This window comes from Sorex araneus, chromosome 1 (assembly GCF_027595985.1).
Source record: "Sorex araneus isolate mSorAra2 chromosome 1, mSorAra2.pri, whole genome shotgun sequence".
Classification (NCBI taxonomy): domain Eukaryota; kingdom Metazoa; phylum Chordata; class Mammalia; order Eulipotyphla; family Soricidae; genus Sorex; species Sorex araneus.
Window position 1 is genome coordinate 355,042,604 of NC_073302.1, and position 134,826 is coordinate 355,177,429.

Here is a 134,826-nt window from a genome sequence, read left to right on the forward strand (position 1 = left end):
GTGACTTGAAGTGCCTGAAGGCCTGAGGCTGCAAGTTCAGGCTTTTGTGCTGCTATGTGACCCTGGCAGCTCTGCCACCCAGGCCCTGCTCTGTAGGTGGTGCACTGCCCAGCCACAGCCAGAGGTGTGACAGCAGCAGCAGAGGGAAAGGGAGATTAGTGAATTAATGAGAGAAAATGTGAAGTGATTGCAAATCAAACTTGCAAAAAGCAGGTTGAAACTGCAAGTGGGAATTCCAGCCCAAGCAGGAGAGTCTTGAGGGAGTCCCAGGACGAGCAGATGGAGAGCAAGAGTCCCACACGCAGCAGGTCCCCCCACCCAGAGACTGCAGCAAACTCCAATGCTCAACTGTTCTACACCATACGCATCTGAGACGCCATCTCCTACTGGAGAAACAAAACAAATGCCAAGTGAGGTTAAAGCCAGTCTCAGAATAAATGAGGAATCAAGCTCTTCAGAATTCAACCTTGATTTCATGGAAATGGGAGTCTAACCAATAATAAATTTAAAATAACTGTTATGAAGCAAGCATATCAATGAAATACTGAAAAATTACAGTAACTGGATGGAACATAAATTAAGTAAGAAAAAAATTGGAGCTTTTCACTGATGAGATTGTAGATTTTTTAAAAAAAGAAAACTTCTAAAAATGTTTAAATAAATAACTCTAAAGATAGTGGGTATGAAAAACAATGAATGAAATGTAAACCACCATGGAAACAGAGTGCTTAGTCTTTCAAGATACTAAGCGAGGGGCTGGAGTGATAGCACAGCGGGTAGGGTGTTTGCCTTGCACGCGGCTGACCCGGTTTGATTCCCAGTATCCCATATGGTGTCCTAAGCACCGCCAGGAGTGCAGAGCCAGGAGCCAGGAGTGCACCTGTGCATCACTGGGTGTAACCCAAAAAGAAAAAAAAAGACTAAGTGAAATTAGAGATTAAAAATTCAAGTAATATGGGGCTGGAGAGATAGTACAGTGGATAATGTGCTGGTCTTGTATGTGGCCGCCCTGGGTTCAAACCCCAGAACTACTTATGGTCCCCTGAGTCCTGACAGGAGTAAGCCCTGAGCACAGGACAAAGAAAAACAAACAAAGAAAAAATTTTAGTAATACCCAAAATGGAAAAGGAAAGAGAAACATGATTTGAATATTCTTATTTTTTAAGAAATATGAAATAAATGCCCTGCTCAGGATTTATCAGACTCCATTGAAAGAAGTGATATTAGAATATAGATTCCCATTATTATTCTCTGGTGAGGAGAGAGGGAAGGGCATGGGATGCCTTGTCAAAGAAATAAGGGCCAAGGATTTCTTAAAGATAAGGGGAAAGTATACATAGAAGTCCAGGAAGCTGAAAAATATCCAAATTTCTAAATGCAAGAAAGACATGCACAAAGACATTATTGTTAAGTCATCAAAGTTTAAATGAACTCTATTTTTTATAAGTACCATCAGGCAAGACTCGGGGAAATTTTTCCCACACTCTTTCTTTTTTTGTGGGGGTGAGGGAGACATACCCAGTAGTGATCAGGGCTTACTCCTGGCTCTGCACTCAGGAATTACTTCTGCTCTGTGCTCAGGGAATAACATGGGGTTCTGGGGATCAAACACAGGTCTCTGTGTGCAAGGGAAGTCCATTATCTAATGTACTATCTCTCCAGCTCCGGTAAATTTAAGCAAGTTACATACAAAGGCACATTTATTCAGCTCTCATCTGACTTTTCAGCAGAAATCCAAAATGTAAGGAGAGTACAACGGCATATTCGCAATTCTAAATAACCAAAGATATCCACTGCTCATGAACAGCTTTGTGATGCCCTATCTCATGGTGATTCAATAAAATTAAAAAGTTAAATTAGAATAAAATAAAATATGGAAAAAGACTTCCACTCAAGAATGCTCTATCTTACAAAGTTGTCATTTGAATATGAAGAAAAATATAAATGCCTCCTCCACTCCCCAACAAAATCTAATGGACCTTACCTTTAACAGACCTACACTGCAAGAAATGCTGAAAAGAATCCTTCTCTCAAAAAACACAAAGCAAAGCGCGTGTATAAATCTTGTGTGTGGAGGTCAGAGAGCTAGTACAAGGGCCAAGGTACGCCCTGCGTGTGGCTGATCCTGGCTTGGTCATTGGCACTGCCATGGGGAGACCCTGAGCACTGCTGGCTGTGGCCCCAGCCCCCACCTCCACTCCTACCCCCCAAAAATCCTGGGAAAAGTGACAAACAGTAGCACAGTCTCTACTTGAGAAAGTGTTAGCAATGCTTCTCAATGTTTTAGGATAAAAGGGTTTTGGTTATGAATAAGTAACTAAATTTAGACAGAAGAGGTAAAAATACTGATGGCAGCATAGCTGTCTTTGCTATCAGATTGTAGCACACTCAAATTGAGAAGAAAAAATATGTCAGATGACATGTGCAATATGGATTTACTTATAATTATCATGATGGTGTGGAAAAACCTCTTTTTTTTCTTTTTGCTCAATTTGTAATGAAATTTGGTTGAGGAGAACATAGAGCTAACCAAACAAAAAGAACATATTAATACCAAACATATAATACATAGTGCAATAAACTGAAGAAATATTTTGAATGACTTTTTCAATAATTAAATAAAGAAAATAATGTTTTATTAAACTTAATAGCTTAGCTTATACATTTACAATAGTGGAAACATTTATGGTTTTGATGGATGCAGTAACCATACCTCATCCCCACCAAAGTACCAAAAGTCCTCCATCAATGTCCTTATATCACTTCCATTTCATCTCTGTTTTTGGGGGGCGGGGTTATTGGGCCACAATGTGGTGCTTAGGGATTGTTCCTGTCTCTGTGCTAAGGCATCACTCCTAGTGATTCTCAGAGAACCATATACAGTACAAGGGATTGAACCTAGGTCAGTCACATACAATATACAAACCTTAACCTTGGACTGTATTTCTGGCTGCTTCAGTTCACCTCTTCATTTCCCTGCCCACTCCCCTTCTGGCTTGGTTTTCCCAGTTTTGTAATCCAAGGCCAAGAGTTTGTTAATATTCGATAAAATCCATTCCCTTTCTTAGTTTCCCTATGAACAACAGATGAGTGAGAACATCCTGTAATTGACCTTTTCCCTCTGACTTATTTTGCTTAATATGCTTAATATGATACACTCCAGTTCCATCCCTGTTACAGTTAACTGCACTACTTTTTTACTTATAGCTGCATAATACTTTATTTTGTATGTATACATCTGTGTGTATATATATATAATTGAGTTGTTTTCATACCCTGGCTATTGCATTAAGCATTGCAATGACATAGATGTACATATAACTTTCTGAAGTAATGGTTTTGTGTTTTGGAGACAGATACCTAGAAGTGGAATCATTGTTTAATATGAACTTTCTTCTGTGCATTTATTTATTTATTTGATTTGGGTTTGGTGTCACATCCAGGGGTGCTCAGAGCTTACTACTGGCTCTCTGCTCAGGGTTCATTCCTCATGGGGCATGGGGAACCATCTGAGGTGCCGGGATAGAGCCTGGGTTTGCTACATGCAAGGCAAGCTCCCTGCCCTCTGTATTATCTCTTCAGCCCCTACTGTTACTTCTTAAAAGGACTCTCCACATTTGTTTTCATAGAGACTAACTGGACAATACTTCTACCAATGGTGGGATTATTGGGTTTGTGTGTGTGTGACAGGGGTGGGTGGGTTCTTTTTGTGTGTGTTTTTTCATTACATTCTTACTGTTTCCAAGATATATATATATTTTTAAATTTATTTATTTTTAATTAGAGAATCACCGTGAGGGTACAGTTACAGATTTATACACTATTTGTGCTTATACTTCCCTCATACAAAGTTCGGGAACCCATCCCTTCACCAGTGCCCATTCTCCACCACCCGTAAACCCAGTGTCCCTCCCACCCTCCCCAATCCCATCTCCCCCCCACCCCACCCTGCCACTGTGGCAAGGCATTCCCTTCTGTTCTCTCTCTCTAATTAGCTGTTGTGGTTTGCAATAAAGGTGTTGAGTGGCCGCTGTGCTCAGTCTCTAGCCCTCATTCAGCCCGCAACTCCCTTCCCCCACATGGCCTTCGACTACAATGTAGTTGGTGATCGCTTCTCTGAGTTGACCTTTCCCCGGAACGTGAGGCCAGCCTCGAAGCCATGGAGTCAACCTCCTGGTACTTATTTCTACAGTTCTTGGGTGTTAGTCTCCCACTCTGTTATTCTATATACCATAGATGAGTGCAATCTTTCTATGTCTGTCTCTCTCTTTCTGACTCATTTCACTCAGCATGAAACTTTTCATGCCCATCCAAGATATATTTTTTATATATGTCATTCTCAATGGTGTGAGATGATATTCCATTGTCTTTTTTATTTGAATTTTCTAATAATAAATGATGACAAAACCTTTTCATAATATCTTTCTTTTCTCATTGAATATTACTTTTTTGTTTTTAGTTTGTCAGTGCTTTATATATTTTGACTGTAAACTCTTTTCAGATATCTAAATCTTAGACTATAATCTAATGTATTGTGTGTAGATATTTCTCCCATTTAGTAGGGTGCGTTTTCTTTTAACACAAGTTTCTTTTGCTATGTAGAAACTTTTTAATTTGATGTAGTTCCATTTGTTTATTTTTGATTTTGTTATCATTTAGGGGTTTAAAACAATATAGGGGAGATAAAGATTGTTGGGGTTCACCCTGGATGCTGACTGATACTGTAGTAGATATACAACCTATATTTTTGTTTATCTACCTCGTTTTAATTCATCAAAAAGTATTCCTTCCATCTGCCAACTATGAAGAACATACAAATTCTTGTCAGCATAGTAGGCACTATAATAAACCTAAATAAGAAGTTTTTAACCTTCCAAAATGACAACTGTACATGCTTAAAGAACTAATACATGTACTCTACATGCAGGGAATGAGAATTAAATCTCCTGCTCTGCCTGGACCCCAGATACCATTGGAACAGACCTCAGAACATATATGCCTGAAGTAGCCCCTAAACGCCACCAGGAGTACCAAAAAGCAGTCAAAACTCCTCTTCACGCAGAGCTCTGTGTCCCATGATGTGCTTCTGTTTTACCCCTAGGAGTATGCTGCACCTCTAGGCTGATTACTAAGTGATGTGAAAAATTATGTCCGCACAGAAACTTGCACACAAGTGATTAGATCAGCTCTATTGATAATAATCAAATAAGGTATCTTTCAGTTCAGTGAATGGATAAACAAACAGTTGCACCTCCCATCTGGACTATTTTTCAGTAATCAAAGTAAATGAACTGTCAAGCAAATAAGAGGGCTGGGTGAATCGTGGGGCTGGAGCGATTGCACAGCAGGCAGAGTGCTGGCCTTGCACATGGCTGACCTGCGTTCGATCCCCAGCACCCCATTCTGGTTCCCCAAGCCCATCATGAGTGATCTCTGAGCACAAAGCCAGGAGTAAGCACTGAGCACCCCTGTGTGTGGCTCCCAAGCCAAATTAACCAAATACTGGATGAGTCTTAAATATGTGTAAAACAAAATGAAAAACACTTAGAGATTAGTGGGAAGATTTACGAACTGGCCAGCATCCTGCCTAATGAGTAGAAAGATCCACATGAGCTTCTGCAAAATGGAGAGTTTCATGTTCAGAAAGAGCAGGTGAAATGATGCTGTTAGCAAAATAGAAGCTGGTTTCTGGTAAAGCCACCTCCCCTCCAAGGAAGTGGGACGGGGCATAGCAGGTAGATGATATTGTGTAGATGAGGGAAGTCTACAGAGATTGACTGAAGATGACACTTTGGGAAAGAGCAGAATTAGGTTATTCTCCCCTGCCCATGTCTCTGTTCCATGACGGCCAGGAGTCATGCACACATGTGGAGTTTACACACATTTGCCTGTGGCACGTGTTTTGAAGCAGAGGGTCACAAAAGGCAGTGTTGCTGCTGGAATCACAGAGGGGACAGACGGCAGTGATGCAGATGGAACCTGAGCCAGGTGCCAGGGTGAGCACTGCACCACTGAGCTGTGTCCCAGAGCCTCTGGTCAGGTTAAACAGTCTGGTCTAAAAGACTTCATCTAGGAACTTCTATAGCCTTTCCTTTTCTTAAAAAAAAAAAAGAAAAAAAAGATTGCAAAGTGAAAGCAGACCATCTAAAAAGCCTGAACTGTCACTGTCACTGTCAACCTGTTGCTCATCAATTTGCTTGAGCTGGCACCAGTAACATCTCCATGTGAAACTTGTTGTTACTGTTTTTGGCATATCGAATATGCCACGGGTAGCTTGCCAGCCTCTGCCATGCGGGCGAGATACTCTCGGTAGCTTGCCAGGCTCTCCGAGAGGGGCAGAGGAATCGAACCCGGATTGGCCACGTGCAAGGCAAACGCCCTACTCGCTGTGCTATCGCTCCAGCCCGAACTGTAATATTATTATTATAATTACCTTCTGGAAATGGAAAAGCTTAAGCAAAATTTAAAAAATTTGAAATTCCTGGGGCCAGAGAAGTAATACAGTGGATAGGGCACAGAGCTGACCTGGGTTCGACCCCAGGCATCCCATATGGTTCCCTGAGCACCACCAGGAGTGATTCCTCAGTGCAGTGCCAGGAGTAACCCCTAAGCACCTCCGGGTGTGGCCCCAAAACCAAAATCTGAATCTAAAGATCAGGAATTGCAGGTACTCAGAGTGAGTGGGAACAGCCTTAATAGTTAGGGCACAGAGATTTGGTGGGGTGGAGGGTGAACAGTGACACAATTTCAACTCTTCTGTGTTGTATTTGAGTGGAGGGTACATGATTTCACAGCAGGCTTATTAATAGAAAACCAAACTGGAAATAGCCCACTGTCAGGCTGCAGGGGAACAGATACACAAATGCATTATAGCCATTCAACAAAGTACTCAACAACAAAAAGAAGAAAGGAATTGCTATTACAAGTTGCATGATGAATTAAAAAAACATGGTGAGCATGAGAAGTCAGACCTGCATAAAGTGTTATTCAATTCCTCAGAATTTCTAGAACATGAAAACTAATTCATAGTTAGTTGCCTCGGGTGGGATGTGATCGTAGTAGGGATTGATTGTAAAGTGGAAATGGAGTTGGTTGCAAAGAGTCGGAGAATGAAGCGAATGAAGCATTCTTTACTTTGATTTGTGGTGATTACACGCCTTATGCACTTGCCACTAAACTATCTATGAATTATATATCAATAAAGTTGATTTTTTTTTTTTTTTGCTATTTGGGTCACACCCAGCGCTGCTCAGGGGTTACTCCTGGCTTTGCACTCAGGAATCACTCCTGGCGGTGCTTGGGGGACCATATGGGATGCTGGGAATCGAACCCGGGTCGGCAGTGTGCAAGGCAAACGCCCTACCCGCTGTGCTATCGCTCCAGCCCCTAAAGTTGATATTTTAATAAAGCAATAGATTCAATAATTTGTGTTCAAAAGAAGAGATTTTTCAATTTTTGGTCTCTTTGGACTGGGCAAGTCAAGGATTGGCTTTTATGCTAGAGGCTTCTTGGGTGCCTGAGTGGAGAGCTTCTCTCTGTAATACCAGGTCTTCTTAGCCCCCCCAAACTATCTTTAGACCAAAGGACCCAAAAATTATTTAGTCTACTGACTCCCAAGGGTGCAGCGGGTAGGGCGTTCGCTTTGCATGCCAATTCCTCCATTCCTCTCAGAGAGCCTGTCAAACTACCGGGAGTATCCAGCCCGCACGGCAGAGACTGGCAAGCTACCCGTGGCATATTCGATATGCCAAAAACAGTAACAAGTCTCACATTAGAGACATTACTGGTGCCCACTTGATCGATGAGCAATGGGATGACAGTGACTGACTCCTAAATATTACTCACCCCCACCCAATATATCTACATTTTTTTTTTTTTTTGCTTTTTGGGTCATACCCAGCGATGCTCAGGGGTTACTCCTGGCTTTGCACTCAGGAATTGCTCCTTTCAGTGCTCGGGGGACCATATGGGATGCCGGGGATCGAACCCGGGTCGGCAGTGTGCAAGGCAAACGCCCTACCCACTGTGCTATCGCTCCGGCCCTATCTACATTTTTTTTGTTTTGTTTTTTCTAGTTCATACCCAGCAGTGTTCGGGGCTTACCATAGTTCTTTGCTCAAGCACTTCTGGTGCAGCTCGGGGACTATATGGGTTGATGAGGATTGAACGCTGGTTGGCTGTGTGTAAGGCAAATGCCCTACCTGTTGTACTATCGCTCTTGTCTCACTACATTCCTTTAAGCGAACAAAGTGCACACATTGCAACTGTGTACTCTACTTCTTAGTTCATTCCAGGTCTCCTCTTGGGGAGAGGTATCCCCCACTCTGGGAAACATCACTCTGAACAGTTCTTCAGGAAGGAAGCTTACTGCCTTAACTATTCTCCACCACCATCTACCTGGCTGTCAACTATTGTTTCAAGGTGGATGCAGGAGTTGGTCCATTCACACTACATCTTCATACTACATTCCCTTAAAAGCTCCTCCACTCATTCTCACTCTGCCCTCGCTTCCTTCATGTCTCTGGAATACCTACTTTACCCAAGTCAGGACCTCTCTAAAGTTCTGCATATCCAAAATTGTTCATTGTTCTCAGTTCGTTGATTCAATACTTATTGAAGGGCAGTATAAAAATCTGTTGTAAAAAAAACACCATTACAAAGTTTAGGGACTTAAAAATAATAATAAGAAATAAATATTGATGGGGTTCATCCTGGATGCTGACTGATACTATTAGTGAATTCATAACTTGTCTGTTTATGTGACCTCATTTTAATTCCTCAGCAAGCATTTAACCTGTCAATTATGAAATACCAACTTTGTTAGTGTCACTGTATCTGATAAATGTAACTAAGAAGTTTACATTTAAAATATTACAACTATAAATGCTTCCCTCCTTAAATAATATATATATCTGTTTTACATGTTTAGAAAAATTGAGCAGGAATTATACAATTCCCTTCAAAGCTCCTCCCCTCAATTTCATCTATTAATATCTCACAATGTGGTACATACATATTAATAGATCAGTATTGTTAAATTATTATTAAAGTGAACTTTATATTAAATTGTGTTTTATGTTAAATAAATGTTGACAACTATATAACGACATGTATCCACCTTTAGAGTATCTGTAGAATAGTTTCACATCTTTTGGCTTCATCTACCTTCTCTTTCCCTTCCTCGTTGATGATGCTATTGCATTGACCAAGGGTTGCATGCATATGTTTTCAGCGGAGGTACTCAATAGAGGTTGCAGTGGTTGCACAATTAGCTCACAAACACTTGTGTTTTGGGGGTTACATTGCTTGTACACATGTCCCCCCTAGTTTGCACTTTTAGTTGAAACTCACAGATTATAGTTATAGAACTTGTGGGGATCTGTGGGGCTCAGATGTGTGGGTGCGCAACAGAGGTTGCACTTCTCATTTTTGGGGTTACACATCTTTCCTCCCTCCCTTTCTCCCTCCCTCCCTCCCCCTGCTCTGAGGGGCTCCGGGGAATACAGTCAGGTGCAGGAGCACATCATACTATAACACATATAGCTCAAATATTCTAAGCTTTGAACTAGTCAAATTCCATCTCAAAATCACACAAAATGTTATAGGATAGGCATTAAAAATTTTCTTGTTGGTATACTAATTCTTACCTAACAATGATGTATGTTTGTGCATGTATCGAGATGAATTTTGTAGGAAAGGTAGAAGAGAGTGCCATAATTAATGAGAATCATTGTGGAAGTGGGATGGAAAGACAGGGTCACAGAATAACACTTAGGAATTTGGTTTGGGCTTAATAAAATTAGAAAAATTAATTCAAAGTTTGTGTTTCAAATATTTTAATCCGTTTCATTTGACAGATTCAATGTCCTAGGGAGTCAGACACTTCTATCTCAACTTTATTTAGCCATTCTGAGCATTTGTTTGTCCCTTTGTAATCAAAAAGTGGTGGCTCAAATTCCAGTTTTGCATACCAGGCATAAAGAAAATTAAGGGTGAAGAGCAAGAGGGCCAGAAGAATAGTTTAAGAAGGCATTTGCTTCACATGCAGCTGTATCTGAGTCAGTGCCCTGGTTCCAACTCCAGCACTGCATATGAGCACCATCAGGGGTCACTCTGGAGCACAGTCAGGAACAGCTCCCAGCACCTTAGGCGTGCCCCCCCCCACCCCAGAAACACTTCCCTCAAGAACGCAAAAGGCACAGCTCAGTTAAATTAACCTTGCTCTTTCTGCAAAGGACTGATAACAAATATGGACTCTGAAATTTGTAAAAGTTGAGCACAGAAGAGGCACATCTACTACTTCAGAGTTCTGGGGTATCTCCCATCCCGCTTCAGGGATCCCCAAACCACCTGACTATCAGGATAACCTAACAAGTGATGGTCCCAGGAGCTGAGCTCAAGACTCACTCTGGTCTAGCCTCTTTTACACCCTTGAGCCAAATTCTGGACCCTTTTTTGCCTTTTCACTAAGCAGCACAGACAGCAGAGCTGTGGGGACACCCACAGCACACATCTGTGGTGCCAGATTTGAAATGGCAGATTAGTGCTTGAAGGACAAGTGCTGTAAGTCACTGATCTGTCTTCTTAGGTACCTCTGATTTCAGAGTTTTGCTAGTGAGGGGTTGGAGCAATAGTACGAGGGTGCTTGCCTTGCTGTGGTTGGCCAGGCTGGATTCCTGGCACCCCATGTGGTCTTCCAGGAGTGATCCCTGAGCTCAAAGCCAGGAGTAAACCTGAGCACTGCCCAGTGTGCCCCCCAAACAAAACAACAGTTTTATTAAGTGAAATTGATCTTGACATTTTGCCATAAATTCTATTATTTACTTCTGGAATATATTACTATAATTGGACTGAAAACAAATCTCAGGAGCATTGGGAACACTGTGAAAAATGTTGTGATTTGTGGGGCCCAAGCAATAGTACAGAGGGTAGTGTGTTTGTTTGCGTGCAGTCAATGGGTTTGATCTCCGGCATCCCATGTAGTACCCTGTGCCCGCCAGGAGTGATCCCTGAGTCCAGAACCAGGAGTAAGCCCAGAGTCAGGAGTAAGCCCACAGCACCACTGGGAATGGCCCAACCAAAAATTCTCACAAGCCTGGCCCACAAAGCTAGACAGACCTAAGTAAGCATTCCAGAGCTCCATTTACTAGCAGTATACTTTAGGTAAGAATTCAGTCTCTGTGCCCCACTTTCCTCACTGGTAAAGTGAATAAAAATTTTTGCAGGTAGAGAAATCAGGTAATTTATGTCCAAACTAGGATTTATGTATTGGAAAGGGAAGACCACTAACAATTACGTTTGAACAAGCGGCATAAAATAGGCCCACCACTAGCAAACATAGGATTATGATCATCCTACTTCTAGGCACCACTGAGAGGATTAAATGAGAACATAAATATAAAGCACTTAGCACATAACCTGACCTGACAAATGCTCTCAGCAAGAACTAGCCACTAATTTTTGATATTGAGTTAAAAAAATTCCATTTTTTTGTGCTTAAAAGAAAAAGTGGTGCTTTTTCTTTTAATGGTGGTGCTTTTTCTTTTATTGGTAATTTGCTTGAATATTTTCTTTATATGTTGTAAAATTTGCTTTGGGAGAAATACATAACAATTTATGTTTGTGGAAAAATGAGTGCTTCCCTACAGTTTTTATTATTCTTTGCAACCACACCAAAATCTAAGGTAGATTCTCAAGAGTTACTGAGGCTAGAGAAGTGAAGGAGTTAAGGAACTTCTTTTGCATATGAACCACCTTGGTATAATCTCCAGTACTACATGTGGTTCTTCCAGCACTGCCAGTAGTGACCCCTGAGCACAGATCTAGGATTAGGTTTTAAGTACTGGCAGGTGTGGCTCTTAGATCTCCCTCCCCACGCCCTCCACCACCAAAAACCACACCAACGAAACAGTCATTGTAAAGCGGAATTGAATTCAGGTTGGCTACATTCAAGACAAATGCCTTGCTTGCTGTACTATTGCTTCAGCCTCACTTTTTCACATTTTGACATAGAATCCATTACTATATTCCACCTTAAATCTTGAGTGAAGATTCAACATCCACTTGCTGTTTGAAAAATATTGGTTCACAAAGTTGTGCAAATATTTACATACTTCAGAAACCTAATCCTTTTGAACGTTATACGAAACATATGTACACACAAGCACACATTGCTTTAGCCATCGGAACAATGATGTCATAATGTGTCAAGTTGACTCTTGGAAAACTGCATCATACTTGTTTAGTTTTGGTGTCATACCTGGGCTTAGTTATGGCTCTTAGCTCAGGGATTTGGGATATGAGGTACCTCCCACTTGCATGCAGTGGGGTTTACCCACTGACTGCCTCTCTATTCCTCCACCATACATTCTTGAGAGTAAGAAAAGGTACAGTGGATAGGGTGTTTGCCTTGCACACAACCAACCCAGTTGGATGCCCGGGATCATATATGGTCCCTGGAGCCCTGCCAGGAATGATCTCTGAGCACAGTGCCAGGAATAAGGCCCCAAGAACCGCCCAGATGTGACCCCAAAACAAAAGAATAAGAAAGACAGGAGCCAGAGTGATAGTACAGCAGGTAGGACACTTGCCTTGTATGCAGCCGACTGGGGTGTGATCCCCGGAACCGGCTATGGTCTTCTGAGCCTGCCAGGAGTGATCTCTGAGAGCAGAGCCAGGAGTAAGCCCTGAGCACCGGCGGGTATGGCCGCAAAACAAACAAAAAAATCAGAAAATCAAAATTTTCTATGTATGAGACAGCAAAGATGTCACTCTCAAGTGGAATTGGTTAGAGAATGAGGAGCTGCTAATTAAATCTCTGATTTTGCTCTTCGTGTTCGGTTATGCCAGACATTTCAGAGGTGGGTGGTGGGGAGATTGATCCTGTGTTTTGGAAAAGCCACTTGGCTGACTGGCCGTTGTCAGGAGGCTGGTGCAGGAGGGCCTTAACACAGCATCGCTGCCCATGAGAAACGCCGGAGTCGGCCCTTCAGCTCGCTGCTTCCCCAAGCCCCCACCAGACCTCAATAAGGCGCGGGACAGAACCTGCCCGGCCTCCAGCACCCCCTGTTCCACAGCCTTCTCTCAAGCAAATACCCTTGAGCACTCAGTGAATTCTGATCTTAGTTCAGTTCAGCCCGGACACAGGGTGAGGGGCTGTGTCCAAGCTCTCAAAGTTCTTTACATTAAGGCACAGCAGTGGAAAGATACCAGCAGTGGAGAATCACTGGCCACGGTAAATGCACCTGCAGGGGCCAAATCCGTGCAGCCGAGGGAAAGGCTGGGGCTCGACAGCGCAGAGCGGTCACCTGCGCGGGCTCGGCGCTCGCGACCCCCAGCTCCCGGCGGCAGGGGACGTGAGGACGCTGAAGACACCCGCCCCTGCCAAGCGCTGATGCTGGGGTGGAAACGGGAGAGAGCCGGGCCTGGGCCCCGCCTTTCGGTTCTTTCATTCCCCGGCTGGTTTTGGTTTTATTTTTAAAACCGACTGCGGCAGGGTCACGGCCGTGTCATTCCCTTGCGAGCAATGCGGGGCCCGCTTCGACGCCGGCCGCCAGGCGCTCTCGGCCGCGGCCGCCCCGGGGGAGTCTCCAGATTCCGGCTGTCGCCGACGCCGTCCGGCAGGCGGGCCGGCGGCGCCGGACACGAGTCACAGCTCAACGAGCGGGCGCCGCGGCGGCAGGAGGAGGCGGCGCCCCGGGCCTCTCCTTTCTTTCACCCCGGCCCGCACGGACCCACCCTGCCCGGAAGCGGGGAGGCGGCCGCCTGACGCCACTTCCGGGACAGGCCCCGCCCCGGTCGGCGGGAGCGAGCACGCAGGCGCGTGCCTTCCCGGTCCCACCTCCTGGGCCGCGGCCACCACTCAGCGGCGGCCTCCTCGAGCGTGAGGCGCGCGCGCGTCCGCCCTGGCGTCCGGGGCGAGGGGCAAGGCCACCGAGCGCAGCGAGAGGGAGGGGTCGTGGGGGTTAGCGCCCAACCCCGGGCCGGCCGCCCTCGCCGCCGCGGCCGTCGACAGGGAAGGGGAGGAGCGAGCCGGCCGCCGCGCACGCCGGAGAAGGGCCTCCTCGTGGAGGGGGCGACGCGGGGGCAGGCGGTGGCGGCCGAGGAGGAAACCAGCCCGGGCCCGTCCCCCGGCACCGACGCAGGAACGCCCCCCGCCCCCCGCGGCCCGGAAGCAGCCCCCCGCTCGGGCCCGCACCCCCGCCGCCCCGGCCGAGCGCCGCAGCCCGGCGGCCGCCGCCTCGCCCCGCCCCGCCCGTCCCTGCGGGCCGCCGGGAGCGCGAGGCCCGCGGCGGGGAGCTGTTGTCAGCCCGGGAGCCGAGGACGCCGCCGCCCGGCCGGCCGCACGCCAGGGCGCCCCAGAGAGAGGCGGCCGCCACTTCCGCGTCGCGCCGCCCGAGCCGAGCGCGGGCCGAGGCCGCTGCCCGCCGCCGGGGGCACTTGGAGGACTCAGAGCCGCCGCCGGCCCGCGCCGGGCGCCGCTGGGCTCGCAGCGAGGACGCCCCGCCGGCCGGATCCCGGCCGCGCCGCAGGTTCGGAGGCCGCCGCGGCCCGGCCCGCCCCGGTGCTCGCTGGTCGCCGCGCTGCCGTTTCGCCGCCGCCGCCGCCATGGCCGGGGTCTGACGGCCGGCCGCAGGCCGCACCCGCGCCGCGCTCCGCGGCGGGCCCTGGGCGATGCCGAGCAGCTCGGACACGGCGCTGGGGGGAGGCGGGGGCCTGAGCTGGGCGGAGAAGAAGTTGGAGGAGCGCCGCAAGCGCCGGCGGTTCCTGTCCCCTCAGCAGCCGCCGCTGCTGCTGCCGCTCCTGCAGCCGCAGCTCCTGCAACCGCCGCCGCCCCCGCCGCCTCTGCTCTTCCTGGCTGCTCCCGGCACGGCCGCCGCCGCAGCCGCCGCCGCCGCGGCCTCCTCCTCCTGCTTCAGCCCCGGGCCCCCGCTGGAGGTCAAGCGGCTGGCGAGAGGCAAGAGGCGCCCGGGAGGGCGGCAGAAGCGGCGCCGCGGGCCCCGTGCCGGGCAGGAGGCGGAGAAGCGTCGCGTCTTCTCGCTGCCCCAGCCGCAGCAGGACGGCGGTGGCGGCGCCAGTAGCGGCGGGGGTGTGACCCCGCTGGTGGAGTACGAGGACGTGAGCTCCCAGTCCGAGCAGGGGCTGCTGCTGGGGGGTGCCAGCGCGGCCGCGGCGGCGACGGCTGCCGGGGGAACGGGCGGCGGCGGCGGGAGCCCGGCCTCGCCGGCGGGCGCCCAGCGGCGCGGGGACGGCCCGGAGCGCCGGGCCCGGCGGGAGCGGCGCGGCAGCAGCGGCCGCAGCAAGGAGCGCCACCGCGAGCACCGGCGGCGGGACGCGCAGCGCGGCGAGGCCGCGGGCCGCGGGCGCCACGGGGCCGACGAGCGCGGCGACGCGGCCAAGAGCGGCAGCAGCAGCAGCAGCGGCGGCCGCCGCAAGAGCGCGTCGGCCACGTCCAGCAGCAGCGGCGGCCGGCGCGACCGCGAGCTCAAGGCGCACCGCAGCCGGACTAAGGCGGCCAAGGAACCGCCGTCGGCCTACAAGGAGCCGCCCAAGGCCTACCGCGAGGACAAGAGCGAGCCCAAGGCCTACCGGCGCCGGCCGCGCTCGCCCAGCCCGCCGGGCGGCCGCGACGACAGCCCCGTGTCGCACCGCGCCTCGCAGGGCCTGCGGGGACGCAAGTCGCCCAGCCCGGTGGGTGGCAGCCCCTACGCGCGGCGCGCGGCGCGCTCGCCCAGCCCCTACAGCCGCCGCCGCTCGCCCAGCTACAGCCGCCACAGCTCGTACGAACGCGGCGGGGACGTGTCCCCCAGCCCCTACAGCAGCAGCAGCTGGCGCCGCTCCCGGAGCCCCTACAGCCCCGTGCTCAGGTGAGGCCGGCCGCGGGCTCCCGCGCACTTTCCCTCCCCTCCCTGACTGCCCTTCCCCCTCCCCGCTCCCTTTCTCTTCCTCCCCTTCTCTCTCGCCTTCTCCCCCCAGACCCTCCTTCCTCCGTCCCTTCTCCCTCCCTCTCCCTCCTCTTGCCCCCTTTTACCTCTCCCTCCTTTTATCCTCCTCTCCCCTCCCCCCCCCACCTACATGAGTTTGGGTAGAACTAGAGGTTGTTGGCATAATTTTGGAAATTCATCAAAATTAAGAGGTTTCCTTTTTGGAAATGAGGAATTGACCAGTGTTTGGGGGCTGGATTTTGTAAGGAATAGTGGGAATCAAGTGCTGATGTCAGACTTGGATGTGGATTGCGAATGTTTCCAGGGATTATCAGGCAGCCTTTCCATAACGCTTATTCTCTTAAGGAGGCTGGTGTGTGTGTGGGGGGCGGAGAGGGGTGCGGGGGGGGAGAGGGGTGCCACACTTGTGGTGGCACTTGTGTTGAAGCTCTTGGTTCTAAATTCTGAACATTAGGAAACGATGTGTTCTGTGATTTTAACTATGTTTGGATGGTTTTGTTTACGTCTTTCAAGGTCAGTATTGAAAACTGTCAAGATTGGTTTCTGTGTTCCTGTGTGTGCAATGTATACTCTGGTGAAATCCATTGTGACCCAGAAGAGTATCTTGCTGCCTGGAGAATTTATAAGCCTGTTCTCCTTAAGGTTGACAAAATCTTTCAAAAATCTCTAAAAAGTGTCATTTAAATCTAGTGAAATTGAAGTAAATCTTTTATGTAGCTGTGTGGCTTTGCTTGTTATACAATATTATTTTCCAAACACCTGTGTGCGATCGTTTCCATCTTACCTACCCGGTAAGCAAATGGAAATGAAGCTAACTTTTTATTAGTTTACATTTTTCTTACATTCCTGGAAATGTCTGAGAATTCTAGGCTGTTCTGTATTACAAAATGATCTTTGCATCGCTTGCTTTTCCTATTCACTTTAACTTTCAGTAATCTTAAATGAGTTCTGAGCAATGCTTAGAATTACTTAGAGTGAATTTCAGTACTGAATAAACCTGTAAAATCAGCTGACCTCTTCTAAAGTCATGTAAAGAGGTGACCTGAGTAGAGGTTTGTCTTCGTAACCAAATGTCTCTATACATCCCATTCTTAACTGTTCAAGTACACTTAACATGCTGCTTTAAGCCTTAAGCAAAGTCCATCAGCACTGAAAATTCATTTTAGAAACTTGGCCTTTAAAATTTGTAGGGCCATGTCTTCTACTTTTGGTTAAAATATTTTGGATTAGCCCAAAAAGTTGCTTTTTTTTTTTTTTTTTTGCAGTTCAGTTAGAATCAGATTAGGTTAAGTTTCAAGATTGCAGAATGCCCATTTTAAGTGTATGATGCGATTTTTAACAATCTTGTGGCTTATCAGACTATTGGATAGCTGCTTTCTTCAAGATTTTTTATTGTATGATGGATATAGTGCTGTGTGTTTTATATGTGGTTGTTTGAGTGGTTCGGATTAACAGATACTTCTTGAGTATTTCCAGGTACCTTTCTAGAAGTTGTAATTTGTCTTTGAGTAACGACATAAGCCTTATGAAGCTTATTTCTAAAAGACCTTTTTTTAGCTCAGTCTTTTTGGATATTTATATTGACCACAAGTAAAGGGTTGGATGTGTGTGGAAGGAGCTATAGAATACCTTGGCCAGCCTTTCTGATAGCTGGCCATTTAGTGTATACCTTACTACATTTAGAGGTTAGAAGATGAAATATTGAGATGGTTTGTTCGTTCCTTAGATTTGGTTCTAGGATTCTAACATTGGTTTATCCAGTTGTCTTAGCAAAATTCTTGGAGAACAGGTTTACAAAACTACCAGAGAAATTCTTCTAAAAGTGTTACTTTTTTGAAGGCTGAATGAAAATATTTTGTAAACTACAGAAATACTATCAGAAATATTACTGTCACTGTCATCCCGTTGCTCATTGATTTGTTTGAGCGGACACCAGTAACGTCTCCATCGTGAGACTTATTGTTACTGTTTTTGGCATATCGAATACGCCACGGGTAGCTTGCCAGGCTCTCTGAGAGGGGTGGAGGAATCCAACCTGGGTCGGTTGGTGCAAGGTGAACGTCCTGCCTACTGCGCTATCTCTCCAGCCCATCAGAAATATAGTTTGGAAAATTAGAGTTTTTTATATTGAAACAGGAGTATGCATCCATATAACATACTGCTTACCACAAATTAAAATCTTTTGGAATGGTACAGAAAGTTTTACTCTTTAAACTAAAGACAGTTGCCATGTTTTGGATCTTCTCTAGTCCAGGAAACTCATTTTTCTTAAAGGTACAGTGTTTCAGACTTTTTAAATTAATTCGCAGCTAAAATTGTTGATTGAAAAAGGTTTTTGATGGCCAGAGACAACAGCAGGTCTGGTTGTTTCCTTGCATGTGACTGATTTGGGTTTGATCCTGGCCATCCAGTGTGGTCCCCTGTGCATTGCCAGGAGTATTCCTGAGGGCAGAACCAGGAGTAACCCATGAGCACCGCCGTATGTGGCCCAAAAAGCAAAAAATAAAATTCTGTAAAGAAAAAGAAATAATTTTTATTTTTATTTATTTATTTTTTTCTTTTTGGGTCACACCTGGCGATGCACAGGGGTCACTCCTGGCTCTGCACTCAGAAATTACTCCTGGCGGTGCTCAGGGGACCATATGGGATGCTGGGAATCAAACCTGGGTTGGCTGCATGCAAGGCAATTGCCCTAACCGCTGTGCTATCACTCCAGCCCCAGAAAAAGTAATAATTTTTAATGTAGTGCCCTATTACTATTTTGGAACAAGTGACTGAATTCAGTTGACCAGTTTATTGCAAAAATTTTTTACTTTTAGAATTTAGTAGTTATGGTAGGTGCTCCAGCCCTGTGCACCGGGGTTGGAGCCATAGCACAGCGGTTAGGGCGTTTGCCTTGCACGCAGCCAACCCGGATTCGATTCCTCAGTCCCTCTTGGAGAACCTGGCAAGCTACCGAGTGTATCCCACCTGCATGGCAGAGCCTGGCAAGCTCCCCGAGGCATATTCGATATGCCAAAAAACAGTAACAGCAAATCTCACAATGGAGACGTTACTGGTGCCCGCTCAAGCCAATCGGGACGGCAGTGCTATGGTGCTACAGTGGTAGGTGCTCTGTGTTGCTTAGAGAATAGACTCATTACTGGTTTGTGAACTCCATAAGGCAATTAACCTTTCTTGACATCAATAAATTCCTTATGCTCAGCATAGCACAAGTGAACTTAATATTTGTTGAATGGGTAATTAAAAGGATGGTTGTGTATTGGCCAATATTATTTTAGACCTGTGATATATAAATCTAATAAACAGACTATGTATTATGTTGTAAGAAATCAGTAGTGTTAACTTTTGCTGTCCTGCATGGAGTTTGTGTATTAATGATATATAAGTACAGGTACATATTAGAGGGGGTGTTTGGACCAGACCTGGTGTAGTCACCGCCAGCTACTGTTGACTCTGATCAGGGCCTACACCTGATGGTGCTGAGGCTGCTGTTTGGTGCCAGGGATCGAATTGGGGGCCACTGCACGCGAGGGAATGATTTGCCTTGTTCCCTGTTCTATCTCTGCAACCCAAGTGTAGATGTTTTAAAAGAAATATATATACATTTGAAATAATTTATTGAAACTATGGTATGAAGATTTTTCATTTTGTAAAGACTAATTGATCTCTGCTTTATCAACTGATTTTTGTCTTCAGTCATATGCTTACGCTCTTATTTCCTAAGTTTCTTCTTAGTGCAGGGCTTGGAAGTTATTTTGGTTTTGCTGGGATCAAACCTGGCTTCTGCTATGCAAAAAAAAAAAGTGTCCTCTAGCCCCATGAGAGTGACCTGCCTGATGCTCATTAGTCCCTTCTTAGCTTTGCTTTTTGCTCTATGTAATCATCTTTCCATTTTTTTTTTCTCCTTTTTTTTTTGGTGGGGTGATGGTGGTGGTAGTGCTCAGGTTCAAACCCAGTGCCTCCTACATACTACGTGCCCACCTTATCACCGAAACCCTTTTTCTTTGTTACTTGGCATTTCTCCGTTACTTAGAAAAGGGAGGGAATGACACTGACATTTAGGTCTTGATATATGCTGGGTACTGATCAGCAGTGTACAATGACTTCAAATTTCTAGTGATATTTCAGACATTCCCATTGATAGGTTAGAAAACAAGTTCAAAAAAGTTGTAATTCCTTCCAGCACGTTGCTTTACATAAGTCCAAACACATTTTTTAGACACATGCTTATTAAACTTGGTGGTGATTGTTCAGTGTTTCATCTTGATCTGAAGTCACTCGAGCCAGATCAGTACAGTGAATTGTTTTATGTAGTCTATGGAAAATCCCTATTATGGCATAATATCAAGAATCTAAAGATAGGTGAACCCTATATGAAAGTAAGTGAACTTAATAGCATTTCCCTGAGATATGAAGTACTTCTGTCATAAGTGAATTAGTGTTTCTCCTAAAAACAAATTGTGAAAAGTATGTTCTAGAATTTTAAAGTGCTGCAATTTGTAGAATGCTACCAATTTGATGTGTAATAGAAATGTCATGAGTATCTTTCAGATAAATGGAACATTTAAAAAGCATTTTAAAGGTGTGAGAGCTAGTGAGGGGCTGGAGTGATATGGTATTGCCTTATATGCGGTGACACTCCAGATGGTCGCTCCTGAGCCCACCAAGAGTGATCCCTGAGCCAGGACTCACTCCCGACCACCAATGTGGGTAGCTCCAAAACAGACAAGACCTGAGTGAAAAGCCCTGGGTTTAATCTGTGCTGCTTCTTTCCCTGTACCAGTACCAAGTGTTGCTCTCTCTGCTTATGGTAATAGAAAAATAAACAAGACTCAATCAGAAAACTTAAGTGAGATGTCTTAAGATTCTAAATCTGTGATTTCCTTCTGAAGATGATCTTTTGTGTCCCTTTCCTCTGACCTATCTTAATTGATAATCAGTTCTTAACCTAATTTTCTTATTTTTTAAAAAATTGTTATGGTGTAGGTAACATGGTTACAGTTGTATTTTTTGTTTTGTTTTTTTCAATATTCCTTTCCATTTTCAGGGCTTTAGTTCAAGGCACTCTTCAAAGATTTTGTTTTTCTTTTGTCATTCTTCCCAATTCTTTAATGATAGAGTATTGTCAAAATCTTGGTTGGAGTTTGTCACTTTCATTATATAATCGAGCCCAAATTTTTAATGCATAGTCACATAATGCTTTTAATAATCTGATCCAAATTTTATCTGAATTCTACTTTAAGAGGTATTTTTATTTTTCTGGATTTTCTTTAGTTTTGCCTGTTCTCCTTGGGCCACACCTAATGATGCTTAGGAATCATTTCTGGTCATGCTCAGAGGACCACAAGGGATACCAGCAATCTAACCTGGGTTAGCTACATGCTGAACAAGTGCCTCACTTGCTGTGCTATCTCTCCGGCTTCTCTTGGCTTTCCCCCCCTCACCTCTAGCTTTATGTTTAAAACCTAACAAACTCCTAATATTTTATGTTTTTTCTTTACTTGACTAGAAAAAGTGAATTTCCTTTCCTGTATTATTCCTATAGAGCTTTATCTTTATTATAGATGTTAATGTTTTTAATTTAAGGAGCTGGAGCAGATAGGATGCTTGCCTTGCCTTGATTCTGGTTTGATTCCTGGTATCCCACATGGTCTCTCGAACACCACCAGTGCAGAGCCATCAGTAACTCAAGCACCACTGAGTGTGCCCTTCCCCCCCCAAAGTGTAATAAATTGTTTTGCTGGCTACATATGTTTCCCCAACCAGATTGCAGTCTCTTAGAGGAACATTTCAAGGCATATTTATTAGTTGTTGAATTAATTTAGATAGCGTTTTTTCTTACCCAGATTAATGCACACCAGTATTTGCACGGATTTTAGTTACATTTATAAATTTACTTGCTATTTTGATATTCATTAGGATGAGATAATTACTTTGGCTTGTAAGGAGGGAGTGAGTAAAGGATGCTAGGAGGGTCACTTTTAGTGTAGAGTAAATTCTGGTCAAGTATTTTTGCATTTTTTTGTATTGGTCAGGATTAATTAGGTAATTCTTGGTAAAAATTTAAATATCAGTAGACTGCTATTTGAGGTTTTGCTTTCTAAAATGCCAGTTGCATACTAATGTTGTGTGATATAATTTGAGGTTATTTTAATATTTTAATCTTTATCCTGTGCAGTATAAATAGCACTTAAGTTTTTTGGTCTGTTTCTGGTTGGCTTTATTTTGTGCATAGGTTTGTAAGCTTCTACTTTTAAAGTAAACGTTGGTATCAAAGAGTATGGCTTACTGTGTTTTTGTTTCTTGAATTTATGGCACATCTGAATTGTGGAACAACTGTGTTTTTACATCTGGAAAAATGACAATTAGAGGATAATGTAGATGAGAGGATAAAGTTAAGGTCGGAACTGAAGTTTACATAAAGTGGAAATGGAAAGGTTAGTTAGAGGAACTGAAAGTGTAACTGGGCTGCACACACTGTGTGCCTCCCTACTTTCTGTTCCTGCTTTTTCAGCTGCACAAGGGCCCTTTCACTTATGGTATATTCGCATCCCAAATTAAATTTATGTAACCTTAGATTTTTTTTGTTTGTTTTTCTGTTCTTGTGGTATTTCCTTTTTCTGCTGCTGCTCTCTTCGTTATTTTTCACCTGTTCATAAAGATAATATATGGGTATAAAACTACATTTTCAATACTGTAGAGAAAGGTTTTCTTAAATCCAATCACCTGAATATGAACACCCTGGACATTGTGATAAATGCACTACCTATGTGTGTATATAAATATAAGAAAATGTTATTTTTGTATAAATGGGAACATTATTCATAATATATTTTCTCCCCTTATTTTTTATTTAAAGCACAGTGATTTATAGTACTGTTAATAGTAGTCTCAGGCATGCTCTGTTCTGTAGTCTATTTATTTGCTTCTAGTTTTCTATTGGTACATATAAATTGTTTGACCAAGTCTTTGCCAGGCTTTTAGTTGTTGGGTCAAAAAATGGTACGTACATTTGTAATTTTGGCCAGTGACAAATTGCAATCCCATCCCCTTTGATTTGGTCTTTTTTTGGGCCACACCCAGGGGTGCCCAGGTTTACTATTGACTCTGCACTCAGGGGTCACTCTTGGTGGACTTGGGGTCCTGTGTGACTTTGGGTCGGCCACATGTGCAAGGCAAGCTCCCTATGCTTCGTACTACTGCTCTGGCCTCTGACTGCCAAATTTCCTTTAGAAGAATTTGTCAACTTTTATTTCTCGGTAGTGTGGATGTGCCCTTTTCTGTGATCTTCATTATTTGGAGTAGTCAAGCATCCCGTTATTGTTTTAATTTAATTTACGTTATCTAAAAAGGCTGTTTATTTTTTTTTATGTATTTATTGATTCACCTTAGTTTTGACTTTATTAGAGATAAGCTATTATCTTTTGGGGTTACTGTAAAAGTTGCATACTCTAGTCTTCCTTCCCAGTTCTAATGAGTTGTTTATTGGTCCTTTTGTAGTGGTGTTTAGTTCATTCTTCTTTTGTTGGAAACTGCTTAATTTAACATCCTTTTTGTTGGGTGGCTTGCTTGGGTTTTTTTCTTCCAGACCCTTTTTTTTTTTTTCCTTTTTGTCTTCTCTTCGTGGTAATGACTATCCCATTGGGTTTACAGTTGCCCACCTGCACTCCAGGTCTAGGTGCTCAACTGCTTTTGCCCGTGTGTTGCTTGCCCTTCCTGGCCCAGACACTTGCCTGTCTTTAGTTTTGATACTCCTCAGGGGTCACACCCCTTAGTGGGATGCTTATACACAGCTGTGTTAGGAGCTGCTGCTCCAGGATCACAGGTGGAGTTGTTGGGCTCAAATTGCAGAGCTGAAAAGATAACAGTTTCAAATTGAAGAGAACGGAAGCAATTTGAAGAAGGGAATTTGTTTTTGCTTAAGTGACTGGATTTTGAAGTCCAGAAGGAATTCAAAGTCCAGTGTTTGGTCTTTCCTAAACACGATCAAAGCATATGGTAAATAAACATACCAATGAAATGGTAAATTATATGGTTTGCATAAGGAAATATCCAGAGCTAGAGATGCACAGGAGGCAAGGCACATACCTTGCCTAAGGCCAACCCATTTTCATCTTGGCACTACCTATAGTCATTTGTCTGAATGCCACTGAGTATGGCTCCCAAACCAAAAACAAAAAAAGAAAGAAAATACCTACTACCTCTCAATAAAAAGCAACCTGAGCATCCAATAGTGTTGATGCTAGCTAGCTATAATATTGACCAGTGAGTGAATTTATAGTGATTACTGCAATACTAATAAAAAGTATGGGCCTAGTTTCTCCCTTCACCCTACCATCTTAACCTTTTTTTTCTTCTTTAAGAACACATTTTAGGCATATCTCAGGGAATCATGAAGTGAGCGCAGATATATAGTGAATTGTAACTTGTAGGCCTGAGCAATAATGTAAAAAGTTAGCTATATCTTTTTTCCTATTCTTAGATTTATATAAGAAATGTAACAAATGAAGTATATAGCAGTTGCTTAAACAATGTGCAACTGCTGTATATAAAAACAAAATATGGCCCTTTTTTCTAAATAAAGGTATTCTAACTGATGCAGAACTAATTCTTTTTTTTTCTTGATGACCTGGACCTGGTTTTATGATGCATCATGTCAGCCTACAGTGGCGATTTCCAACATGTTAAATAAGGGCTTACTGTATACTTTCAGAACAAAGAGCATTCCAGATTTAGTGGTATTTTTCTTGATTTTAAAAATAAAAGTTTTTGTGAGTTCTATTTTTTGTGAGTTCTAATTCTCACATCTCTATTTACTTCAGTTTTAAGTGATACTCTCAATAGACTTTCACAGAATTGAGAACCTTTACTAATTTCAGAATGCTTTAACTAACAATCTCTCCTCCCCCCAAGCCAATAGACAATAGAAATTCATAGTAATCACTTTCCATTATCACCTTTTCCAGGCCCTGACACCATTAGTATGATTTCTGTCTTTATGGATTTGCTTTTTTGGGTGTGTTTTGGGGCTACACCAGCTGTGCTTAGGACTTAACTCTTGGCTTTGTACTTAGGGAACACTCTTGGCTGAACTGTTGGGACCATATGGGGTGCTGTGTTTGCCATGTGTAAGGCAAATGCACTGTGCTATCTCTCTGCCTCCTGGATTTGCTCATTCTGTTTATTTATTTTTACGATTTTTATACATTTTATTTTCAGAAAGTAGTTCTCAATAGTTCATCATAGATAATATTCTAACACCCACCCAAACAGCGAGCATCTTCCCACCACAGTAAGAGGCAAGTGTGTGAAGATTGTTTCATTCATTCTGGGGCCATTTAAGCCTGTATATACAAGAATATAAGCAAGTATGTTAAAACCAAACACACGCATGCTACTTCAGGTACATCAGTGGGCTAGAGTATAAGAGGTCCCGCGGCCACAAATGCAGCTGCGTGCTCCAGGAAATAACTGCATCGCTCTCTTCCAGAAGCTTTATTTTATAGTCTCTGGATCTTGGCCATTAATGAATGAGATTACATGGTGCTGGCGGGGGTGGGGGCAGTTTGTGGGTGTGACTGCCAAGCTACTGGAAAACTGGGGACCTGGGTGGAGGAGGCCAGTCCCAATCCGAGCATGCTTGGAGATCTCAACCATGGGTCCCGCATACCTGGGTTCCTCTGTGGGTTCCTTCATGGGTAAGGCTCATCCAAGCATGTGGAGAGTGGCCTTGAGCATGGCTGTGGATGGGTTCTGGAGGTTTTCCGCTTCCAGGGCTCTGCTTGGGGTGGGGAGAGAAACTCAGCCCACACCCCTCCCAGGGGCCCCCGTGAAGACAGCCTGGCACAGAGCCGGAAGATACTGCCAGATTTGCTTATTTTGGACGTAAACTGTCAGTTATATGAATGGATTCATACAGCTTGAAATATGCTTTGGTACTTAAGCATAAAGTATTTAAGGTTGAATTGTTAAAATTTGTATTAGTACTTGGCCCTTTTTACTTTGCTTTTGAGTCAACATGGTAGTGCTCCTGGGATTATGGTGCTCAGGTGATTGTACTGTTCAAAGGATGGAACTTGGCCTCATACATAACTGTTCTCAGTGCATCGAGCCATTTTTCTGGCCCTACTCATTGCCCTCCCTCCCCGTCCCCTTTTTAATCTTGGAATAATATTCCATTTTATGGGTAGATCACATTTACTGTGAGTGATGAATATTTAGGTATTTTGGCTATTACGAATTGTGCTGCTACATACAAATAGTTGTATGTAGTTTTTGCATGGAGATTATTTATTAATTTATTTATTTTTGCTTGGTCTTCCCAGGCAGTGCTCAGGTGGCTTAGGGGCTGCTCTTGATAATACTTCATCACTGGGGAGATAGTTCAGTGTTTAGGTTCAGAGATGTGATACTGCTTTTCAAAAATTTTATTTTTATAAAGTTGTTCACAGTAATTTATTACATTTAATATTCCAGCACCAGTCCCTCCACATAGTTTGAATGTTTCCACCCTGAGCCCCATAGCCTGCCACCAAAGCAGGACCTAAATAATTTATTTGTATTGCTTGTTTTGAATAAAGCACTAAAAATGATCCAAAAAAGTTTCCTTAGAGAGACTGTGTGAAGATTGTTGTACTTTAGCCTGAAGATAATACATCCTTCTCTTGGTGCATCAGTGGTATAGAGTAGATGTTGCTCCAGGAATTCTAATATTTTAAATACGGTGACACAGCTGAGGTTAGTTGCTCTCTTCTGAGAGATTTATTTCTGAGACTCTGGATCATGGCTGTTAATGAGATTATGTTGCACCAGAGGCAGTTCCTGGGTGTGACCACCAAGCTACCAGAAGTACAAGGAAATGGGGGGAGGTTGCCCATTCCTGACTCCGTGAGAGCCTGGAGATTTCGGTCCCCGCATACCTGTTTTTTTCAGCAGATTCAGTCATGGATGAGGCTTGTTTGAGCCTGTGGAGACCTGCTGTGAGCATGGTGGTGTTTTAAGTTCTGGAGGTTTCAAGCTGTTGGGGCTGGTAGGGGAACTCACCTGCCTCCCTCTGGGTTGCCTGGTGTGGGGTTCAGAGGCATGTGAACTAGTTTTGGACTAGTTTTGCTGACTGCCACTAGGACTACATCCAGAGTGCTCAGGGCGACAGTGTATGGAAAATATTTTTATTTCTTCTGGTTATGTACTGAGAAGTGGAATCCCTGTTTTAAGGAACTCCTGAACATTTTTAAAATAGTGGCTGCATTTTTAATATTTTGACCAACTGTATAATTTTTTTTAAAATCTTGACAACAGTCTGTTTGACCATAGCCATTCTGGGATTTGATTTGGTTTTGTTTTGTATTTCAATAATAACTGATTCTGAGCATCTACTATGTATTGACCTTGTGTCTAATACACAAATTCTTTTTTTTTTAAATTTTTTAAAATTTATTTATTTTTAATTAGTGAATCACCGTGAGGGTACAGTTACAGATTTATACACTTTGTGCTTATGCTTCCCTCATACAAAGTTCGGGAACCCATCCCTTCACCAGTGCCCATTCTCCACCACCAGTAAACCCAGCATCCCTCCCACCCTCCCCAATCCCATCTCCCCCCACCCCACCCTGCCACTGTGGCAGGACATTCCCTTCTGTTCTCTCTCTCTAATTAGCTGTTGTGGTTTGCAATAAAGGTGTTGAGTGGCCACTGTGCTCAGTCTCTAGCCCTCATTCAGCCCGCAACTCCCTTCCCCCGCATGGCCTTCAACTACATTATAGTTGGTGATCCCTTCTCTGAGTTGCCCTTTCCCCAGAATGTGAGGCCAGCCTCCAAGCCATGGAGTCAACCTCCTGGTACTTATTTCTACAATTCTTGGGTGTTAGTCTCCCACTCTGTTATTCTATATACCATAGATGAATGCAATCTTTCTATGTCTGTCTTTCTCTTTCTGACTCATTTCACTCAGCATGAAACTTTTCATGCCGATCCACTTAAATACAAAATTCATGACCTCCTTTTTTCTAACAGCTGCATAGTATTCCATTGTATAGATGTACCAAAGTTTCCTCAACCAGTCATCCGTTCTAGGGCATTCGGGTTTTTTCCAGATTCTGGCTATTGTAAACAGTAATACACAAATTCTTTTCACATTTTATTTAGTTTTTGTTTCTGTAGCTGGGTATTTTAAAATTTTAAAAAATTTTTTGGGAGGGCACACCTGGCAGTGCTCAGGGCTTACTCCTGCCCTGTGCTTAGGGATCACTTCTAGCGGTTCTCAGGAGATTGTATGGGGGGTGTTGAGGATTGAACCCGGGTTGACTTTGTGCAAGGCATATGCCCTACCCTCTGTACGCTCACCCTGGCTTCTGTTGCTTTCTGTTGGAGTAATATTGGTGGTGCTAACCACTTCCGGCTCTATGTTCAGTGATTATTCCTGACAGTGCTCATGGTATCAATATGTGGTACTGGAAATTAAGCCGGGATAGGCTGCATGCAGGGCATGCCGCTTAAATTAAAACCTGTACTATCTCTCTGGTCCCTTTATACATTTTAAAATGGGATTTTCTTAATCATTGAATTCTGAGGCTTCTTATATATATTGTAGATACAGGATACATAATACGATTTGGCATTTCTTATCATAGAGAAAGGAGTTCTTAGATTCAGCCAAGTCATTTTAAGGTAGTACAAAAGAGTGAAAGATACCTTTCTTAATTAACTTTTCCATAAGCTCATAGGCTGTTGCTGTAACTTTAACTTTGGAAAAGTCACTGAGCCTCAGAATCATTTTTCTATGGATTTTTATGAGGGATGGGGTTGGTAATTGCTAATTGGGCATGCTTATCTTGTTTCTTGGATTGACTTAGGTAAATAACCAGGCATTTACCAATAAATGATGAATGATATGTAGATTTGAGTGAAAATTCTTTTATGTTTTCAGCAGAGCCTTGTCATGCAGTTCAGAGCATTATCTTTTTTGAACTCTAGTCTTTCTGCTTATAAAATTGCTAATGGTGCTTGCTTAATTAAAAAACAAAAACCTCAGAACAATGTAGATGCTATAAATAAGGGAGTTGTGAAATTATGGCACAGATACATAATTTGCAGTATAATTTGCAGGTATTTCTTCGCATTGTATTGTAGTGTTGATAGCTATTAAAGCATGGGCTTTAAAAAAATATTCAAAACAAATCTTGTTTAGAAGACCAACTATATGAGCCCCACAAAGATGTTGTTTTTCCATTTCTCCTTCTTTTACAACATTATTACACCTCATTAAAAACTTCGCCCAGATGTACAGAGAATGTTCCCTATATTTGTCTATGTTTGCCACTTGCATGTTTACATAGCCACCTACAAATATAGGTAGTAGCACTTCATTTCCCTCTTAGAAGTTTCACTATTCTTGATGTTCCTCTTAATCCACTAGGAGATGTTTGGGATCGAGAGTAAACTCACCATGACAAATGCTGTTGAGGAGTCACTGTGATCCAGATGTTGTGGGTCCCTGTCATGACTGGCGTGCCTACGGCAGAACTTATACTGTGGACTTATAAGGGAAATGATTGTCAGCAGCAGCATGACCTTCCTCTATAAGTTTTTTATTTTGATGACCTAGTTACTTTTTTCTTTAGTTGTTTTCTTTGATGTCATATGTAAGACAGAGGGTGTTACATAATGGATGTGCACAATTACTATTTAGCTCTTAAAATCATGGCCCTTGATTTGGTTTTAGTTATTTTTGTTATATAGTAAGAACTAGATTTTATGGTTTGAGAAGGGAGTATATTGGGGGTGTATATTGGGAGTATAATTTGGCCAAAATCTGAAGGAGAGGTAGATACAATATCAAGATTCTAGGAAAGCTGTTATCTCATTAGCTGGCCGCCATTCTGCTCCAACCAGACCTTACAGCTACCATCATTTGCTTATTGTTCTTGTTCTAAAAAACCTAGAGATTGGGTCCTGAAATGTGGCTTAAGTGATAGTGTTAACAGGCAGACCTTGCCTTTGCAAGGCCCTAGATTTGATCCAATTCCAAGGTTTGTACCAATCCAGTCCTGGCGCACTGTCCCCAACCACCGTCCCTTTAACACAACCATTGTTGCCTTTGTGTACTGCCCATTGTGCCTACTACCCATTCAAAATTTTAAGTGACCTCAGTCACTAAGTCTTGATGGGAAAGAGGAAATGTGGAACAAAGGGTTGAAGTTGTATCTTCAATGGCATAGCCATTGAGAAACCTAGCAGAGTTCATCTAAAATTTAGTGGAGCTCTTTTTAAATATAGATTCTGAACCAGGAGGCCTGGGTTGGGACCTTAGACATAGCTTTTGTGTGTGTGTGTGTCTGTAGCAGTAATTGCAGGAAGAGGCTAATATGAAGAAATCGGTTATTTTTAAGATGATATATAAGCTATAAGCTATGGAGGAGAGGCCTGTGAAACAGAACAGTCCTCTTGAGATGGAAAACTCCTCCCCAAATATGGCTTCATAAGTCCCTGAGACTATACATGGCAAAGGGAAGGGACTTTTATATGTCATTAAATTAGAGATTTTGAGATGAGGGGATTATTCCCGCTTATATAGGTGCTGCGTATCTAATAACAAGAATCTTTACAAAAGGAAGTAGGAGGGCTGGAGTCAGAGAAGGCCAGATTATAGCAACAGAGGGAGAGGAAATATGATGATGGAAGCAGAGGTCAGATTGATGCAGGACCATGAGCAAGTGAGAACATGAGACTACAAAAGTAGTCTGTAGGGTCTGGAGCAATAACACAGCAGGTAGGGCGTTTGCCTTGCATGCGGCCAGCCTGGGTTCGATTCCCAGCATCCCATATGGTCCCCTGAGTACTGCCAGGAGTGATTCCTGAGTGCAGAGCCAGGAGTAACCCCTGTGCATCGCCAGGTGTGACCCAAAAAGCAAAAAAAAAAAAAAAAAAGTCTGTAAATGAGTCAATATGATGATTTTATTTATTTGCACGTTACGAAAAGATCCCCATAGCCACTGTACTAAGTGTGTTCATCACCTCACGTGTCTACCTTCTTTGACTTCTTTGGGGGAGAGGATGAGAACACTTTAGTGCTATTCCCTTAGCAGTTTAATTTCACTCATTGCAGTAATTTTTTTCAGCTGTAGCTACCCTACTGCACTTGTGATTTTCAAAGTTTGTACTCTTTTTTCCTTTTTTCTCCCCTCTTTTTATCCCTGACTTCATTTAAATCCTGTGGTTTGTAAAGCCATCCATGATAGAGTTGTTCTGGCCACTTCTGGTCTCAGCACTAGCCCTCCCTCATTGTTTGCACTTCCCCACCTGCCCCACAAGCCTGCCCCTAGCAGGCACAGCATAATTTATTTCATATTGCTTATTAAAACAAAATAGTGAAGTGGAATTCATCAAAAAGTAGTTCAGTAAAAGAAAATATGTGAATATTGTTAAGCCTCACAATAGTGCTATTAAAGTCATTGTCCGAGGATTTGATTAGCTGTTTGTTGCTAGTGGAGCCTTCTGTGTTACTGTTTTTGCTTATTGAACTTGTGCTTCTGTGCTACTTTCTTTCCCCTCTGATGTGATGAGATCCTACTGAGCTGTCAGTATTACGAAATCCTCTGCCTGTGGATGTGGCTGTGCTATGCGGGAATTTAGGATCTGTAGAACTGGGACTCTTCTTGGTCTGTCCCCCTCCTGAGGTGGCCCCCAGAGCTCTCAGCCCAAATACCCGTGTACCTCTGACTTTCGTTGGTTTGGCCTCTTCCAGGATTCAAAGTTTGTACTCTTTTACTGACTTTTAACGTGTTCCTATTTCTTCCACTTCCTGCACCTCACAGTCACTTTTTCATGAGTTTGACTTTTCTTCATTTTCATTTTTTTAATTAAAAGTGGTTTTACTCAGACACTGATTTTTAAAGTTATTCATAATACAGTTTCAGTTTGTCTTATATGTTCCAACACCAACCCCCCCCAAAGTGTCAACTTCTTCCAACAATGTCCCCAGATTTCCTCCCACCACTCAGCTGCCTCCTTAATAGGTACCTTTTTTAATTTGGTGGTTGTTGTAGTTTGGGTCCCTTGTCTTTGACTCTGTGATTTAGATATAGACATTGATCTTGCCCCTACACCATCTTTGTGCCCTCAGCCCTTCACCCCTCTCCCTCTTTCTTCCTGTTCTTTTCCTTCTTTCCTTTTCTTAGTTACATTCCCTTGTCTTGTTATTTTAGGTGAGACAGCTAAGGGATCCTCTGGTGTTTGTCTTCCTTCTGATTTACTTTGCTTAACATGATATACATCCTAGTTGCAACATATTGCAGGATTTCATCATTCCTTGAAGCTTTAGTATTCCACTGTGTGTATGTGTCATATTTTCATTATCCATTTATAATACCATACAGGATTTGTCTTTTCCTCTGGTTTATTTCAGTTAGTATAATGCTGTCTAGGTGTTGAAAACAGCAGAATTTCCTCCTTTTTCTTTTCTTTTTTGTTTTTGTGAAGCAAGATAGTTTTTCTTGAGATATATTTAGAAAGATGTGAGGGGAGAGAAAGAGAGGAATACATTGTTATTATAGAGAGAAAGCAGAGGCTTCTCCAGAGTTATTTTTTATTTTTATTTATTTAATTTTATTTTTTTATTATTTAAATTTATTTTTTAATTAGTGAGTCACAGTGAGGGTACAGTTACAGATTCACACATTTTTGTGCTTCCCTCATGCAATGTTTGAGAGCCCATCCCTCCACCAGTGTCCATTCTCCACCACCAATGAATCCCGTTTCCCTCCCATCCCCCCAATCCCATTCCCCCACCCCACCCTGCCTCTGTGGCGGGGCATTCCAATTTGATATCGCTCTTTCCTTTTGAGTGTTGTGGTTTGCAGTAGGGGTATTGCGTGGTCATCCTGTTCAGTCTCCAGTCTACTTTCAGCACGCATCTCCCTTCCCGCGCAGGATCTCCAATCACATATTACTTGGTGTTCCCTTCTCTATCTGGGATGACTTTCCCCCAGCATGTGAGGCCAGCTTCCAAGCTATGGAGCCAATCTCCTGGTATTATATATTACTATTCTTGGATATTAGTCTCCTACTCTGTTGTTTTATATTCCACAGATGAGTGCAGTTTTTCTATGTCTGTCCCTCTCTTTCTGGCTCATTTCACTTAGTATGATACTTTCTATGTTCATCCACTTATATGCAAAGTTCATGACTTCATTTTTTCTAACAGCTGCATAGTATTCCATTGTATAGATGTACCAAAGTTTCTTTAACCAGTCATCTGTTCTTGGGCTCTCGGGTTTTTTCCAGATTGTGGCTATTGTAAACAGTGCTGCGATGAACATATAAGTGCAGATGTCATTTCGACTATACTTTTTTGTTTCTCCAGGATATATTCCCAGAAGTGGTATTGCTGGATCAAATGGAAGCTCAATTTCTAATTTTTTGAGAAGCGTCCATATTGTTTTCCAAAGGGGCTGGACCAGTCGGTAATCCCACCAGCAGTGTAGAAGGGTCCCTTTCTTCCCACATCCTCTCCAACAGCGGTTGCTTTTGTTCTTTTGGATGTGTGCCATTCTCTGTGGTGTGAGGTGGTATTTCATGGTTGTTTTGATTTGCATCTCCCTGATGATTAGTGATGCAGAGCATTTTTTCATGTCCCTTTGGGCCATTCGTATCTCTTCCTTGGAAAACTTTCTGTTCATTTCTTCGGCCCGTTTTCTGATGGGGTTGGATGTTTTCTTCTTGTAGAGTTCAACCAGTGCTTTATATACCCTTGATATCAACCCTTTATCGGATGGGTATTGGGTGAATATCCTTTCCCATTCTGTAGATTGCCTTTGTATTCTGGTCACTATGTCTTTTGCGGTTGCAGAAGCTTTTTAGTTTAATATAGTCCCATTTGTTTATCTCTGTTTCTACTTGATTGCTTAGTTCCGTGTTATCTTTGAAGATACCTTTAGCTTCAATATCGTGAAGGGTTTTGCAGACCTTGTCTTCTATGTACCTTATGGATTGTGGTCTGATGTTGAGGTCTTTAATCCATTTTGATCTGATTCTTGTGCATGGTGTCAGGTTGAGGTCTAAACCCATTCTTTTGCATGTGGTTGTCCAATTATGCCAGCACCATTTGTTGAAGAGGCTTTCCTTGCTCCACTTCACATTTCTTGCCCCCTTATCAAAGATTAGATGATCATACATTTGGGGTTGTGTGTAGGGATATTCCGCTCTATTCCATTGGTCTGCGGCTCTGCCTTTGTTCCAGTATCATGCTGTTTTAATTGTTACTGTTTTGTAGTAGAGTTTAAGGTTGGGGAGGGTGATGCCTCCCATCATCTTTTTCCAAGAATTGTTTTAGCTATCCGTGGGCGTTTATCATTCCATTTGAATTTCAGGATTGCTTGATCCATTTCTTTGAAAAATGTCGTGGGTATCCTTTTAGAGATCGTGTTAAATCTGTGTAATGCTTTGGGGAGTATTGCCATTTTGACAATGTTGATTCTCCCTATCTATGAGCGGGGGATATGTTTCCATTTCCTCATGTCCTCTTTTATTTCATGGAGTAGCATTTTATAGTTTTCTTTGTAGAGGTCCTTTACTTCTTTAGTTAAGCTGATTCCAAGGTATTTGATTTTCTGGGGGCACGATTGTGAACGGGATTGCTCTTTTCATGTCCCCAAGGCTTCTCCAGAGTGTAAATAAACAAGGAAGGAAACAGACAGGCACAGGGCAAGGTCTTGAAGAGCAGGCCTTCTTAAGGCTTCACAGTGTTCCTCTTTATCTTCTCTCCCTCCCTCATCACTATACCCCCCACACTATATTTGCTTCATCTGTTTATTGATGAACTCTTGAAATTTCCATACCTTGGGTATTGTGATTGTGAATTGTGCTGCAATAAACATGGAACCACAGATAGTTCTTGAGAAATTGGTTTTAGATAGTTCTTGAGAAATTGGTTTTGTTTTCTTATGGATATATAGCCAATGAAGAGTCATCTGATACTTTCAGTACTGATTTCTAGAGGAGCCTCCCCAATTTCCCATAGTGAGTACCAGTTTACATTCCCACACAACTTCCTTTTCTCTGCATTTCTTGCCAGTCTTTGTTACTTCTGGTCTTCTTGATAATAGACATCTTAGCAGGTGTGTGTGGTGATAAAACTTACTGTGATAATCTATTGATTTCCTTTATATTAATGATGTGAAATACTTTGCAGGTACCTTTCAGCACTTTGAATGACTTACTAGCAAAGATGTCTATACCAGTCACTTGTCCCTTTTATTTACTTATTTTTATTATTGAGTTTTGGGCTGTCGCCATAGCATAGCGGGTAGGGCGTTTGCCTTGCACACGGCCAACCGGGTTCGATTCCTCCGTCCCTCTCAGAGAGCCTGGCAAGCTACCCATGGTGTATCCGATATGCCAGAAACAATAGCAACAAGTCTCACAATGATTACTGGTGCCTGTTTGAGCAAATTGATGAACAGTGGGATGACAGTGCTACAGTGCTACTATTTTGAGTTTTGAGTTCCTAGTATATTTTGTAGTAGCTTAGCACATACATGACAGCTTGACTTTTCTGTTGTTGATGGTTTCCATATATATGTATTTATATATATACTTCCCCCCCCCCCTTTTGGGTCACACCTGGCAATGCTCAGGAGTTATTCCTGGCTCTGCACTCAGGAACTACTTCTGGTGGTGCTCAGGGGACCATATGGGATGCCAGGGATTGAACCCGGTTTGGCTGCATGCAAGGTAGACGCCTTACCCATTGTACTATCGCTCTGGCACCTTTCGTGTGTATTTTTTTTTTTTTAGTTTGATGTAGTTTTACTTCTTTTTGCCTTTTTAGCTTTGTTTTTTTGTAATGCAGAAATTGCTGCCAAAGTTAAGGAACTATCCCTGTTTCAGTTATATATGGTAAAGATAAGGATGCAGTTTGATTTTTTTTTTTTGCAGTTGACGTACAGTTGGCTTACTGTTTTCTCTTAAAGAGGTTATTCTTTATTATATCCTGAGCACCCTTGTCAAAAATTAATTGATCACATGTTCTTGGTTTTATTTATATATTCTTTAACTTGATTGATCTATATATCTATTTTTATGTCAGAACCTTAATGCTCAGAAGGCCTGGGGCTGCTTCAGGCCTCTGAGCATACTAGCTCCCCAGTCGGGTTGTCTTTGGGTTGGCCGGAGCTGTGGTGCTGCTGGGCCTTGCAGCGCAGGGAAGGGAGCGCCAGGGCCACAGTAGTAGTGCTGAGGAGATGGTGCAGCGCCAGTGGTCAAACTGGGGTCAGAACCCTGGCTTACTGCCTCAGTCCCAAACCCATACTTCACAAGTAATTTGACTGCGGTAGCCTTGTAAAAACAGTTTAGAATAAATAAAAAGAGATACTGCCAGCTTTGTTCTTCTTTCTCAAGATTACTTTGGTCAATCAGGTTATTTTTTGTGGCCATATGGATTTCAGGGTTGTTTTTTTCTATTTCTGTAAAACATAGAAAAACTTCTATCCTGTAATTTGAATTTTGATAAATATAGATTATACTTGGTTCATTTTAATGATACTTGTTGAGTACTTACAGTGTATGAGTATGAGAAATCTTCCGATACATTGGTTAAATGTTTTAGCGAGTATTTTTGTTGCTTTTGTGAATGGAATTATTATTTTAGTTTCACTTTCCGGTAGTTCTTTGTCAGTGTATAGAACTGCATCCGTTGAAATTGTATATTATGGCTTTATTGAATTAGTTTATTAGTGCTAACAAGTTTTTATGGGGCTGGATTGATAGCACAGTGGGTAGGGCGTTCGCCTTGCATGAGGCCGACTTAGGTTTGATTTCTCCACCCCTCTCGGAGAGCCCTGCAAGCTACCCATGGGGTATTCGATATGCCAAAAACAGTAACAACAAGTCTCACAATGGAGATGTTACTGGTGCCTGCTCGAACAAAATTGATGAACAAGTTTTTATAGTGTCTTTAAGGTTTTTCAGATTATAGTATCTGCAAATAAATGATTTTATTTTTCCTATCTCACTTTGTTGTTTTATCTTTCTTTGGCTTGACTAATTTGGTTAAGACTTCCAGTGCAGAATGGTGGTGGAATATGTGCACTGGTGAAGGGATGGGTGTTTGAGCATTGTATAACTGAGACTTTAACCTGAAAGCTTTGTAACTTTCCACATGGTGAATTAATAAAAGAATTTTTTTTTAAAAAAAAGACTTCCAGTGCAGTCCTGTGTTTCCTGTGCTTCATAGCAATATGCTAGTGATGAAACACAACCACAGTACTACAATGGCACGAATACTACTATAAATGAGGACAGTAAATAGTCCCTACTTATATTGCCTCGTTGTGTAATGGGCTGTACTGTCTAGGTTTCTGAGTCAACTTGACTTCAGCATTATAACATTCCTCAGATGGATCTCTGTTAATGCATGGCTTTGTTGGATAAAATAGTCAAGATTGGGCTCTCGTGTTACTGCTAATCTTAGAGGAAAGACTTTAACTAAAGCTTTAACTGTTAGCATCTGAATTTAGGGTAGAAAAAAACCTGGCTAAACTGAATTAGTGGCCACTGTTTTGGATATCACATGTAAAGGCTATTTCTATATTTAAAAAAAATGGTAAGAAACTTTAGGCTTAGAGGGTATGACTATGGATTTTTTTTTTTTTTCTTTTTGGGTCACACCTGGCAATGCACAGGCGTTACTCCTGGCTTTACACTCAGGAATCACCCTTGGCGGTGCTCAGGAGACCATATGGGATGCTGGGAATCGAACCAGGGTCGGCCGCATGCAAGGCAAACGCCCTACCCACTGTCCTATCACTCCAGCCCCGAGGGTATGACTGTGAATGGAGATCAGTCTTTAAAAATCTCTTAAAGTACCCTTCCTATATAATAAAGAATGTTGGTTTTTACTAATAACTTTCTTACAAAGATTTTGTCTTGGAGCAAATAAATGAGCAGTTTGTATTGATTTTTGCCTAATATCCTATCTCTTTTTTAATGTAAAACTTACTGATCATAAGTCTCTCAGTTCTATGAAACTAATGACCAAAAATCTTATTAGTGTAGGAGAGTTTAAGAAAAGTTCTTTGCTGTTACCTCAGATGAGGTGACAGTCTTTTTTCTTTTTCTTCAGTATGTTTTGCTACTCACACATATCTATTTTAGGGATAAAAACACAATTAATACCAGACATGTTTTGAGGAGGAAGAGTCTGAAAGGGGAAGAAATGAAAGATTTGACTAAGCTTTGGATGTAGAAGAGCACATGTTTTTCAAGGCCCTGGTTTTAATAGGTGGTACAAAGCAACAACCCTTTCCCCGGAAAACAGTACTAACAGATGTGTTGACTGCTTCATATTATGATATATTTAGTACCTATATTGAAGTTATTTAGGATACAATAAATTTATACTGAACTAAACATTCCATGAGTAATTGTAATTTGTTGGTTACTTTATTGGTATATGTAAGGAGTTTAATGTTTTCTTAACCTATGTTCCTATCAATCTAAGGTAATAGCACATAATAAATGCTTTCTGAAGAATGGGGTTTGTATGAAACAATAGCTGAATGCTGAATAGTAGTTGATCCTCGGTATATGCTAATATATATTTTTGAAAGAATATGAAAATTCTAAACTTAATATTATTTTATCATACTAGAGTAAGTAATACTCTAAACCTTCTCCTCCATACTCTTAAGGCAAGATATAAAGGAAAATATACATTTCTTCCCTTTCTCTCTAGTATTTAAATTTTGGGTTCCTAAAAGTTTATTTTCTTTATTTACCTTCTTCCTATAACTTGGAAAATTTCAGCAAGAACTCCTTCCTTAAAACTTTGTTACTATTGTTAACTACATTTATGTCAAAGATAAGAGTTAAGATTTGGCACTCATTTAGATCAGGTATGGTTCTAGAAGGAAGTGAAATATCACTCAGATGATTGGTTCAAGAGACTTTAATGAAATACTTACAGATAGAGGAACACACAGAGATATTTTCCTTTTTCTGCCTTTTTTTTTTTTTGGCTGCACCCTAGTGGTGCTCAGGGTTCACTCTTAGCACACTCGGGAGTCCATATGGCTGCTGCTGATTGAACCTGGGCAACTGTTCTAAAAGTCTTGATTAGGCATGTATTTGAAAAACTCATTGGTGTTGAGGTGTATTTGCTTTATAGGAACTTTAATTGTATTTTTAAATATGTTTCTGTGTTTATTTATTTTTTTTGCTTTTTGGGTCACACCCGGCGATGCACAGGGGTTACTCCTGGCTCTGCACTCAGGAATTACTCCTGGCGGTGCTCAGGAGACCATATGGGATGCTGGGATTCGAACCCGGGTCGACTGCGTACAAGGCAACCACCCTACCCACTGTGCTATCACTCCAGCCTCTTGTTTCTGTATTTTCTAATGGTCACTTTTTTTATTGCTTTATTTTGGTGTCAGGCTTTGAAGCCCAGACTTTCCATATGAGGGACCAATTATTGTTTTAAAGTGAAGTACACTAATTATTATTGCAGTAAGCAGTTTCAAGAATTAGAGTCTCTTTTTACTTATTTACTTATTGCATAGTGATATCATTACTTATTGCCTAATGATGTCATCATTAGATGACATCATTCATCTTTTTCAATATTGCTAGTCAGGGCACTGCTTCTGAGCTGATTTATGAGGTTGCCTTTGAAAGGCAGAGATTGTCTCCTCAATAAAAGATAGGGTAGATTGCATCCTGCTACTACTATTGCCAGTGTAACACTGTTGTCTGCTTAGATTTTAGAGGATAACTATGATTCCTTGTTGATTTTTTTTCTTTTCTTTTTGGGTCACACCTGGCAATGCACAGGGGTCACTCCTGGCTCTGCACTTAGGAATTACCCCTGGTGTTGCTCAGGGGACCATGTGGAATGCTGGGAATCAAACCTGGGTCAGCCACGTGAAAGGCAAATGGTCTCTCCAGCCCCCCTTTTGCATTTTTTTCCTCCCAGTTCTTGGGGAATTTCTTCTCACAGATACCTTTTATCCAGCCTCTCCTTATGTAGAGATGAACTACATAATTGCATATTATAGAAAACTCAAAGTGTTAGGCCAGACCAAGATCAAGACAGTTCATGAGTTTTCAAGAGAACTTTAACCTCTAGATAATACTTACTTAACACTTTTGCTTTTCAAAATGTTACTTCCAATAGAAAGAGTATTATGATTTTGAAATTAAGTAAATTACTCTATAACCTTGAGTTTACAATTTTTATAAATTTTAAGCTAAACTTCTCTAAATGACTAACTAAAATCTTAATTATTTTTCATCAGACGATCTGCCAAATCCAGAAGCAGAAGCCCATATTCATCTAGACATTCAAGATCTCGTAGTAGACATAGACTGTCTAGATCCAGAAGTCGCCATTCTAGCATTTCTCCTAGCACACTAACACTGAAGAGTAGCCTGGCGGCTGAATTAAACAAGAATAAAAAAGCCCGGGCTGCTGAGGCAGCAAGAGCTGCAGAGGCGGCGAAAGCTGCAGAAGCAGCCAAGGCTGCTGAGGCTGCTGCCAAGGCTGCCAAAGCCTCCAGTGCTTCCACGCCCACCAAGGGCAACGCAGAGTCGGGTGGCAGCTCCCAGACCAACCACGTGAAAGATGTGAAGAAACTCAAAGTTGAGCATGTACCTTCTCCCTCGAGTGGTGGAACTTTAAAAAATGACAAGGTGAAAACAAAGCCACCCCTTCAGGTAACAAAGGTGGACAATAATCTGATTGTAGATAAAGCTACCAAAAAAGCAGTTGTCCTTGGGAAGGAGAGTAAATCTGCTGCTACAAAGGAGGAACCAATATCTCTTAAAGAGAAAACCAAACCACTTACACCAAGCATAGGCGCCAAGGAGAAGGAGCAACATGTGGCGTTAGTGACCTCTACATTACCACCTTTACCTTTACCTCCCATGCTGCCTGAAGATAAAGATGCTGATAGGTAAGTGCAAAATATTTTGCCGTAATTGCTTAAAGAAAAAAAGGATATGTGTTTCAAGTGAGAAACTTTTAGTTTGATGCCTACCCAAAAAGCCTTGTTTTTTAAAAGTCTGTAAGTGAATTAATTTTTCTATGTATGTCTTAAGAAATGAAGCACATATTGATAAAGATAATAGTTACTACTAATGCTTAAAGAACTGTTGGAAAAATTGCAGTCCCTTTAGGATGGTGGTATATATTTCAGTTAGAGTTTTGGGAGTTAGAACCCAGTAAGTATTTTCTTTCACTTAGTATCCCTTGATGGCAGTGTCAAGGAGAGGACATTTTATCAGCGGGAGTGCCCTGATGGTACAAAGCACATTTCTTGGTTATTTTAGAAATTTCTTCACTGGCTTTATATGTTTATCTCTTTGGTCACTTTATTACTTTTTTGCTTAGGTTTTTCTTGACTTATTTTTTAATTAGAGATGAACTACATAATTGCATATTATAGAAAACTCATAGTGTATTTTTCTTATTTCTGTTATGAATGTTGGGAGTATGGCCTACTTTTTAATTTTAAATCATTTTTAAAACTATAAAAGTAAGAATGACTGAATCATTATGAAGTTCTTAGACTATTTATTAAGTGTGTGCTAGTATAAAAGCATTATATTATTAGGCATTATTACTATCTTCTTGACTTTCTAGAATTTTAATGAAATTTACCTTTACTCACTGCCCCTACTCCCAACACACACTTTTTTGCTAAGCACAATTTTTCTTGTTGACATTTAGTAGAATTTGAGAACTGATAAAGATGCCACATAAACTTACCTTTCCAAACACTCATTTTGATTGAAAGTATGAACATTTTGTGATTAAAATAAAAAAGCTGTCACAAAGTGTCTTCTGAAGTGCCCTTTTTTTTGCAGTCAAAAGTGTTCATGACAGGCTCCACCCAATTTAACTGTGTTATCCAATTATCCAACTATAATTGTGGTATTTGCAGGTTTGACTTTTCTAGGAATACTGAAGGTTCATAACAGAAGTGATTTATAATTTTGATGAGTCCTGAAATGGACTCTCCAGCACAGAGAGGCATGAGTGCAGATTTGTCACTTCATTAGTGAGAGAGTAACTCAGTCGCTGAGAATCCAGTGAATCTGGACTAGTTCACTGGTTGTTCTTCACTTTATTCTTCATGTATGCTTTGGGGGTAAGTGTTTACTGGTGATATTTTCAAGATCTCAGGATGTGCTTGTGCCAGTACAGGTATCTGCAGGTAGAATACTTTCTGGTGCATCTGTGCATCTGTTTTGAATGAGACGGTGGTACATTTTGTACTTGGTCGCTAGAACAATTATCTGGTCCACCTTCTATCGTGTTTTCTGCTTTTCTCTTTCTGCACGTGTGTGTGAGGAGGTAGGGGCTGGGGTGCCCACAGCTGGTAGTATTGAGGGGCCGCTCTTAGTTTTTGGTATGTGGGGTGTTGCTCTTGGTGATGCTCGGAGGGCCATAAGGTGATGGAATGGTGATAGTGTTGACCACATGTAAGGCAAGTGTAAGGCAACCCCTATATTTCTCTCTACCCCATTTCTATTTTTTTCTGTTCTTTCTTTGAATGTTTCTTTAATGGCCCAGAAGTTTGGTTGTTTTTGTTCCTTTTTTTGGGGAGGGGGCACACTTAGTGGTGCTCAGAGTTAACTCCTGACTCTGCACTCAAGAATTACTCTTGGTGGTGCTCAGGGGACTGAATGGGGTGTTGGGAATTGAGTCCTGGTTGGCCACATGCAGGGCAACTACTCTACTCAGTGTACTGTTTCCGGCCCCATGTCTTACAAGTTCTTAAAACTCTTTTTTTGGGAGGAGGGGTTCCACACCTGGCATTGCACAGGGGTTGGTTCTGGCTCTGCACTCAGGAGTTACTCCTGGCTCAGGGGACCATATGGGATGCTGGGAATCGAACCCGGTTTGACCGTGTGCAAGGCAAACGCCCTCCCACTGTGCTATTGCTCTAGCCCCCAGAAGTTCTTAAAACTTGACTGTTATCACTGTGCTTCATGAAAGATAGTTTAAACTACACCTAAAGAGTCAGTCTTTTTGATACTCTTTGCTTGCCTAAAATTTGGCCACCGAAAATTTCTTTGATCTCACTTTTTTTGATATGTTCCTGTTTGTTTTTGAGTGCTTCATTGTTGCTTGGCCAGACAACTACTTTTCCCCCTCCCTTAAATAAATTACAATTTTGGAATCGTGGTTATTATAAAGGTTTTGTTTATGATATTGAATGTACAGAGTTCCTGTATCCCACCACCACCAAATACTGGGCAAATATCTTTTAGATACATTTTGAGTTTTGCTTCTCTTCCAAGTTTGGAACCTGTTTCTTCCCAAAGTCATAAAATAAATGGATGTCTGTATATTTCCATATAGTAGTTTTCTTTCTGCTCTCTATCCCCACCCAATCCTCCATCTCTCCCTGGTGGGGACAGGGAGGGAAATGGACACCCAGTGGTGCTCTGTGCTTAGTCCTGGCTCTGTGCTCAGGGATCCTGGAAGAACTCCTGGAAGTACTCAGCACATGGATCAGGTTGGTCGTATGAAGGCAAATGCCTTACCTGATATACTATCTCTGTGGCTTGGTTACGTATTTTAAAAAATGGAATTTTATCATGCACAGTGTTTTTCACATTTTGTATGTTGGAGATCTTTCCATTTTGGTCTAGATAAAGTTCAGTAGTCCTGTCTATAGGAAAGGCTGTGTCATGCTTTTATTAGCTGCTGATGAATGGATATTTAAGTTTACAGTTATTTGCTGTTAAACTCCTTCTACATATTAATGTTTAGTGTACATATAAACAGGTTTTGTAGGTTTGTGATGTTAAAATGCACGTTTAAAAATTTGGTTGAAATTGCCAAATGGTATTTTTGTAAGATTGTGCAGTTGTATGCAACCCAGTAAATTCATGGTATTTTTTTCAAATACAGTGATTAGATTGGCTTCAATTTTGACTTTTGATCAACTCTAAAATATGTAATTATTTTTGTTTTCATGATTCTTGAGATAAAGCCTCTTATAATTTTTTCCCAGTGAATTTGTTTGTTCATATGCTGACTGGATAGATGCTCCGTATGGATCTTGATTTTTGCCCCTCAGAGTCTGTTGCTTGTCTGCGACATTTTTGTAATGTGAGCAGATCTGTCATTTTTCTTTTAAAGCTTCTGGGTCTATAAGTCAAGAAAGGTTAATTCAAATGTCACAGTAATTAGATTTTGTTATTATATAAAGAAAGAGGTCTAATTTTTGCCTTTCCCCCATCACACTGTGAACTACAGCAGTTACATTATTACTAATACCAGTTATTGAATTGTCTTCTGACTATTTTTGTAAATATGTGGTTTGGTTTTTTTGGTTTTTTTTTTGACCAACCCATTAAAAAAAATTTCTTTGCCAGCACCTTTTTTGTGTTAATTATTTTAGATGCAGTGGTATTGACTCTCCAATTTATTTTAATATAAAGTAGAAGAGGATGAAGGCAATGAACTGATATTATAGACTAAAAAGCTCTGCTATTCAGCCTCAACTTAAATACTGGAGTACATTAATCTGATCCTAGTATAACCGAACTTTACACCTTTTAAAAAAAATCATAAAAACATATATTTTAGTCTTTTAAAAAATATTGAAAACTCACTGATATAAAAATATGTCATTGTGGATTAAAAATAATGAAAATACCACATTAACTCATTTTAGTTTTCAGTTTGAGGTCTTTTTAATATAGGTTGAATGTATAACATGGCAAGCCATACTTCATTATTCTTTTTTCATTGGCCTCTTTTTGCAGATGAATATTAACCAGTCATTTTGTAGAAGTGTCTTTAAAGACTCCTGCGGAGGGTGGACTGGAGAGCGAGTACAGCAGGCAGGGCACTTGCCTTGCAGTGTAGCTAACCTGAGCTCAGTGCCTGGCACCCCATATGGTTCCCAGTTTCTGCCAGGAATCATCCCTGAGCTCAGAGCCAGGAGTAAGCCCTGAGCACTGCTGAGTGTGACCCATGAAACAAACCAAACCCCAAAACCCTTCTTGCTTGGATATGATCAACAAAGTTGATTTCTTTGTTTTTTCTTATTTCCTAAGTGAATTCCAATCTTAAATGTAATAGACTAATTTGAAACCACTTAATTTAGTTTTATATTTTTTAGTAAAGAGATTTTTAGTTTTCTGGGGGGATTTGGGGCCCCTCCTGGCTGTAATCATGGCTTACTCCTGGTGGGGCTCAAGGGACATAATGCAGTGTCACGGATCAAAGAAGGACTGGCTGCATATAAGGCAAGTGCCTTAATCCTGTACTTTCTTGCCCCAAGAGTTTTCATTTTCTTCTGTTAGTCTTTTAAGGCGTATTTTGGCCTTTCTTTCTGTAGCTAATGCAGTTTTTAAAAAACAGATTTTTTCCCTTGGTTATTGCAATACAGATAATGAAAGGTTATCAGTTATATCCCTTTATCTACTTTAAACACTCAAAACGTAAAATCAAATACATATTTTAGAGTTGGTCAAAAATCAACATTTTGGGTGGATAATAAATGTCTTGGTTTTAACTTTGAACCTAAAACTTAAAAGACTGCCAGTATTCAAATCTACCATAATCACTGTCACTGTCACTGTCATCAATGTTACTCATCGATATTTGTTCAAGCGGGCATCAGTAATGTCTCTCATTGTGAGACTTACTGTTACTGTTTTTGGCATATCTAATACGCCACAGGTAGCTTGCCAGGCTCTACCTGTGGGCGAGATACTCTCGGTAGCTTGCCAGGCTCTCCGAGAGGGGCGGAGGAATCGAACGTGGGTCGGCCGCGTGAAAGGTGAATGCCCTTCCGCTGTGCTATCGCTCCAGCCCATACCATAATACAGTGAACTATTAAGCCGTGTCTCAGTGTTAAAAGCTAGATATTACTCACAAGCAAATAACTATACAAATAAATATATTTACATATTTACTGAATATTTACAGTAACACTCAAGTTTCTGTCCAAAGTGATCATTTCCAACCATTATTGTTGTGTTGGTTCCTTCTCTATCCTAATTGCCCTTCGCCCCCCACACATACTTTTGGCATTGAGAAATCTTAATCATGATTTTGGACCACAGCACTGTGGAGCAGTCAGAGATGGAAAGGAATCAAGACAGGAAAGAAGATAAGAAAGGAAAGTGATGGGGGAAGAGGGATCAGGGGCCTCGGCTAGACTGATATAGTGGGGGGAGTGGTACAGCACACTATGTGAAACACAGACTCAGTAACAATGAAAGCATGAGTTTCAGACCACAACCACCAAATTTTCTAATGTGCCTGTCAAGGTAGTGGGAAGTTGGGTGGTAGGGGGTGTGAGTGAATGTGGAAACATTGGTGAAGGGAAATTAACACTGGTGGTAGGATTGGTGCTAAAACTCAACTATCAATAGCTTTGTAAACCACGATTCTTTAAATTTAAAAAAAATTAAAGATAAAAAAATTACCCAGAAAAAGGATGAAATTAGTTGTGGTCATTGAGTTAAACAAGCTAAATAATAGTACGTGGTTTTCTTTCTTTTTTCGGGGGGAAGGGTTGGACCATACCTGGCAGTTCTTGGGGTCTACTTACTAACAGTTCTGTGCTCAGAAATCACTCCTGATGGTTCTTGGGGGACCATGTGGTTCTTGGGTCAAACTGAATTTGGCTGCATATAATGCAGCTGCCATTAACCCCTGTACTATTTCTCCAGCCCTTTATTTCTTTCTTAAAACAGCTTTTGTCTTTTTTCCAGACAAATCAAATGCTTTCTATGAAGCTAATTTTTTTCCTGTAAAGCATAGTCAGTTGACTTTATTTCATTTTATTTTTGATTGGGGGTGGGCACACCTGGCTCTGTATCCTGGGTTTTGCTTCTGGCCATTACAGCACCATGAGATCCTAGGGATTGAACCCAGGCCTCAGCTTTAGCTTGACCCGGTGAACACTCTCAGTACCAGTTCACTTTGGTTTAATTTAAAATGTTACGTATTTTATATTATTCTTAAACACAATTTTTATTGTTTTGTTTTTGGTGTTGGGAATTAAACTCAAGATCTCACACATGCAAGACAACTTGTCTACTACTGAGCTAAATCCCTGACCCAAAATATTTATTTTTAAAGAACACTTGTACCTTTATGGGTAAATTGCAAAGATACTCTACAGAGTATATATGCTGATGGATGTTAACTAAAACTCATTTTACAATATACACAAATGTTGAATCATTGTACTGAAAATGTCATTTGTCAGTTACATCTCAGTTTAAAATATTAAGCAGTGATGGCAGTGCATTAAATTAATGATTATGCCTTCTATCACATAAGCTAGAGCTGGTCATCTAATTGACTTTCCATTCTTTAATATCATTCTGTATGTGAGCAGACATGCTAGGTGAGTTTTTTCCTTCTTATTTCCAGTTTACATGAAATGATCAAATTTGATGCAGATTAATAGAATTTGCGGTGTACTTTTTTTTTGTATTCAAGGGCTCTCCCAGCCATGCTCAGGAATTGATCCTGGCAGTGTTGGGAAGACGCTATGAGGTGCCAGGGAACAAATGGGGCCTCCTGACTTGTATTTGGTTTTGGGGCCACATCTGACAGCTCAAGGTTTATTCCTGGTTCTGCTCCTGGCAAGGATTGGTGGACCATATGCAAAACAAGCGCCTTTCCCCCTCTATTATCTCTCCAGCCCCATCCTTTGAATTCTAAAATCAAGAAAAAATAAGGCTGTGTTTTCCTGAGTAACTCTAATACTTCTTTTTAAGCTTCATTTTCTTAATCATAATTTGGAAATAATGTAAAACATCACTAGATATATTACCCAATGTAGGCTTTGAAAGATAAGTGCATTATTTTCTCTGTTTTTGGGTCACACTCAATAGTGTGCTCCTGGCTCTGTGCCCAGGGATTATTCTTGGTGGTCCTGGGGAGGGACCATATGAGATTCCAGGGATTGAACCCAGCTCAGCCATGTGCAAACCAAATACCCTCTTTGCTGTACTATTGCTTCAGCCCCCAAAGTACATTATATCATTCTCACATTAAAAAAAAATTCATCAGGGGACTGGAGTCAGAGTGATGGTGCAGTGGGGAGGGCACTCGCCTTGTATGCAGCCAGCCTGGGTTCAATCCCTGGCATTCCATACGGTTCCTTGAGCACTGCCAGGTATTAGTTCTGAGTGCAGAGCCACGTGTAATCTCTGATCATTGCTGGATGTGACCCCCCAGAACCTAAAACAAAACTAAAACTAACTGAAAACAAAATTGCTACAGTGGGTAGGACACTTGCCTTGCACACAGTCAACTGCGGTTCAAGATTCCTGATGATTCCTGGCATCCCGTATGAACCCACTGCCAAGAATGGTTCCTGAGGCGCAGAGATGAGTGAGTAACCCATGAGTTACTGGGTATAGCCCCAAAACAAAAAAAAAAAATTAAAAATAAGTTGAAATTCAGATTGGATTTACGAAAAATTAGTTGTACCACGGAGAATCCCCATGTACCATCCATCCCTCCACTTTGTTTTCTCATTAATATCTTACGTTACATTCGCTACTAGCTACTATTAATGACTCTAACTGAAGTCTATACCTTCTTCAGATTTCCTTAGTCTTTCATTTAGTTCTGTAGTGCAAGTTTTGCATTTTGCCACTTGAAATAGAACAGAATGTTCACTGCAGTTGCAAGTTCTTCAGTTGTAAGACATGGCTGCAGTTTAATTTCTCAATGAAACATTCTTATATTTCATTTTGATTCATTTTAGTTTGCGAGGAAATATTTCGGTGAAAGCTGTTAAAAAAGAAGTAGAAAAGAAACTCCGATGTCTGCTTGCTGATTTGCCGCTGCCACCTGAGCTCCCAGGAGGAGATGAGCTCTCCAAGAGCCCAGAGGAAAAGAGAGCAGCAACACAGTCACATAGTAAACGGAGGCCTAAGTATGTGCTTGCTTTATACCTGCGCTTACATTGAACGGAGTGATTCTCAGTCTGCACAAAAACCCCATAAGATACGAAATTAAGATTTAAAATGATAAAAGTGTATTCTTTCAAGTATATGAATAAATTAGTTTTTTAAAAAAAATTTCTTAACTGCCTACATACCTATTCAAATGACTAATAAAACCAAATAAAATATTCTCTGTTTGTAATGTATTAATTTTTGGGGGTTTTGAATATGTTTAAGATAATTTCTATCATTAAGATATTTGGATAATACAGAAACATTAAATTTAGACAAGGTGGAAGTCTCAATCGTTCATTGAGCCTAAACAAAATTAAAAAGGCGTAAGGTAAGTTTTACTTCACGTTCAGTTCTATTTGCCTCCAGATCTAAATGCATTCTTCATTTTGCAAGAGGTGGAGTAGAAGTTTTGAAATCTATATTCTAATTAGCTCCAAGTAAGTGTCTACAGATAACTTGCTATTGAAACCTGTTTTTCATTTAAGGACAAAATAAAAAAATGTTTATTCTTTTTTTTACTTGGTTTAAGTTAGTGATACTTAACCAAGGGAAAACTTGAGTATCACCCTGACTTAGACTGACTTTAAAATTGTTGTTCAGGTAGTGCCTCTAGCATAAGAGTTTGAGGTGACTTGTATAGAGTAGAACGCTAGAAAATATTTAAAATAATCTCTTCTTGAATATAATAGTTTTATTCTTTTCACTAAAATTTCTATCATCAAATTTTCAAAATCCTTTAAAATTGTTTATTTTTTAAGAATATAAAATGTATACCCTTTTAAAGTTTTAAGAATTCTGGACGTTAATCTTTTTATATTCTTTTATACCAAAAATCTTTCTGATTTCTGTTTTAAGATACTTGCCTAGTTTGTCTTGCAAGGTTTATAATTAGATTTTAGGTAATGTTCCTTGTCAACCTCTTTTACTTTGAGAGCAGCTACATATATTATCAATGAATGAAAAGAAACCTTTTTGGAGATTGGTTGGAGAACTAGGACAATGTAGTAGTGTAGTTTTCCCCACTGTTTTTTTTTTTTTTTAAATCACATTTCTGAAATGTTTTTATACAAACTTGACTCTTTTCCTTTACAGTTAGTGTACAGAAGAATCAGTATGGAGAGATGTTAACTTTTCTAATAAGCAAATCACAGTGTTTTGTTTTAGATAATGGATCGCAGATATGCAAGGGTTGGGGTATAAGATTGGGTAGAGAAGTGGATATTGAATTTTAAGCTTTTTATTTGGTTTACTTGATTGTATATAAAAACTTCAGAACTGTATTTAATAGAATATGTGGGCCTCGCTATGGTGAAATCAAAGAAAAAGATATTGACTGGGGAAAACGCTGCGTGGATAAATTTGATATCATCGGAATTATTGGCGAAGGTACCTATGGACAAGTTTACAAGGCCAGGGATAAAGACACTGGTAAGAATTCCAAAAGCTATTAAACTTTGTATATCTGTAAATATATAAAACCTCGTATGTATATTTAATATATATTTGTATATTATTCATTGTGTAATGTATAATATATAATTTGTTTATACAAATTTAGAAATTTTCAGAAATGAGTTAAAATCTTATTTATGCATTTGTATAGGATATGAGTACTGTAAGAGTACGTGGGGGATATATCTATAGCTAAATAAGCATTTTGACATACTTAACATTTATTTATTAATTTATTTTTGCATTTTGGGTCATACCCAGTGACGCTTGGGGTTACTTCTGGCTTTGCTCTCAGGAATCACTCCTGGCGGTGCTCGGTGGATCATATAGGATACTGGGAATCGAACCCAGGTCGGCTGCGTGCAAGGCAAACGCCTACCTGCTGTGCTATCGCTCCAGCCCCCATACTTAACAGTTAAATAAAAATTTCAGTATATATCTTTTAAAGTTTACCTTTAAGTATTTCTGATGATCAGCATGGTTGGCATTTAGATATCTTTTCTTCTATGATTAGTAAATTCTTACATTATTAGTGATTAGTGGATTAAGTATCTTGACCTTATCTAGTGTTACAAGTAAGTTTTTTAATATTAAGGGTTAATATAAATATGATATTTTGGCCCCAGATTATTTGTCTAGTAAACAGGAAGGGAGATTTAGCAGCTTAATTGGTCAAGACAAGACATAAAGAATTGTCAAGACATAAGTAGGAATTTGAGAGAACATACTAAAATTTAAGCAAAGACCTTACACCATACTCTGTATTTAATGCGTAAGACTAGTGTTTGATCTACTTAAAAAATTTATTTTTGAAAGAAATCTGTACATTAAATAACACAGCTCTCTGAAGCCACAAAGTATAGTGGAGGCATCTGTATGTTTTAAAAGTTCTGAAGGAGGGTCTGGAGCGATAGCACAGCGGGTAGGGTGTTTGCCTTGCACGCGGCCGAACTGGGTTCGATTGCCAGCATCCCATATGGTCTCCCGAGCACCACCAGGAGTAATTCCTGAGTACATGAGCCAGGAGTAATCCCTGTGCATTGCCGAGTGTGACCCCAAAAGCAAAAAAAAGTTCTGAAGGTAATTCTGAAGGTAATTGCAGTAAAGAATAATAGTACTTATATCCACAATGTTTACATAAATATGTAATGTTAATTCTGATACAAAATCTGTTCACTTACAGTAGAAATTTTTTTGCCTGAGAAGCAAGATAATTTTTATCAAAATTTGTTTAGAAAGATTTGAGAGGAGAGAAAGAGAGAAGTCTGTGTTCAAGAGAACTCAGGCTGGGGCCGGAGCGATAGCACAGCAGGTAGGGCGTTTGCCTTGCACGCGGCCGACCCGGGTTCGATCCCCGGCATCCCATATGGTCCCCCAAGCACCGCCAGGAGTAATTCCTGAGTGCAAAGCCAGGAGTAACCCCTGAGCATCGCTGGGTGTGACCCAAAAAAAAAAAAAAAGAGAGAACTCAGGCTTCATCAGAGTGGAATTAGGCAAACAAACAAAAAAAAAAAAACGAAGCAAGCAAGATATGTTTAAGAGAGAACATGGGCACACCTCTAGTAGAATTCTTTTACCAGAAAGATTAAGTTGCTACTTTAAAAGTTCAGACAGCATGGTTTTTAAATTTTAATAGTTAAAGGATTGAACATACCCTTTTTTGGGCGGTGGGGAAGGTTTGACCTTGCTTGGCTGTGCTCAGGCCTTTCTCATGGCTTTGTGCACAGTCCCTGGTGGGCTCCCGGAACCATAAGAGGTGCGGGGCCCTTTACCCGAGTAATGTCTATGTGGCCTTCACTTCTTTTGGAAAATTTGCAAATACACAGTTCCTTTTTCCTACCCAAAGTGAAATGAGCAAATCTTAATAGCACTGAGCTTTTTCTTAACATAGGATTATGTGTCTTGTGTGTTATATGTACTGTTTAAGTTTTACTGACATAAGTAGTTTGTACTTTTGAGACAGCTGGACTCTATATTCTAAAAGCTTTGGGCAGTTAATATGTCAAAACGTTTAGACATTTTTGTCATATGTATCACCTGTATGTGTAGAATTGGTTAGAGAGATTTTATGCCTATATAAGCATGCTAGATATATTTCCTCCAGTTTTTAAATTGGGATTCATTATTCTGCCTTTTTTGTTTAACGCATCTTGGAGAGTGTTTAACGTGGGGGCTGGAGCGATAGCACAGTGGGTACAGCGTTTGCCTTGTATGCGGCCGGCCCGGGTTCGATTCCCGGCATTCCATATGGTCCCCTGAGCACTGCCAGGAGTAATTCCTGGGTGCATAAGCCAGGAGTAACTCTTGTGCATCACTGGCAAAAAAAAAAAAACAACAAAAACTCTTGTGCATCAAAAATAAAAAAAAATTAACACTACATATGGCTCTTTTGTTATTGAGTATTCCATAGTGAGGGTGAATATCCCATAATTTATTTAGCCAGATATTTCATTTTTTGAATTTTGAACATGATCTGGCATGTTATTGGCAAACCCATAGTTTTTACCTGTAATTTTGAAAAGAAATGATAGTTTATTGTGTTTATTCATTTTATTCCTTGCTATTTTGTGCTTTCAGTATTATATGTTAAATTGTATCTAACTTCACTTTAAATTATTTACTTATTAAAAAATGCTAATTTTTGTTAAAACAAATTATGATTTAAGGAAAATGCCATTTGTTTTTGTCATCTAATAGACTTGTTTTATTTACCCTTCTAATAGGAGAAATGGTAGCCTTAAAAAAAGTACGTCTAGATAATGAAAAGGAAGGCTTTCCAATTACAGCAATTAGAGAAATTAAAATTCTGCGGCAGCTTACCCACCAGAGTATTATTAATATGAAGGAAATAGTGACTGATAAAGAAGATGCTTTGGATTTTAAGAAGGATAAAGGTATGTGTACATATTTAAATATTCAAGTTTGCATGTTCATGATATTCCTAACCTAGAGGATTTGTTATAGATACTGACATTTGAGTAAGCACATCAAACTATTTTTCATAGGAACATTTGCTAAAATACGAGTTGAGGAATTGCTTTATTTACTCTAGAAGTTGATTGACCTAAGTAAATATCAGATCAGAACATACCTGTTTTTATTACATAGAAGATATTAACTATTAATGTTTTTTAGTTTGAAATACAGTTGATATATTAGACTATTGAACTTTTATTTCTGATGTCATAATGCCTTCAAGTGTGGACGTAAAAATCTTGAAGTGCCTTTAGTAGTGGTCTATGGTTAGCCTTTAGGAGAAAAGCTGAAAAGAAGTTAGTGTGTGTATTAATCAGAGGACATATGAATGGTGAGAGACTGCTGCCACAAATTTTAGGTTTTGGAGCCAAATTTGCTCCTTTATAATAACTTGAGGCTTTTGAAGGGTAGAATTTTTTCTTTAAAGGAAATCTTAATGTAAATCAGATAAAACAAGGTACTTAACCTTGTTTTCCTAACTGGACAGATAGACACACAGGAACAATGATAATAATTTTGTATAAAACAATTCCTGTTTTAAAGTGTATTTTGGAGAGCTAAAATCATCTTTATATTATGTGTGTACATTAAATTACCATGCATTTTCCTCTTATGTGAGTTATAAATGCAATGACAAAAGTGCTCTTTATTCAGTGGAAGCAAAAACATCCTGCAGATAGCATTTAGACTTGATAGGGTTTAAATTACTGTATAATCTACAAGAAGGGATGAGGAATCTTTGTATAGATTTTTCTTGTTCTAGGGCCACATCCCGTGCTGCTCTGGGCATACTCTTTCTTAGGGCTCTTGGTGCCATATGTGTGTTGAGGATCAGTTCAGACATATAAAGAGCATATGAGGTCACTTGTAGTGGCCACGTGGTTTTGGATTTCTGGTATTTTAGTAATTAAGTCCAGAGAAATTTCTGCCAGAAATCACGTCACTGCAAGCTCATACCTCTGCTTAGTGGGCCTTATAAGATGGCGGTCGCCACGCTGAAGCCAACGAAAGGAAACACTGGGAGAGAAAAACCTTTCCCCTCCCGGGGCGGCATGGGGCCGCAGCTTGGTTCACAGTCTAGAGGCATTTCTGGAAGAAGCCTCTGGGGGCCTAAAGTAGTTAGTGGGTCTCCGGGATCATGGGTGTTCAGGAGCGGAGAAGGCATTCATGTGGGGCCGCTCGGGGTCTCGTCTGGGCGATATAAAATCATTTTTTAATTAAAAAAGATGTCTTTTCCTTTGGTTTATGTCAGTGATAAAACTGTTACTCTTTTTCCTCATTTTTAATTTAGTCTGCCTTTCTTGGCCTCCTTTTTCATTTCTGTTGTGTAGTAGGATACAGCTTTGACTTGTGTTGAACAGTTTGCTCAGGGGACTGTATGGGATGCTGGGGATCGAACCTAGGCTGGTTGTGTGCAAGGCAACCAAATGCCCTCTACCTGCTGTACTATCACTCCGAACCCACAATTTTTTTTTATTAACCTTGCAGCACTGTAGCACTGTGGTCCCGTTGTTCATTGATTTACTCAAGTGGGCACCAGTAACGTCTCCATTGTGAGACTTGTCGTTACTGTTTTTGGCATATGGAGTACACTGCAGGTAGCTTGCCAGGCTCTGCCCTGCAGGTGGGATACTTTCAGTAGCTTGCCGGGCTCTCCTAGAGGGATGGAGGAATTGAACCCGGGTTGGCCATGTTGCAAGGCAAACGCTCTACCCGCTGTGATATCGCTCCAGCTAAGTAAACAAACAAGTAAATAAATAAAACGTGGGAATGCAGTAAATGCTTTGGAATATTTTCTTTCTTTTGAGTAAATGGTTAGAAGTGGATACTGTTTTCTATAGTGCTTACACCAATTTACTTTTTTTTTTCTTTTTGGGTCACACGCAGCGATGCTCAGGGGTTACTCCTGGCTTTGCACTCAGGAATTACTCCTGGTGGTGCTTGGAGGACCATATGGGATGCCGGGGATCAAACCCAGGTCGGCTGCGTGCAAGGCAAATGCCCTACCTGCTGTGCTATCACTCCGGCCTCACCAATTTACTTTTTCACCAATTTACATTTCACATTCTCACTGACATTTGTTGTTTTTAGATCATAGTCATTTTGACAAGTGCAGTGATGCGTACTCATATCTTAATGTATGTTTTTATAGGATCTATGTTGAGGCAGTGTGATTTTATAAATGCAGAACAAGATATGTAGTACTTGGATTCTAATCCTGATTATGCCAACTATGCAACAGTGATATTAATTATGAGTCCATGCTGGAACAGAAAGACTATATGAGAACTTTTAATTTGTTGTTATATATTAGAATTTAAAAAATGGCTGTTTGGAGACCTCCTTCCCATGCGATGCTGAGGGCACACTGGGTTCACGTTCGTAGTTTTGCTACCAGATCGAGAACCCAGGGTCACTTTTAGCAGTTCTAGGTTACCTTTGTGCTGTTAGTCATTGCACAGGCCTAAGGATGTGGTGCTGGGGATTACTTGTGCCACTCTGGTCCTGTTCCCTGGCCTTTAGGATGACGTGCAAAGGTGCTTGGGGTCCTCTACAGGACTGCAGTTGGCAGTCCCACTGGGACTGTGTGGTATCCGAGATTGAACTGGGTTCATTTGCCTGGGAGACGTTCCTTAAACCCTGAACGAATTTTTTTTCAAGTTCCACCCAAATTTTTATGTTTTTTTTTTTCTTTTTGGGTCACACCCAGCAATGCTCAGGGGTCATTCATTCCTGGCTCTGCACTCAGGGATCACCCCTGGTATGGTGCTCAGGGAACCATATGGGATGCTGGGAATCGAACCTCGGTTGGCCGCTTGCAAAGCAAACGCCCTACCTGCTGTGCTACCGCTCCAGCCCCCCACCCAAATTTTTAATAACACAGTTTTGTTCTTTTAAAATTTTTTATTAGTGAATTGCCGTGAGGTACAGTTAGACTTACAAACTTTCGTGCTTGCGTTTCAGTCATACAATGGTTGAGTGCCCATCCCTCCACCAGTGCCCATTTTCCACCACCAATGGTCCCAGCATCCCTTCCCCCACTCCCGCCCCCTCCGTGTCCTCCCCCCACCCCAGCCTGCCTCTGAAAGGCAGGGCATTCCCTTTTCTCTCTTTCTTCTTTGGGGAATAATACAGTTTTAACATGAAAATCATAAAAGATCTAGTAGTACAAATATTTACATTATTATAACAAAAGCTATATAAAAATAATACCTTAAAATTATAACTTAAAATGAGTTTTGAAAATTTTTTATTGAAATAACACTGTATTATAGCACTGTTTTGTTGTGGATGGGCCACACCTAGATGTGCTTAGGGCTTCCTCTTGTCCTGCTCCGGGATCACTCCTGGCAGGTTCAGGGGACCAGTGTGATACCAGGAATCAGGCCTAGGTGGACCACATGCAAAGTAAGCACCTTACCAGCTCTCCTGTTCTCAGGGAGCACATACTATGCCTCATTGTAATTCAGCAGCTGGATATGCTAAAATAAGTACATTTGTTCAGTTTTAATGCAAATTTTAGGAGTAGAAGTCTTTCTCTGCCTGTGTTCAGTTCCCGTATTATTTTATGCTGCCAGTGTTCCTTCACCACCCTCACCACGTGAGTGTCAGTAACTTTCGAGTGTTGTCCCTTTGTCCTTTCTCCCCCATATGAACTTAATATGAAGAACTAAATATTTTTTTGTTCAAGGTGAAAAGCAAAATTACATAATAAGGTAGAGGACAGAATTGATATTTCGGAGTGCCAGGGGCATATTAAGGATAAACTAATTTACATAAAATTTGATTTTTCAAAGTATGGTGTTCTTAGTAAATACCTGGAGGAAATAACTTAAGTCTTTTAGTAACTTTCCTAACTATATAGGGACACATAGTTATGATCACTTTTTTTCCCTGTTTCATCTTTGTTCAAGGAGACAAAATAAAAAGTTATTACTGCTTTGTAATTTTCATTTTAAAATATATTTTATCAGTATAACTCAGTCATTGTTATAACAGTCATTGTTCTTAGCTATGCCTAAAGGCAGAAAAATATCGATCATGAAAAAGCTAAATGTGTAAGCAGTAGTCATTTTACAGCAGGTCAGGCTCTTGTCTGGTCTGGCTTTAATCTCTGGTTTGCAAATACCCTTTTGCATTCATATTTTTACATTGCTTTGGATGAATTTCTGGCAGCAGTAATTTTGGTTCATAAGAAATTCCATTTTTGTTTGTGTATTTTTCTTGTTTGTTTTTGTTTTGGGGCCAGACCTGATAGTGCTCTGGACTTATTCCCTGTTCTGCACTCGGATCACTCCTTTCAGAACTTGGGGACAGTATGGGGTCCCGGGGGTTGAACCCAGTTCTGTTGCGTATTGTCTCTCCAGCCCCTCCACTTATGTATGTATGTATGTATGTAATTGTCTTAAAAAGAAAAACAAAAAACTGAGTTGCTTGGTTTTTTTGTTGTTGCGCTTTTGGAGTTCCTGTTTTATGTGGAGTATTGATCTCTTCTCTGGAGTGCATGATGCGCACAGTTCTCCCAATTGCTCTTTGTCTTTGGTTTTGTGGGGTTTTTTTTTGTTTTCGCTGTGTAACAGTGTTGTTCCTTTATGGAGTTCTATTTGTTTTTTCTTTTGTTTCCGTTGACAGTAGAGCTGTATTTCTGGTATGTTTCTGGTAGTGAATTTCCTTCTGTTGTGAAGCTATATAAATTTTGGAATTTTGTTCCTGGTTTTTGCTTTTGTTTGTTTGTTTTTGGGTCACAACGTACTCCTGGCAGTGTTCTGGGAACCATATGGAATGCCAGGGATAGAACTCAAGATTGGCCACGTGCAAGGCAAATGACCTACCCGCTATACTATCCCTCCAGCTCCTTGTTCTGTTTCCATAAAAAATGCCATTAATATTTCCTTTAGGATTGTTTTGAATTAGGTAAAATGGTCATTTTGATGTTTATTTTTCCAACTTTGAGCATGAATAACTTTCCAGTTTACAATGTTTGCTATTTCTGGTTTACTTCCAGGATATTTTATCTTATTACTTAAATTTTATTTTAGCCACTGATTTGCAGTTTTGTAATATTGTCAGTGGTATGTTTTCCTGCATACAACATACAACATACAAAACCACATCTTGGTGTCTTTTTTTTTTTTTTTTAATCATTGTCTCAGGATCCCTCTTTCTTCAAGCGCCTACTAACAACTTCCCCCGTCTCCATCCTCCCCCTGCCCTCAGCACACACCATCTCCACCTCATTTCCCTATTCATCTTTATCCCTGTTCTGGTAAGCTTGGTTCTGTCACACAAGTTCTTAGATTGTGTTTCTTTTGTCCGTTTGTTACTCCCTTTATTTCTAGGAGACCCTTTTTTTTTTTTTTTTTTTTTAATTTTTTTGGATCACACCCCTCGATGCTCAGGTTGCTCCTGGCTCTGCATTAAGGAATGACTCCTGGAGGTGCTCAGGGAACCATATGGGATGCTGGAAATTGAATCCAGCTCGACCACATGCAAGGCAAATGCCCTACCTGAATGCTGTTGCCTCCGGTCCTAGGAAATTTTTTTCCCAATAGAATATTTAGGGTTTTTATTTTTATTTATTTATTTTTTTTTTGCTTTTTGGGTCACACCTGGCGATGCACAGGGGTTACTCCTGGCTCTGTACTCAGGAATTACCCCTGGCGGTGCTCAGGGGACCATATGGGATGCTGGGATTCGAACCCGGGTTGGCCGCATGCAAGGCAAACGCCCTACCCGCTGTGCTATCACTCCAGCCCCTATTTAGGGTTTTTAAAGTACTATTTAGTATCATGCTTTTCTCCCCTCCCTGCCTTACTATCCCCTTCCAAATATTGATGTCTTTGATATTTCTTTCTTGTGTAATTGCTATGACAGTGACTTCTAATACTACATTGAGTAGTAGTAGAGATTAGATAACCTTGTATTCTGCCTAACTGGAAAGACCCTGAGTTTTCACTTTTTTTATACTTTTTTTTTATTGAATCACTGTGAGATAGACCATTACAAAGCTGTTCATGATTGGGTTTCAGTCATACAGTGTTCCAACACCCATCCCTCCACCAGTGTACATTTACTAGCACCAGTGTCCCCAGGTTCCCTCCCGTTTCCTCCGACCCCACACCCTCTGCTGAGATTTTTACTCAAACACGATGTTAGCTGTGGGTTTGCGGTAAATGATTCCAACTGGATTGCTGAAGATCTAGAGTTTTTGTCACAAATGGATGTTTAAACTTGTCAAATGTTTTTCCAGGGTCTGTTGATCATATGACTTATTTTTTTCTTGTATTGATATGGTATATCAGTATGATATGGTATATTATGTTGACTTGTATGTATTAAAACCTCCTTGCAACCCTACTTAGTAATGGATATGGTTTATGTATTGTTGGATTCGGTCTGCTAATTTTTAAGTACTTTGCCTTATATGACTGAAATCCAATCATAAAGAGCTTTGTAAGGGCCTATCTCCTGGTGATTCAATAAAAAAGTTTTTTAAAAATCTGGATAATTAGTAAAAGTAAGTAACAAAAATTTCCAATACCCATCTGAGGCTTCTAAAAAAAGTCCAGCATTTCTTTTTTATAAATGTATTGTGTCTCACTTAAGGATTATTAATGTACTGATAAGATTTTTACCTCTCAAAATGCAAATGTTTTTATTGTTCACATAAATATGTTTACTAAATTGAAACTGAAGGAAGAAAATATGAAAAAAATCTGCCTTGATGTTATCAGGGTTATAGGTCTATAGTTTCCTTTCTGTGATATCTCTGTATGTCTTTGCTATCAAGGCAACGTTTGCCTTAGAGAAACTGGAAGGATTCCTGTTCCTTTGATTTTTTTTTCTGAGTCTGAAAAAATGGGAAGTAGAGGGTTTTTTTTTGGGGGGGGGGCGGTGTGTGTTTGTGTTTGGGGCCATGCTCAAGGCTTACTCCTGGCTCTCTACTCAGGATCCATACTGTGCAGGCTCAGGGGACCATACGGAGTGGCAGGGATGCAAGGCCCACTGTACTATGGCTCTGGCCTGGAAGTAGGTCTTTAATGACTTATAAGAACTTCTGGCAACCCATTGGGACCGAGTCTTCTGCTTACGGGGAGTCTTTTGGTTACTACTTCAATTTCCTTGATAGGAATTGGTCTCTTCAGATGTTCTGTTTACTCTTGGTTCATCAAGGATATGATAGTTTTTCATAGTTATCCCCAGTGATCCTTTGAGTTCTTGTGATATCTGTGTGATAACTTCCTTTTTCATTTCTGATTCAGTTTCCAGTTTCTGAAACAATCTCCTTTCTAGTGTTTGAATTTTTCCTTGTTTCTGTTTGTGATTTCTATTTCCAATCATCACAATTGGAGAGGATAGTTGATAGTTTCTGTCTTCTTGGTTTTATGGAGATTAAGTTTTTTGTTGTGGTCTCCCTTGGAGTTTCCATGTGTACTGAGAATGAGAAGGATATATATTCAACTTTTTGGGGGGTGGGGTAGAGCCTTATATAATGTGCCTTTCCTTTCCATTTTTTCCTTCAAACCCAGTGTTCTCTTGTTGAATTTTTGGCTAAGTGATCAATGCAGAGGTAATAGAGTGATATTGAAGTCTTCAGCTACTGTTCTGTTGCTGTCATTATCTTCCTGTAGTTCTGTTAGCAGTGGTTATAACTATTTGATTTTTATCATTGAGTGCAGAAAGGTTTAGAAGTAAAAGTTCTTGATGATGTACATATTTCTTGATCTTATAACCTTTGTTAATTTTGTCTATGCTGTTTGATATAAGTATGATTGCCTTGGTCTTTTTAAATAATTATTTGCTTGTAGTATTGTTTTCCAGCTTTGATTTGGCCTGTTTTTTTCACCCCGACTGTTCAGATGTCTCAAGTAGGTAACAGAAAGTTGGGCTCAGTTTTCTAATTCATCCTGTCATTCTAAGTGTGTGTCTTACTCTTTCGGATTTTGAGCCACACCCGGCAGTGTTTAGGGCTTACTGCTGGCTCTGTATTCAGGAATTACTCTTGGCAGGGGTTGGGGGACCATATACCATGTTGGAGATCGAACTCAGATTGGCCAGATGCAAGGCACGTGCCCTACCTACTGTACTATCTTAAGAGTTTGAATCTGTGTCTCTTGATTGGTGAGTTTAGGCCATTGACATGAGTGAGATTATTAGCATGACAGAGTTTATCACCATTATTCTGTAAAAGTTATATAAAGATGCCCTTGCATCTGCAAAGTCGGTTTCAACGCTATGAAGTCCATGATGCTTTGTGTTATTTTTCAAATCTGAATTATAGTCTAGCTAGGTAGAGTATGGTGAGGTGTTCCTTTCACTAAGGTCTTTGGTTCCTCCCTCCCCCCGCCATAATCCCCTTTGTCTTTTGGCCTTGGGATCTCACTGGATAAATCTTTTGTTTGTTTTTGGGGTACAACCTGGTATGCTCAGGTGTTACTCCTGTTCTGTTGCTGTCATTATCTTCCTGTAGTTCTGTTAGCAGTGGTTATAACTATTTGATTTTTATCATTGAGTGCAGAAAGGTTTAGAAGTAAAAGTTCTTGATGATGTACATATTTCTCCTGGTTCTGCACTCAGGAATTACTCCAGGCAATGCTTCGATCATAAGGATGCTAGAAATTTAACCCAGGTTGGCTGTGGGCAGAGCAAGTGCCCTACCTTTGTATTATCTCTCTGGCCCCCTCTTATATGGATTTCCCTTGATATTGTTCCTTTTAATATATTTGCCTTTGGCTTTTGTCATTCTGATAATGACAAAAAGGGTCCTGACTTCCCCTTGTCTTAGTATATTTTTGTTTGCTTCCTTTTTGAATGGAGCCCTTAGAGCATCTTGAATCTGGGTGCATATACTCTCCAACTCTGGAATTTCTCAACTGTGATTTCATTGGTAAATGATTCTTCAGCAAATTTACCTTCCTGTTCTTCTGAGACTGGTGATTTCTTGGAGTCAGATGCATTGCCATTGCGCCTTGAGGTCTCCCCATGATTCCTTTTTTTTTTTTCTTTTTCCCATTTTGGGTCACACCTGGCGATGCACAAGAGTTACTCCTGGCTTAGCACTCAGGAATTACTCCTGCCAGTGCTCAGGGGATGCTGGGACTCAAACTCAGGTTGGGCGTGTGCAAGGCAAATGCCATACTGCTGTCCTATCGCTCCAGTCCCTTCGCCATGATTCTTAACGCTGTTCCTCTTGAAGGCTTCCCGTAGTTCTCTGCAGCGCTTTTCATTTATTTTGAGACTTTTTCATCTTCTGTTGTCTTCTAGAGGTTTCCTGTATTCCATATGGAAGCCCACCGATTTTATCGTTGCCTCTATTACTCTGTTGAACCCTTTATTAAGATTTTTATTTAATTAAACTCATTCATTCTGTCACTTCTGATACTTTTTTCTTCATTCTCACCTCATTCTTTCTCTCCTTTTTTTTTCCTTTTTGGGTCATACCCGGCAGTGCACAGGGGTTACCTCTGGCTCATTCACTCACCAGTTACTCTTGGTGGTGCTTGGGAAACCAATATGGGATGCTGAGAACTGAGTAATATTGGTCCCAAGGGCTATTAATTCACTCCCTGAGCCTTGTGGGGTTCTCTGATGCATCATCATCGCTTCTGTTTCCAGCTAGGTGTGAATCATTGTAATTTACCTCACTCTTCATTCCCAAGGAGTTCTCTGAGGGCTTAAGATGCTGTTGCTCTACTGGAGCTATTCTTGCCCTCCTGCCCAGGCCCCTATACCCACTACTTCATTCGTTTGGAGTTCCATGTTGTGAAGAAAAGTGTGCACAGCTTTCGCCCACCGAGATGTCACAAAAAAGTGTGTGTCAGGAACTTCCTTGGTATGGGGATGGGAGGGTGGGAGGGTTCTTTGGTGTGATGTCTTCCGTGACTGAGAGTTGCCTCCCCGGAGGAATAAAGAGATGGGGACCATGGACTGATGCCAATGGACAGTTTAATCAGAACTGAGTTACCTAATATACAAAATCTGAGAAAGTTCTTGAACAGGACTGCATGTAAATGTCATCAGTCATTTACAGAGGTAAAGTATTTTCATGTAGGTAAATTTTTTGCGGTGATTAACTCAAGGAGGTGTTCTATTTAGAAGAAACTCGCCCAGGGACATCATGCTTTTTTCTTCCCCTTGCTGGCTCTGTGCTCAGGAATCACTCCTGGCAGTGCTTGGGAAACCATATGGGATGCTGGGGATAGAACTTGGGTCAGCTGCATGCAAGGCAAACACCTTACCACTGTACTATTGCTTCAGCCCTATCATGGTAATTTCTTATGATCCTTCATACTCTCAGTTGTAGTTTGTCTTTCATTTCTGATGCATTTAGTTTTCTTTTCTTCCCACATGAGCCTAATGAGAGGCTTATCACTTAGTGATATAAAAGATTTCATCACAGCAAATTTTTGTTTTGCTGATAATTTATTTTCTTTATTTCTATTTTTTATTTTTATTTTTATTTCTTTGCTATTTCTATTTTTTATTAGGTTATCACAATCTTCTGTTTACTTATTTATTTATATATTTATTTTTATTGAATCACCGTGACATACAGTTACAAAGCTTTGATGTTTGAGTTTCAGTCACTGATGGAACACCCATCCCTCCTCCACCAGTGCACATTCTCCACCACCAATGTCCCCAGTATACCCCCCCCTTTCCAACCCTCCCCGTGCCTCTATGACAGACAGTTTTCCTCCAACATTTCTAATTTTTTAATCCTAATTTTAATTTTCTGATTCTGGTTATTCCTGCTTTTTTAGTTTTCTTGTGTGTGAGGACAAATAGCTTGCTTAAGACTTTTAAATTTATGGATGTGGTCCTAACTTCCCCTTTAATACTGATTTCGCTGCATCCTGTCCTGTCTCATTTCTGTTTTTATTATTCTCCATGTAGATTTTAATTATCCTTTTTTACTTTTTTTTGACCCAGGATTTATTCAGAAGCATGATACTCACATGTTTTGGGTTTTTTCTTGTTTCTGTCAGTTTAAGACTTCTTTTGTGTAAGAACACATTATCTATCTTTCAGAATGCTCCTTGTGTATTGAAGAATGTGCATTTATCTGGATGGAATTTCAGTACAAAGACAGTCCTTCTGATTAATTCATTTAATGTGCTTCCTTATTCTTTGAATGATTTGACCATTGCTGTAATTGGCATGCTCATATTCTTACCAATTTCTGTATGCTGTCATTGTTTTTCTTGAGATCTGTTAATGTTGTTTTGTACATTTGGGTGTCACATTATTGGCAACATAGCACCATTCTGTTTTTTGAGGGGATCTTACCCAGCGATGCCCAGGGGTTACTCCTGGCATTAGGAATTACTGAATTCAGAATTTTTCTTTTTTTTTTTATGATCAATGTTTTTATTTATTTGCTATTGAGTTACTGTTAGATACACAGGTACAAATTGTTTTGCATTGGATTTTGATCATACAATGTGCTAACACTGTCCATTCAACAGAAAACATTTAGAACCACTATAGAACATAGTTTTGCATTCTTAACTTCCACCAAGCTTATCTTCTCTCTCTTTCTGTTTGTCTCTCCTATTGTCCCTCTCTCTGTCCTTTTGATAGTTTTAGTGCACTTTTTTTTATCCTAATTGCCCTCACCCCAGACCAATTATGGCAAGCTTCCAAGAGCTGACATTGTCTCTTGGCTTCTCGTCTACTGTCTTTGGGTATTAGTCTCATGTTATGCTCTCTATATATTCCAGAGAAGTTTATTTATTTATTTAGTTTTTAATAAAAATTTTATTTTATTGAATCACCATGTGGATAATTATAATGATTTCAGGTTTAAGTCTTAGTTATACAATGCTGAAACAACCATCCCTTCACCAGTGCTCAGAAAGAGAGAGACAGACATAGAAAGATTGCACTCATCTGTGGAATATAAAATAACAAAGTAGGAGACCAATATTCAAGAATAGTAGAAATAAGTACCAGTTGGTTGACTCCATGGCTTGGAAGCTGGTCTCACATGCTTGGGAAAAATGCAGCTCAGATAGAGAAGAGAACACCAAGTAAAATGTGGTTGGAGATCCGGCACGGGAAGGGAGATGCATGCTGAAAGTAGTCTAGAGACTGAACACGATGGCCACTCAATGCCCCTATTGCAAACCACAACACCCAATTGGAGAGAGAGAGAGATCAAAAGGGAATGCCCTGCCACAGAGGCAGGGTGGGATTGGGGGGGGGGGGGAATCGGATTGGGGAGTGGGAGAGATACTGGGCTTATTGGTGATGGAGAATGGGTGCATTCAGAATTTTTCCTGGCAGTGCTTGGGGGGACTATATACGTGTCCAGGGATTGAACCCGGGTCAGCTGTATGCAAGGTAAACACCCCACCTGCCACGTTATCACCCTGGCCCCTGGATTGACTCTTTGATAAATTTATAATATCTATCCTATCTTTCAGTATAATTTTTAGGTGAAAGCATTTTATTAGATAAAAGCATGCCAGTTCCTGGCCATTTTTTCTTGTGTTGTTGATTTGGTGTACTTGAGCCATTTAATTTGAGTTTTTGATTGGTTTATTGTTACTTTTTTTTTCTTTTTGGGTCACACCCAGCGATGCTCAGGGGTTACTCCTGGCTTTGCACTCAGGAATTACTCCTGGCGGTGCTTGGGGGACCATATGGGATGCCGGGGATCGAACCCGGGTCGGCCGCGTGCAAGGCAAACGCCCTACCCACTGTGCTATCGCTCCGGCCCCGGTTTATTGTTACTTATTTAGATTTTTGGGCCACACCTAGCAATGCTCAGGTATCATTCCTGGCGGGCTCAGGGAACCATATGGAGTGCCTGGGGTTCAACCCGGCTAGTTCACTTGCAAGGCAAATGGCCAACCTGCTGTACTTAAGCCTCTTGTTTCTTTTTTAATGTGTGATGCGAGACTCTTATGTGTAGCATAGATATATTCTGATTTTTTTTTTCTCTGCAATACGGTGGTGACTTTAAACTATTTGCCTTTTCTCTCTTCTGTGGATGACTTCACATAGTCTAAATCATTTTTCACTTGAACATGGCTTTGGACCAGATTTTTGTTTTGTGGTTACCAGGGGATTACATCATACTTTATATATCTGAAAAAGTCTTTTTTGGTGCTGTATGATTATACCAGTACTGTCTTTTTCTTCCTTTCCTTTACTCTTTTTTTTGTCTCATATTACTCTTGTTTTTGTTTTTGTTACAGTACCGTTCATTATTCCCTTGCTTAAGATTTTGTGATTTCTTTTTCTTGGTTTTTTTTTTTTGCTTTTTGGGTCACACCCAGCAATGCTCAGGGGTCACTCCTGGTTCTGCACTCAGGAATTACCCCTGGCGGTGCTCAGAGGACCATATGGGATGCTGGGAATCGAACCCGGGTCGGCCGTGTGCAAGGCAAACGCCCTACCTGCTGTGCTATCACTCCAGCCCCTCTTGTTTGTTTTTTGAGGTGGAATTCCTTTTAATATTTCTGGCAGAGCAGCAGGTCTAGTAGTAGTAGATTTTTTTATGGTAGTAGAGTCTGCTAGTACTTATTTAAAAAACAGGTGTTTTTATTTCTCCTTTAATAAAAGTACACCTCCTTTTACTTACTTGTTTTTGGCTACACCTGTCAGTGCTTGGAGCTTACTCCTGGTTCTCTCTTTAGGGATCATTCCTGGTGGGGTACCAGGGACAGCTGTGTGCAACGCAAGACCCCCCTACCCACTGTATTATCTCCTCAAGCCTTGTTGTCCATTGTTTTTAAATGATAAATTTGTTGTCCGTTGTTTTTAAATGATAAATTTGCCAGGTAATATATTCTCGGCTGGCAGCTTTAGTATTTTAGTGGCAAATTTGTTCTACTTTGATCCTATAGATTTTCTTCTGAAAAGTTTGAAGGAAATCTAAAGGTGTCTTGCATGTTACTTTTTTCTTTTTCCTCTCAGCCTTCAGTGTTTTTGTTTTATCTTTGACTTCTGATAATTTAACATTGATCAGTCTTTGTAGGTGATTTTAAATTTAAATTTAGGTGTTCTTTTCATCATCCTGGACATTTTTATCTAATTCTTTAGTCCTGGGAAGTTCCTAGCTGTTGTTTAAACATGGTTTAAATATTGTTTCTTTAAGTAGGGTGTCCACTCCCCCAGGTGAGAGGCTCTCCCTCCTGCAGCATCTTTCCATGGGTGTATTTACTCCCACCTCAGGACCCTGGCCCAACAGAACAGCAGGCCTCTTCTGAGGAAATTCTCTCTGTCCAACATCTTACATGCTTGTTTTTGTTTTGTTTTTTACTTTTTTTAAAAAATGTGGTAATACTGCTATTTATTCAGCCATTGATTAAGCTGATTGAATTGGACATAACTCCACATTACTTTTAAAAAATTCTTTTTAATTGGCTATCTGTGAGGTAGACTATTACAGAGCTGTTCATAATTGGATTTCAGTCATACAATGATCCAGCACCCATCCCTCACCAGTGTACATTTCCCACCACCAATGTCCCCTGTTTCCTACCACTATCTCCAAAACCCCACCCCCACACCCCCTCTATGGGAGGCACTTTCCTTCTTGCTCTCTCTCTTCTTTTTTTTGTGCGTTCTGTTACAGGACTTCACACACTTGTGAATCCTTCAGCGTACCCACAGACTCTGCAGTGCTTTGGCTGCCTCAGCTACAACAGGCTAATAATGACTTTTTCATATCTCCTACCTCTCCAAATCAGAGGCTCACCAAGAAAAGCAAGTGCTCTGCTGCTGAGTTATATTCCCAGCCAGAGAATTTTTAGTTTGAAGATCCTACAACTCTGTGTGTGTCTATATATTATGACCATATAGGATTAGCACCTTTTTAAAAAAAGTAGGACAGAGAAGACAAAGGAAAATGTTAATGTATAGACTTTATTTGAAATAGTATTGAGTTGACTGTTCTAAATTTGTAAACAAAAAGGAAACAAAATGATCCTAATGATTATCACTATCATATTTTCTGTATATTTAACCTAATCTAATGTCTTTTTTTGACATCTATTTAATTATTCCGGACCAAGATTCTGTGTTTTTTTTTTTAATTTGATGTTACTATGTTATGGCACAATGTTACTTAGATGAGCCATATTTTAATATCTTCATTGTTGCTCTTTAGGATCTTCCAGGCACTTTTGTATCACCTCCTATATTGAAGCTGAACACTCAAAAATCCTGTTAAAGCTTTGCACGTATTTTCATATATACCTTTGACCAAAAGGACTTTATTTTATCAAGAAAACTTATAACTGGTGCCGGAGCAATAGTACAATGGAAGGGCATCTATCTATCTGCCTTGCACGCTTTCGACCTTTGTTCTATCCCTGGCATCCCATATGATTTCCCCTAGCATTGTCAGGAGTAATTTTTTTTTCTTTTTGGGTCACACCCAGCGATGCACAGGGGTTACTCCTGGCTTTGCACTCAGGAATTACTCCTGGACTATATGGGATGCTGGGAAACGAACAAGGGTTGGCTGCATGCAAGGCAGATGCCCTACCTGCTGTGTTATTGCTTCAACCCCAGCCAGGAGTAATTTCTTCGTGTAGAGCCAGGAGACTCCCGGAGTATCACCGGGTGTCATCCAAGAAGGAAAAAAAAAAACCCTAAAAGAAAAGAAAACTTTTAACTAATTCTGAATAACAGCCTTATTTTTAAAATATTTTTGTTATTTTTTAATTTTATTTTTATGAAGTTGTTCACAATAATTTATTACATTCAGTATTCCAACACCAGTTCCACCACTATTACACCTTCCCACCATATTTCTAATTTTCCCAACCACTACCCAAGCCTGCCCCAGTAGCAGGCCCTAAATGATTTATTTTGTATTGTTTATGAATAACCCACTAGAAATGATCAGAAAAAGTTTCCTTAGAAGAAAGTGTGTAAAGATTGTTTTATCTCACCCTGGAGCCATTAACCCCTTGTATAAGGGATTTACTAACATGCTGTTACAGGTTGCGCCTTGTGTGCTAGTGTGTGTGTGTGTGTATGTGTGTATCTTTTTTTTTTTTTTAATAGAGATCAGGTGCCTTCTACTTTACATGCCACCCAGTGTGGTGTGCTACTCTTGGTATAGAATATGAGATGTCGCTCCGGGCATTCTAAAATTTTAAATAGGGTGATATAGCTGGAGTTGAATTTTTAACTGGATAGTGACTTTGGAGTCCAGAGGCATCTCTGCCGCTTATTGATCTTTTTTGAGATTTATTTGTGGGTCTGAACAACAGCTTTGTTTTGACTCAAGTAGAAAGTGACAACTTCTGACTGATGAGAAGATCCGCAGTTAATCTTAGCATTAAATGAGCCTATTAGAACCGGATTGCCTTCCATTCGAATGTCTTGGTGTGTAATACTTTTATTCACATAATCATTTCTTAGATTGATGAATAGGATTGTAAGGGTTGAAGAATTTAAATAGAAATATCTTCACTCATCACATACTGTTTTCCTAAGAAGTTGTGCCAGTTTACACTATGAGCAATGAAAGAATGGTTGTATACCCTGATGAAGGAAAACAAGGATGAAAAGCAAGGGTGTATATTCTCATCACTTGATATTTAATATTGTACTGGCAGTTCTGCCTAGTGTCCTATGAAGTAAAAGTATCTTTTTTAAATAATTTTAAAAAATTATTTATTTTTTAATTACTGAATCATTGTGAGGGTACAGTTGCAGATTTACACATTTTTGTGCTCGTGTTTCCCTCATACAATATTCGAGAACCCATCCCTTCACCATTGCTCATTCTCCACCACCAATAAATCCAGTATCCCTCCCACCCCAGGATCCCACCTCTTCCCACCCCACCCTGCCTCTGTGGCAGGGTATTCCCTTTTGTTCTCTCTCTCTCTCCAATTGAGTGTTGTGGTTTGCAGTAGGGGTGTTGAGTGGCCATTGTGTTCAATTTCTAGTCTACTTTCAGCACGTATCACCCTTCCCGCGCGTGGTCTCCAACCACATTTTACTTGGTGTTCCCTTCTCTATCTGAGCTGTCTTTTCCCCAGAATGTGAGGCCAGCTTCCAAGCCATGGAGCCAACCTCCTGGTACTTATTTCTACTATTCTTGGGTGCTAGTCTCTTACTCTGTTATTTTATATTCCACAGATGAGTGCAATCTTTCTATGTTTGACTCTTTCTGACTCATTTCACTTAGCATGATACTTCCCATGTTGATCCACTTATATGCAAAGTTCATGACTTCATCTTTTCTAACAGCTGCATAGTATTCCATTGTATAGATGTACCAGAGTTTCTTTAACCAGTCATCTGTTCTAGGGTTTTTTCCAGATTCTGGCTGTTGTAAACAGTGCTGCAATGAACATATAAGTGCAGATGTCATTTCAACTATTGAAGTAAAAGTATCTTGCTGTGTGCACATGTTTATGTCTGTACCTATGTGTGTCTCTATAGAGGTCTGTGGCTGTGTGGTAGAGTGCATACCTTGAATTTATGAGGCCCTGGGTTTGATCTATGGAGCCACAAGAAAATAATTATGGACTCCATTAAAATAGTTTGAGGGACTGAAGTGGTAGTACAGTGGACAGGACACTTGCTTGCATGCAGCTGGCTTAGATAAAAGCAGTTGTAATTTTATACACTGGCAGTAAACATTGTGAAGTGAAATTATAAGTTCATTTTGAATGAAATAACTAGAAATTACTTGACTGAAGTTGTTCAAAGTCTTGTATGTTCAGACCCACAAAATGTTACCAGAAGAATGAAAGAACACTAAAATAAAAAGATGCTTTGTGTGCCTGAGTCTAATAGCCTAGTATATTTAAGATGGCAGTACTAACTTAAATTATTTATTTTTTGTGGTATCAGGGATCAAACCCAGGACCTCACATGTGATACATGCTTTCAGACCTGCTGAGTCACATTCCTGGTCCAGTACTACCAAGTTGATTTACATATTTAATGTAATCTTTATCAAAAATTATATGGAAATTCAGGAGACTGAGTAGCCTAAAAGTTTTAAAAGAGAAAGCAAAACTTGGAAAACTCCAACTTTAGCTCTGTGGTTAACATAAGTGTACATATATCTTTTCCAGTAAATGGTTTTTGTGTTTTGCAAGTAAATGCTAAGAAGTAGAGTGACTGAGTCGTAGGTGAGGTCTCTTCCTTTGAGGAATCTTCATTCTGCTTTCCTTTGTGGCTAAACTAGATCATGTTCCAACCAGTGATAGTTCCTTTTGTACTTCATGCCCACCAGCACTTGTTGATACCAGTATCACTGGTGTGAGACTTTAGCTCATGGTTGTTTGGGATTTTATTTCTCAGTTCATACATGACTAGGTGTTCTTAGTGGTTTGCCTCTAGTAGCAAGGATAGCAGGAAGAAAAAGAAAAAATGGGATCACATCAAAATTAAAAGGTGTTTTGGGGGCTGGAGTGATAGCACAGCAGCCTTGCACGCAGCCGACTCAGGTTTGATTCCCAGCATCCCATATGGTCCCCTGACCACCGCCAGGAGTAATTTCTGCCAGCAATTGCATCACTGCAAGCTCGTACCTCCCTTTTGTGGTCGTCATAAAATGGCGGCCGGGGCTCAGTTCACAGTTTAGAGACATTTCTGCAAGATGCTGGTGCCCAAAGTAGTTTAGCTGGCCTCCAGGGCCATGATCATGCAGGAGTGGAGAGGTCGCACACGTGCGGCTGCCGGGCTGAAAAGGTGTTTTGTTTTAAAGAACAGAAATTTTATTTTCTCCTTCCCCTTTCTTGTTACTGTTACTTGTTCCAGTGACCAGAGGTTGCATACTAGGTTGTAGTGCTCACAGGGAGTTGCACACTTTTAATTTTGTGTTCACAAACTCTTGGTCGCAGTGTTCTGGAAATTGCACCTATGGTGTGGCATTAGGGATTCCAGATGGCAGTGCCACTGGGATCATACTGAGCATTTAAGGCATTTTTCACCTGCGTTGCAGGTACTCTGATAACTATCCCCAGCCTCCCTGAATTAGCATTTTTTAAAAAAAAAATTTATTGACTCACCATGTGAAAAGTTACAAAGCTTTCTGGCTTAAGTCTCAGTCATACAGTAATCAGACACCCATCCCTTCACCAGTGCACATGGTCCACCACCAAGAACCCCAGTATACCTCCCATCCCAACCTCCCAACTCCCCACCTCCCACCCCCTGCCTGCGTGGCTGATGATTTTCACTTTACTTTCTCTTTACTTTGATTACATTGAATATTTCAACAGAAAACTCACTATTATTATTTGGAATTTTCCCCCAACAATCAGACCTGCCGAGAAGGCATCATTTGATAATTTGTTTTCCATTGCTGAGAATGAAGAACATATGGGGTTGCGCGGCTGCTTTTGCGTTTTGAATTTCTGGTATTTTAGTAATTAAGTCCAGAGAAATTTCTGCCAGAAGTCGCATCATTTTAAGCTCGTACCTCTGTTTAGTGGGCCTTATAAGATGGCAGTCGCCATGCTGCCACCGGGGAAAGGAAAGGCCGAGAGAGAAAAACTTTTTCCCTCCCGGGGCTGCATGGGGCTGTAGCTTAGTTCATAGTCTAGAGGCATTTCTGCAAGGAGCCACTGGGTGCCAAAAGTAGTTAGTTGGCCTCTGGGATCATGGGTGTTCAGGAATGGAAAGGCCTCTTGTGTGTGGCCGCTGGGGATCACATATGGGTGGAGAGCGGCTGAGTTAGCATCTTGAGCACATGTTTTTATCCCATGTTCCTAGCACCCTTATTCACAATGGGATAAGTTTGGAAAAAATTCCTTGAATGGACTAGTTGATAAGTAGGTTAAAAGTGACAGATACCTGGAGCCAGGACATCAGGTAGCATTTGCCTTGCATGCGAATGGCCTGGGTTCGATCCCTGGCATCCCAATACTGTGCCCTGAGCCTGCCAGGAGTGATCCCTCATCACAGAACCAGGAGTAAGCTTTGAGCATTGCTGGGCATGGCCCCCAAACAAAAAAACAAACAGTAAAGACATATTTTATGAGTTTATGCATGATCTGTGAAATATTGAAAAGATGACAGAAGTAGAAAGGTCTTTATGAGGATGAAATCAAAGGTGAGTTATTAATTGTGTAATGTGTGCAAAACTTAAGCTTCACTAAAAGAGTTGTGAAGAAAGTACAATAATATGAATGTGCTTAGTGCCACTGATATGTAGTTAGAAATATGAGATCGAAAATTTTTGTCATGTATTTAAATTTAATACTAGTTTTGCTAAGAGTTTTAGAATAGATGGTAATAATATATAAAAATATAAGATAGAAAATTTGTCATGTACTTTAATAGAGAACGTCATTTAATAGGGAATGAAATACTACTCATGAGCCTTAAAATCTGGCTAAGGGGTTAAGGTACATGCCTTGTATGCATCCAATCTCAGTGTGATCCCTTGGCACTACATAGCCCTGGAGCACCCCTGGGGGATAACACTGAAGACCCAGCTAAGCCCTGGGTAATCGAGGCACTCGGGCGCCAGGCAGGACGCATCCTTAGGTCTCACATTCAACTACAGACTCACGTATTTGAGGATTGTTGGAATGGGCCTCAGTGATCCCTGAACACCTCTTTTGAAAGAAGTGAATTACAGATTACTGTTATGATTTCATTATTTTAAATATCCAGGATAGAAAATTTCATGGAGACCTAACTAGTACATTGGTGGCTTCCAGAGACTTGGGGAAGGGTTGAAAATGGAAATTGGGTATGAGTTCTCCCGCTGCCCCTCCCCCCTACACACATTTTAATCTATTAAAACACTGTGTGAGTTACAAACTTAATCATAGTTGGTTTTTTGACATATAGTGTTCCACCACCAGTCTTGCCACCAGTGTCAGCTTCCCTCCACCAGTGTCCCAGGTTCCTCATCCTGCCCTCCATGAGGTTCTTTTTGAGGTGATGAAAATTGTACATCTTGAATGAGTTGATGTGTGGTACTAGAGTTTGCTCTCACAGAGAAAATGCCAGTTAGGCTCATAGATGTCAGTTTCTGTTGAATATGCTGGTTAAATTGGAATATGTATAGAAAAGGAGACAATGAAGAGGGAAGGAGAAGTTACTGAAAAGTTAGGTTGGGACCAAAAATAGGACAGTGTAAGGAATGAAGTCATAACTTCTACCTTTCCTTAGAATAGTATCGGCCCAAGGAGATCTAGGGTGGGAGGCCAAAGTTTGATTACTCCCTTGCCCCTACCCCATCTTCCCACTGGCCACACAGGTTTCTAAATGGGGTCTACTGCCCCATTTTCAGAAAAAAATTGAGTCTGTGCCTTGTGGGACATCTACCTTAAGTGAACAGACAAATGTGCCATCTAGTTGTACCTGGTCACGTTCTTTGCCTGTCAGCCCGCTTGTTCCTGGACCTGCTTTAAATCTTAGCTTAAACGTTTCTCCCTGATACCCTAGTTACTTTTGTAATATTTTAACACTTATCAATTAAATTATCATAATAGACTTTCTTACCTGAGTGCAGTGCTGCCTTATCATGATGACAGCAGCTCTTCCTCATGTTTTTTTTTTCTTAATAAAGTTTTGTTGACTTTTTTGTTGAATAAAATAAATTATAAAGGGGGAAAAAATCTAAAACAATGGACTTAGTACAAAGAAGTTATAATAGTTTAAATAGTTTCAATTAGGCTTTGAAAATGAAAAGTTGGAGTTTTTTGATTCATCTGCACCATCCCTTTTCCTTATGTCTGCTTTACTGATTTTTTTACCCTTACACTAGTAACATTTCAATTAGTAAGGATCATTTCTAGAATGGATAATTGAAACTGGTCCTTAATATCTTCTTGAATTGATTATAAGTTGTGCTGGCTTTGATTTCATCTTTTTGTAGTTTTGGTCACAAGTGAAAACGTTTTAAAATTAGTAGTGAAAGGAAATTTTAATTCCATCTCGCTTAAATTAGTGTACTAGTATATTCATTGTTTTCTTGGTGCCTTCTGTTTTCTTGCTATATATATTTTAAAAGTAACTATTTTTAATATTGCTGCTATTATTTTTATTCTCCCCTTTTCCTTCATGATTGTTAATATTGTCATGACCCAGCTGCATGTTCTGCTTCTTAGATTTTTACTCCGTTGTGGTGCTCATATATGTGTTCACTAGGTGAAGGTCATACTCTTGTTTTGAGGCACACAGCTGTAATTTTTGCTAGGGCCACTGCAGTGCTCAAACATGTGTTTGCCAGGGGCCACACTTCTGGCCATTGTGTGTGCACATCTTATTAGTTGTGGTGCTCGTTGGAGGTCATATTCTTTGTGGTACTTGGTACTTAAGCACACTTACATATTGTAGGCTAGTGAGCCCTTTGTTCGCAGAAGGGAGCACAGACTGCAGGCTCAAACAGCAGAGCGGGCAAGATCATGTGTGGAGCATGAGGACACTGAGCATTTTAACCCCTCACCATAAGCTTGCGAGACAGGTGTCGTGAGTCACAGTCTTACTCCTCTGTGTGGCTGTATGTATTGCGCCAGACTTTGTGCTGTTCAGGGGACCATATATTGCTTGGGATCGCACGCAGGGCTCCAGTTTGCAAGGTCTGCACTCTAGCTCTTTGAGATGCTTCCCTGGCCCTCAATAGCTGATTAGTTATATAATGTTGTGTTCTCTTCTTGTCTATTAATTTATTTGGGGGATATGGCCACACCAAGAGGTGTGTGAAAACTCCTTTATTGCTTTGCATATATGGATAGAACTTACTGTGATCAGATTTTACTGAATTTAAAATCATATATATTTCTTAGACTTTTAGCTATAAATTCCCTTTTTTTTTTTTAAAATTTAGTTTCTCTGAACTAAAAACCTGGGTCATCTGCGTGCAACGCAAAGACCCTACCCACTGTACTATTGCTCTAGCCCCTCATTGCTGAATTTTAAGACGTCTTTGTCCTTTAATGGATATACAGTTTACAAAGATTTTTTTCTCAGTCTTTGACTTGTCTTTTCATTCTTCTAATGGTGTCTTTGCAGAGCTGAAGTTTTTATTTTAATAAGATCCAACTTTCTTTTTTCTTTCATAATAAGGCCATTTCTTCATACACAGATTGTGGTTTTGTTCTTTTGTCTATAAAGTTAATTGCTTGGGGGCTGGAGTGATAGCACAGCGGGTAAGGCGTTAGCCTTGCACGAGGCTGACCCGGGTTCAATTCCCAGCATCCCATATGGTCCCTTGAGCACCGCCAGGGGTAATTCCTGAGTGCAGAGCCAGAAGTGACGCCTGTGCATACCTGGTGTGACCCAAAAAGAAAAAATTGTTTTATAGAACCCTTTCTAAAACCCATAGTTAATATGGATCCCACCCCCATTCCAGGTGTTATCTTCTGAGAGTTTTATGATTTAATATTATAGCTCAGTGACCCATTTGGAGTTAATTTTTGTGAATCATGTCAGGGATTTGTTGAGGCGCTATTTTCCCTGGGATTGGCATTTATATTTGTCCAGCTAATGCTTAGACTGTGTTTACTTTTTTGCTGAACTTTGTGAGAAGCTAAAATTCTTTCCTTTGTTCCTATTGTCTTCTGGTCTGGAAATTTATTCTTAAAAAGGATCTGAGAGGGTCAGAAAGACTGAGCTTCCAATATATGATATCAGTTGTATTAGACTTTTTGGGGTAACATTTCCTATGGAGTTTGTTTTTTAGCTCTAGTGGGCTATGGTACTCTATATACTTGGGTCTCATATCAATTTAGGATTAGCAGTTTATTCTGTGACCTAAATTCTATAAGAAGACTTGATGGTTTTGAGTTCTCTTATCTTGAGAGAATGGGTATAGAGCTTCTAACTCTTCACATGCTAACCAGAAATCATAAGTTCCTAGTAATAATTATTTTCTTACTCTGTTACAGTTTTTGTATTGAAAAATATAATATATATTGAGGTCATAGGATTTCTTTTGCACTACTTCATAATATGCCACAGTATGGCCACATCAGGTTTATTTCATCATTTCTGTCCTGGTGGATACTCAATTTCTACCACTCTTTCCCGTTATTAATAGTACTGCTAGAAATACATGTGTGTATTTGCATATTGTTGCTGTTATTTCCTTTGTACTCCATGTAGGTTGGATATCTTAGATAAGAAAATATTTGTACTTGTAGTTGATTACTTTGCAAAATAATTTAGCAGTGTATGAATTTGAATATCATTTGATAATGTAAATCTGGTTGACTGCTCTCTCATTGTTGTTCTTAGGATAGAATTTCCTGATTACTAGTCAGGAAATGGAGCATCTTCTGTTTGCTTAACTTTTTGTTTTTCTATATGCATTCTTTGTGAAGTCCTTTCTTCAGATTGGTTGTCTTTTCCTTATTTGTTTCTTAAGCACAGTTTATAATATACTTTATTATATTTGTCGAAACGTTTGATAATGCTATCTTAAAAATGAAGTAAAAATCTATGCTTACACAAGCTGTTCTCAGAAATTTGATAGTAGGTAGATTTCTTTTATAGTTTGTATATAATTTTCTACTAAATGTTTTACTAGGCATGTTATATTTATAAATGTTATACAGTAAGTCACTAGTGCTTAAAAACAACATAAACATAAAAAATACTAAGCTGTAGAAAGTTTTTTCTTGGCAGGGTTCACCCAGCAGTGCTCAGGACTTCCTCCTGGGCTGTGCTAAGGGATTATTCCCAATAATAAGGTCAGGACGCCTTATATGGTGCTACGCATCGAATCCAGGTTGGCCCCATGCTCAGAAAAACTTTTCTTAAAGGCAATTCAGTACCTAGTAAAGAGATTTCAGGAACTATCAAAGCATTGCTTTGAACTACTTTCACAGTAGGGTTGGAGAGGTAGAGGGGAGGATGAAGCACTTCCTGCAGGAGACTGGCCCCAGCTCAGTCTCTTCCCCCCATCTAGTCTTCTGACCCTGAGCCCAGAGCCAAGAGTGGGGTAACTCCTGAGCACAGCAAGAAGTTGCCCCCAAACCAAAAACTAAATAACAAATTCCTTAAATATATAACATTTGAAAAAGGTCAAATTTGAATACATTTTTAAGTCTAGAGAGAATAAAAGCCTTCAGAAATTGCTTCTCTTTCAGTTTGTTTTATACATTAAATTTATTTCTGAAATACTCAAACCTGAGTAGAGAAAACATGAAGAAATAGCTCAGTGGATTGACAGTGTGCATCTTTTGCATGCAGGAGCCTGGGTTCTATCCTGCTTAGTTAGACCCCTGAAGGAGCACGAAGTTGGGAGTAGGCCCTGAGCACTCCTGAGTGTGCCCCTCTTCCTATTACCCCCTCCCCTCCCCCACACATGGAGCAACAAGAGTGAGTAGCCTCTCATCACTTCCCAGGTGGACACGGGACACAACAGTTACATCTGAGCTCCACGGAAACACAGCCACACACAGTCACACTCAGCACCAAACTGAGTGTAGCACACACAAACATGCAAAGAAAAACCTTAAAATGACTCCATGTCACTATCTTTTCACATTTCATAGTTGGGCACGTACATGGCAACTACGTGCTTTACCAGCTATACTATCGGTCCATCACATATAGCCTATTTTTAAAGTGAATCATTATCCTAGGTATATTGTAAGCATCATTCCTTGTCTATAATTTATAATCTGCAGAGACTGGTAAGCTCTTTGTGGCGTATTCAATATGCCAAATTCAGTAACAATGATGGGTGTCATTCCCCTTACCCTGAAAAGAGCCTCCAATGCGGCATCGCTGGTAAGAATGAGTAAAGAGAGGCTGCTAAATCTCAGGGCTAGGATGCATGGAGACGTTATTGGTGCCCACTCGAGCAAGTTGTTGATTAACGGGATGAAAATGATGATGATGATGATGATGATAATTTGTAATGAAGTTGTGAACATGTTTGGGAAAAAAAAAAAAGGCCAGGACTGGAGACAGTGCAGCCATAAGGGCACACACTTGGCATGCTCCTTAGATAGGTTTGACTCCCAGCACCACATGGTTGTCTGAGCATCACCAGGTACAGCCCTGGAGGTCTCCAGCAGTTCTCAGGAGACTCCGGTCATCCCCAGGCCCTCTGGTATTGAACACCAGCTGGGTTTCAGACTACTCATCCTCTTGAGCACTGCTTGGCAACAATGCCCCTGCCAACAGTAAAGACAGGTGACCTTGTAGCTAACAACACTGGTCATCACTTGTAATACCATCTAATAATTCATATTGATACTTACTCAGTTTTCCAAAAAAAAAAAGCTTTTTAAAAAACAATTGGCTTTGTTTTAATATACATGATTCAAAATCTGTACTTCTCAAATCTGCTGTAGTTTATGGTATCTCCTTGATTTTTAAAGCTTTTATTCTGTTTATTTATTGAAGATTGGGTAGGCTGCATTTGGATTTGGCTAAACCCTTCACTTCATTTTAGTGGTGTTTAGCTTGTTCTGGTTCTTATGTTACTATAAATTGTAATTTGATGTAGATTCTTTTTGTGCTAAGAGTTCAGTTCCTTGGCAGTTGCCCTCACTGGAGGTTGCTGTCTCGTAGTTTCTGTGCACAGGGATTTAGGAACACCCATGCAGGCTGGTTACTTTTGTCTCGTGACTTCTCTCGTGAAATTGCAGCAACGTTGATTTGGGAGTGTTGTAACTGGAAAACCTCACCAGGGTCAGAAACCCGACTCATGAGGTGGCCCTCAGGTAGATAGATAATACTTGGTCATGGTCACACTGTAGACAACAGGTGTCAGCTCTGTGTTTGAGCTTTTGCAGAATTACTCTTCTCTCTGGACAGCATGGTGACGAGCTTTTCTGGCTTATCCTGGCTTTTCCAAGAAAGTAAGATTAAAGAAATAGTGTTGTTTTTTTTTAAACCTAGTTATGGTAGTTAATCACATTAAATAGAATGTTCATAACTGCATTTGGCCTTTTAGAATCTTGGCAGTTTGGACCCAGTCCAAGGTTCAGATTGTTTAAAGAGGACAGAAAAGAAACTTTCTTGGTGTTCCCTTTCCTGATTTTAACATGCTCTAGGTGTCACTTTTCAGTGTATATATGGCAATTTGAATATGCTAATCTCAATAATAAAGCTTTTCTGTCCTTAAAATATGCTCAACATGGATATATATTTTGCAGCATAGATATTTTATGCAGCAAGTTTATTCTGCGTTTAGTTTTAGCAGTTTTCAAATTTAAGCACTGCTTTAAAAAAAACACAAGATCTTCTTTGGTTTAATGATTTGGGTTTTTGGGTTTGTTTTTGTCCTTGCTCCTGATTCTGCCTAGGGACGATTCCTGAGCAGAGTGCAAGGCAGATGGCCAGGGATATGGGGTGCCAGGGATTGAATCTGGTCGGACACAAGCAAGGCAAATGCCCTACCCACAGTAATATCTATCTCCCTGGCCCTAATGTTGCATTTTAATTATAGAAAACATTAGCACCGTTCCACATTCAAAAATGTAGAATAGAGCATATTCAAAATAGTTTTAATTAAAAAAAATATTTTCAGAAACCAGAGACGTGGTCCTGAGAATGTAGTGCTCGCCTTGTTTCTTACTTGTACCACACTAGGCTATAGTTTCTGGGCACCACCAAATAAAAAAAAAATAAAAGCCCCCGAATAAAAGATAAAAATAAAAAGCAACTTTTTATTTGGATTTTGTCCTAGAACAGATCAGTTTGATCTACTATAGGTCCAGTATGCTTTCAAACACATTTCTTTATTCCCACTAAATTGATATACCATCTTTTCATTTGTTAAAGTTCTTTATGTATTTGAGTATGTTTCTTCATTTCTGTTTAGCTTGATTTCTGATTTGTTTAATTGTTGGTATCACATTTTTTGATTATAGAAATTTTTACAACTTTAGACATTAATATACAACACTCCCTTTATTGCATATTCTTGTTGATATTACTAATTACTTTTACTTGTGAATATAACATCAACTTGCTTAATTGTAGGAGAAAAAGTGACTTTTTTTTTTTAATTTGGTGGGTGGGTTGGGTCACGCTTGGTGGTACTCAGGGCTTACTCCTGGTTCTGTGCTCAGGGTTCACTCCAGGCGGTGCTCATGGGACCATATGCAATGCCGGGGATCGAACCAGGGTCGGCCGCATGCAAGGCAAGCTCCTTACCCCTGTACTATGTCTCCAGCCCCCAAATTTTATTTTTAGTTTTTTTTTTTTTTTTTTTTTGGTGGGGGGGGCACTTGACGATGTTCAGGGATTACTCCTGGTGATGCTGGGGTTGAACTAAGGTCAGCTGCATGCAAGGCAAGCACCTTAGCAGCTGTACCCTACAGCCCTAAGAAAAATTGTTTTTAATAATTTAACTTGTGTCTTATGTATTAACTGGGAACATGGACATTATCATCATATTTAGCATTTCGGAGTTGTCTTATTTTTAACCTGGTACTTATGTTAATAACTGTAATATATTTATGCTGTTTTTCTATATTTTGTTCCTATTTTTAAAGTTTTCTTTAATTGAATGTCTTCAGAAAAATCATGTTCTTTGTCTAGAGGGCTTTAGCTCTCCTATTTCAATTGTTAAACTTCTGAATTCATGCTATCTAGTAGAAGTAGAAAGTAGTTTGTTATATTTTAATTTAAAATTAAATAGCCTTATTAAAATCAGTCTTAATAGTAGTTTTTATTAATCCAATATATCTAATAGAACTTTTTAGTACATAGTAACTTCTTCAGTAAAGGGTGTTATTGAGATGTTTTTATATTTTTTATTATTCTGTCTTTAAAATGTACTGTATATTTTATATTTCTGGCACGTTTGAATCAGCCACATTTCAGGTGTTAAGTAGCTGTGTGCAGCTCTAAATACTTTGTCTATGTTAAACCTTGTGGATAGTACTTAAATATCATAATTCCCTTAGGGTAGTGAGATATATCAGTAGTTGATAGTTACTTTAGTTCAACATTATCAATACATCTTCACATCAATACTATATCTCAACAGTGTTTTTTCAAGTGTGTGGTATGGAATAGATGTACTATAATTCAGGATTTTGGGTTCTTTTTTATTTCTTGTTTTGTTTTGTTTCATTTACTTAATACTTCAAGTTTTCATTGTTTTTAGTGAAAATGATTTTCATCCTTAAATCTTTGCAAAGCCCATCAATATATAATACACTAAAATGTATTAATATAAAAGACAGAAATAACTACATTATCATAACAAGGGGAAAACAAACTTTTTTATTGACATTTCTTTAAAGGATTTTGATATTAATGAGTTTGTATAATTGTTAAAGTTTATTACTACTGAAATTTTTTCTCTTTTCTTGATTTATCATGGGCTAATATGCTGTCAATTTAGGAATGCAGTTTTATACTCCTCCCAGTCTATAAGACTCACTGTATCTACCACCGAAGTTTCAGTGCCACCCCACAATGCACTTTCAATTTTTTTCATCTGTGCAGTGATTTTGTTTTTTAATGAATTGTGATGTGGTATGAAGGTCTTCTGTATTTTGCTTTTTTTTCAACCCTATCATAGATGCACTCATATAATGTCTTTCAGTGTTTATATTTTGTCTTTAATTTAACTTATTTACTTTCAGAATTCTTAATTTCAGTAAGACACTTGTCTATCCCACCTGGCAATTTAGTATGACATTAGTTGCTGGTTTCAGAGAGGGACCATCAATATTTTAAAAGAATACTTCTGTTGCAAGTTTACATGAGATCTCTCATGTCAGCTATTTTAAATTAGGAGTCAATTGTGAACTTCAGATGCTTTCTTAAGGGTGCATTGAGCTTCACTTTATTAAATTCTATTAGCAGTTTTGTTCTTTTTAATTGTTAAGTTAGACTATTTAGGTATTTCTCAGTAAAGTTTGAAGTGACAGTAGCAATTCTCTTTAAGGATAATTTTTTTCCCTAGTATTTTCTTTTTAAAAACTTGACCTAAAGGAGAGGTTTATGAATAGTCATGTTCAATGTATTACTCTTGTTCATAGGTGCATTTTATCTGGTTTTTGAATATATGGACCATGATCTGATGGGACTTCTGGAATCAGGCTTGGTTCATTTTAATGAAAATCACATAAAATCCTTTATGAGACAGCTCATGGAAGGTCTGGATTACTGTCATAAGAAGAACTTTTTACATAGAGATATTAAATGTTCAAATATTCTTCTAAATAATAGGTATGTATGAATTTGATATCTATTTTTAAATGAATATTAAATAGTATATGCCATAATTCTGTGTAGATTTTTAAAGTTTGTGAGTCTGATGAGAGTTAGTACAGTGCATCAAGTATTTGCCTTAAACACAGTGAGTCCAGGTTTCTATCGCTGTACTACACACCCTCCCCAAGGCCCGCCCGAGTGACCCCTGAACTCCGTGCACAGTTTGTGTGCCCCCAGCCCACACACCCTCTCCAATGTATTTAAGATTTATCTCATTGCTCAAGTTATTTTAACCCAGCCAACATCATTAATGTTTGGGTGAGGTCTGAAGTTGTGTGTTTTATCTTCCAGTAATAGATTTGTATCACCCAAAATAATATGTATTTTTATTCTTAAAAGTACTGTGGTGGGTCTTGTATTGATAACATGATTTCAGTTAATGTTAAGAATATATATGATTTTTTTGGTTAATGCTTTATTTGGCTTTTGGGCCACACCCTATGATGCTCAGGGCTTACTCCTTTCTCTGGGCCCAGGGATCACTCATGATGGGCTGGGGGTGGGCGGATATGGAGTGCCGGGAATGGAACCCTATTCAGCTTTGCTCAAGGCAAGCTCCTGATTTGTTGTACTATCTCTCCATGCCCTATATGTGTGGGTTTTTTTAAATTTAAATGTGAATAGCCATAGATTTATTATTCTGGTCCCCTTTGTTAAATTGCACATTTGTTTTTGATGCTTAAACAGTCATGATTTGCTTTTCTGTTTGGTTTTTGGGGCTATCAGCAGCAGTTAGTGATACTCCCACCTCAATGCTAGGGGTTTTTTTTTTTTCCAGCAGTGTGTCAGAAACCATATGGTGTCAGGTTAGATCATCCAGGTTTTCTGTATGCAAACCATGTGCTCCAACCCTTTGAATTATCTTTCTGGCCCTTATTATAGTTTTTTGTGTGTGTGCCTGGGGGTCTTGAGGGATCGAAAGCCGATGTCCACAGCAGTACAACCGCAGAGTTTTTAAGATGAATTTTTGAAGTATGTTTATACATACATACATGCATTTGTATTTCAAGTCTACACGTTTTACTAGAACATGTCATGAAGTCTGAAAATTCTTTTATAATTGGTCTATTAGTCTAAATGAGGTATACCTGGTTGTAATTTTGGTTGGTAGAAGTAGTTTTCTATGCCTATCATCTTGAAGAATAAGAAAAATTTTGACCGTATGATTTTGAGCATAACTTTGGACATGTTACTTGTCTACTTCTCGTTTAGTAGAAGGGTTATTTCATTTCTTTTGAGAAATGCTGTTCTAAGCATTCTAAACCTGTCACTTTGCATCTGTTATGCTAGAATAAAACTAGTGGTAATTGCCACGTTAGTTTTTGAAGTAGAAATGGTATGTATTAGAAGGATCCAAAAACAAGTTCTGACTTTTTGTGTTACCTGCTGGTGAATATGTCTAGTTGCCTTCTCCCCCATAGGCCTTTGAATCAAAATTATTTTGATTTATCTTTAATAATTAAACATAAATAGGCATAATCAATTCAGTTAGTAATTGAATATGAATGGGTATAATCAATTTACTGTAACTATTTTTTGTTGATATAATTTTTTTGTCTTTCATCAGAGGGCAGATAAAACTTGCAGATTTTGGACTTGCTCGATTGTATAGCTCAGAAGAGAGGTAAGAGTATTTTAAAAATAATACTGTAGACAATAGATACCTGTTTTAGATGCTACTCTAGACGTGTTTCAACAGCTATTTTTTTAAAAGGGGATTTTCCTTTTAACTTAAAAAGATAATGAAATTTATTATCAGTTTGACTACAAAATTTTCTGTATCTATTCCCTTGAATTTAGAGGTATTTTTTTTAACTCTTAGAAGTACATGCAATAACTTAAAACATGTCATTTTTAATGTAACAAGTTTTAGGAATTTTTTCAGGATTCATGCTAGATTTCTAATTTAGATCTAGACATTAAGATGTTCATACTTCTTGTGATTAGTGAAAAAATCCAGTGTATATGCTTTTCATAAAATTTTGTTCAACTAATGGACTTTGTTTTAATTATTAGCATGGACTTTTCCTTTTTTCTTTTTGAAATGGAATGTTGAATTTCAGTGGAGTGATAGAGTTGTGGTGTGTTCACTGAGTCATTGTTTCCATTGATCTGCCAAAGTGATGATAATTTTGAGTTTAGAAGAGTAGGAAATGTAAAATCCTGTCACTTTGCATCTTCAGGTACCTTTTCTGCTTAATCAAATTGTGATTAAAAACTATCACTTTGTGGCGTAAATAAGTATTATATCCGTTAAAATTTATTTCTTTTATTAAAATGTACCATTTTCAAATGCAAATAGTTTGAAAAAAATTAATTCAAATTTATTTAGAATTAAAGAACTATGCTTAATTTAGTGGATGATATGTAGCACTGTAGCACTGTCATCCTGTTCATCGATTTGCTTGAGCGGGCACCAGTTATGTCTCCATTGTGAGACTTGTTACTGTTTTTGGCATATCGAATATGCCACGGGTAGCTTTCCAAGCTCTGCCATGTGGGCAGGATACTCTCGGTAGCTTGCCAGGCTCTCCGAGAGGGACAGAGGAATTGTACCCAGATCAGCCTCATGCAAGGCAAACACCATACCTGCTGTTGCTATCGCTCCGGTCCCTACAATATATGTATTAAGTAAAATTTGATAACATGCTGATTTCTTACATATTAAAATCTACCTGCTCAGAATACTATATTAAAGTTTTCTAGAGCTTGAAATAAACATCTAGCAATTAATTTGTTATTTGTATTTCTTTACTACAACCTTTATCGTAACATACCAAATATATCCAAATCTTAAGTCACTTTGAAGTATTTTCTAATTATTGGCTATTACAAATAGAACAACTGAATTCTCCAAGGAATTATTAAAAGGCTTGGTTTCCACCTTGAGTACATTTAAGCTTATCACTGTATAGGGATCATATACTTTTTTCTCTTACTCTTTTGGCTTTGACTATGTATTTTTTGAGTTTAAGGGAAAGTGGATCGAGTTGTATCTAACATGTAGCAAGTGAAGATGAGTGTTTAATATAGTTCTACTCTGTAGAAAAGGGACCAGAGAGATAGTTCAGTGTGTACTCAGGTTCGATTCTAAGTATTCCATATGGACCCCCTGAGCACTGCCAGCAGTAATCTAATTACTTTAAACTTGAATAATCATTTTCTTAGTTAAAGATCAATATTGCTTTTTTGTCACATTTGGCATTGAGGGGACAAGAGGGAAGGAGGGAGGGAGGAGTTAGGAGTCAGGCGTTAGGCGCTGGCCTTGTACCAGCTAACCTGGGTTTGATCCCCCAGCATCCCATATGGTCCCTTGAGCAGCACCAGGTGTGATTGATTCCTGAGTGCCAAGCACAGCTGATTGTGGCTGCTCCTCCCCCCAAAAAAAACCATTTGGTATTTAGGATATATAGAATACAAGAACAGAAAATTTGACCCCATATCTTCATCACTGACTCAGTTTTCAGTATCTTTTTTTGGTGAGTTTGGGTTTTGGGAGGCACATGACCGTTTGCGCAGACAACTTCCAAGTTTGTACTCTGGGGTTGCTCTTGGCAGTGCTCACAAATCATATGGTGCTGGGAATTGAACAGACTGAGCTACATGCAAGTCAGGTGCTGTAAAACATGTAATATCTCTCTGACCTTCAGTGTCTTTGTTTTTTGTTTTGTTTTTGGGCCACTTCTGCAATAATTAGTGTAGTACTGTTGCTCTGTGCTCACGGATTACTCCTGGCAAGCTTTGGGGAACATATGTAGTCCCAGGGTTCAAATCCAGCTCCTCTATATGCAAAGCTAGCTCCTTGTACACAACAGCCCTCTGTATCTTTTTTTTTAAATTGTTTTTTTTTTTTTTTTTTTTGCTTTCTGGGTCACACCCGGCGATGCACAGGGGTTACTCCTGGTTCTACACTCAGGAATTACTCCTGGCGGTGCTCAGGGGACCATATGGGATGCTGGGATTAGAACCCGGGTCGGCCGCGTGCAAGGCAAACGCCCTACCCGCTGTGCTATCGCTCCAGCCCCTTTTTAATTTTTAATTTTTAATTTTTAATTTTTTTTTAAATTGTTTTTTCTCCTAGAAGTTTCCAGCTGTAATTTTTCTTAAATTTTACCAATTCATTACTCTGTTCTGTTTCCAAATGATGGGAATCCTCCGTTATACAACGGCTCCATATCAGAAAATATGTGCTTTTCATATCGGCTAAAGTCTTGTAGCTTATTTCACAGAAATATAAAACATGTTGTCGTAAGAAACTTCGTTTTGTGGCCTGGAATTGCTATTTAATCAGTTGTAGAACTTTGGGTAAGTCGTTTAATCTTTCAGTATCACGTTCTGAATTTTCAGATAAAGGATTTAAAAGTCTCTCATATCCTACCTAGGCCGCAGCAATAGTGTAGCAGGTAGGGCATTTCCTTTGCATGTGCCCAACCTGAGTCCATACCCTGCAGCCCATGTCGTCCCCCGAGCACCTTGGGTGTGGCCTCAAAACCACGAACCACCCCCCATCCATTATCTCTTCCTTCTATACACAAACCCTCTCATGTCTTTCTGGAGTTAAAAATCGCAAATTAAAAACTTTTAAACATTTTTACATGCAATATTGCCACCTAGTGGCGTTTTATGAAATTGCCATTAAAAACAAAACGCCATTGGTGGTAGTGGGAGAGAATGTTATTTTTGCTATGGTTTAAGGACAGTGTGAATCATATTCAGGATTAAAATTGTGCACTCACTGCTGTTCTTATGTATTTGTACATTTTTTTCACTCAAGCTAGAATTTTAACAAGTCATATTTTTTAATGCCCTAAAATAGCATTTCTCCGAGCAAGGGCTTTACGGCTTTCTGATAGTCCACAGGATATTCCTCGAGAACCACAGTGAAAATTAGTGAATGAGGAGTCAACCATAGGACAAGGGAGGTGCCAAGGAAGGTGGACAGGGTTGGAGGTGGACTATGGTCAGAAAAGCATCGAGAAACACTGCCATAAAACACAAAGCTCACTCATAATAATGCTGATTTAGAATAAGGACTTGATTTGGAGACATAATATAGATGATGTCAGATTCAGACAGACCTGAAGTTCAAGAGATATTACAGCTGATCTCTAAACCTATGTGTTAACTGGGTATTTATACTTGGATAAACTAAGTAATTTGTATTAAACAGATTCTTCCTATTGCCCTACCACCATCTGTTCCCTTTTTTTCCTTTTTTTTTTATCATTTACTTTTAAGTGTTTAGACATAAGTCATAGAGATCATTTATAGAGTTCTGTTGGTTTTACTTACTACCTATCTCTGCCACCAGAGAATAATAATGTTGAAACTTTGAATTCCCCTAAACATATTGAACCTTTGAAATTGAAAACCTTCATGGCTGTTTTCTTTTGTATAGAATTATACTTATTACCTTAGTCTGACAACTTGTTTTTTCTTATTTGATACTCTTTGTATGTCCTTTGAAATTTTCTCAAATACCACTGTTAATATTTGTTACATTTTTCTTTGTATCATGTATATTTTTCATTATTTTATGTAGTACTTAGTATATTGGACTGGAGCAGGTAGGGCATTTGCCTCACATGCGGCTGACCTGGGTTTGATTACTTCGTCCCTCTCGGAGAGCCCGGCAAGCTACTGAGAGTATTCTGCTCACATGGCAGAGCCTGGCAAGCCACGTGTGGCGTATTTGATATACCAAAGTCTCACAATGGAGGTGTTACTGGTGCCCACTTGAAATCAATGAACAACGGATGACAGTGCTACAGTGCTACTTAGTATATTATATTTATCTGTATTGCCATTGATATATAGAGGATCTGAATAGCTCCCACCATGAATGGTTAGGAGTTAAACCACTTGCTTGCTTTAGTGTTTTAACATGTATTTGTTTACAGCGAAGAAACAAAGTTAACTAGCATTTATGTACATTATCATATATTAAATAGTAATTTAAGGAGCAGCAACCTTCTGAGATGGGTGGTATAGATTTAATTCTTGTATATGTAAATGTTCTTTATTTTGAAGATAGAGAGCTAGCTTAGAATATGAAAATTTTCAAGATCATACAATTATTTTGTAATTGTTAAAAACAGTTGCAAGTTAAACTTGCAACAAATTCAACCTGGGTGCCAGATAGATAACTCACAGTGCTGGAGCCTGCTCTGCTTGCTGGCACCCTACGTTCTATCGCTTTCATGGCATGGTCTCCAGAACCCCGTGGGGACTTAACCCAGGTGTGGCCCAGAAACAGCCAAATCACAATCTAAGTTAGTAGGCAAAAGGATGGGTCTCAAATGGGAGAACACATGCCTTGCAGTTTATGAGGACTGGTTCAGTGCCTAGCGCTGCAGTTTTTCCCCATCCCACACCTCCACCAACTGTTCTCTGCAAAGCAGTAGAGGGCCAGAGTAATAGTTCAGCAGGTAGAGTGCTTGCCTGGCCCGTGGCTGACCCAGGAGTGATCTCTCAGTGCAGAGCAGAAGCAAGTCATGTGCACAGCTGGGGTGGCCCAGAAACGAAAGCAAAGAGAAAGATAAAAAGCTTAAAAACATTGATATCATTAGTGCCTAGCTATCTAAGAATAACAGCTTATTAAAGCTAGTGATTTGTTTTTTATTTAAATGGTATTTTGTGTGTATTTTGGTAGATTGCAAAATTTATTGTTTAGAACATAATCATGAAACAAATGGGATTATTTAGTTTATAGTTATGTTTTTAATCCAATTCACAAGATTAAAATAAAGGATGGCATATGTATTATCACAGTAGTTTGAATTTTTTCATTTTGGGGTCTAAATTTTCATTTATCTAACTTCGATTAATTATATTTTATGAAAATATGATACTTTCATTTTAATGTCCTAGTTTGAAAATCGCTTTAGTGCTTTTTTCTTTGTCTTTACATTTGTAAACATAGCATTTTAATCTTTACATGTAATATAATCTTGATAGTCTTATAAACAGTATCGTATTGAGTGTTTTAAAATTGGCCTCAGTCTCTGCTAACTGCCTACCCTGGAATTTGCTTTTATGATGAAGTCCTTTTCTTAGTGTATTTTCTCAGTGATTGGTTTTTGATGAAAGGTAAAAGAAAGGCATGAAACCTTTTTTACAGGATTTTTTTATAATCAAAGGTTTTTCTTAATGAAACAATAATATGTCATTGTTTTCCAGTCAGTATTAGTGTTTTAATTCATTAAAACCTAGCTTATTTTAAAATTATTTTGAGACATTTAAGACAGGTGGTCAGAGTACAATGGGTGGACTTAATGTCAATCCTTGGTAACCCAGATGGTCCCCTGAGCCCACCAGGAGTGATCCCTTATTACAGAGCCAGGAGTAGGCCTTAAGCACTGCCAGGTGTGGCCCCCAAAACAAACAACACATTTTAAGTATAGTTACTGCACCAGTATCTTGAAAGTTTTCTGAGGAGTTCTTGGTGTCTTTCTGCCCCTGTACACTCTTATTTTATTTTATTTTTTTCAGCCCGGTTTCAATCTCTCTTTTTAAATTTGATTTAACTTTTATAATGTTCTTTATGATGATTTATTACATTCACTATTCAAACACCAATCTCGCCACCATTACACCTTTCCACTACTATTATTTCCAATTTTCCCAACCACCACCCAAGCCTGCCCCAATAGCAGACCCTAAATGATTTATTTTTTATTGCTTGTTATAAATAATTCACTAAAAATGATTAAAAAGTATTTCCTTAGAAGAAGTGTGTAAAGATTGTTGTATTTCACCCTGGAGCAATTAAAGCCCTTTTGTAAGAGATTACTAATATGTTGTTACAGGTTAAGCCTTGTGTGTTAATGTTTTCTTGATTGAAATTGGTTGCCTTTTACTTGACATCCCATCCAATATGGTGTGCTGTTCCTGGTATATAAGTGGTGTAGAGTATGAGATGTCACGCTCCAGGAATTCTAAACTTTTAAATGGGGTGATACAGCTAGAGTTAAATTTTTTACTGGATGGTGACTTTAGCGTCCAGAGTCATCTCTGCAACTTGTTGTTCTCTTTCGAGATTTATTTATGAGTCTCTGGTTTGTGACCAGTTAGTGAGCTTATGTGGCTCCAGAGGCATTTCATGGCTATGACTGCCGGACTCCTGGAAGAACAGAGAGATGGGGGGAAGTCGCCCATCCCAGACCCTGTGAGAGCCTGGAGATTCCTGTCACAAATCCCGCATACTTGAGTATTTCAACAGACACATCCCTGGATATGAGGCCCAGCCTGCATCTGTGGAGTCCGGCCTTGAACATGGCGGCGAGTGGGTTATGGAGGCTTCTGTCTGCCGGCCTCTGCTTGGGCGGGTGGTGCCCAAGTGAGACTCAGGCTGCTGTGGGGTTTGGAGGCATCTCTGCAGCTTGTTGCTCTTTCGAGATTTCTTTGAGTTTGATCTTAATCTCAAAAAATAAGTGTTTATTATTTCTGTCTTCACTGGGCACTGATTGTTTCAGTATGGTTGGAAGAAGAATCAAGTAATAAAGAGTTTTACAGGCCTTGTGCTTATTATTCTCTAGGAGGCCGCAGTTAATATTAAAAGAATTGTACTTGACATCTTACTGTAAACTCGTTTTGACTGTGCTCTGAAAGATGATTTAACTTTGTATATCTAGAAACAAAGGCAATCAAGCTATTGCATTAATGGCTTGGGAAGACAATGGGCATGGTTACTTGAAAGACATCAATTATATTGTACATTTAGAACGCTTATAAATTGATTGTGGAAAACATTATTAGGCACATACTCAGACTTCACTTCTGTAGATTTTTTGTTTGTTTGGTTTTGGGGGCACACCCAATAATGCTTAGGGCTTACTCCTGATTCTGTACTTGGGGATGACTCCTAGTGGTGCTCGGGGGACCATATGGGGTGCCAGGGATCAAACCCAGGTTGGCTGTGTGCAAGACAAGTACCTTACCCACTGTTACCGCTCTGGCCCTATCTTCGTATCTTTTTCAGTTTGAAGTTATTTTTCTTACTCCTGTTTCTTTATTAGGTTTTTTAATTTGAGTTTATTTTGTATGGCTGTCCTAGCACTTTTTTTTTCCCCTTTTGGATTTTGGGGCAATACTCAGCAGTGCTTAGGGACTACCAGCTCAGTTCTGAAGAGCATGTGGTCCCAGGCATGGAATCTGGGCCTCCTGCATACAGAATTTATGCTGTAGTCTGTTGAATGCTTTCCCTTGCCCCAGTTTATAGAACATCTTGAAGAAATGATTCAGTAGCTTCTTTAATTGTTCCTGTCTAGAAGTCTTGTGTCACCTCTTTAAATTTGTGATGACCTAGCGGATTTTCTTCTTTTTGGGTGGCCGTTTCAATACTCAGTGTTGCATACCATTCCCATCTAGGTCAGTAGGGTTTTATTTGATAGATTATCATGACTCTTAGAAGACTTTCTTTATATGTGAATTTTTGTTTTCCTTTTGCTGTTCTTAGGAATCCTTGACTTTGGCTGTTTAAATTACAGTGTTTTTTAGTGTTTTATTTGGTTTATTTGGAACTCTTTCAGATTCTAGGACCTGAGTTTATTATTTATTACTCCATCCTAGGATCAGAAACGTCTTCGTTATATTTCTTTTAGCGTAAAATTCCCTCCCATTTTCGTCTCTTCTTTACTTTCAGAACCCCTGCAAGTGCATGTAATTCCCCTTAATGCAGTACCTTAGAACTTTTACATTTTCTTTAATTTGCTTAATTTTTTCCTTCTCTTTTTTGACGTTTCCTCTATCTTACCAAGTATATCAGTTATTTTCCTTGATTTCGATCATTTTGTAGCTGAGCCCATCTGTTGTGGTTTTATTATTATTATGTTAAGTTCACCTTGTTCTTCACAAGCTTACTGCATCAGCTATATTCCTAAGGTAGGACGACCAAGGCTCTGTCCAAGGGTTTACAGTTGTCAGCACCTGACAGTCACTGTCAGGTAAATGCCCAAAAGGGCTTGGGCTGCAGATGGATCTTGTCTCTTAAACAGGAGTGGCCGGCAGCACCTGTACCACTAAATAGATATGATATGTGTTAGGTATTGACATTTACCAGTGTCTGCTGCCCTCTGCGTTACCAGACACAAGCTGGCCCAAGAAGCATATGTAGAATACTCTAACCAAGTACTTTGTTCAAGCAAGTGCTAGCAGTAAGGGCAGTGGGTAGTTTCGGTCTGTTTCCTACCCGAGGATGCTTCTCGGATGTAATGTCAGCTGGAGTCTGGCATTACATAGGTTCCACTGTGCCAGACTTCTACTCTAGCCGTGCCTTTCTCTGCCTGCAGATCAGTCAGGTGTGCCTCGGGAGGGGCTGCTTGAGCATGTGAGAGGCTGCTGTCACCCAGCCCACAGCTGCACTGCCCTGGGCTTTGGATGTGAGACTTTGCTCTGCAGCTGACTTTTGACTCACTGCCTGCGTGCGGGGTCTGCTGATAAGCCAATCTGCTCTAAGTGCTGACCCTGAATGTGCTGCCAGTTCAGTTGCTGATGCAGTTTTTGTTGTATTGCCGCAGGAATCATTCAGTTTGCATCCTTTTCTTGCATTTTGACTCTCTCTGAGTTACTTTTCTTGAAAAGCATCAAAAGGAAGTGAAAATAAGATGGGGAGGAGGGAATGAGGAAAAGCATACTGTATATTGTACTGTAGTAGGGGACGTATATCTGTTGATTCATCCTAAGCCAGACACTGACCTAGATAATAACTATTACATGTTAAAGATATACAGATAAATGGAAATTAAAAATCCCAGATTCATTTATATAGTGATAATAGAAGGTTTACAGTAAGCCTGTGGAATGGAGGAAATAATTTAAAACTGACAAATGTTACAAGACAAACAAGGTAGTGATGGTTGGATCACTAACGAAGTGTATGGGTAGATGGCTACTGTTTGAATTTTAGCAAAGGCAGCAAAGATCTGTCTTGTGAGGAAGTAATATCGAATTGAGACCTGAAGATTGGAAAAAAAATTAACTTAATGTAGACCTCAATAAGGGACATTCAGAGTTTCGAAACACACTTGCTATCCAAGGACCAGACTGTTGTCTAGTAAAAACACTGAGATATTTTAAAGTAGTCAGATGTTTGGGGCTGTAGTCTTAACTAAGGGAAAGTTTATTTTGATGAGTTGTAGTTGAAGTCACTGGACTGTGACAGGAGATACTTGTTATTTTGCTTTAAAAAAATAAAACTGAAAAAAACGGAATGAGGAAGAATGACCAGGGATGGAAGGGAGGAAGTCACTGAGATTGTTGTAGTAGAAAAGATGAGTGACTTAGACTGAAGGGTAATAAACATCTGAACGTTTCAAATTTCACTCTAATTTTGGAAAATGGTTCCATTTTCTATTATAAACGTAAAGCTAATAGAAGTTGTTGATAAAAATTAAACGTAAAATTGAAGGGGAGCTGGAGCGATAGCAAAGCAGGGAGGGTGTTTGCCTTGCACACGGCTGACCCGGGTTTGACTTACAGCATCCTATATGATCCCCTGAGCACCGCCAGGAGTAACTCCTGAGTGCAGAGCCAGGAGTAACCCCTGTGCATCGAAAAAAAATTTTGAAGGGAAGAGGAAGTAACTCATGACTTCTAATTTTTTTGACCCCAGAAGGTGGTGGGTAGGTGTTAAAAAATGTTTTGTTGGTGTTACTGTAGTAGATTCTGAGGTAGCCCTGGTATTTTGTACATAAAAGATATTTTCTTATGTATGATTTTTTTTTTTTTTTTTTTTTTTTTTTTTGCGTTATACCTGGTGATGCTCAGGAGTTACTCCTGGCTCTGTACTTAGGAATTACTCCTGGTGGTGCTCAGTTACCATATGTTATGCTGAGGATCAAACCTGGGTCTGCTGCATGCAAGGCAAACACCCTACCCACTGTACTATTATACCGTTGCTCTGGCCCCTGTATGATTCTTTTTTCAGTCCTTAGATTTTATTTATTTATTTATTCATTTATTTAAATTTATTTATTGAATCAATTGAAATTTAGTAACAAGACAATATTTGAAATGACTTAGAAGCTAAGTTACATTTTCACAGACTTTGTTCTGTCACTGAGCTAATAATCCATGTGTGTCTCCTATAGTTGCATATCCATGGAAATCAACATATTGGCCTTTTCACATACCATTTGTAGCTCACACTTGAATTTGGTCTAATTAATACAAATTTCAGTGCTTGTATCAGCCTGTCGAGGTATTATTCTAAGCTTTGTGTAAGGGTTTATAATAAAGTTCTTACAGTATTTATCAGAAGATTAGAAAGCAAAAATGGTACAGTGGTATGTTATAATTCAATAATGTGAAAATATATTGTCAACAGAGTTTTAAATGTAACAAAGATAGGGCATTATTGTATCTTGAAGGTAAAGCATTTTCATGAGAGAAAAATAGGGAAGCAAATTTCAAATTCTGGAGCGTAATGTTTTTGAGAATAATTAAGTGCAGTTTATGTAGAGTACATAGAGTTTAAAACCTTTTTATTACCTAATGCTGCTAAAGAAAAATCACCAATAATACTTGAAAAAATTAATCCAAATATAGGCCAATAGGCAGTACACATGCTTTTCATGGCAAGGATCTGGGCTCAATCCTTGGCATGGCATGGGCCAGGAGCAGGCCCCGAGGGTGCAGAGGTGGCAACAGGTTCTAAGTACTGCTGGGTGTGGCACAACAATGTAAAAATGAATTTGTTATTCCTAGGTGTTAGACTCTCCTCCGTATTTTCATAATTTATATAAAAGTCAGTTACCCTTTTTTTTTTTTTTTTTTTTTGCTTTTTGGGTCACACCCGGCGATGCACAGGGGTTACTCCTGGTTCTACACTCAGGAATTACTCCTGGCAGTGCTCAGGGGACCATATGGGATGCTGGGATTTGAACCCGGGTCGGCTGCATGCAAGGCAACCGCCCTACCCGCTGTGCTATCGCTCCAGCCCCCAGTTACCCTTCTTTACTTAGATTTGGCATACTCTTGTTATAGTCTGTCTTTGGCAAGCCTTCAGTGCCCAGACTGGTCCATGCTTAAATTATTTGGATAAAATTGGCTGGAGTGGCTGATCACATCAGACTGCTGATGCTTTATGTACCAGGAACTTCAGATCTGCCGTTGGCAAAAGGGAGCTGTTTCATAAGTTATTTGCTCCTTTTCCTTCTTTCCAGAACTTGTCCTGGTTCATATCACCTCAGGTAAATAAATGGGCATCATTTCCATAGTATTACTTTAGTTCTTGTTACTTGGAGGATGCCCGATTGGAAATTGAAGTTTAAAGTTGATAAATGGGGGCCAGAGTGATAATGCAGTAGGTGGAGTAGGTAGGGCACTTGGCCTTGGACATGACTGACCTTGGTTTAGCCCCCAGCACCATATCAAGTCCTCTAAGCCTCACAGGAGTGAGCCCAGGACCCATCCGAATGTGGCCCCTAAGAACAAACTGTCACTGTCACCCGTTGCTCATCAAGTTGTTCGAGTGGGCACCGGTAATGTCTCTCATTGTGAGACTTATTGTTTTTGGCATATCGAATATGCTACGGGTAGCTTGCCAGGCTCTGCCATGCGGACGCCATCGTCTCGGTAGCTTGCTGGGCTCTCCGAGAGGCCAAGAACAAAAAATAAATAAAATTGATAGATGTGTTATCAATCAAGATACATTATCACCCTGAGGTGTAGCAGTCTAATGCCCTATCAAATAACCACCTTTTAACTTTAGAATTTTCTTTTTCATGTGGATCAGAGAGATTATGAACATCCCCTGAGGATTTAGAACACTTCTTTTTTTCTTTTTGGGTCACACCCAGCTATGCTTAGTGGTTCCTCCTGGCTCTGCACTCAGGAATTACTCCTGGTGGTGCTTGGGAACCATATGGGATGCCGGGGACCCAACCTAGGTCGGCCTCGTACAAGGCAAACGCCCCACCCACTGTACTATCACTCGGGCCCCCTAGAACACTTTAAAGACATTGTTCTTTATAATTAATCTACATTGCTGTGCTTCCTATTTAGCAGTTTGTCAAATTCGTCAAATTCAAACAACTCATCATTAGTTCCTAACACAGGTTGGAAAGGAAAAACAAATATTAAACAGATTTTAAAACCAGGTTAATTTCCTTGAAATTTTTATATATCCTGGTAATTTTTTTAGCTGCTCATACAGCTTTTATGTATTTATCTTAATCACTTAATATATGTCATAGCATACCAATATTTTTAGGCAGAAAGTAGTATGTGATTATCCAAATTATATGTCCTAAAAGATTTTTGGTATTTTCAAATTTTCTTAAATTAAACTTGTTTTTTTTTCCCATTTGTTTTTGGACCATCGTTCACTATGCTCAGGGGTTACTCCTGGTGGTGCTTGGCGGACCATATGGGATGCCAGGAATTAAGCCTAGGTTGGTGTGCACGGCAAGAGCCCTCCCTGCTGTACTCTCTCTCTAGCTCCAGAGTCTCGTTATTCTAAAGCCACTATAAAGTTACTAACTTCAAAGATTGCTTTCTGTGTCTTTTTAGTCGGCCCTATACTAACAAGGTGATCACTTTATGGTACCGTCCACCTGAACTGCTGTTGGGAGAAGAACGGTATACACCAGCTATTGATGTATGGAGCTGTGGGTAAGACAGACTTATGATATCATGGACTCAAAACTTTGAGTAGTGAAGTGAAATCTTGTCATTTGCTAATGATGGTATTTTTTCTCATAGATGTATACTTGGTGAACTCTTCACTAAAAAACCTATATTTCAAGCAAATCAGGAACTTGCACAACTAGAGTTAATAAGGTAAGCTTATTGATGTGATATTTGCAGAACTTGGCAAGTGGGTGTTTTATACTTCATAGGAAATTTCTTAATTTTCAAGCTTTTCAGAATGATTATTCTCAGGAGAAAATAGCAAAACACTGTGGTTCACTTGTAGAATGCTGATTGCTGAATGAAGAACAAACTAGAATTCAGGAATGCAGGCAGGCACTCCTGATACTTAAAAATTAAGGATCTTCAAGTCCCTCGATCTCTATTTCCCCTCTCTCTCTCCCCTTTCCCTCTCCCCTCATGGTGTAAGGCTGGCAGTTTAAGACTGAAGACAAATATGAGGAAGGTAAGAATGAAAGGTGAACACTTTTGGGGGATCCTGTAAATATACGTGCAAATGCGCAATCACACGATCCTTTGGTTTTTAATTTTGGGGTCATACCCCCCCGGTGCTCAGAAGCTACTCTTGGCTCTGCTCCTGGCTCCTCTTTCCAGTGCTTAGGTGGCCGTAGGGGGCAAGGGGTTAAACCTGGGTCTCCTGCATATAAATCATATACTGTGGGATTTGAGCTATGTCTACACCCCTGCATTCTTGTTTTTATGCATATGTTCGTTAGTATTGACTTTTGTTATTTAGAACTTATTGTAGACTCTTAAGTTATACACAGTTCCTTATATATGTTTGTCACCTTTTCATGTATGTAATATTTTGAAATTAGTTTTTAAAGGCTATGTTTTGCATATATGATAGTGTTAATTTGAAACCAAAGGGATACACTTGACTTTCTTTTTTTTTTTTTTTTTTTTTTTTTTGCTTTTTGGGTCACACCCGGCAATGCACAGGGGTTATTCCTGGCTCATGCACTCAGGAATTATCCCTGGCGGTGCTCAGGGGACCATATGGGATGCTGGGATTCGAACTCGGGTTGGCCGCGTGCAAGGCAAATGCCCTACCCGCTGTGCTATCACTCCAGCCCCTACACTTGACTTTCAAAATGTGGGGGAGAAGTTTTAGAAATGATACTGGTATGAAGCATACAGATTACAGGGTCAGTGAATCTTTAACATTTAACTGAATTGACAACTGTTTGCTCTGTGATTAATATGGCAAGTTGATTTGCAGCTAGCAGTCTATACTTTCTATAGGGCTGTCTATTTTATTGGTTGGAAAATATGATACAAAATGGTCACTGTTGCCAGTTTTTTATATATGTCAATTAAAAACGTGCAATGCTTTGAAAAGAGGACTAAACTGCTAACAAATGAATTAAGGATGGGTAACTTGAAATCCTTTGTGTATTAATGGTATGATTTGCCAAAGAAAGCTAAAGCAGAATCCTTTTCAAAACGAATTCTCTTTACACAATGAAAACCTTAGAAGATTAGAGAAGATAGAAATTACATTTATAGGGGCTGGAGCGATAGCATAGCGGGTAGGGCGTTTGCCTTGCTCTCGGCCGACCCGGGCTCGATTCCCAGCATCCCATATGGTCCCCTGAGCACCGCCAGGAGTAATTCCTGAGTACAGAGCCAGGAGTAATCCCTGTGCATTGCCAGGTGGGACCCAAAAAGCAAAAAAAAAAAGAAATTACATTTATAAATTTCCACTTTACATGTCTGTGGGGTCAAGGATGTACCTCAGCAGTAGAGTACTTGCCGAGGCAAGGGTTTAAGCCCAGCAACACAGAAATTAATAAAATATCATATTTAAATTATGAATGTATATGTGTTTCTCTCCCTGTCCTCCCAGCCCCCAATGATCCAATGATTCTCTCTACTTCACCCCCCCCCCTTGTTAGAAACTGTTGTTTGTGATTGTATTACTGAGGCTTTTAACTTTATTATTATTATTTTTTTAGTTTATACATTATTCAAGCATTGTTCAAAGGATCATACCAGAATTAATCTCTGTCAAACATCATAACATCCGTCTTTTTTTTTTTTTTTTTTCCCTTTTGGGTCACACCTGGCGATGCACAGGGGTTACTCCTGGCTCTGCACTCAGGAATTATTCCTGGCAGTGCTGAGGGGACCATATGGGATGCTGGGAATCGAACTCGGGTCAGCCGCAAGCAAGGCAAACGACCTACCCGCTGTGCTATCATTCCAGCCCCTATTCTCGTATTCTTTTGGAAGTTAAAATTTTATAATTGGCAATATATTTTGAGTTGTTCTCTCTGCAGTAATAAACTTTTGGTTCATATTTGAGAAAATCTGTAATATTTCAGGATTGAGTGACTACTTTTGAAGGTAAAAACTGTGGGTGTTTTTTTTTTTTTTTTTTTTTTTTTTTCTTTTTGCTTTTTGGGTTACACCTGGCGATGCTCATAGGTTAACTCCTGGCTCATGCACTCAGGAATTACTCCTGGCAATGCTCAGGAGACCATATGGGATGCTGGGAATCGAACCCGGGCCAGCCATGTGCAAGGCAGACGCCCTACTCACTGTGCTATCGCTCCAGCCCCCAAAACTGTGTTCTTGGAAAAAAGCAGGCTAGTTCACTTTGTCAGTTAAATCATTCTGCAAGCTTATTGCAAGCTGACCATTGCACTTCTGGCACTTCTGTCATGCAGCTATGACTATTTCCTGTCTAACCCTTGATTAAATATTAATAGCGTTAAAAAGGTGGGTATTCATATGTTATGATTCAATAACAATCATGTTTACTACTCTGGCAAGGATGTTAATAATCGATATTTGGGCTTTGGGTTGAGATTTTTTTTGGGGGGTGAGGGAGGTGTCACACCCGGTGATGCTCAGGATACACTCCTGGCTCTGTGCTTGGGTCATTCTCGGCTCCAGGGACCATATAAGATGCCAGGATCAAACTTGGGTTGGCTGCATGCAAGGCAAGTGCCCTCCCTGCTATACTATTGCTCCTATTCTATGATGTTAATAACTGAAATTGCACATACTCTGTCTCCCTCCCACTGTTTTGTGTGGAAATGAAGAATACTTAATGCTGATAGTGTAACAGTTTGGTACTTCTGCCTCAGTCATGCTATATTTGTCGATCATTTACCCATTGTTGACTTTGTGCTTCCAGTGCAAAATCACCGTATTGAAAAGAGGCACATGCCTTGGTAATGTTAACCTTTCACGCCCTGAAGAACCTGATGGGGACTATAATAGTACTTTTAGTAAGCCCAAGTGGTCTTACTAAGCTTTTTAAAGTAATAAATTATTTTAGTTTAATTATTTTAATATAATTATTTGTTATCAGTGGGATTAGTGTGTAGTTTTTGATATTGTCCCAGTTAGATCACAGCACAGAAAATAATTGGAACTCTTCAGAAGGTAATGAAAAGGTTTTTATGATGAGTCAGATGCTTTCTCATTTAATCCTACAGTTTACAATCAAAAGCTCTTGGGTAGATAAGCTTTTCATAGAAAGGCAATTTTTTTTTTCTTTTTGGGTCACACCCAGAAATGCTCAGGGGTTACTCCTGGCTCTGCACTCAAGAATCACTCCTGGTGGTGCTCAGGAGACCATATGGGATGCTGGGAATTGAACCCGGGTCGGCCACATGCAAGGCAAACGCCCTACCCGCTGTACTATAGCTCCAGCCCAGAAAGGCAAAATTTTTTAATGAAATTAAATTTATTTTTGGATTTTGCACCACATTCAGCTCTGCTCCGAGCTTCCTGACTCTGTTCTCAGGGAGCCTTGTGTGGTGCTGGGGATCATTTTGGGGTAGACAGTGTGGAAGGTAAGGAAGGGCCTTACCCCTTGTACTGTACTGTCTCTTTGACCAAAAGAAACATATTCTTTTTTTTCTTTTTCTTTTTTTTTTTTTTTTTGCTTTTTGAGTCACACCCAGAGATGCTCAGGGGTTACTCCTGGCTCATGCACTCAGGAATTACTCTTGGCGGTGCTCAGGGGACCATATGGGATGCTGGGAATCAAACCCGGGTTGGCTGTGTGCAAGGCAAAAATGCCCTACCTGCTGTGCTATCGCTCCAGCCTCCCAAGAAACATATTCTTAAGCAAAACATACTGACAAATATTATACAGAGAGGATTCAGTTCTAAAGTTTCCACACCATCTCTTGTGTGAACCCAGTATAATCTTTTGGTCAAACCTCCCAGAACCCTAAATTCCAACTTTACTCATTCTTCCTCCCAAATGATTTTATTTTTATACCCAAATGCCTTTGTTCTCTTTGCCAGTAACATCACTCCCTTTCTCTAGTATTTAATCCATGGAATTATAACTAAAATTCTGCACCTTTCCCTAACTTTGTTTTCTTACATTTCTACAGTTAAAGGTATTCTTCATTTTTTAATTCCAGTATTTTCAGTATCAGTCTGCTTATATTTGTGTATATAGCTGATGAAGTATGCAGATGTGAGGAGCATGGTTTCTGAACTATAATTCAGTAAAAGAAACAGATAAGCATATATGTCTAAAATACAGACAGTATGAAAAGGTACAAATAACTATGATATACATTGATCTCTGAGATTTTATATATTCAGTATCTTTTAGCAGTTTTCACTGATATACCACCAAATATATATGCCTCTCAGAGAGCCTGGCAAGGTACCGAGAGTATCCCGCTTGCACGGCAGAGTCTGGCAAGCTCCCCGTGGCATATTTGATATGCCAAATACAGTAACAATAGCAGGTCTCATTCCCCTGACCCTGAGAAGAGCCTCCAATCGTTGGGAAAAATTAGTAAGGAGAGGCTGCTAAAATCTCAGCGCTGGGACAAATGGAGACGTTACTGGCGCCTGCTCGAGTAAATAGATGAACAAGGGTATGACAGTGATACCACCAAATGATTTGAAAATATCAACAAGTTACTGTTTAACCATTTCTTCTTCTTCTTTTTTTTTTTTTTGACATATTGAAATATTTATTACGTGAGGAACAAGAGCCCACCCAGGAATTCCACTTTCCACTTGGGTTCTGACAGATCCAGAATACATAAAAAGCATCTGCAAATGACAGCAGTAGGGTTCCAGACTAAGGCTGTCTTCCACGGAGTCTTGCTAGTGCAGGAACCTCACTTAATTACTAAGCTATTTATTCTTATGTAGGTATGTCCATGCCTCACCCATGCCTTGACATTTATAACGTCTAGCCCTGTGAAAGACAGTGTGAACTCAGTAGTGAGTGCAGCAGATGGGGTATCCACCCTTTCTTCTACAAGCTGCCATTATAAAAACTTTCAAGAAATGAGTTTTCAGGAGCACTTAAGCAGCGAGTAATAAAACAGCTAGAAAATTTAAATGCTTTGAAATTATTGGCCCTCCTTAAATTTAAGTACTTTATATTTTATGAATGTTACCAATGGGACTACAGTGCTACAGTCTTTTTGTTAATTTGGCAGCATTTTGATTCATCCTGGGAAGCAGCAGTTTTTGTAGGAAATGTTTCTGCTGAGTTGCAGGCATGCTAATGTTCTTGAGAGGAGGTAGTATACTGTTACTGTACAATCAGAAAAAGGTCTGTATTAAATCAGTTTCCCAAATTGGCCCATACTGCCCCTAGGGGACCTAGCCTTGGGTGTAATTGTGGGGGCACTTTCAGTTTGTTCACCTCAAAGAAGAAGAATAGTGGGGGAGGGCAGGGTGTTGTGCTTATTTTTTGAAAGGGGGGTGTCAAAAAGCTAATTAAGTTCGGGAACTTCTGCTAAATTCTTGTTTCTTAATTTAGTGCATATGTTTGTAAATTTTGGTTCAACTAGGTAAACATTTTTAATACTCACATTTTTAAGTTTTGATTTTACAGACACAAACCAAAATTCTTGGTTTGTTTCAGAAGCATTTACTAAAAAAATTTCATGTCATTTGGCAAGTTAGGATTACAGACGCTTAATGGAACTTCTGATATTTTTTAGTCTTCAGCTTTTGTGTCTTTAAAAATGAGTTGTTTTCCATAGTAGTTGTATGTACTGTTTTTCCTAAGTAATTTATGTTGATACATTTACTTTGTTTAGCCGTATTTGTGGGAGCCCATGTCCTGCAGTGTGGCCTGATGTAATCAAACTACCATATTTCAACACCATGAAACCAAAGAAGCAATATCGTCGAAAGTTAAGAGAAGAATTTGTTTTGTAAGAAGGGGAAACTTAAACGTCCATGTCACGTTAAATGCTTTTCTTTTTATTTCTTCTGAATTCTAAATCTTTATCCTTATTAACTCAAGGGAGACCTATTTTAATTCTTCTGGAGTTTATACTTTCTCGTTGTTAATTGGAAATTGCCATTTCACTAGCTTATGGAATTAGTGATTTGATCCTTCCATGAAAGAATTTTAATAAGTATATCTCATAAAGTAACAGTTTTCAAATTACTTGTGGTTTGTATTATGGGGTGGGAGATTATTTTTAGTTGTAATTTTTTTTAATTAAAACGTTAAATTTTAGAGGTAGCAAATTGCCTCTAGAGTAATATAATATGCTTGTTTCGCCAACTTCAAATTAGATTAATGGTTACAAAATTGCATAAAAATAAGAAAAAGAAGTTTGAGTAATACATTTTACAATGCTAGCATTTGAAATAAGCTCTTAACACTCATCTTTTGTCACTGAATGTATATAACTTTTGTAATCCTCTGTGCCAGTATTCCTGCAGCTGCACTAGACTTATTTGATTACATGCTCGCCTTGGACCCTAGTAAGCGCTGTACTGCCGAACAGGCTCTTCAGTGTGAGTTCCTTCGAGATGTGGAACCTTCAAAGATGCCTCCACCAGAGTAAGTGACTTTTTGTTAATATTAGAGCCTATGTATGCATAAAATGGACAATTAATAACTATTAATGTATATAATAGATGCTATTCCAGTATTAATCAAGCCACCAAATAGAATAATTCTAAGAAATAGAATGGCAACAGTACACATAATTTGCACATGAAGTATGTGGAGCCTTGATTACTGTTGATCATAGGACTAGAAACGCAGGCTTCTTGCTAATTCAGGTAGTATGTTTTAATTCTAAGAAAATACTCCTGTTGTTTTTACTGCTCTATTACTATTTGTGATTGTGTAACTGCTTAAACTAGTACTGTTACAAATTACAATAGCTAAAATTTTGAGTTATAATCTAAGCTTCTTTCATACATTATTTTAATATCTATAATCCTACCAGGTGGGTATTGCGGTTTCTGTCATCATTATCACCATTTTCCAGAGGACAAAGCAGGCCTAGAGAGGTTAAGAAACTTGCCCAAGAATACAAATCTAGTAAAGGCTGGAGCCAATTTTCAAATTCAGTTTAATACAATAGGAAGTTTTAAAGTACTGTTTGGTATATCAGATAATGGAAATTGCCATATATTTCATTTAAAATATCAAAAGGTCTGTTTAGAATGTGAGTGTGTTGTCTGATGGGAAGAAAATTGTTTAAAAATTTGTTTTCTTAAACCTTCACTCTTTATGGCTCCTGTGGTCAGTCTCCAAGGGTTGGTTTGGGCCACGGTGGGGCAGGAATGAGTAAAGCATCCATTTCTTTTCCTATAGGATTTAGAATCTTTAAGGGTTTCCAAAGTTTTAAAATGATGAATATAATGAAAGTAAGCCAAAAAAAAGTAAGCCAATCTCTAATAATAATAAAAGTGTTTATAATATAATAAGCATGTTATGAATGAGCACTACTTAGGCTTTCAAATCCTGGCTTTTCCACTTATCACTTAGATTGGGCTTGGATTTCTATGGTATTATCATATCTCACTTCATTAAGTTTCAACTGAACTGTATGTGAATAGCCTTTGTAGGATGATTTGAATGTCTTCTGATACACTGAAGTACCTGAATCATTTGCAGCTGAATTGTTTCATGACATTTTTCTTTTTGCTTCAATATTTAATTTGGAAATATTCTAACCAAGCAAAAAAATAGGAAATGAAGTATAAAGAGCATTCATCTAGATTCAGCATTATTAATATTTTAACATTTATCACTTTACATTATCACTCTATAAAAGTTTTTTGTCTGAACTATACGGTTGAAATGACACTTCATTTATCAGTAATTCACCTTTTAAGTAGAACATTATTATTTATCACTTTTTGGGCATTATAAAGCATAAGATATTTAACATTACAGTAGCACATACATCTATATCCAGATTTCTCATTTAGGTAAATAATTTTTTTTAAACCTTTTCTGTTATTGTTGGGAGGTCCTCAAAGATCAGGAGGCCACTGCCAGTGATACTCATGGGGCAGACTGTTCATGACTCAATAGGTCACGCTTGGCAACACTGGGAGGCGCCATCACCTGCTGGGGGTCTAGCCAGAATCTCTGTACTGTCACTTCACTCCTTGAGTCTTAATCTAGGGGGCCCAAGTGAAAGTTCAACTTGTAGGTCACGTGCTTTGAACGTGGCCAGTTTGGGTTTGACCCCTGGCACCCTGTCTGGTCCCCTGAGCACTGCTAGGTGTGGTCCCAGTACTCCTGAAGCTCCAGTGAAGAAATCATTCAGAGTGTTCACTTTGATTTGATTGCTCAGACACAAAGAACTATCAGTGTGGTTCTGGTGGATCCCAGCCCCACATCACCAGCAGTGTTGCCCAAGGCCCAGGTACCACTGGAGAGGCCCTTCAAAATTAAGTTTAGTCTCACTGTAACGATCTTGGTTAGATTGTCATTACAAATATTTATAGTAGATATTTTTTTTAAAAATGAAGAAAATTATTTCTGTTGTAAATAGAGGGCTAAGGTGTCCCCCCCAGCCGACCCCCATGCAAGTAATTTATACATGATAGTTATTAATATTATTAATTATAGAATGAAACTTTTTAGACAACTTGATTGTATTTTTGGGGGGCGGGGGTTGGTGGGTGTCTACCCCACACAGTGTTACAGGCTCTCTGCTGAGGAATCACTCCTAGTGGTGCTTGGGGGACAATACGGGGTGTTTAGGACTGAACCTGAATCTTCCACCTGCAAAGCAAGCGCCCTGTCCACTGCATTATTTCTCTTTCCCCTAGACATTTTAATTTTCAATACTTATGAGTCCCCCTGTTAGCAAATCTTTGAGAATACAGGGCTTTTTGTCACTCCATAGGTTGAATCATTGAGGTGTTTAAAAACTCCATTCACATTATCTATCAAAAATAACAGTGATCTCATCAAAAATCATTTCAGTTACCTTATCTACATAAAATTCTTTCTACTTTTCTTTTCAATGGAGTGGTCTACACCTGGTGGTACTCAGGGGTTATTCCTGGCTCTGTGCTAAGGAGTGACCCCTGGTGGTGTTCTAGGAAATATATGTGCTGCTGGCATTGAAGTGGGCTCAGATACATGCAAGACCTTACGTCTTATACTACCTCTCACAGTATAGAATTAAAAATCCATGATCCTTATCTGGCCTAAATCATATACTTGTTCAAATTTTGAAAAAGTAAACCAAATTAATTGTGCCCTACCTATTAAATAATTTATTCTTATACTTGTTAACTTTTCATAGCACTTTTAATCCAGATATGCTTAGGATAAGTTAGGAATTCAGTGTGTAATTTCAGTGCTGGTTTGCCGATCCATCTGTTGAATTGTGTTTATTACTTTTTTTGGGGGGGCGGGGCGTCACAGTGGCAATGCTCTGGGGTTAATCAGAATGCACTCAGAATTTACCCCTGATGGTGCTCAGGGGGCCACGTGGGATGCTGAGGATTGAACTTCGTGCAAGGCCCTGACCACTGCACTATCACTCTGGCCCCATGTTTATTACATTTTAAAAATACAATTTTTGTCAAAAACTTGAAAACTGTAAATATATTCCATTTAATTTTCTAATAGAAAATATTTGCCACTTAACCTAATTAGAAACACTGTCCATATTGTCATATAGTTCACCTAAAGTTGATTAAATTTTATCAATTCATGTGACTGTATTTTTTTTTTCTTTTTGGGTCACACCCAGAGATGCTCAGGGATTACTCCTGGCTTTGCACTCAGGAATTGCTCCTGGCAGTGCTTGGGGGACCATATGGGATGCCGGGGATCGAACCCAGGAACCCGGGAACCCGGGTCGGCTGCGTGCAAGGCAAACGCCCTACCCACTGTGCTATCACTCCGGCCCCGTGACTGTATTTTTCTACTTAAAAAAAAAAAAAGACATGTAAGGATGTAGCTTAGAGGTACAGGGCGTGCCTTGTATGTTTAATGCTCTTGGCTTGATCCCCAGGGCAGGGGGTGTAAATAACTCAGCAGTGAATAGTCTGTAAATTAATAATTAAGCAGTAGATCGTGTTAGGTATTATGAATGCAGACAAGTTGAATGAAAATATTTTTTGTTTGGGTGTTTTATTTTGTTTTTGGTTTTTTGGGTTATACACGGCAGTGCTCAGGGGTTCCTCCTGGCTCTCCACCGAGGAATTGCTCCTGACAGTGCACAGAGGACCATGTGGAATGCCGGGATCAAGCCTGGGTCGGCCCTGTGCAAAGCAAATGCCCTACCTGCTGTATTATTGCCCCAGTCCCAAATTAAAATATTGGTTGTGTAATTAATAGTTTATAGATTATATGACTTTTCGTTTCATATGTATTAGGTAGTTAAATTATAATTATGAGGTAGGGACTATATTAATTTCTTATGATGAAGTTTTTAGTAATAATCAAATGGGAGTAGGATAGAAAAAGATTAAGGGAATTAAGCACAGAGCCCTGGGTGTGGCCAGGAATTTTTAAAAAAAATTCTGAATAACTCCACTAATTGTATAGATTATCTGTCAAATGTTTCTGATATATTTAATAAAGTATAAATTGCTAAAAAGTGAATTGGATTTGTAGATGACCTGTCATTTTATTCTCTCTAAATGGCAAGTATAAAACAGTCAACGGTTTATAAAATAATCATGATCAAATATGAATATACTTCCTACTTTGTGAGAGACCATTCAGCATTTACATCTGCTAGTATATATTAGCTCTAACACGAGGGCAGATTTTGTTGATTAATTCCATATTTAAAGATAAAGAAACTGAGGCACAGAGGTCAAGTTGCTTGCCTGATGGGACTAAGTGAGTGAGCTGGAATTTGAACCTTCAGAAAAGCACTTAAAAATTTGGTCCTTCTAGCAACTATTCCTGGTACATCTAAGAGTCTGCATCACTAGTCATTAACATATACTCTTTTTTAATTCTTTGTTGAGTAATGTTTATCTGTTCCAGGGATGAGTGTTTTGATCATCCACTCAGTCCATTAACTATCTCTTCAAAATTGTGGGAGAGAATCAAGATCCGTTTTTAGTGGATTTTTAAATTTTATTCTCATGTAACTCCCTCACAAAATTAAATTCATTCTCTGAACATCAGAATGGAAGAAGTAAAATTGTTCTAGTAACCCAAATCTATAGTACTGCAGAGTATCTGAATTCAGGATATTATAACAGATTAAGTCACATCATAAAACACACACACACAGAGGAAAGTCTTTGGCGGGTTTATAATGCCTTAAAGCTTCCCAATATCAATATTTCAAATTGTCCCTTTGTTTGTTACTCCAGGAGGTTTTTACACGCTGAGGCAATGCACCATAGTAAGATGGCTGAGAGGTATGCCTTTGTTTCGTTTTTGGACCTCAGGTGCATAGACTTGGTTTAATCATAATCCTTGTGTCACTCATCATTGGTCCACCATGCATGGCTCTCTTTTTTTTTTTTAAGTTAGTTATTTTAAGTAATGTTAATAAGCAGCCATGAAGCTACCAAAGTAAAGCTAGACCTTGAAAATGACCTACTTTAATCCTATCATGCCCTCCCTTCCCTCCCCCACAACCATTTCTTGCCTCCCTCCACCTGAGATAGTTATCATCATCATCCCTGTTTTCTTTTGTATATACTTTTTGTTGCCATCTACATGTACTCATAAAAGTTATATTTTAAAATTTTAGTTTTTAATTTTATCATAGGGTGTCATGCTGTTTGTAATCTCTGGAAATGACCTTTCTTACTGATATTATATTGCTAAGATTTGACCATATTGTTGCATATGCCTTGATTACATGAGATAAGAGTAAATGTGAAAGAGAATGTTTGAAAGGACTTGTGGAATGTGAAGGCATTCTCAAAGATGAATTTTAGGAAAGATGACATATAGATATAGGAAGTCCTTTGAAACAGTCCCAGGTATATTCCCTGGTACTCATAGAGGGGAACATACCCAGGTGTATTCCCTGGTACTCCTAGAGGGAAACATACCCAAGTTGAGGACTACAGGTTTCTCATCAGGTTGGGGCTCCTCCAGGGAATTTATAGATATTCTGGGCAAGTTGATTAACCTTTCCAAGCCTCGATTTTCTTATCTTTAAAGTGGAATACAAGAGTAATGTACCACTGAAGCTTTTATTAGCATAAGAAAACTTATTAGCATAAGAAAATACTTATGTCTTTAAGCAAAAGTTATTTGCAGTATGTCAGTTTTATAAAATTACATTGAAGCCAGATTGTTTCAAAATTGTGGATAATTTTGATAGTTGCTATGTTTTTAGAACTACTAATTACTGAATAAACCTGGATTGCCTATTTTTGAAACTCCTCTGTAGTATCAGTTTAATTCCGTAGCATTTGATTATAGAATCAGATAAAAAGGTTTTAAAAGTAAAAAGTTTTTCCACATATGTAATGGTAACAGCAGAATAAAAAGTTTTCCATTGGTATTATATTCTTGCCTTTACTATATTTATTTAGTCCTGTAACTTGCAAAATGACATACTTGACTTCCTTTTAAAAGCCCTATTCCATGTTCTGTGAGAAGAATTAGATTTAAAGATTGTACCATGGGTAATAGTTACCTACTCTTATTAAAAACATGTTTTCATCATAATTTTAATAAATGATTATTTTTTGATTATTCAGAAGCTACAGAAAAATAGTCTGCCTCTAAAGGTGAAGCCCTGAAGGATGTGGGCATCAAGGATGCTTTTTAATGGAGTTTACAAAGCCTATGTGTGAGGCCTTCAGGAGCAGCAACTTACAGGGGAATGGGTGGCAACTTTGGTCCTGTGTAATAAATAGTATCTTTCCTGTTGTTAAGAAATGCCATTCACCTATACTTAATGCTTTTTCCTCTAGCCTGCCTTTATGGCAAGATTGTCATGAATTATGGAGCAAAAAGCGAAGAAGACAAAAGCAGATGGGCATGACTGATGATGTTTCCACAATTAAAGCTCCCAGAAAGGACTTGTCTCTGGGCTTGGATGACAGCAGGACCAACACACCTCAGGGCGTGCTGCAGTCTTCACAGCTGAAGTCTCAGGGAAGCTCCAACTTAGGACCTGGTCAGTCATCATTTCTTTCTTCCTTCCTTCCCATTGTTTGTAGCTAGTGTTGGTTATGTTGTTCCTTAGGTTAAAAGCATATTTTGGTTAAAAGATGAACAGTTCTATTCACTTACTTGATATTTCCTAGTTATTTGTTTGTGTCAGTACAAATCTATTGCTATTGCTTATTCCTTAAACAACCACAGATATCGATTGTAGAGTAATCACTGAGATAATGTTAGTAAAAGACACTACTATAATAGTTTATGCAATCTTATGATAACTTAAAAAAACACATCAAAATCTGATTTATAGGTTTTACTGTTTTACTGGACTTTTACTGTTTCCTTTTTCTCTAAAGACTTAGAGCTTTTCCTAACACTATTCTCAGTGAGAATCAGCAGTCAGTATCTACGGGTGCTTACGGAATCAAAAGAAAGCAGTAGGAAAGATAACCAAATTTGTAGTTGGAGCTTTTTCATACTGCTTACAAAATTCTTAGATCACTCATAATTTGATTGCTATTATGTTATGAAATCTCAAATATTGGAACAGATATTGTGCCAAAAATTACTTGAAATATAGTAAAGAAGGATATTTGGGGCAAGGGGAGGGACATATTTCTTTCTCTGACTCAGTTTGTTACTTGTTTATGAAAAATTGAGTGATAGCATTTTCTTGAGAAAACAACTTTTCAGTGTTGTCACAAGTGTTAACTCATTCCTTCATTTAGTTAAGTAAGGTTTTTTAATGTATTTTATTTTCATATTTTCAAACCACTATTTTCCTTCAGTAATTCAAAAAGTATTCAATTTTAATCTTTTTATGATGAAACTGACTTGAAATTAATGTATATGTGGAGTAATAGTTTACTGAGCATAAAAAAGTAGACTCTCTTATGATAAGAGGAGTAAATACTGATTAAAACAGATTTGAGGATCAGTTTGAGTTGTTGAGCATAGTATTTGCTGAGAAAAAAATTACTATTAATGCTTTTCCATGGAATTTGCAAATTAATTCATTCTTGATCTTTGATCAGAGTAAATTATGGCACGTTACTTTGATTTTCTTTAAATTCTATTTATTTATTTATTTATTTATTTATTTATTTATTTGTGGAGGGAGGCCACACCCAGCTGTATTTAAGTGATCATTCTTGGTGGGATTCAGGATACCATGTGGGGTGCCAGGAATTGAACCTGGGTTCACTACATGCAAGACAAGTGCCCTATCTGTTATACTATCTTTTTTATTTTTTTTTTTAAATTAGGGGCCACTAGTGCTCGGAGGGGATGGGTGCGTTCATGGATGCCACTCCAGTGATTTTCAGTCTGCTGGCACAGTGCTCAGGAGGCTACCAGCATTGGCCAGCGTTGTCTTGAGGGGCTGTGCGCTGCTGACCGTCAAACTGTCAGGGCATTGTCTATGCGTGGGTGTACTCTACTGCTTGAACTAGTTCCCTGGTCCTGTATATGGTCCTAAACAAAAAATTGTTGTTTCTCAAAAGTTTTTTAAATTTTTTTTAATTAATTAATTTTTTTGGTTTTTTTGGGTCACACCTGGCGATGCACTCAGGAATCACCCCTGGCGGTGCTCAAGGGACCATATGGGATGCTGGGATTTGAACCCGGGTCTGCCGAGTGCAAGGCAAATGCCCTACCCTCTATGCTATCACTCCAGCCCCTCAAAAGTTTTCTTTAGACACTCTTTAGAGAGTGAATTCCTCCTATACATACAAAGATTGATGTATGTAAATTTGGAGAAAGCATCTGCTATATACATGAGGCAGTGTCAAATTTAATGTTTTTTTCATGTAAAAAGTATGCAAAATTTTGTAGAAAGACAAAAGAAAAAGCAGCCAATTTTCTGTTTTCATTTGTTACATGTATCACCCACTACTATAAAAGATTTGCCACGGCAGTATTAACAAATATTAACAAATTTTAATTGCCTTTTTGGATTTCATCATGTGGTTTCTTAGTTTTAATATACTTAACAGCTCAGTGGAGGAGAGTTTTATTTTCATCTTTGCTTTCCTTTTTGTATTTTAAATGTCACTACTAAGAAATTGTCATATCATATGCGGGCCAGAGAGATAGTCCAGCGGACAGGGCACTTGCCTTGCACATGACCTACCTCGGTTTGATCCCTGAAACCCCATATAGTCCCTCAAGCCTCACCAGGAGTGATTCATGAAAACAGAACCATGAGGAAAGCCTGAGCATCGCTGGGGGTAGCCCCCAAACCAAGACAAACAAAAAAGAGTCAAGAAGCAGTTAGTCTTCTCAAAACTATATAAAGAATATCAAAACATATATTGGACTGGGAGCTAACTTAATATGTTTTACATGAAAGAGCCCTTTGTTTGATCTCTGGCACCAAATGTTCCTGAGCACCTCAAGAACTACCTTGACCACTTAAGCCAGGAGAAGTTCCGAGCATTACTGCCCACCCCCAACCCCTCAGACAAAACCTGAAGTATTAATCAAAGGGTTTGAGAGTTAGTACAGCAGGTAAAGCACTTTCCATGCACACTACTGACTTGGGCTTGATCTCGAGCACCATCAGGAGTAATCCCTGATTTTAGCTGATTAAAGCAAAGTATTTATCAGTTTCACAGTTTCATCAGTATTAAAATCATCTTGGAATTTTTCTCCTATTAGTCTGCCATATGTGGTTATGGAATTTGCTTTTCAGAATCTATTATTATTATTTTTTAATTATTTATTTTATTGACTCACCATGTGGAAAGTTACAAAGTTCTCAGGCTTATGTCTCAGTTATACAGTGCTCGAACAACTGTCCCTTCACTAGTGCCTATATTACACCACCAAAAACCCCAGTATACTTCCCACCCCCAACCCCTGCCTGGGTAGCTGATAAATTTCACTTCATTTTCTCTTTACCTTGATTACATTCCATGTTTCAACACAAAACTCACTATTGTTGTTGGAGTTTCCCTCCAAAAAAACAGCCCTACTGACCAGGAAGCATTTGATAATTAGTTTTACATTACTGAGAATGATGAGATATGAAGTCATGCGGCCGCAATAGCGGGCACGCAGTTTAGCATTTCTATATTTTAGTATTTTAGTAATTAAGTCCAGGGAGATTTATGTTAGTAATTATATCATTTCCCTTCCTGGGTCAGCATGGGGCAATGGCTTAGTTCACAGTCTAGAGACATGGTTGCAAAGCAGTTGCTCGGACCAGAAGTAGTCTAGCTGGCCTCTGGATCGTGGTCGGTCAGCAGCAGAGCGGCCACACAGAAGTGTGGCCACTCAGGTCGAATCTCGGCAGAGTGCGTGCTGGTATTGCCCCCGGCCGGAGACTGCCCACTTGTCCCGCTGTTTCAAGTTTATTAAGTCTTTTTTTTTCTCCTTCCCGCGCCACCAAGTTCTTACCTGCTTAATAGTTCTCATAATATGGCAGACGCCATGCCGCTTCTCCCTGAAAAGGGAAAAAAAATCTAGAAAGAAGGATCTTTCCCCTCCTCGGCCGGCATGGGGCTATGGCTTAGTTCACAGTCTAGAGACATGGCTGCAAGCAGTTGCTGTGACCAAAAGTAGTCTAGCTGGCCTCTGGATCGAGAATCTATTATTTCTTAATCACATAGTTTTGCATGCAGTTCAAGTCCTGTTTTATTTAATTAAGATAAGCTTGCACAGAATATAAGTCTAAACTGAAAACTGGAAAAAAAATTAAAGCTGTTCCACTGGTGTTGTTATTAGCATTATATTTAATTATAAACATAATTCTGTAGGAGCGAATTTTTACCCAGAGGTACGTTTTTAAAAGTCTACAAAATTATTAAAATATCATACCAGAGTCTACAAATCTAGTATTTACTGCAAAGATAAGGATTGGTTCTTAGATATTGAATGGCTATTTATATAAGCAGTGTATTGAATAGTGAGAGCTCAGAATCTGGAGTAATACCACCAAGCTTCAGATCTCTACTGCCACTGACAGAGTCTATGAACGTGGAAAAGGTACTTAGTCCCTGCGTGTCTGTTTCCTTCACTGTGGAGAAATAGGGTTACTAATACTGCACGCCTTGTAAAGTTGCTGTGAAGAGTAAAGGATAAAAAATCTAGGACCAGAGCTATTGTACAGCAGGTAGTGCCTCCATGCAGGACCAGGAATGCTTTCTGAGTGCAGGGCTAGGAGCATCCCTGAGCATCGAAGGCCGTGGCGACAAACCGAAGCCAAACAGACAAAAGACCAGTTTAGTGGGTTAGAGAACTAGAGAACAGTAGTACAGAGCTCCAGCTTCCCAGGCTTCAGTTTTCAGGATTCAGTTCCCAGGATGGCATATTGGTCCAGGAGTGACCTCTGATCAAAGAGCCAGGAGGAAGTCACTGGGTGTGGTCCCCCCCAAAAAAAAAACCAAGAAATTGCTTAGGAAAGCACTGTCATCTGTTTCCCATCTACAGGTGAAATGATCTGGTTAAAGCCTATAACATTAGATTCTAATTGTAATTTTCTTTCCTTTTAAAAGTAGTATTTATCTGTAAAGATAATTTATTGAAAATGGACTGCAATTCTTTTTCTGTGTACATGAGTACATTGAATTAGCCTGAGATTTCTTTTCCACAGAATTTCTTAAGCAGTATCCTACAGATGTTCCCTTAGGAGGGCAATACAGAGCCATTGGGAAGGGGAACTGTGAATAATGGCAATTCTAACTAATACACAGATTTTGTCTTTAGTGAAAACTGGTCGCAGACAGCAGTGAAGGCCCAGTGAATTGGCCTATTCCAATTCACTATTCCTAGCCCTATTCCAATATAAAACAAGTGTTAATAGGGCTGGTTTTGTCCACGTATTGAACATTAAGGTAAACACTGAGACTCAGGAGCAGCTAAATAAAATTAAACCATCTTGCTGGAATTTTGGCAACAGGTGAAAAACAGACCGATCCATCAACACCACAACAGGATTCTTCGAAACCCTTGGGCGGAATTCAGCCTTCTCAGAGCGTCCAGCCTAAAGTGGAGACTGACGCTGCCCAGGCGGCTGTGCAGAGTGCGTTTGCAGTGCTGTTGACACAGTTGATAAAGGCTCAGCAGTCAAAGCAGAAAGATGTGCTGCTAGAAGAGCGGGAAAATGGGTCAGGACATGAAACATCGTTACAACTCCGGCCCCCTCCAGAACCGAGCACTCCTGTATCAGGTGAGCATTCGGCAGCAGATCACTGACTGCATTCTTCTTTCTGTTGATCGTTCTCGATCACGTGTGCTAGTCCGTGGTACTGCTAGGTGTCCTGAAAATCCTGAAAATTTCAGATCTCTTGTTACATCCAGTTAATTTCTTGGGCTTTTTCCTCCCGAGAACTGATCTTTTAACAGATTAGTTATACATCTGCGATACAATTCACTGTGAATGACATAGATTTCTTTGTGTTTCTATCATTAAAAAGTCATCTCTTACCCCAACTACAAGGCAGAAGCTTTATATTTGCAGAGGTTTTGTTAAGCAATAGTGAGTGTAAAATCAAACACAATAAGTTTTTAGCCACTGTAGACTTGAGTGCTACTTTTCCCTTTTTGTTTAATTTCTTTCTTTTTTCCTCCCCCTCCTCTCCCTCCTCCCCCCCCTCCAATAAGAGGACTCTGCAGGGACTATGGACTTTTTTGAACATTTAATTTTTCATAATAACTTTTGACTCTCATTTGCTCCCCTCCCCACTTAGGGCAAGATGAACTAGTTCAGCACCAAGATATGAGAATATTGGAGCTCACACCAGAACCAGAGCGGCCTCGGATTCTGCCTCCTGATCAGCGACCCCCGGAACCACCGGAACCACCACCAGTCACTGAGGAAGACCTGGATTATCGGACAGAGAACCAGCATGTCCCCACCACCAGTTCATTAACTGACCCTCATGCTGGAGTGAAAGCCGCCCTGTTACAGCTGCTTGCTCAGCATCAGCCCCAGGAGGAGCCCAAGAGAGAAGGGGGTATCGATTACCAAGCCGGAGACACTTACGTGCCCCCTGCAGATTACAAGGACAATTTTGGATCTTCTTTCTCTTCTGCTTCTTACGTTAGCAATGATGGTCTAGGAGGTAGCTCTGCTCCACCATTGGAACGACGTAGCTTCCTTGGAAACTCTGATGTTCAGTCTTTGGATAACTACAGTACTACTTCATCTCATTCGGGTGGTCCACCTCAGCCTTCTGCCTTTTCCGAGTCATTTCCCAACTCAGTAGCTGCATATGGAGACATTTACCTCAACACTGCTCCCATGTTGTTCAGTGGGGACAAGGACCATAGATTTGAATATAGCCATGGCCCCATTGCAGTCCTGGCAAATAGCAGGGACCCTTCTGCCGGGCCCGAGAGTACTCATCCTCTGCCGGCAAAGATACACAACTATAATTATGGTGGTAACTTACAAGAAAACCCAGGTGGCCCTGGCCTCATGCATGGACAGACCTGGACTTCTCCTGCCCAAGGACCTGGATATTCACAGGCATACCGGGGACATATTAGCACATCAGCTGGCAGAGGTCGAGGTAGAGGGTTACCATACTGAGTATCTGTTTTTCCTCAGGCACATCATTTTTATCTGGAAAGACTTTTCTAGCTGCAATTTAAGGCGGCAATCCAAGAGACTTGAATAATATTAATTCAACAACAGCTTTATTTTTATGTGGAAAGGGTCTTGCATACAATAGTTTAAAAAAGACAAAAAAAAGTTTGCTTAAATTCATGCTGTTCTAAAAACTAGATCTATTGATTGTACATCTTCACAAATTCTAGTTAACAATTTTATTTTGTATCCTTGCAGTTTTAAGTGGATGCTAATCTTAGGGACATAAAAGTCTTTTTATGACCCTCTTGCAGATATTCTGAACTATGCACATTTGTGCTTTTTTTGTAAGTTTGGACCAACTTTTATGTAACAACCAACCAACCCCTTCCTCCTTCCTTCCAGTTTTACAGCAATCAGAAAGGGCACTGATTTATTTGGTATTTTTCTTTTTACAGAGCTACCTTTAGTCAAAGGTCACTGTCAGTCTTTGCACCTGCTTTCAGTGTTATTGTGAAAGGTGTACTTTGTGCTCATTTCAGAAAATAAAACACAACCTTTCTCTTGATCCAACAGTTTTATAAAAAAAATGGTCAATGTTATTTTTGTTTTATTTTGCAGAGTATCATAGCCTAGAAAAATGCATTCAAATGAAATAGTGGGTTTTATACTTTAAAAAATATGGGTGGGGTGGGAAGGGTAAGTAAGTGCCTTCACAGGTAAGCTTAAGGTCTGCAAACGGAGTTAGCCTTTATATACCTGTTTGTCTTGTAAAGGGAATCAATTCACTATATTGAAAAGGCAGGAAGATCTTAGGGGCTAGATTCCTTTATCTGTTTTCTGTCACACTTATCCTATCCTTCCTGTATTTGGGCTAATTTACCTTCATATAACACCTTCTGTTGATTGGGAGTGAAAACAAAGCAAGTTGAGCTTCAGTTTGAGTACCTTGGGTACTTTCGAGAAGTTCTAAAAGATTTTGACATTTAGATGGTTGAAAGTACCTAAATGAGAGTTTTAGAGTACCATTTTATTTCAAACAGGATCATTCATATATTTTTTTTTGCCATGAGTAATTGGAGGGCAGCAGCATAAAAGTACAGGTTTTTAATCATAATTTGTGTAAGCCTATTAAAGTTTACGGGGGTGGTGAACCGTATTTTAACTCACACAATTGCTGTTTACAGAAAAGGTCAGCTGTTCACTTGTTAACTAGAAAACATTACCTAGATGATACAAAAAGAGAAACTGTTATCTTCTCTCCTCTTACCTTCTCTGAAGTTTATTATGACTTCTGCCAGTCTAAGAATATCTTTATTTTAATATTATTTTTATTAAAAGTAATATGGTGGGCCGTTACTTAAGCTGTAGTAGTGTCAAGCCTAGCTTCATGCGTACTCATAGGCTTATACAGTTGTTAATAATTATAGAAAGGAACCAAAGGTGAATAACCAGTGTTTCCATTATAACTAAATGGAAAAATGATCTGGAAATGAGTGTGCCAATTAACCATTTTATTTTAATTGTTCTACAGGTAATTTATATTTTCTTTGAAATATTAATTGGGACTGTTACAGAATGGAAGTTGCTCCAGTTTTAAAGTCAGCACTTTTTAACCCTGTGCCCAGTGTCTGACTTGCGAGCCTTCAATTCAGAACAGTAGATGAGAAACACTGTAGTTTGGTGACAGTAGGAATATTTTAAAGTGGATAATTTACCATTTTATTGGTATAAAATGAGTTGATGTCAGTTGACTACTTAATTTTTTGGTAAAAATTTTGTTGGCAAAATGAATGGAAGAGAAAATTATTTTGCTTTTATTTGAATATTACTGAGTACTAACAACTTAAAACAAAAACTACATTGCAGGAAGTAAAAAATATTTTGAAATTTAGCAAAATAGCTACATTATTCAGATATCTGAAGTTTTAATCTGATGAGTCTTAGAACTTTAGACTTTCCTATAAGTGACATATCTTAAGTTATTCTTAATAGTCACACTTGATAATTCTGCTGACCATAAGCAGCTAACCTAAAATTGAAGATATTTATGTGACATGAATAGCCTGTGTTTTAAAAATTAAATATTTTATATAAAATTGAACTGTGTTTGGACAGTTTTTCTAAATAAATAGTTATATATTTCTTTTGGGAGACTTGCTGGGAGGTCAAGGAAATTGTGGCCTGAAATTACAAATTTGAACTACTACCTATAATATCCTAAAACAGCACTGGTTTGAGGTAGCCTGATACTTTAACCATCACTTAGAAAATATGTTCCTGATTAAACCACAACAAATGTAGAAGATACTAAAATGCAGCTTAGTTACTGCCTACAATTAGAAGTATTATATAAAACAAAAAAAACCTGTGGAATATGTTAGAAAAATGTTAGTGTATTCTTCTGTACCATTTAATGCTGCAGTGAATATGCTAATTTAGCATAAAGAGCTAAATTAGCAAATTTAGCTTGGGAGGATTGGGAGATTACTAATACTATAGATTGTGATAACTGAATATGAAGCCTAAGGAACATAAAATACTGCTGACGTTTTGGGGAAACAGGTAAGTTAGATTGCAAAGATGGTCTACCAGAAGGAAATAATATTTTGGGGCTGGAGTGATAGCACAGTGGGTAGGGCGTTTGGCTGACCTGGGTTCAGTCCCCAGCATCCCATATGGCTTTCTAAGCACCATTAGGAGTAATTCCTGAGTGCAGAGCCAGGAGTGCCCTCAGAGCATTGCTGGGTGTGACCCAAAAAAGAAAAAAAATTAATATTCCCAAGTGGCATTATCTTCACAAGAGAACTTTTCTGCATGTAACTTTTCATTAATATGTTGAAGAGTTACAGTCACCCACCAAAATGTAGATGGCTCATTTTGAAGGGATTATTGATTAAAAGTGTGAGTTGTGATTCAGAGCTTCATTCTGTCAGTGTATACAAAGTTGGTGCCTACCAAGCGCCAGCTACTCTTCTCGTACTTAGGGTGTGGAATAATCATGCAGGGGATTAAGTCATACTGAATGGCCTGACAGTGAGGAAGACAATTTTTGAAATGTTCAGAGAAGCTGATTGGATAGCACAGTGGTTGGGTGTTTGCCTTTTCATGCAGCCAACCCGAGTTCGATTCCTCCACCCCTCTTGGAGAGCCCGGCAAGCTACCGAGAGTATCGAGCCTGCGAGGCAGAGCCTGGCAAGCTACCTGTGCGTATTGGTTATGCCAAAAACAGTAACAATAAGTCTCTCAATGAGAGACGTTACTGGTGCCCGCTCGAACAAATCTATGAGCAACGGGATGAGAGTGACAGTGACAGAGAAGCTAGTGGTATTTGCTACTCTGCTGATCATGTAGGCGAAGGCAAGAAATTTAAAGACTTGTAGCTACAGTAGGTAGGTAGGTACAGTAGGTAGGGCGCTTGCCTCTTGTGCCTGAGCACTGCCAGTAGTCATCACTGCTGTGTGTGGCCCTAATTGTAGCACTGTCTTCATTGTGAGACTTGTTACTGTTTTTGGCATGCCAAATACGCCACCGCCACCGGGAGCTTTCGAGGCTCTGCCGTGCAGGCGGGATACTGTTGGTAGCTTGCTGGGCTCTCCGAGAGGGACGGAGGAATCCAACTCAGGTCGGCCATGCGCAAGGCAAACGCCCTACCCACTGTGCTATCACTCCAGTCTGTGGCCCTAATACCACAAATCAATCACACGAATCATGAAATCCCGTTGATTTCGGTTTCTTGAACGGGCTCAGTAACCTCTCCATTCGTCCTATCCCTGAGATTTTAAAGCCTCTCTCTACTCCGCCTTCCCAACGATGCTGCATTGGAGGCTCTTTCAGGGTCAGGGGAATGAGATCCAACCTATTACTGGCTTAAGCATATGAGTACACCATGGGAAGCTTGCTAGGCTGTCCCATGTGGGCAGGAAACTCTCAGTAGCTTGCTAGTTTCTCCCAGAGGGAGATGTAGGTTATAAGATATTGCGCGGCCACAAAGCGGCTGTGCGCTTCTGGGAGCTTGCTTTTAAGTCTCTGGATGTTGGCTGTTGATGGGATTACACACACCTGGGTTCCTCTGCTGGTACCTTCATGTGTGAGGCTTGTCTGAACGTGTGGAGAGGAGCCTTGAGCATGGCTGTGGCTAGGTTCCGGTGGTCTTCAGCCGCCGGGAGTTCTGCTCAGGGCAGGGAGGGAAGCTGGCGCCCATACCCTCTGAGGGGACCCCGGGGAAGACAGCCAGGCGTGTGGGCAAGAGACTCTAATACCAAAGAGGCCCTAATACCAAAAGATAAATAAAACAAGTGTAAAATGCTTAGTTAAATAGAGACAGAGAAATTTGGTTTCTGGAAAGAAATAGTGTATCTTACTATTTGCATAGGCGACACTAAAATGTTTTGGGAAAAATAAAATGAATATTAATGCTTCCAAACAGATCTTACTGACTCTTGCTTCACTTCTGAGTAAAACTGTTGCTGTATTTTCTAAAGTCCAATATTTAATGATTTTTTTATTTCTACTTTTTGTGTTTGGTCATTTTAAACCCGTTATAGGTTTAAAAAAGAGTCTTTAAGAGATATGGATTTCCAGTGCTTATTATACCCTGTTTATTTGCATTCTGTAGAAAATACCAATTGTACAGTAAAATAAGTTTAGCATACTAAATTAGCATATAGCTATATTTTACCACACAAGGCTTTAAAGTCAACTGAAAAAACATTCAGAAAGGACAGAAATATGATTTTTATTTTAGGGTTCTGGGTGAGGTTTCTCCCAAGTGGTGCTCAGAGCCCAGGCAGTGCTCCTCATATAGTATGTACAGTGCCAGTGCCTGAGGGTGCCAGCCGCTCAATCCTTTGTTACTGGGGATACTTGGTCCATCCAGCAGTAGTGAGGGTCTGGCTTCCAGGGCTGCACTTCGTGAGGATTGGGGGACCCTGTAGCACCAGGAATGAAAACAGGCTGGATTCATGCTCGGCATGAGCCTGAGCACTACTATCTCCTGTACTGTTCAGACTGTGTTGAACAGTCTGGGAAACATGAGGAGCCTCCAGGCTGTTCTCATGAAGAGCATTTAGAAAGGAGGGTCTAGGCAGTCACTCAGAGCGTTGCAGCCCAGGGTTTTGCATGCAGAAGGCCCAGGAGAATCGCCAGCACTCGTGGGCCTCTGAGCAAAGTGCTGGGAAGCTGAACCCCGAGAAGAGTCAAGGGCATCCCCAGCTCGCTGTTGGCGTGCGTGTGACAGTGCAGGCTCCAGCTCATCAGGGCCGTGCCGTGCCAGGGATCAGGATTCAGGCCTTGGCATTTGTCATAACCCAAGCTGTGCGACCCCACCCTTTTAAGACAAGATTATTTAAAATACTTAAACCGTTAGATGCCTTGATCTTTAAAATGTATCTTCTCTATTCAAAATTTTTTTTGTTCAATATTGTATCATTTCATATGGTCTCCATATGGGGGCAATGATTTAAGAGTTTCTAAAGTCCTTGTAGGTCATTTAAAACCTTTATAGCGTAAACCTAAAAGTCGTTCCTAGGGTAGAGAGAGAGTACAGAGGCTAAGGTGTTTGCTGTTGGTCTCTGGCACTGCTGGGTGTGGCCCAGTGGACCCTCCCTGCCCCTGCACGCCCCTGCACTCCCCAAAACTGGCTAATAAAAACTGGTTAATAAAACAACTGCATTTTGCTGCATAATTGTCACAGACTTTAGATTTTATGATTTTTTGCAAAAAATGGGGTGTTGCCATTATGTGAAGTTGTTAAAAGATTTTGGAATTATTTTCCAAAATAATTTCTGGTTTGCAGTGGCAGGGATTATGGACACTGGACTCGCGCTAGAGCCCAGAAGTAGAAGGCTTCTCTTGGTGTGTGTGAGGGGGCAGGCTTGGTCCACAGCCATGCAAATTTACACAGCTATCAAGGGACCCAGATAAAGAAGGGGAAGACAAAATCTGGGTAAAAAGAACTTGCCGTTGGAACAAGTAGCAAATTATGTAATGCTTCATGGTTTATTCAGTTTGCTCCTCATCAAATACCTCATTTTAAAAAATAGTGGTTTTAGTTGTAATTGCATTCAGTATGAGGCTCAAGTGAATCACAGCCTCATTTAAAACAATTTGTTGTAAAGCTGTGCTACATGGTCTTTTTTTTTTTTTTTTTTTTTTTTTTTTTTTTTTTTCTTTTTGGGTCACACCCGGCAATGCACAGGGGATACTCCTGGCTCTGCACTCAGGAATTACTCCTGGCGGTGCTCAGGGGACCATATGGGATGCTGGAAACCGAACCCGGGTCGGCTGCGTGCAAGGCAAACGCCGTACCTGCTGTGCTATTGCTCCATCCCCTAAAGCTGTGCTACATGTTTAAAACAACTTTTAGAAAAGTTTTGTAACTTCACAAATAGATTATCAATGAGTTTAAGCCATTTGTTGGGCAGGGGGTGGCACAGTATTTGACAGAATGTAAATAAACTGCTGTAAGAATTCCAGGCAAATTTTGATCTTGCTTTCTTAGACTAGGTTTCTAAGAATAATCTTAGAAATAGTAAAAATCTTTTTCCATTTTATATTAGTATACATATTCAAAAACTTAGAAACACTTCCAAGGTTAATCACCATTAATATTTTGCCTTTGACAGTTATACATGTGTGTATATCCTTTTTTTTTTTCTTAATGGGGATATACTGCCATGACCTTATTAGATTTTGGATGTCCTACTTCAACAATTAAATCATATTCCTTTTTTTAATGGTGGTGAATTATTTCTGTATAGATCTATAAATGATTATTTTCTTAGTGTTGAACACAACATGGTTCTAACTTGACTGTAAATCAAGGAGGAAAATCGACATAAGTACAGGCAGATCTTGTAATTGTTGGTCTTCAGAGTGTCTCCCAGGCTTTGTCTAGACTCGATTGTCCTCAGTATGGGTTTGTGAGCGTCATGTTCCTCCTACTCTTAGCTCTCTGGGTATTTACTCACATGGAAAAACAATCTTTACCAATACATCAGTGATAAATTATTTTCATTTTTGTTACCAAAGTTATATATTAGGGGCTGGAGCAATAGCACAATGGGTAGGGCGTTTGTCTTGCATGTGGTCGACCCGAGTTCGATTCCCAACATGCCAGCTGGTCCCCCGAGCACTGCCAGGAGTAATTCCTGGGTGTGACCCAAAAAGCAAAAAAAAAAAAAGTTATATATTAATGTTACAACTAAGTTATACTTAATGTTTTATCTTTGTTAGAGCTTTCCATAGAAGGTGGCCATTGGTAAATTCTTAGGTATTGTGAAATGAGATCCAACTTTACACTTTTCCCAAATAGCTGTACTAATCAGGATAACACTTTGTGTTAGGACAACAACATTAATTAGGACAGTAGTTCATTCTATCCCTAGTTTTCAGATTCTGGCTGTATCCTAGAGTCTATTTCTAGGATTTTTGTTTATGCTGCATTTCTTCTGCTTTCTAGTGCTATAGTTGTATTATATATTTATTAACTACATATCTGTCATTATCTTTTTTCATCACTGTATTTTCAATTCCTTGAACAAGTAATATGAAACAAGCAAATCACTTGTAGGATGGAATTTTAGATGTCCCCTTTTCAGAGTTTTAAAATATAGAATACAGGTCTGGAGTGAATATAGTAGGTAGGGTGCTTGCCTTGCATACAGCCGACCAGGGTTTGATCCCCAGCACCACATATGGTTCCCCAATTTCTGCCTTGGAGTGATCCCTGAACTTTGCCAGGTATGCCCTACCCCTCAATAAAACAAATAGAATTTGTTTTCCAACAAAATACAACCTAATTCATAGCTCATTAAGGCTATGAATTGTGCATTAATAGTTGTTTGCTTTCACTTGACACCAAATTATTAAAATGGCCTGACAAAATGCTAGCTTGTTTAAACATTGTGGGGACTCAGAATCAACCTGGGTTCGAGCCCTAGAACCCCAGAGCCCTCCAGGAGTGATCCCCGAGTGCAGACAGGCGTAAGCCCTGAATACAGACAGGTATTGGCACCTTGCCCCCCTTCCCCACCTCATTTATTTTTTTGATGAGTGGACAAGTAAACTTTTCATCCATCCACAAATGAGCAGAGGGTAGGGGCCCCAAACTCTTGACCAGAATTCAAGACTTCACACTTTTATACTCTTAAACTACATTCCAGTATATGGTAAAACAAAGCCCCAATTAACGCATCCAAGATAAACTGCAATCTGTAGTTACACAAAGCATTGCTTATATCCCTTGGCAAATTCTTTAAAGACAACTACCCCAGTCAGTGATCTTCATGCCATGAGATCGTGATGCTAAACCCTTGTAAGGTTTTCTGGTGGCTCCGGCCTACCTGACATTTTCAAGCTCAGGAAGAAGAATGCCTTGCATCCTCTGCCAGACTTTTTTGAAGCAGGGAACTGATTGGACTGCATGTGCCACACCCAAATGTGCTCAGGGTTTACTGGCTGGCTCTGTGTTTGGGATTTGCTTCTGGTGGGGCTCAGAGACCACATAGGGACTGAACTCCAACCTCACTCATGCAGGCCCGACCACTGAGCTACATTTCTGCTTCCTACTGTATGAATTTTAATATTACTGCAATCATTTGGTCTCCTGGCAGTTTTTTATGCTTTTATGCTCTGTCATCAAAATTATTTTACTTTAATATTTTGGAAAATAATTTTTTATCATTAAAATTAATTTGGGGGCCTTATGATTTGTAAAGTCATGGTGTAAAGTCATATTAATATATGAAGTCATGGTGTAAATATATATATATATATCATATATAGTGTAAAGATAAATATTTCTTGAACAAGTAACCTAAGGAATAAAAGTACCTATAGTGTCATATAAAATTACATTTATCTGACCCTTTCTGTGCCTTTTGTGTAGTAAAATCATGATTTTAAACTAATTTAAGATTTAAAGTTTTGTTAATAGTCCTGTTATATAACCATGTAATCATTTCCAATATTTAGTACCACAGACACTTTGTACCACTTTGTACCGCTTTGGGATGGAATGTTAAGACATTAAGATCAGGAATAAACAAGACTGTCCATTTCTTCTTCTTCTTCTTTTTTTTTTTTTTTCTTTTTTTTGGGTCACACCTGATGATGCACCGGAGTTACTCCTAGCTTTGCACTCAGGAATTTCTCCTGGTGGTGCTCAGGGGACCATATGGGATGCTGGGAATCGAACCCAGGTCGGCTGTGTGCAAGGCAAATGCCGTACCCGGTGTGCTATTGCTCCAGCCCCAAGATTGTGCATTTTTAGTTATTATCTGGTTGTTAGCATCTTGTGGCAGGTCGTTGTTAGAATTCGGAAAGAGACTTCATTGCAGATGTTAACTCTATGTATAACACCGGATGTCTACAGAAAAAGTATGTGCATTAGTATAAAAATGAGCAAGTTACTAGAAATATTATATAGAAAAAGCACTATTTATATAAACAAGGACCAAGAATAGCTATCTCCTGAAAAAAATCTGGATTCATGCTACCAGATGGTGAAATTCATTCATGAAATTCATCCTTATTCATGTTCATAAGGAACAAATGTCAAAAATTGGCAAAAGGTCCAGAGTCATAGTCCAGTGGGTGGGGCGTTTGCCTTGCACGCGGCCAACCTGGGTTCCATCCCTGGCATCCCATATGGTCCCCCAAGCACCGCCGTCAAGGGTAATTCCTGTGTGCAAGGCCAGGAGTAACTCCTGTGTGTTATTGGTGTGATCCCAAGCCAAAAAGTTTAAAAAGCAGAATGTACCTAAATACCAACAATGACATATTTCTGAAGGAAGAAAAACATTCAGTTAGCAATTCCACTTTGAGACTCTTACTTAGAAATAGCCCAGTCAGTTCTAACTTCTGTTATCTTTCATTAGAGATCTAATTGGCATCAGCAGCATGCAATGCAGGCACCTTAGCTTTTATATGTAATTGCTGGATCAATGGGTATATGAGTTTGTAAGAAACCGCAATGAGAGCTCCTATCCTACCGTTGTCTTTGTTGTTGGCCAGAAAGTTTCACTCTTTTTTTCTTTTTGGGTCACATCCAGCGATGCTCAGGGGTTACTCCTGGCTCTGCACTCAGGAATTACTCCTGGTGGTGCTTGGGGGACCATGGGATGCTGGGGATTAAACCTGCGTCGGCAGCATGCAAGGTGAGTACGCTATATTATCACGCTGGCCCCAGAAAGTTTCATTTTAGTTGTGTTTTCTTTTATGGACCATGCTTTCTTTTTGTGTTATACCTGACAATTGCCAAGTCCAAAGTAATCTTGAGTTTTTCCTAGATCTTTTATAGTTTATGGTCTACATCTCCAGGGATCACTCTTGGTGGGATTTCGGAAACTGTATGTGGTACCAGGGCTGAACAGAGGTCAGCCATGCGCAGGACAAGTACCTTGCCTGCTGTTAACTACCTAGAGCCCCAGATTTTTAACCTCTCATATAAAAAAAAAAAATCATAGGACAAAACATAAAGTCCAAACCCAAACAACAATGAGACATGATCTCACACCAGAGGGACTGGCAAACATTCAGAAGAACAAGAGCAACCAGTGCTGGCACGATGTGGGGAGAAAGGGATTCGCCTTCATTGTTGAGGGGAATGCAGACTGTTGGTCCATCCTTTTTTTTTTCTTTTTGGGTCACACCCAGCTATGCTCAGGGGTTACTCCTGGCTCTGCACACAGGAGTTACTCATGGAAGTGCTTGGGGGACCATATGGGATGCTGGGGATTGAACCTGGGTCAGCTGTGTGCAAGGCAAACATCCCACTGTAGCACTGTACTATCGCTCCAGCCTCGGACCAGCCTTTTTTGAAAACAACATGGACATTTCTCAAAAAGCTAATATTGAACTCCCGTTTGACCCAGCAAGACCACTTCTGAGAATATACCCTGGGGTCCCAAAAACACAGCTGAAACATCATCTGCACTCTATGTTCATTGCAGCACTATTCACAACAGCCAGAATCTGGAAACAACCTGAATGCCCGAGAACAGACGAATGGATAAAGAAACTAAGATACATCTACACAATGGAATGCTATGCAGCTGTAGGGAAAATGAAGTCATGAAATTTGCCTATAAATGTATGGACATGGAAAGTATCATGCTGAGAGAAATGAGTCAGAAGGAGAGGGACAGATATAGAATGACTGCATTCATTTGTGGTATACAAATATATATATGTGTGTGTATATATATATGTACCTAAATACCAACAACTATATATATATATATATATTTCAAGTTCAGGGTCTAGGAGGACTGGTCAGTGGTTTGAATCAATCACATGTGTCTGTAGAGAGAAGAGTAGGTAAGATCAAGAAGAAACCAGTATATAATAGCTAGAAATGGTCATGCTGTACAAGATCTGAGTGTTAAAAGTAAATAAAAGGAAATTCTTGATAAGTTTTCTGTCAGTATTGCAAATCACAATGCCCAAATGAGAAAGAAGAGGGAGAGAGAGAGAGAGAGAGAAACAAAAGCACCTGCCATTGAGGCAGGCTGGGGTAGGGGGGTGATGGAAGGTGGAGGGATGGGTGTTGGAATATTGTGTGACTGAAATCTAATCATGAACAATTTTTTTGTAAGGGTCTCAGTGATTAAAAAAAAGTGAAAATGATCCCTGGGCCTAGCTGAGTGATACTAAGGTCTAGATTAATTTTATTGGCATGTGTATATCTAGGACTGGAGCGATAGCACAGTGGATAGGGTGATTGCTTTGCACGCAGCCGACCCGGGTTCAATTCCTCTGTCCCTCTCAGAAAGTCCGGCAAGCTACCGAGAGTATCCCGCCTGCAGGGCAGAGCCTGGCAAGCTATCAGGCAGGGATTACTGTGCAGCATGTAGCTGACCATAGTTCTATCCGGGTATTATCCGTGGTCCTCTGAACACAGTACCAGGAGTAAGCCTTTAGTACCACCCAGTGTGACCCCAAAACCAATCAAACAGAGCTTGAAAGGCAGCCTTTGTGTTACTAATATCTAAAGTAAATAAATTACATTATTAAAGTATCCAACTACACACAAAAAAAAAAATCGGGGGGGGGGAGGGCTGGAGTTATAATACAGAGGGTAGGCACATGCTCTGCATATGGCCGACCTGGATTTGATCCCTGGCACCTCACATGGTCCCCTGAGCACTGCCAGGAGTAATACCTGAGTGCAGAGCCAGGAGTGAGATGTAAACAATGCCGGTGTGCCCCAATACCCCCATTCACTTAAAAGACAGCAAAATCTCTCCCAACACTGGAATTTGCATAGACCTCTTGTGAAAAATTAGAAGTTTTTGTTCATGTTTGAAAAAGTTAAGCTTCTTACAAAATTGAGAATACGAATAAAAAAATACTAATTATGCTGATTTTATAAAAGCAAATGTACTCTATTGTAAAAAACTAAGGCACGCTGAGGGGCGTGTGCACTCTCGGCTCTCCGGGAGGCTCTGTCTCACCGCCCATGTTCAGTGCTCTGGAACCGCTGTGTGTGCTGTCAGTCAAGGGCAGGCGACAGAAGGAAGAAGGCCAAACTGGTTGCTCGATCAGTTTATTTCATTCTCTCTCCCTGCTTCTCTCCTGGCTCTCGGTCTCTCTCTGGATCTCTGGATCTGGCCCCCAACCCACTCTTACAGCCTAGTTAAATCTCCCCAGCATGAGGGGGATGAGGTGTACACATAGGTGTGGTCACCATCAATAGGGTTGAGGTTCCTTTCCCTCAGGGGATGCTTCTCCTAGGACTGACTCCCTTTCAGCAGGAGGAACCACCCAAGGGCGGAGTCCCATGAGTGTGTTTCTCCTCTCCTCAGCCAGCAAATATATAAGAGTTCATAATATTAATCATTTTGTATGGACACAATAAGAAATGCATTAAAGCTTATAGAATTGCTCTCCAGGGGCCATCTCGATCTCAGACTACAGTGCTCAGGCCAGATCAGTCTTTCCTATCCCTAGCAGGGTCCTAGTCTCATCATTACTTTTGGATCATGACAGCATTTGTCTATGATCAAGCTCTTAACTTATAGTTAAGCATTAGGCACTTTGGCCAGGCCCATCTCGATGCCAGGGTAGCACATAACTCACCGCTTGTCCTGGATCCATCTCATCCTTCGTCGGGACCCTGCTTTTGGGGTGCTAGGAACTGAGGGCAACTGAGGCTTAAGTGGAGAAAGCAGATGCCCGGGAGGGAATAATATTCAAAGCCAATTAAGTCCCAAGTTACAAAAACATAATATTGTCTTCTTGTGTTTATACAAAAAAGACATAGCTTTAAAGTAAATTATTCAAAAGGCATAAAGAGGCAATGTTATAATATTCAGTGTCCTAGGAAGGTCTGACCTTACAAATTAGCAGAGTCAGATTAAGGGAAAGCCTCGGATTAACTGTTTTGGGGAAGAGAGCATAGAGAAGTGATTATAGCTAAACAAAGGGATGGAGAGATTTGGGAACACCTTGATGGGTGAGACTGGGGTAAGCCTAAACTCCGGGAAAAACCGGGACAAGCTATTCACGGCAAGGGGGGAAGAGGACAAAGTAATGTCATATTACACTCTATTTCGCAGATTTTACTTTGGGGACATTTAGTTCTAGTTTATAGTACTTATCTGGGTGGAGGGGGGGTGTGTGTGGTGAGAATTACGCACAATACTCTGGGCTTGCTTTTGGCTCGGTGCACAAGGTTGGCTCATGGCACTGCTCAGGGAACTATATTCAGTGACCAAACCTGGGCTGGCCACGTAAAAGGCAAGCACCTTTACTCCTGTACTATCTCTCTGGCTCATTTGATAGTTTATCAAACTAAGGCACAGTTTAACAACTCTGAAATTGGGATGTACCTTATAATGGTCATAGTTTTAGTTGGTAGTATCCTTCTTAAATGATACATAATGTTGAATCACACATAATGGTGTCATACAGTAAACAAAGTTTGTGGAAATTAAAGAGCAAAATTAATTTCTATTATATGCATAATAATAAAGAAAAAACAGAAATAGCTGAGTGACAATAAATAGCACATTTGAGATGGGTAAAAAGTTGTTTCTCCTAAGAATCTTAGAAATGTTCCAGAAAATACAAATTTACCAACTGAACTTAGGGCTGGAGAGATAGTACAGTGGTAGGGCGTTCGCCTTGTATGCGGCTGACCCGGGTTCAATTCCTCCGCCCCTTTCAGAGAGCCTGGCAAGCTACCAAGAGTATCTCACACGCACAGCAGAGCTTGGCAAGCTCCCTGTGCCGTATTCGATATGCCAAAAACAGTAACAAGTCTCACAATGGAGATGTTACTGGTGCCCACTTGAGCAAACTGATGAGCAAAGGGATGACAGTGATGGATGACAGTTATGACCATGACAGTGAACCGAACTTTACTCCTGTACTATTTTAAGCTATTTTTTAATCTGAGTAATGTGAATATGTAAGAAACAAAACTTTGGGGCCAAAGAGATAGTGCATAAGAGATATTTTGTAACTTTCCCTTACAAAGAGCTGCCAGTGTCTGATCCCCTGAGAGTTGCCAGAGGTCAATCTTGAGTAGTTAGGAATAGCCCTCAAGCACCTTTGAGTAAGGCCTACCAACCAGCTTCCTCAAGCCCCCGCCAGCCCCAGGAGACAAAACTTTTAGCTTCATCCTTCTTGGGAATTAGGCAAGAGGTTTGGCACATACATCATCAATCATCCAGCTCTTTTTCATCAGACTGGTAAAAATCTAATTTCGTCATAGCAGATTCACAAAAACTTGTCATTTAATACTTTTCTGTGTTTTGGGTCACACCCGGTGATGTTCAGGGGTTACTTCTGGCTCTGCACTCAGGAATCACTTCTAGTGGTGCTTGGGGGACCATATGGGATGCTAGGAATTAAACCCAGGTTGGTCGCGTGCAAGGCCCTACCTGCTGTGCTTTTTCTTGTGAAGAGGAGATAAACCAGGTAGGGTCATTAAAAACTATCATGACACTATACCCTATTTGGCAAAACATTCGAGTAAAACTAATTTACTAATTTTGAGCACTTCCACATGGGCTAATATAACTTGTCATTTCTAAGAGTTTACCCACAGTTTAGCCACAATAAAAATACACTGGGGCCGAAGAGACAGGGAAGGAGTTCACACATTTGCCTTGAAAGCAGCCCAACAAGGTTTGGGCCCCAACACCTCCTAAGAGCTGCTAGGAGTAACTCCTCAGGAAAGCCAGGAGGAAGCTGGAGGAGTCCCCAGATATAGCCTCCAGCAGCGAGTGGTGGGGAGGAAACTCCCACTGTGCTGCCATGAACTGGGTGGCCCAAAAGGTCTGCTCTGGTCCAAAGAAAATCTTGATGGGGTAGGGATGAGGTTCTGGAAAACAGTATGAAACCTGAAATATTTCTGGAACCATCTTTGGAAAATACAACTTGCTGTTTAGTTGTATTTTGTAACTGGTATTTTGAAACAGCAAACAGAAATAGAGAAATAGCATAATCCATTCAACATGGAAATATGCCCTAAGCAGATCAATTCTAAGACAGTATATATAGGAACTGAGGTCTGGATTCCTGAAAGCTATCTGTACCTGTATATCCCATGGAAGGTTGGATACCCCCAAGAGTATGCATACTCTTATCTGAAGCTAGAATTACAGATTAATACTTGTTTATTATCTGGCAAGAATCTTAATAAGAGACTACAATACAAGGCAAGGGAGGGTCTTTTCCTGAGGGCTAATGTTTCTATTAAGAAAGTCAGAAAAAGGTCAGACTTCTGGGAGATGTTACTTTCTTGGCAAAAAATTAAGAGGGCAGAACAGACCTAAGCAAGAAAGAAATCAAAATACACAGAAAGCATTAGGCAGCTTCTTTTTTTTTTTTTTTTTTTGCTTTTTGGGTCACACCTGGCGATGCACAGGGGTTACTCCTGGCTCTACACTCAGGAATTACCCCTGGCGGTGCTCAGGGGACCATATGGGATGCTGGGAATCGAACCCGGGTCGGCCGCGTGCAAGGCAAATGCCCTACCCGCTGTGCTATTGCTCCAGCCCCCGCAGCTTCAATTTGAATGTCTTCTAAGTGGGATAAGCATCTCTCCTGACTTCCTTTTACATCTTTGTCTATACAATGATCTCTGAGAAAGTTTAATTATTTCTCAACATTACCTATGAAGTTCAACAAAAGGTTTAGAGAAGTGCTCTATTTGTCTAATTTTCACCATATATTCATAACCTTATCACCTGCAAAGACAAACTGTTATGGAATTCAGGGGTTTCCTCTAAACTATGGGGGAAATTATTAGTATCTTTTATATAGACAGAATAGTTAGGTCTGCATTCACCCCCCCACCCCCATGTATGTATAAGCACCGATTTACTAGGCAGCATTCTAAGCACATAAGGGATAGGGAAGAATGAGAAAATAAGAGATACCACTTATCAAGCACTTACTATGTACCAGGCTCTGGCCTAAATCACATACATATAAAATCTTATTATACTTTAAATAAATCTCTATGACATGGGTTAGTTTATTTCACATGGGAAAAAGAGCCCTGGCTCTCACACAACTTTTATTAATGCAAAATCTTGCCTTTCTGATTTTCTTTGCCTCTGTTAAAAACCCATTAAACAAACAATGGACCATGACTCAAATAGTGACTTTGAAAGACTCAAAAGCCTGGGGTTGTGGTGGAGTGTGTGCAGGCCTCACTGCCTAGAAACAATCCCAGCAGGGCCAAATCTGAGTTAGGAAACGCTCCTTTTAGAGGAACTGAGACTGCCGGTGACCATCTTCCTTGAAGAAAAAGGACTTCATAAAGCAGGAAGCTGGAGGATATTCAGACACATAAATTTAATCTATTTAATTTAAATAATTTTAATTTGTTTTTAATCGAA

At 40.0% G+C, this 134,826-nt stretch overlaps 1 protein-coding gene across 1 annotated transcript; it reads left to right on the plus strand.

Annotated features, from left to right (window-relative positions):
* Window positions 1-14,556: 14,556 nt before the first annotated feature.
* Window positions 14,557-118,535, plus strand: CDK13 (cyclin dependent kinase 13). The gene is made up of 14 exons (XM_012932347.2): window positions 14,557-15,866; window positions 40,241-40,897; window positions 48,704-48,874; window positions 50,188-50,327; window positions 53,075-53,245; window positions 83,231-83,420; window positions 85,033-85,089; window positions 97,977-98,078; window positions 98,169-98,246; window positions 104,162-104,278; window positions 104,788-104,919; window positions 111,243-111,448; window positions 116,336-116,605; window positions 117,126-118,535. The coding sequence occupies exons 1-14, from the start codon at window positions 14,674-14,676 to the stop codon at window positions 117,968-117,970; spliced, it is 4,329 nt and encodes a 1,442-aa protein (XP_012787801.2). The 5' UTR covers window positions 14,557-14,673; the 3' UTR covers window positions 117,971-118,535.
* The last annotated feature ends 16,291 nt before the right edge of the window (window positions 118,536-134,826 follow it).

Excerpts from the sequence above, each read along its gene's own strand:
- CDK13 (XM_012932347.2), top strand. The coding sequence starts at position 14,674 with ATGCCGAGCAGCTCGGACACGGCGCTGGGGGGAGGCGGGGGCCTGAGC. Across the intron at positions 40,898-48,703 it reads GAAGATAAAGATGCTGATAG|TTTGCGAGGAAATATTTCGG; the intron begins GTAAGTGCAAAA and ends GATTCATTTTAG. Across the intron at positions 83,421-85,032 it reads AATATTCTTCTAAATAATAG|AGGGCAGATAAAACTTGCAG; the intron begins GTATGTATGAAT and ends GTCTTTCATCAG.